The sequence below is a fragment of the Leucopleurus acutus genome (assembly GCF_964270905.1).
Source record: "Leucopleurus acutus genome assembly, chromosome: 3".
NCBI classification, from domain to species: domain Eukaryota; kingdom Metazoa; phylum Chordata; class Mammalia; order Artiodactyla; family Delphinidae; genus Leucopleurus; species Leucopleurus acutus.
Genome location: NC_139145.1, coordinates 2,994,846 through 3,116,741, shown reverse-complemented (window position 1 = coordinate 3,116,741; position 121,896 = coordinate 2,994,846). Strand labels below are relative to the sequence as shown.

Below are 121,896 nucleotides of genomic sequence, written 5' to 3'. Positions count from 1 at the left end.
TCAGCATGTGTCAGCTGTGTAACAAATGAGCCAGGACAGGCAGTCGTGAGAATGGCTGAGCCCCTTCGCTGCCACAAAATGAAATCACTATTGCTGCTCCAGGTCCACCCACTGAGAAGGCTGAACCCATCCACCGGGACCTGCACAAAGGTCACCAGCTGGAACCTTCATCTGAGAGCAGATCTTGGTCTCTCGGGCACATCAGCTGCCCCTGGTCCCCATGCTTGGCCTGTGCTGGATGCAGGGTGGGAGGAGGAGGGGGCAGTGGTCCCAAGATGCAACCACTGCCCTCAAGGAGCTCAAGGACAGGAGAAGGAGGGTACGACAAGGGTCAAATGCAGGAGGCAGACCTGAAGAAAGAGACAGGAAAGGTGGGAGGGGCCTCTAGAGGCCAGGGAGGGGGTCGTGCCATCTGTCCACACATCCCAGGGTGAGGCACTAAAGGACTTTCAGTAGAGAGTTGCTGGATTTAAATAAAAAAGGAGGGATTCCCTGGCGGTCCAGTTGTTAGGGCTCCGTGCTTCCACTGCAGGGGGTACAGGTTCTATCCCTGGTTGGGGAACTAAGATCTCTCATACCGCGGCCCAGCAGGGGGAAAAAAGAAAAAAAGGAGGAGTATAGGAATGGGAACAACTGCTTAACAGGGTACAGGGTCTCCCTCTGGGCTGTGGAATGTTCTGGAACTGGAGAAGGTGCTGCTTGCCCAAAACTACAGATGCACTAAATTTACATTAAAATTGCTCGATGGAATGGGCCTCATGCTGGCCGGTTCACAGTGGTGGTCTTACTTCAGCACCATGGTAATGTCAGATCACCTTCACTGAGGTTCCCTGGGCTCAGCAGCCCCCCGCGGGTGTGGGCTCTGGCCCTGTGGCCACCTGCACACACTTACCTGTCCTCCACCAGCCCCGCCTCCGCCTTCTCTTCAGACCTGGGCAGGACGCACTCTGGCTGCGGCCTTGCGCTGGGGACAGAAAGAAGTGACGAGGGATGACCAGCCAGCCGAGTGGGCCCAGGGGCTCTCGGCTCCCACTGGCCCCTCTGTCTGGACCCACCATGGCCCGACAGCGATCAGGAGAGGGTTTGGCTGCGCCCGGGGAAACGCGGGGGCCCAGAGGGTGGACTGCGTGATGGGATGGCCAGGGGATCATGAAGATGGACGCAGATGGTTGGTGAGGGGGAGGGGCTGTGGGCCATTCCTTGGGGGCGCTTATCTCAGCTTATCGCCGCCGCAGGGGCCTCATGCACTTGCTCCCTGGGCGCTGCAGCCCATGTGCTGTGATTCTGGAAGGTGGGCGCCCTGCTTGTCCTGTCATCTCTCTACTCCCATCCATAGCTAAGGCTCAGGAGGCGGGGGGAGCGTAACTCAGACAGAGAGACAGAGGAGAGGGGGACCTGGGGGTGGGGAGAAAGGGAGGAAAAGAAAGAAGCCAGACCGACAGACATGACTACCTCACACCCATCAGGATGGCTACTACCTTTAAAATTAAAAAAAAAAATTTTTTTTTGGCCACACCACGTGGTGTGCGGGATCTCCGTTCCCCAACCAGGGATCGAACCCACAGCCCCTGCAGTGGAAGCACAGAGTCTTAACCACTGGACTGCCAGGGAAGTTCGCAGGATGGCTACTACCTTAAGTGTAGAACATGTGTTATGTTACTATGTTGGCGAGGATGTGGAGAAATTGGAACTGCGCGTGGCTGGTGGGGGGAGAATGTCAAATGGGGCAGCCGCTGTGGCAACGATTCTAGCTGCTCCTCGAAAGATGAAACATCGAGTTGCCATAAGATCCAGCAACTCCACTCCTGGGTCTATATACACCCCAAAGAAGTGAAAGCAAGCCCTTGAATAGATAACTGTACACCCGTGTTCACAGCAGCACAATTCACAACAGCCAAGAGGTGGAAACCCCCAGTGTCCATCGAGAGGTGATGGGTGAACAAAATGCAGTCTATCCGCACACTGGAATATTACTCAGCCTTAAAAAGGAAGGAGATTCTGACACTTGCTACAATGTGGATGAACCTTGGGAACCTTATGCTCAGTTGGATAAACCAGACGCAGAAGGACAAATACTGTCTGATTGCACTCACACGCGGTCCTAGAGAGTCAGATCCACAGAGACAGGAAGTAGATGGTGGGGGCCAGGGGCTGGGAGTCAGTGTTTCATGGGGACAGAGTTTCAGTTTGGGAAGATGAGAAAGTTCTGGAGATGATGGTGGGGATGGTTGCACAACAATGTGAATGTGCTTAATGCCACCGGGCTGTGCACTTAAAAATGGTTAAGATGGTGAATTGTATGTCCTGTGTACTTTATTGCAACTAAAGGTATTGGAAAAAAAAAAAAAAAGACAGGAAGGAAGGAAAGAGGAAGGGGAGGGAGGGAGGGAGTAGAGAAGAGAGAGGAGGGGAAGGAGGAGAACTCCCTGGAAGGCGTGGGATGGCGGGTCCTGCTGCCCTCCACGCCCCCTTCCACTCCGCTCACACTCATCACTATTAAACGACGCTGTGTGAAGCTGCCGTAATTTTTCTCATTATGTGTCTCATCTGCCGACATCACCTGTCCTGCCCCAGGATCTGCTTCCCTCACTCGGTGAGGCAACCCTCCCCTTTGCCCTTTGAGGAAACTTCTGGACCAGGACTCAGTCTTAATCGCCTCAGTCTCTCCCAGGCTGGCACAGGGCCTGGCATGCTTTCGACTCACTGAAAGCCCCAACTCTTTCTCAGACTTGCTGTGTGGCCTTGAGCAGGTGCCTTGCCCTCTCTGAGCCTCGGATTCCCAGCCTGTCAGACGCTTTTAGGAATCCTGGCCCTGCCCTCCTCTTGGGGCGGAGGGGTGGGGATGGGGGGGATGAGAAAGGATACAGGAATGGTATAAGGGCTCCATAACTGGGTGGGACCGAAATAGTCCTGAAGTTTTGTGAGCACTGCCACTTTCGAAAATTAGCCAATAAGTCAGTGAAGGGGCGATTCTGGGGTAAGTCTGGCAGGGGCAAGCATGGAGCGGGTTGTGTTCCCCCCACTGTCATCAGGATTACTAGGAGGACTCTCTATGGAGTCTACTATTTTTGTCCGGTGGGTTACATTGGTCCTGATTTCTCACAATACTCCTCAGGGTGGCTGTGAACTTTTCACTTGCCTAATGTCACTCTGTGACTAAGTGAGGGAGCCTGGATTTGAGCCTGGATCTGACTCCAAGCCCTCGAGAGAAGGGCAGGGCCTTGAGCTACATGCGTGCATGACATGGGTCCCCACTGAGCGGAAGCCACCAATTTCCCCCCAGCTGTGGGCCCGGCTCAGCGCCAGCCCTAACCTGGCCCGGGCACAGGCCACTCCGCACAGACCTTTCTCTCCTGGCCTTGAGCCTTTCCTCTTCGTACCTGGAAGAGAGAGAAAGGAAAGCACATGAGAGGCAGCCTGGGAATCCCCTTCCCTCTGGGAACAGGGAAGCAATCTCACTGTCACATCTGAATACACGCCAGGTCATGGAGCAGAAAGGACAGCTGGAGCTGACGGGTCTACTGGTCTTTTTTATGTTTCCTGCAAGCCTGCCCACGCCCACCCCACCCCAGGGCAGGGGATATCTGTTTTGTTGGTATATTCCACCATCTGGAGTAGATGCGGCTCAGCGGACATTTTTTGCATCAGCCCCGAACACAGCCAGTATAAAGCGACCCCCTCATTGACGTGGGTTTGGTCTACAGGCCCCTCCGTCAGGGCAAAGTTTTCCTGTAAAGGGCCAGAGAATTCAGTATTTTTGGTTTTGCAGGCCAGTCTCTGTGGCAACCTCTCGATTCTGTTGTAGCTCGAAAGCAGCCGTGGATGGTTTGTAAATGGATGCGTGTAGCCGTGTGCCAATAAAACTTTATTTATAAAGACAAGCCAGGGGGACAGGGCTCACTGGCCCACGGCCTGCACTAGATAGCCAGGCCCGCTGTGTTCTGTAATTCCACAGGAGCTTGTTTCCCTGTATTTCCTTCTTTTCTGCTTTCCCACACAAGTCTGGTTCCCTGGCAGCTCGGTTGAGCTGATCAGAGGTGGCTGAGAGGCGAGCAGCCCGGGGGCAATGGGGATGGAGGTGCGGGGGGGGGGGGTGGTGTTCCCATGGCCCAGGGACACTCACTGTAGCACGCAGTCTGGGATCTGCACGTGCTCCATGGGGATGAGCTGCTCCAGATCTTCCAAGCTGTGCACATACTGGATCTTGTTGATGAACTTGACGCTGGTGGGAGAAGAAGCAGGGAGACATCTGAAAGCCAGCCCTCAGGGTGGCCCCTCAGGGCCAGAAGGAGCGATGGCAGACAGGGTTGCACACGCAGCAGTATTCCGGGATGCCCCAAGCACCTTCGCCCAAGCTTCCCTCCCCACCTGTGCCAGCCTCCACCCCTGGCCCCTAGTGGGGGAACAGAGCAGAACCCGCGGTCTCCCCTTGCAAGAAGAGAAGTGTCCTGAACCACGTGTTGGACACCAGTCCTTGCTGAGCTGAGGAAAGAGCTGAGGAAAGAGCTTCCTTCTTTGAAGGAAGCAGAGAGGAAAGAGATGCTGCTAGACTCCAGGCCCCATCCTCCCCAGGAGTTGCTCCTCTGTGTGAATCTTCCCAAGAATGCTTTTCTGGCACAATCGCCACTGCCTGGATGGCAGCAGTAGTCATTTGGTCACGAGACAGATGCACATGGGGACTGCTGATTCATTCCACATTCTTTCGGGATGAATGGCTTGTTCCGGTCCAAACCCCAGCTCTGGCTGTCTGCTACCCACTGAGGTGCTTTGTCACCAGCGCATTGCTTTGAACTCGTGATTATTTTTTTTTTTTAATTTACCTTAAACCTAATTTTGGTAAAATGTCCAATAAACTTTTTTCAAGGTCAAATCAGTTTTTTTTTCCTTTAAAAAAAATTATTTATTTAGTTGCGCTGGGTGTTAGTTGCGGCAGGTGGGCCCCTTAGTTGCAGCACACAAGCTCCTTAGTTGTGGCGTGCAAACTCTTAGTTGTGGCATGCATGTGGGGCCTAGTTCCCTGACCAGGGATGGAACCCGGGCCCCCTGCGCTGGGAGTGCGTCGTCTTATCCACCGCACCACCAGGGGAGTCCCTCACGCCAGTTTTTTCTAACGATGAGAAATATAAGGCCAAGAGAATGTAACAGGACACTAAAGCCATAGAATCATCAAGAAACAATAAAGAGAAGAAGAAAGTAAGATAGAATCACATGGTTACAAAACTGTGTCAAGAAGTTTGACACCTAATTTTAGAGATTAGATAAGAATTCGGCTCAAACTTTCCGGCACCCGGCAAAAAACGGAGACCCATGAGGAATGTTACAGTTCGCAGTGTCCATAAGAGAAAAATACACGGGTTAATCAGCAGGGGCCACTGGTAACTGATCAGGGAATGATAGACGGTTTTCCCACAGAGAGTCACAAAGCAGCCATGTGTACCGGAATAAATAAACCCCACCGCTTTTGCGCAGTTGGAATTTCTTTTCTTTCTTTCTTTCTTCCTTCCTCCCTTTCTCTCTTTCTTTCTCTCTTTCTCTTTCTCTTTCTTTCTCTCTCTCTCTCTCCCTCCCTCCCTCCCTTCCTTCCTTCCTTCCCTGAGCTACAAAGCTTGCAGGATCTTATTTCTCCCACCAGGGATTGAAGCCGGGCCCTCAACAGTGAAAGAGCAGAGTCCTAATCATTGGACCGCCAGGGAAGTCCCTGAAATTTATTTTCTTTTTTCTTTTTTAAAGAATCATCTTTTTTAAAAAATTTACTTTTGGCTGTGTTGGGTCTTCGTTGCTGCACGCGGGCTTTCTCTAGTTGCGGCGAGTGGGGGCTACTCTTCGTTGCGGTGCGCGGGCTTCTCATTGCGGAGCACGGGCTCTAGGAGTGTGGGCTTCAGTAGTTGTGGCACACGTGCTCAGTAGTGGTGGCTCGCGGGCTCTAGAGCACAGGCTCAGTAGTTGTGGCGCACGGGCTTAGTTGCTCTGCGGCATGTGGGATCCTCCCGGACCTAGGGCTCGAACCCGTGTCCCCCACACTGGCAGGTGGATTCTTAACCACTGCTCCACCAGGGAAGTCCCGGAATTTATTTTCTTAATTAAAAAAAAATTATCCTTGGAACATGAGTTCTTCCTCCAGTTGGTGTGACAGAAAAGTAAAGGGCCCAGGGACAGGGAGTGAGTCCCAGACCGACTCTACCTGAATACCCCGGGTCTGGGAGGCTCTGAGGATGGATGATCTGATTGGTTGCAAAGTTTCTTGTAGGGGGCACAGGGGTGACACCTGTGGTCTGAGCAGTGGGCTATAAATACAGGCGAGATCACATCGTGAGGACGCCATGGTAAAGCTGCCATGTCCGTTGTTGGAAATGGGTACCCGGTTTCCACGTGACGATGCTGTCTGCCTGTGAGCTGAGCTCTGTCTTGGGAAGCAGGGCTCTCAGGAGGGAGAATTCCAGTCCAGGGCGAGGCACATGCCCATGTTTAGATCATCGGGGAATAAACAGGAGTTCTTTTTGAGATACAATCACAGAACCTCATGGCTAGGGCCAGGTGGCAGCTCAGAATCTGTCTCCACTTCCCTCGGCTTTTAAACAGGGACGCTTACTTTACTCCACTTTCCCCTCCTATTTCCCTGAAAGCTCAAAATGAGACCTTTGAAATTCACCACAGGAAAAGCAACCCAGGGAATTCCCAGGCGGTCCTGTGGTTAGGACTCCACGCTTTCACTGCTGAGGGCACGGGTGTGATCCCCACTTGGGGAACTAAGATCCCACAAGCTGTGCAGCATGGCCAAAAAAATAATAAAATAAAATAAAACTAGGAAAAGCAACCTAAAGTGAGAGAATTATCTGTATTCAAGGCAAATTTCGGTTCCCAAATTACGGGATGTCGAGGACAGAAGGCAATTCTGTTAGGCTGAAGTGTGTGTCTACCGTTTTGCCCGGTAATTGTCATCATTAGCACAAATGACCCATAATTAGTGTATTAAAGGCCTGATTTCACTAATGTGCAAATGTCTGAGAGTGCTTGGGAGTCACTGAACAGAGCATCTGAAGTTGCCTCCTTGCCTCAGCGCTGTGATGCTCTCAAGGCAAAGTTTGACCCCGTCTATTAAACTCATCACAGATCCTTCACTGGGAATGTGGAAATGAAGGGTCTTCATTTAATTCAATGTTTTGAATTCTATTACATTAAATGTGCATTTACTTTTATGTGATTGATGAGGGCGTTTAACATGACTAATTTTGTTTCACTTGCTCTGTGTGTCCAGGTGCTTCTATCTCCTGCACATTCCAAAGAAAGAACCAGCCCCTGAGACTCACAGGAGGTCACCTGTAAGCCCTAGGAATGTCCCGTCTGGTAAGTGTCTTCATTTACCCGGGGCCCATAGTCTGTGCTAAAGATGTGCTTCCTGGTGGGGTCTTGGGCCATCATATCAGTTACTGAGGAACTAAGGGGGCTGCGTGGGCACTCCATCCCCGTGTGGCCACGCCTTGGTGGAAACCCTGGACACCAAGGTCAGCTTCTCTGTTGGCAGTACTTCCTGCACGTGGTCACACGTCATTGCAGGGAGAACGAAGGGCTTTGGGTACACCTCCACTGTGACAGGGCAATCAGAAGCTCCCTTCTGGCTTCTCCCGGACTCCCATATGCACCTTTTTCCTTTGCTGATTTCAGTGTTCATCCTTTCTCTGGAATCAGCTATAACCCTGAGCACAACAGCTTTTCTGGGTTCTGTGAGTCCTCTTGGTAAATCATCAAACCTGAGGGTAGTCTCGGGCACTCCCAAAACACACATGTATCGTTTTACCACATCATGGTGCAGGAGTGGGTCAGACCCTCCTGCCGTCCTAATGCCCCTCCCTCACAGATTCCAGAGTGGATGGAGCCGGGCTTCCTTCTGAGGGCGTGTGGTGGGCTGGTGACCTTGCTGTGTGACTCTGGGTGATTCCCTGGAATATTCTGAGCCTCAGTTTGCTCATCCATGAAACGGGCACGGCCAAGTCAACCTTTCAGGGCTGTGGTTGTAAACTTTAAAAGGTATCCAACATTCAGTATGGGAGAGCTGGTTGTTACTTATTCCCACCTCCCTACCCCCCCACCCCGTGATGTATATTCGACACTAAATAACAATACATATGATTTTAAACTGTTTAACGGAACAATATAGATTCATCAGAGAGGAGCTGGAAAATGCAGATTAAAAAATAAGACACACAAAAACCCAGGTGGCTATCCGGGCACAGGTCATGATCTTACCTGATGAAAGGGCGGGAGATGGCCAGCACGGTGCGGATGAACCAGGATGGGTGGACTATGATTAAGGACTTCAGGTTTTTCCGCAATCTGCATGGGGAGACAGAGGAAGCAAGATGGGCTCCTTGGGAAAGCCCCGGGGAGGGAGCAGTTAACCGGTGTTACCTTCTCTCTGTGCCTAGGAGGCGCTATGCTTATCTCCATTGGCAGGGAGGAGGTGGAATCTCCGTAAAGCTAAGCCCCCTCGCAGAGTTTGCAGGTGGCAGAGCTGATGTCTGGTCTCCAATCTCTCTTAATTTAGAGTCTGAGCATTTGACTTCGTGGCCACACCGTCTCCCATTTCTGAAAGATTTTTCTGGGGTCCCATGGTTCTGAGCACCTATTATGGGCATGTTGAATTGCAGCCCCCTTATTTGGGAAGAGGGTCATTGTAGGCGAAATTAGTTAAGGTGAGGTCATATAGGAGTAGGGTGGGCCCCTAATCCACTATGACTGGTGTCCTTATAAAAAGGGGACATTTGCACACAAGTGTCCACAGGGGAGATGCTCCCTCACGGCCCCAGAAAGAACCAACCCTGCAGACACCTTGATCTCGGACTTCTAGCCCCCAGAACTAGGAGACAACACGTATCTATTGTTTAAGCCACCCAGTCTGGCGCTTTGTTACAGCTGCCCCAGCTGACCACTACACACCTTTCAGAGGGACCTCAGGACCCCTTGCATCCCGATGAGGTCCCCCAGCCCCACCCACTCACCTCCTGTCAATCATCTGGTAACACTTCTTCAGCCAGCCGATGCCGGGCATCCTCCGCCGAGGCGTGGCACCATTCAGGTACACGATCATGTAATCCTCGGCCACAAGGAGTTCCAGACTGCTGATGACGTACCTGGTCACGGGACGCAGACGACAGAGGACCCGACGGAGGGGCTCAGAGTCAGGAAGCCCAGTTCCCGGGACTGAACCCCTGGGGCACCTGCCCTTTCTGCCTCCGCCTGCCCTGGCTCTGCCAGCCACACCTGTTCAGGTGTTGTTGGCTGTCCTGGCATACTCGGCCCGAGCGGAGGGTGGGGGATGACCCCAGCCCACCCCAAATTTGTGTCGGTGGGCACAGTGATTGTAGTAGTTACTATTTTATTGAGCACTTACTAGATGCTAAGCGATTTATATGCATGGTCTCCAATAATCCTGGGAGGTGGGCTTCAATAGCCCCAGATACACCTGGGGAACAGGCACCCACAGCCAACAGTCCATTGCACCAGACATTAGGGACCTGGGGTCTGTCCCAGCCCTGTCTCCCCCTAAGTGATTTCAGAAGAATCCTTTCTTTTTTTTTCAAACAACATTCTTTAAAAAATTTATATATTTATTTTTGGCTGCGTTGGGTCTTCGTTGCTGTGCATGCGCTTTCTCTAGTTGTGGTGAGTCGGGGCTACTCTTTGTTGCAGTGTGCGGGCTTCTCATTGCGGTGGCTTCTCTTGTTGCGGAGCATGGGCTCTAGGTGTGCGGGCTTCAGTAGTTGTGGCGCACGGGCTTAGCTGCTCCGTGGCATGTGGGATCTTCCTGGACCAGGGCTCGAACCCATGTCCCCTGAATTGGCAGGCGGATTCTTAACCCTGTGCCACCAGGGAAGTCCCTTTTTCTTTTTTTTTAATATTTAGTTATGTATTTGGTTGCACCAGGTCTTAGTTGTGGCAGGCAGGCTCCTTAGTTGCAGCTCGCCGGCTCCTTAGTTGTGGCATGCAAACTCTTAGTTGCAGCATGCATGTGGGTTGTAGTTCCCTGACCAGGGATCGAACCCAAGCCCCCTGCATTGGGAGCGTGGTTCTTACCCACTGCACCACCAGGGAAGTCCCAGAAGAATCCTTTCCTCTTTTTCAGCCTCTAATTCCCCATCTGTAGATTGGGGAGACTGGGCTCCCTGGTATCTCAGGCCACTTTCCGATCTGACCTTCCATGGCTACCTCCTTGTCCTCTGGCCCCACCTGGCATCCAAGCCCCGCTGTGTAAGAAGGAAATCTTCATAATGATGATAATAAGAGTGATAACAATTTGCTGAGTTCCTACTGTCATCTGCCAGGTGCTTTATCCATATTATCTGTCTCCATCATAATAAAACTGTACCTGTGTGTCCTTGGGCAAGTGACTTAACCTCTCTGTGCCTCAGGCTCTGCAGCCACAGAATGGGAGGCAACAGTAACTAATCCACAGGGTCCTGTCGAGGGTGGAATTCGTTATCACATACCAAGCCCTTCACTTCGTGGCTGCCACGTAGTAAATGCTCCATAACTGCTAGGGATGATGACAGTTGCACCCGTGAGGCCCAGCGGGCGAGCAGGGGACTCAGATGCAGGTCTGCTGGCGGCCCAGCCCTTCCCTGGTGCCGGGCAGAGCCCCCCACCCAACGTGGTTCTTGCAGCATGGTTCTGCCCACCGGCTGGGACCCTCAGAACTGTGGGCAGCTGGGACGGAGCGGGTGGGCCACTTACAGGAAGAGGTTCTCCATGACGTAGTGGTAGTCGGGGGAGCTGCTGTCTGGGAGGAAGCAGGCGGCAAAGACGATGATGGCGTTGAGACCTTCCCCATAGTACCCTGGGGAGAGGCGGCCAGTGAGTGCGCAGCCCCAAGCAGAGATGGGTAGAGCCGTCTCCCAGCTCTGAGCCGCCCCCTGCTCTGCCCCGTGCAGCGGCCTCGTCGCTGGCCAGCCCCTTCCCACCCACTGCGCACACTCAGAGGGTACAGCTCTGAGTCACAGCAGCCTGGCTGGAGAAGCCAGCCAACGCTTGACCTGTCTCCGCCTTTGGTGGGGGACGCCAGCCACCCTCGTAGACGTCTCCGGTGTGCATCCGGCACGTCTGTGCCTTGCCCCCCTGCGAGTTTCACCCCTGCACACCCGGACACTAGGGCCTAATTTAACATCCCCCTGGGTGAGAAGAAGAGACTGAGGTCCAGAGAGGACCACTGATGGGCCTCCAGTTGCTGGAGCCGGGAGGGGGCCCAAGGGGTGTGGCCTTACCTCCGTGGGTCACCACCCTCATGTAGGGCCGGATCATGTGCAGGTCAATCCGGTGTTCCTGTTCCCCAATGATCACTGTCCTCCACAGACGCCCGTTGGCGGCACTGCCATCCTCGGCCGAGCCATCCCCAAACAGGTCTGCACTATCCCCAGGCATATTCTTGGCGGCGGCCACGGGGGTGTCATCTGGAAGCGGCAGGGGGGTGGAAGGTGAGCGGAAGGGACATCTGAGTCCGGACACCTCATCCCAGCTTCCCTCTCTGGGCTACCTTTGCCTCCTGTGGCCACGGAGCCCTCTCCTCTCTCCCCAGGCCAGAGGCGAAACCACTCATCCTACCCTTTGCTGACAGGCAGTGTTAGATTGGGGCTGCTGGGCGAGATGGAGGACCTGGGAGTCCCAAAGTCACGCCTAAATAATAATTTTTCTTTCCCCAAGCCGTGGAACACAGGAAAGTGCTCAGTCAGGTGGTTGGCCTGGGTAGAGCCCGTCTCTTGCTGTGTGACCTTGCACACATTCTTTCCCTCTCTGGGCTTCTCAGGATTCTTAACCACGCTTGAAATATCTGCCTTTTTCCCACCCGTCATCCTGCAATCTTCCCGCCTCAGAAAATAGCCTGGCCGTTTTCCCAGCTGCTCAGACCCCACACCCAGGTGTCACCTTCAATGCCCTCTTCCCCTTCATATTCCACATCCACCCAGCAAGTGCTGTGGCTCTGCTTCTGTCCCCATGGCCACCGCCACCGCCACCTTTCTGACCTGTGCTCTTGCCTTGGCATGTCAGCTCAAATAACACGCATCCAGGGAGGCCTGTCCCGGCAACCCTGAAAAGAGGCCTCCCCACCCCCAGGTAGCCTGGTTCAAGGAGTCTCGGCCTGGGCACTTTTGACCTTTGAGGGCCGGTCATTCTCTGTGGAGCCCCCTCCTCCATCCCAGGCGCTGTGGGGTGTGGAGCCACCTCCCTGACCCCACCTACTTGATGCCAGGATTCCCCCAGTCATGACAACCACAGGTGTCCCCAAATATGGCCCAGTGTCCCCTGGGGGCAGGGGGCTGAATTGCCCCAGTGAGAACCCCCTGCCCTCTCCCATCACCTCGTTTCCTCACAGCACCGACGACCAGGTGCCATTATCTTGTGTATATTTTTTCCGTTACCCAGAGCCTGGCTTTCCGATGGCCACGTGAGCAGGCAGGCAATGTCTATTCCTGACACGCCCCCGCCCGATCTCCCTGCCGCCCCCTACACAGCAATCAGGACCTCCTCCACAAACACCTGTGGAATCAGGGGGAGGCCCTTCCTCTGGTCTCAGTCCCCTTTGAGAATCGGGTGAAAGACACATCTCCCAGCAAAGTCCACATGTCCACGAGAAAATGTGCGTGGAGTCCCAGGAGCTGTCCTGGGAGCCCCAGGTTGGAAGACCTGTCCCCCTTGAGCCTACGGGGATGGAGGAGGGGGGCTCTGGTCAGCTGGTCCCCAAGCCAAATGGAGCGCTGGGGTCTGATTTGGGGGCTGGGCAGGTGCGACGAGCGACTTCACCTTCCCACTCCAATTCATTGCCGTTCCCCAGGAATTCCAGGGAGTCGGTCTCATCTGGGGTCTCGATGTCATCCACGTTGATATCCAGGTCATCGGGGGTGTCCAGGAAGTCATCGGACAGCAGGGAGCCCTCGCTCTGGTCCAGGGAAATGTTGATCTCGGGGGCCACCAGCGTCTTCCGCTTACGATGAGCCGCGTTGAAGTTCAGAGTGTTGGGAGGGGCTGTGGGGGAACAGGAAAACAGAAAAAAACAAAAGCGAAACAAGATCAGTCACTTTTGCTGTTTTCTTTCTTCTTCCCCCTCTCCTGTTCCCAACCCAGTGGAGATCCACTCCGCCCTGTTGAGGGGAGTGGTTAGAAGTCAGAGGATATCCTTTCACGGCAGCGGTTAATATAACCATCTAGCGTGGAGGTCAAGGGCGGACGCTTGGACGTAGGGCAGACCTGGGTTCAGCGCCTGACCTCGCTACTCACCAGCTCCGTGACCCTGCAGTGCCATGTTGCTCTGAGCTTGACTCACTTTTACCATCTGCAAAATGGGACTCACAGGTGAGTTGGGTCAAGGTTGAACAATGATGTGGGGATTAGACCCCGGGCAGCCTGGTTTCCAGATGGTGTGCTCTGGACCTACCAATATCTGCGAGTCTTGTTTCTTCCGGCTAAGGCTGGCAGAGAATGTCCACGTTCTGCTTTTGGCCTCTCTGTGATGCTCAACTCTAACAACTAACTTTTAGTGATCGTGTAATGTAAGCCAGACACTCTGCAAAGCTCTCCCCTGCGTTTTCACGTTCCAACTTTGCTATTGCCCCCTTTAACAGATGAGCAAACTGAGGCACAGAAGGGCAGGATCCTCCCATGTCACTCTGAAGCCTGTTGGGATGGATATTCCCCATGGTTTAGACCGCTTCCTCCTAAAGACTCTTAGCCTGGACTCTGGTCTCCTTGTAAAAGGTGGTTTCTCCTCCTGGGCTGCCCCCCATCTGACAGCCTGCGGAGCAGAGCCAGCCCCTCAGGTTTACCCTGTTTCATTACACGGCCTTTGAGGACAAAATAAGTAAACTAGTAGGAGACTCCTACCCCTCTTTTATTGGATGAAGACATTCATTGATCCATAATTTTTTTAATTAATTAATATTTTTGGCTGCGTTGGGTCTTTGTTGCTGCGCATGGGCTTTCTCTAGTTGTGGCGAGCGGGGGCTACTCTTCGTTGCGGTGCACGGGCTTCTCATTGCGGTGGCTTCTCTTGTTGCGGAGCGTGAACTCTAGGCGCGCGGGCTTCAGTAGTTGTGGCGTGTGGGCTCAGTAGTTGCTCGCGGGCTCTAGAGTGCAGGCTCAGTAGTTGTGGCACATGGGCTTAGTTGCCCCGTGGCATGTGGAATCTTCCCGGACCAGGGCTCGAACCCGTGTCCCCTGCACTGGCAGGTGGATTCTTAACCACTGTGCCACCAAAGAAGCCCCCATTGATCCATAATTAAATGGACCACATTTTTTTTTTTCAGTTTGAATCTTACTTTTTTTCACTTTGAATCTCTTGGTCCCTAAGCAGGTCAGAGGTAACTGCTTCAGGAGACACTGGGATAGAAACATTCGCTTTGGCAGAAAATGATAAAAACACAGCAGTCACATTTATCAAGTGCCTGCTATGTGCGGGGCACTGGCATGATTTCTAGCTCTCACCATGACCTTGTGTGGTGGGAAGTGTTACCCATTTTACAGACGTGGACATAGAGGCAGAGACTTGCCCAAGGATCCGACCCCAGGCTTCTCAACTCACTCTGCCTTTTTCACGGGAAGTGTGTTAGGAGCAGTGAATCAGGAGTGCTTGATTTAAAATACTGCTACTCTTCCTGATGGGGTCAAGCTGTGGGTCACAGCATGGTGGCAGTAAGACTAAAGGTACAAGGAAGCACGGCGGCAGTATGCCACCACATGGACCTGGAGTATAGGGCATTGAGCCAAAGAAGATGGTTCTCCAGGCTTAAAACCTATTGGAACAAGTTTCAGACTTGCTGGGACCCGTGACCCCTTTCTTCCTTCCAATTTCTCCCATTTGGAATGAGAATATCTATTCTATGTCCATCCCGCCATCATGTTTTGGAAGCAGAGACATTGCCTGATTTCATAGGTCCACAGCTGGAGAGGAATTTTGCCCCGGGATGAATCACACCTGAGGTTTTTTTTCCTCCCGCCTCCTGAGCCCTTCGACTGATTAGACACGGCCCACCCACACAATGGAAGGCAATCTGCCTTACTCAAAGTCCATGAATTTAAATGTAAATCACATCTAAAAAAACACCCTCAACAGAAACATCTAGAATTATGTTTGACCACATAGCTGGGTACCATGGGCCAGGCAAGTGAATACATAAAATTAGTGATCACATCTCCCTATCTCAAGTTCCTTAACTTAATCCTATCTGCAAAATCCCTTTTGCCATGTGAGGGAACATTCAGGGGTTCCTGGAATTAGAATCTGGATATCTTTGGGGGTCATCATTCAGCCAGTGACACCTAGGAAGTCGGGTACTGTTACTACACACTCCTCGTTTTACAGAAGTAGGAAATGGAGGCCCAGAGGGGTGAAAGGATTTGCCCAAGGTTACCCTGTGGGAATGTGACAACACCAGGCAGAGCCCATGTGCTCAGGCAGGAAGAAGGGCTGGTATTCCAGGGTGACCAACTACCCAGATCGGCCCCAGAAACCTGGAACAAATTGGTCCCCCTACCTGGCTCATGGGCATAGTGTGGTACAGGGGTAGGCAGAGATGGCTCTCACTGCTGCGTGACCTCAGGGATGTGGCTGTCCCTCTCTGGGCAGTCTTTCCCCTGTAGGGTGGGCTCTGTGATGGGCTGCATGGGGGAAATGCAGGCAGAGCGGGGACCCTCAGCAGAACTCTGCCGGGAGATGTCATCGAGGAGAACACATGTTTGAGGCAGCTTCTCTGGCTGCCTCAGACCCCCCTGTCCTCAAAGTCTGGGGCTTTGGATCCTCAGAGCCATGAGCCCTCCTGAGTGCTCAGGGCAGCAAAGCCCTCCCAGGGCTGACTTTGTGCCTGGCATCCCCTGGGCACTTTACACAAATCATCTTGTTTAATCCTTGCATGCCCCTTCTGTGGGAGGCTCACTACCTGTATTTAGTAGATGAGGAACTGGAGGCACAGAGAAGCTAAGCAACTAGTTCAAGGACACACAGCAACTGACTTCATGATGGCGCCCACACACGTCTCTGGCCCACAACCACACTGCTTTCCCTGCAGGACTTGGAGCAGAGCAACCCCCTTCCCTGACATTCCACCCAGGAAGCATGACCTCTGACATTTCTACAGTTATAGTGCTGGGCACAGCCCAGACCGTGTGCCCATTTCTGCATGCATGGAAACTTACAGGATGTGTCTTCTGTGGCACTGCCAAGCAAGTCCATCCCCGTCTCTTCCGAGAGTGGCCTGCAGACCCAGCCGGGAGCGGACATCAGCCACCAGGCCCCACAAGTCCAGCCACAGGAGCATGGAGTTCAGACAAAATGACACCAACAAAATCTGTTTAGCTTTGAGAAACCGTTGGAACAAAATACATCTGCTCGCGAGCACAGAAAATCATAAACAATCAGCGCTGGAGGGCTCCCATTGGATCATCTAATAAATATTAAGCCTTTTTTTGGGGGGGGACGGGGAAAGCTGAGGCCCAGTGAGAAGAAGGGTCTCATCTATATTATATTTGGAATATAAGCAGCATTCTTCATGGGCTGACCCCGCAGGGTTTGGTCTCCGATGAATTGTTGCTATTAACGCAGCCAGAAGTTGTCCAATGGACATAGCAGACAACTGAAAGAGCTCTCTCTGGCCAATGCTGGACTGGTCTGGCCAACAAAATATATCATGAAATATTGGATTGTGAGCCAGTGTTTAAAATAAAATGTCCATGAGTCCATATAGATATAAATAAATGATTGAATAAATAAATACAGGGAGAAGAGACAAATTTTTCCTGCAGAGAAGAATTTCATATAATGTCGGTAGATATTCTGCCCTCAAGGAGATGGAAAGTAACACCCTTCTCTGTAAGTGTGGGCTGGGCTCAGTGACTTCCTTCCAAAGAGGACAGTATGGGAAGGGGGGAGGTGTGACTTTACAGTAGAGACACCCAACCAGCATGAACTCAGCCAGGGGACTGAGGTCAACACCAGCAGAGATGAGTCACGTTGACGGCAGGCACCCCGAGATGAAGGATGAGACGGCTCTTCACAGGTGGTCCTCCTCCCAGCACCCAGCGTCCCAGTGTAACCGTGAGAAAAACACCAGACAAGTTCCTACTGAGGGAGATTCTACAAAATCTCTGGCCACAGCCCTCCTCAAACCCGTCAAGGGCAACGAGAACAAGGGAAGTCTGAGAAACTGTCACAGCCCCGAGGAGCCTGAGGAGACATGATGCCTGAATGTTACATGGGAACTTGGGTGGGATCCTAGGAAAGAAAAAGGATATCAGGAGAAAAGGACTATGGAAATCTGAATAAATTCTGGACTTCAGTTAACAACAGTGTATCAATATCAGTCTATTAATTGTAACAAATGTATCAGCCTAATGTAAAATGTTAATTTAGGAGAAGCTGAGTGTGTGGGGAGGTGTATGGAAATTTTCTGTAATATTCTTGCAACTTTTCTGTAAACATAAATCTTCTAAAAAGTAAATTTTTTGAAAAAAAGAAAGGCAGCCAGCTATACATTTGTGCCCCTTTAATGCTTAGTGGAGCACGAATTTCCAAAATAAAACCTGTTTCTCTGGCCATGCCCAGACTGGTTTTTTTTTTGGACCACAGCTCATGCCGCCTGACTTTGACCCACGTGCTCTGGCTCCATTGCTCCCTAGGGAAATAATTTTTCAGAGTGCATGGGGCTGTCAGGGGCTCTAGCTGCAGGGTGTGCTGGCTCAGGGAAGCACTGCAGCGTTAATTCATCTCCGCAACTCAGCAGTGCCAGCTTAGCTGGAATGGGAGCTGGTTAGATGGGGAAGGACAGTAGAATGCTTTTTCTTTTTCTTTAACAAAACCATTCATTCCATCACCTCTGTTCCTTGTAGGGCATGAGCTGGCACCCTCTGTAGGGTGAGATCTATCCATGCTTCTTCCTCCGCACCCGCCACCCCGCCCATCTTTCTCCCATTCACCATGCTTCGAATGTTCTTTGAGTAACCACTACCTTCCAGGTGCATTGGAGGTCTTGGAGGGTCTTGGAGGTAAAGAATGAATCAGATGTTGCCCTGCTCTCATAGAGGTCAAAAGTCAAAATAGAGCAGAGGTCCAAAGGAAATGAAGGGCTTCCCTGGTGGTGCAGTGGTTAAGAATCCTCCTGCCAATGCAGGGGACACGGGTTCAAGCCCTGGTCTGGGAGGATCCCACATGCCGCAGAACAACTAAGCCCGCATGCCACAACTACTGAAGCCCGGTTGCCTAGATCCTGTGCTCTGCAACAAGAGAAGCCACCACAATGAGAAGCCCACGCACCACAACAAAGAGTAGCCCCCGCTCGCTGCAACTGGAAAAAGCCTGCATGCAGCAACGAAGACCCAACACAGACATAAATAAATTAATAAATTTATTTTTTAAAAATGACAAAGGAAATGAAGACACAATCCATGCAAAAGCTCATACCTGAATGCTCACAGCAGCATGATCACATTGGAAACAACCCAAATGTCTACCAAGTGATGAACGGATAAACAAAAGTACAATGGAATATTATTCAGCCATGAAAAGGAGTGAAGCGCTGACACCTGCTGCAATGTGGATGGACCTTGAGAACATGATGCTCAGTGAGAGAAGCCAGACAAAAAAGGCCACATAATGTGTGATTCCATTTATATGAAACGTCCAAAACAGGCAAATCCACAGAGACAGGTGGTGCATTTGTGGTTGCCACAGGGATAGGGTTTCATTTCGGGGTGATGGAATGTTTTACAACTAGATAGAGGTGACAGCTGTACAACATGTGAGCTGTTCATTTAAAATGGTTATTTTGGGACTTCCCTGGTGGTCCAGTGGCTAAGACTCCACGTTCCCGATGCAGGGGGCCCGGGTTCCATCCTTGGTCAGGGAACTAGATCCCACATGCCTCAACTAAAGATCCCACATGCCACAACTAAGACCTGTGCAGCCAAATAAATAAATAAATAATTAATTAAAAAAATTAGGGCCCAGGGCTTCCCTGGTGACGCAGTGGTTGAGAGTCCGCCCGCCAATGCAGGGGACATGGGTTCGTGCCCCAGTCCGGGAAGGTCCCACATGCCACGGAGCGGCTAGGCCCGTGAGCCATGGCTGCTGAGTCTGCGCGTCCGGAGCCTGTGCTCCACAACAGGAGAGGCCACAACAGTGAGAGGCCCGCGTACCGAAAAAAAAAAAAAAAAAAAAAATTAGGGCCCACCCTAAAATGGTTATTTTGGGGACTTCCCTCGCGGTCGAGTGGTTAAGATTCCGTGCTTCCAATGCAGGGGGCACAGGTTCGATCCCTGGTTGGGGAACTAAGATCTCACATGCCCACCGCACGGCCAAAAATAAAATAAAATGAAATAAAATGTTTCTTTTTATGTTATGTAAATTTCACCTCCATTTAAAAAAGAAAAAAGCAAGCTTCAGATTAAGTCAGAAGGTTTTTTTTTTAATAAATTTATTTATTCATTTATTTATTTGGCTGTGTTGGGTCTTTGTTTCTGTGCGAGGGCTTTCTCTAGTTGTGGCAAGTGGGGGCCACTCTTCATCGCGGTGCGCAGGCCTCTCACTGTCGTGGCCTCTCTTGCTGCGGAGCACAGGCTCCAGACGCACAGAGCTCAGTATTTGTGGCCCACGGGCCCAGTTGCTCCGTGGCACGTGGGATCTTCCCAGACCAGGGCTCGAACCCGTGTCCCCTGCATTGGCAGGCAGACTCTCAACCACTGCGCCACCAGGGAAGCCCCAATTCAGAAGGTTTTAAAGAGGGATCTTTTTTTCAGTTTGAGACTGAAGACTACTCACACACCCATTTCGTGTACACGTTGCTCTGGTCCCTCTGGTCTGTAGCTGACACCCCTGCTCTCAACATGGGGAGGGCAGCTGGTAACTCACAAATAAGTCCGGGATCCGGGAGTACAGGAGGCACACCACCTACTTGCAAGGTTACCTAAAATCATGCTCTGAAATTGCAGGCTGACAGCTGATGCACCACCCCTAGTTTTATCCTGCCCACACAGCATTTCACAACATTTTAAATTTGCTGTCAAATCAGAGATACGTCTAGATATCAGTCTTTTCTTGAATCAGATCTGCGCTTCGTGCATGGTAACCGCCACCAGGAGCTGACTGTCCGCCACCCCTGCTCACCTGGGTGTCAGGATTTCCTTCCGGCTCCTTCCCCTCATTTACTCTGCCTTCCCTGTTTCCATCAGTCTGAGGCTGTAATCCCTGTTGTTCTAGAATCAACTAGAACCGTACTTTACCCCCACGGACAGGGCACTCACTCTGTTGGAATGTTGACGGCATCATCATCTTGTTTCCTCCTCACAGTATTCCTATGAGGCAGGTAGCAGCCCATTTCACAGAGGAGGAAACGGAGGCTAAACCAGAAGATGCCCAAGGGCAGAGCGAACCACTCACAGAGGTAGAGCTGAATCCGGTCATTGCCCTCTACTGCCCCCTTGTGTCCAGTCGGCTCATGTGAACAAACCCCACAGGTCCAGGGCTGCAGCTTTCAAGGTCAGGTGAGACCCGGTTATTTCCACAAGCCGCAGGAAGACCTCAGCTAATGCAGAGCTGAAGCCCCTTCACGAACTCAAAGTGGATCCAGAGGGCTCCCTGCAGCACTTGCTTTCAGTCTGTACTGGGAAACCCATGTAAAAAGTGGGGTTCCCCCTAATCCACCAGGTGTACAGTGTGGCTTTATTCTTCTGGTGTGGGTTGACTTGCATCCCCCCCAAAACATAATTCAGGTGTTAACTCCCAGAACCTCGGAATGTGACCTGTTTGGAAATAAGGTGGTTGTAGACAGCATTAAGTTGAGATGACATCATACTGGAGCAAGGTGGGCCCTACAGCCAATCAGTGGTATGATTGTAAGAAGAGGCAAGTTTGGACACAGAGACACAGAGGAGAAGGCTGTGTGAAGATGGAGGCAGATTCAGATCAAAACTACAATGAAGGGCTTCCCTGGGGCGCAGTGGTTAAGAATCTGCCTGCCAATTCAGGGCACATGGGTTCGAGCCCTGGCCCAGGAAGATCCCACATGCCGTGAAGCAACTAAGCCCATGCACCACAACTACTGAGCCTGCGCTCTAGAGCCCGTGTGCCACAACTACTGAAGCCCACATGCCTGGAGCCCGTGTTCTGCAACAAGAGAAGCCACCACAATAAGAAGCCCGTGCACCACAACGAAGAGTAGCCCCCACTCGCTGCAACTAGAGAAAGCCCGCACACAGCAACGAAGACCCAACTCAGCCAAAAATAAAAACAAACAAATAAATAAATTTATTTTTAAAAAAAAAACTACAATGACGTATCACCTCATATCGGGCAGAATGGCCATCATCAAAAAATCTACAAACAATAAATGCTGGAGAGGGTGTGGAGAAAAGGGAACCCTCCTACACTGTTGGTGGGAATGTAAATTTGTACAGCCACTATGGAGAACAGTATGGAGGTTCCTCAAAAAACTAAAAATAGAGCTACCATATGATCCAGCAATCCCACTCCTGGGCGTATATCTGGAGAAAACCATAATTCGAAAAGATACATGCACCCCAGTGTTCACTGCAGCACTATTTACAATAGCCAGGATATGGAAGCAACCTAAATGTCCATCAACAGAGGAATGGATGGATAAATAAATAAATAAATAAATCTCATATATATATATATATATATATATATATATATATAATGGAATACTACTCAGCCATAAAAAAGAACAAAATAATGCCATTAGCAGCAACATGGATGGACCTACAGATTGTCATACTGAGGGAAGTAAGTCAGGCAGAGAAAGACAAACATATGATATCGCTTATATGTGGAATCTACAAAAAGCGTACAAATGAACTTATCTACAAAACAGAAATAGAGTCACAGATGTAGAAAATAAACTTATGGTTACCAGGGGGTCAGGGGGAGGGATAAACTGGGAGATTGGGATTGACACATACACACTACTATATACAGAAGAGATAGCTAATAAGGACCTACTATACAGCACAGGGAACTCTACTCAATACTCTTTAATGGCCTGTATGGGAAAAGAATCTAAAAAAGAATGCAGGACCTCCCTGGTGGCACAGAGGTTAAGAATCCGCCTGCCAATGCAGGGGACACGGGCTTGAGCCCTGGTCTGGGAAGCCCACATGCCACGGAGCAACTAAGCCCACGAGCCACAACTACTGAGCTCATGCACCGCAACTACTGAGCCTGTGTGCTGCAACTACTGAAGCCCACGTGCCTAGAGCCCGTGTTCCACAGCACGAGAAGCCACCACAATGAGAAGCCCGCGCACCGCAATGGAGAGTAGCCCCCACTTGCCGCAACTAGAGAAAGCCTGCGCGCAGCAATGAAGACCCAACGCAGCCAAAAAAAAGAAAAGGAGTGGATATATGTATAGCAGATTCACTCTGCTGTACACCTGAAACTAACACACATTGTAAATCAACTGTGCTCCAATAAAAATTTTAAAAAGTAAAAATAAAAAATAAAACACAAGCTTAAAAAAAAAAAGATGGAGGAAGGCAGAGATTGGAGTGATGCATCTACAAGCCAAGGCAGGCCGAGGATTGCCGGCCGCCAGCTGAAGCTGGAGGAGGCTGGAAGCATCCTCCCCTAGAGCCTTCATAGGGAGTATGGCCCTGCAGACACCTTGATGTTGGATTTTTAGCCTCCAGAACTGTGAGAGAAAACATTTTTTCTGTTTTAAGCAAGTTCCTGGTACTTTGTTATGGCAGCTCTGGGAAACTCACACGCCCTCTCAGCGTGAAATCCAAATTTCTCTCCTACTGCATCCCCTACCATGCCAAGGTTCTCTCTGCCCCAGTGCCTTTGCACATCCCACCCCCTCTGCCTAGAGGGCCACTTCCTGCTTTCTTTGGTGAACTTGCTCAGCCTTTCAGGCTAGGTCAGCGTCCTCCAGGAGGCCCCATCTGAATCTGACATCCACCCCGCTCCTGCATCCTGCCTCAGAAGCCTCCTTTAGCACTGAATCTGTGGTACTGTGTGCTAATTGCTTGTTTCCTGGGAAGACTGTGAGCCCTTGAAGGGGAGGAAGTGCCTCTTCCTCTCTTGCTTTGGTGAGTTACGGGCCTGGACCTGGGAGAAGCAGCCCTCAGCAAGGGTTTTGAAGGAAGGCGCAAGTGAGGGCACATTATGTAAGTGGCAGGGAAAGGCCAAAATCTAGAAACACCTGTCACCCGGAATCAGCTGTTATTGCAATAGTTCTGGCTTCAGAGGTGGCTCCTGGACCGAATTCTACCCTCAGATCCTAGCCTCTGGCTTAATGTTACTCACAGTGTGAAAGAAGGGAATTGGGAATAAACTGTGGGCCTCAGGACCTTTGAACATGCCTCCTGCTTCCCAACTGGTGCCCCAGGGCTTCGACGGCATTAAGATCGGCTGTGCTGCCTCAGTCTCCCATCCAGGGCTTTCCAGCCTCTGTTTCTGTTTGACGGCGGCCACCTCTGGTGCAGGGTAACAGCAAAAACTCTTTCTGGGCATAAGTAGGCTTTTCCAAGGCTCAATGCGGGGCCAGCAGCACTGGGGCTTATCACAGGACTCCTGCAGAGCTAAGTCGGGAGAACCAGAGAGGGAACTGCTGAAAGGCATTCAAGAATTATCCATTGGCAACTTTGGTGGTTTCAGATACTCAGATAAATCTGCCCCTTTCCCTTCTCTGCAATTTCCAACACCTCTGTCCATTCATCTTGCTCTGGTCTCCCCCAGCACCATCACCTCTTGGTTGGGAAACTAAGATCCCACATGCTCATGGCACAGAATAAAATAAAATAAAATGGTTATTTTTATGTTATGTAAATTTCACCTCCATTTAAAAAAGAAAAAAAAGCAAGCTTCAGATTAAGTCAGAAGGTTTTAAAGAGGCATCTTTTTTTCAGATTGAGACTGAAGACAACTTACATGCCCGTTTTGTGTACACGTGCAGCATGGCCAAAAAAACAAAAGGTTGGGGCCCTGATCCCCTAGGACTGTGACCTTACAAGAAGAGGGAGAGCCACGAGAAAGCTCCCCCAGCACATGCAAGCACAGAGGAAAGACCACGTGAGGATGCAGTGAGAAGGCCAGGAAGAGAGCCCTCACGAGAAGCCAGCCCTGCTGGCACCTTGATCTCAGACATCCAGCCTCTGGAGCTGTGAGAGAATAAATGTCTGCTGTTGAAGCTGCCCGGGGTGTGGTATCCTGCTATGATAGCCCAGCATCGCTGGAGCACAGGAAAGAGAATGGCGGAGTTGAGGAAGGCAGAAGATGCTGAGACTGCTCAGAGCCTGCCATCACTTCCTGGCCTAAACGCACGGCTCCTGCATGAGGGACTGCTGAGCTGGGCAACAGGAAATCACCTCTGTGCGCGTGTTGGGCTGGGGGAGGGACATTGCCTGGCCTGCCCTGTGCAGGGGCGGGCAGATACAAACAGATTGAGCATAGATAGAGAGACAGACAGCAGACAGACAGACACAGGGAGAGACAGGGGCAGAAGAGAAAGACCAGGGTTGGGGGAGAGAATGATAAAGCAAAGGAAGTAAAATCTTAACAATCAGCAAATCTGGGTAAGAGTTTACAGATATTCCTTATACCATTCTTATAGTTTTTTTTTCTAAGCTTGGGACTATGTCAGAATAAAAAGTTCCAGGGGGAGGGATAAATTGAGAGATTGGGGGCTTCCCTGGTGGCGCAGTAGTTGAGAGTCCGCCTGCCGATGCAGGGGACATGGGTTTGTGCCCTGGTCCGGGAAGATCCCACATGCCGCGGAGCGGCTGGGCCCGTGAGCCATGGCCGCTGAGCCAGCATGTCCGGAACCTGTGCTCCGCAACGAGAGAGGCCACAACAGTGAGAGGCCCGCGTACCGGAAAAAAAAAAAAAAAAAATGAGAGATTGGGATGGACACATACACACTACTATATATAAAATAGATAAATAATAAGAACGCACTGTGTAGCATAGGGAACACTATTCAATACTCTGTAATGATCTATATGGGAACAGAATCTAAAAAAGAGTGGAAGGGATTTCCCTGGTGGTACAATGGTTAAGAATCCTCCTGCTAATGCAGGGGACACGGGTTCCATCCCTGGTCCGGGAAGATCCCACATGCCGCGGAGCAACTAAGCCCATGTGCCACAACTACTGAGCCCCCGTGCTGCAACTATTGAAGCCCGTGTGCCTAGAGCCCGTGCTCCGCAACAAGAGAAGCCACCGCAATGAGAAGCCCATGCACCGCAACGAAGACCCAATGCAGCCAAAAATAAAATAAAAAAGAGTGGATATATGTATCTGTATAACTGACTCACTTTGCTGTACAGTAGAAACTAACACAACATTCTAAATCACCTACACTCCAATTTAAAAAAAAAAGGAAAAAAAAGAATAAAAAGTTACAAGCAAAACCCACGACCACTCGGTTATAGAAGGCAGAGCAGGCTGAGACACCATTCAGATATCTAACCCTGTACCTGCCTCTCCTTAGCTGTGAGACCCGGGCCAAGCACTTTCCCACCCTGGTCCTCAGTTTCCCCACCCAACCTTTCTTCAGTCCCTCGATCTGCTTCTGCTGGCTTCAGGGCCTTTGCACATGCTGCTCTCTCTGCTTGGAATGCTTGACCCCTACCCCCAGCCTCTTTCCCCTGTTCATACCTCTTCATCCTTCAGAGCTCAGGGTCAGCGCCTCCCCCAATGTCCCCAACCCAGTCAGACCCCACCTGGCGCTCTCCAGGTACCAAGAACCCAGCTGCAATTTTTCATTGGTCTGTGAGGTTATAAGGGACCGCCTGTCTCTGCGCCAGACTGTGAACACCCCACAAGGGCGGCTCTCCTGTTCTCCACGTGTCCCCAGCATCTCACCCAGGGCCTGGCATACAGTCGGTGCATATCACTAGAATGAATGAATGTGGAAGCAAGGCAGGTAGATGGATCGTCTCCAGGCTGCCCTCTCTCAGCTAGGGTCCACAGGTACCTGCAGAAGAGCAGGAGGTGCAGGAAGACGTCGCAAGGCAATGGCAGCAGGAGGGGGCTGTGGGCACAGGGCGAGCACCCGGACACACCCGGGGCTGCTCAAGGATCCCACCCAGGAAGGGATCACTGAGCTCGAAGGAATAGAATTGTGGGTTGTCTGGCATCAGACAGAGGTGCTTATGTTGAGCTGCAGCTGGACGCTGTATAAGGAGCTGTACTCATTTCTCCCAGAACGAGGAGGACAGAGCCTTGACGAAGGCACGTCCCTGACCCCAGGGCTGCACAGCCAGGCCACTATCCTGCAAACACTGAACTACTGAAAAGGGAGAGGAACCCTCTGCAGCTGGGGAAACTCACTTGAAATTCACATTTGCAGCTGCAGTCAGCTCCACTTTGTCTCAACAAGGCTTGGGAGAGGAGGGTCTCTTTTATGGGGGAATGGGAAAAAGGAACCAGAGTGAACAAGGTACAGGCTGATAAGAATGAGGCTGACGGCAGCAAGTCCCGTGGGCAGCCCTCTGCATCTAGACAGCCTGGCTCAGCTGCCTCGCAACTCATACCTCATCGACTTCTCGCGACAACTTCGTGAGCCAGGAATGATTGTCCCTATTTTACAGATAGGAAAACTGAGGCAAAAAGATGCTCGAAGAGCTGCCCAAGGTGGGCAAGCGAGCCCACTGGAGAATTGGAATCTGAACCCACGGCTGTCCCGTTCCACAGCTCGTACCCTCTTGGTTCCACTGTGTTGCTTGAGATAAAATTAGAGTGAGCAAGGTGAGTCCTGTGCTGTCATCAGAGAATTTTTTTTATGTCCAGGAAGGGTTGGGGTTTGCCACCCGGGCAGGCAGGGTTGAATCAGAAGGTTCTCAAAGTCCAGACCGAGGGATGCTTTGGTCTCGGACAGGGGCCAGGGTTCACGGGACCACAGGGTAAATGATGCTGACACTGGTTGGAGATGCCTCCAAACCCCGGGTGTTTGGTGCTGGAAGGAACCCACAGAGATCATCCCATCTGTTTCCACCTTTTCCATGGAAGGAAACAGATCTCCCATGCCGGGAACGAGGGACAGCTCCCCAAGGCGGCTCTTGTCCATTCTGGAGCATTCCTAGCCACATCAGGAGCCCCTGATAAAAACAGTCCTTAATTCGCCCAAACTGCCAGGTCCGGGTGTCATCAGACCCCTTTCTACAAATCCAGGCATCAGCACTCCTTGTATTGAGTTAAAGAGAAAGACTTATAAGAGGGAATGTAGAACGAAAAACATTTTAACAGTGAAAGAACAGGAGGTCGGCTCCAATGAAGTCGCCGTCTCTTTCCCGAAATACTTGTCTTCCTGAAGACAACGGTACTGCGCAGACAAGAGATTCTCGGCTATTCTGAGGTGGGGATCTATCACTTTATTTTTTATTTTTAAATTTTATTTATTTTTGGCTGCGTTGCTGCGCGCGGGCTTTCTCCAGTTGTGGCCAGCGGGGGCTACTCTTCGTTGTGGTGCACGGGCTTCTCATTGCGGTGGCTTCTCTTGTTGTGGAGCATGGGCTCTAGGCACATGGGCTTCAGTAGCTGCAGTACGCGGGCTCAGTAGTTGGAGCTCGTGGGCTCTAGAGCACTGGCTCAGTAGTTGTGGCACATGGGTTTAGTTGCTCCACGGCATGTGGGATCTTCCCAGACCAGGGATCGAACTTGTGTCCTTGGCATTGGCAGGCGGATTCTTAACCACCGCACCACCAGGGAAGTCCCCATCTATCGCTTTAAGAATCATAAGGATGTGCGTGAAACATCGACACTGAAAATGACTAGACTGGAGAGAGGGCTAAAGATTCTCAAATGAGGGGGTGATGCCCTTGACATCACAGCTTCTCCTGGGACAGGTGGACAGGAAGCTCCAGACCTCCCCCATCAGCCCATTTTGGTTTTGAATGGGCCGGCTGGCCATACAAAGCATGCACAGATTGGACCATTTGAGTCCAAAGAGTCTACTTTAGACTCAAACCTGCATCCCTTTCATGCCTGTCCATCACCCTTGTTCTGCCCTGAGCACCCTCACCAACTGAGCTCCTTTCCAAATTGTCTTTTCCAGGGTGAATATGCCCAGTCCCTTTGACTCTTCCTTCCTGGATGGTTATGCAACTAACTCTCGGGCATCATCTCCTGTGGGTAAACTCCTTGCATTAAAGTGGGAGGGAGAGGGAATTCCCTGGCGATCCAGTGGTTAGGACTCTGCACGTTCACTGCCATGGGCACGGGTTCGATCCCTGGTTGGGGAACTAAGATCCTAAGATCCTGCAAGCTGGCCACAAAAAAAAAAAAAAAAGTGGGAGGGAGATGAGCAGTTGCATCCAGCCAACGAATGAAGGGGAGCCTGTGCTGACTATATTTCCTCTTACCCAACGCCTCGCCAGAGGAGAATACAGAGAGACAAGTATCTCAACAGTGGGCACGCACAGCTTGCTTCCTACAATTTTGTACTCGTACCAATGACCGTCATCCATTCACCCAATATCCACTGAGCATCAGCTGTACGCCTGTGATCAAACCAAAGGCCCCTGCTCTCGTGGGTTCCACGGTGGGGAACAGACTGTAAACAAGTATGTGAAATACTCAGCATATTCAATCGTATGAAGCCCGGGCGCCTAGAGCCCGTGCTCCGCAACAAGAGAAACCACCGCGATGAGAAGCCCACACACCACAACGAAGAGCAGTCCCGGCTCGCTGCAACTAGAGAAAGCCTGTGCGCAGCAACGAGGACCCAACGCAGCCAAAAATAAGTAAATAAAAAATAAAAACAACAACAACACGACACATATGTATTTGCTTACGAATCTAGACAAAGAAGTAAGTCTGAAATCAGTTTCACCGGCAGGGCTGGTTCCTCCTGGGGGCTCTGGGGGAGAATCTGTTTCCGTGCCTTTTTTTTTTTTTTTGCGGTACGCGGGCCTCTCACTGTTGTGGCCTCTCCTGTTGTGGAGCACAGGCTCCGGACGCACAGGCTCAGCGGCCATGGCCCACAGGCCCAGCCGCTCCGCGGCATCTTCCTGGACCAGGGCACGAACCCACGTCCCCTGCATTGGCAGGCGGACTCTCAACCACTGCGCCACCAGGGAAGCCCCCATGCCTTTTGTTTTGTTTTGTTTTGGCTGCGCCGGGTCCTAGTTGCAGCACGTGGGATCTTCATTGCCACGTGTGGGATCTTTAGCTGTGGCATGAGGGATCTAGTTCCCTGAACAAGGATAGAACCCGGGCCCCCTGCATTAGGAAGACAGAGTCTTAACCACTGAACCGCCAGAGAAGTCCCTGCCCCAGGGCTTTTAAGGGGTATGACAGGGTCCCTCTGGCTGCTGCAGGTAAAAACACGCTGTTACCTGAATTCATGGGAACCCAGGTAAGAATATTGTAACCGCCCATGAGATGGCTTTAGAAGAATGTTTAGAATTCTTACGATAGTGTGGGAATGGGAGCTATTTTGGCACTTTGGGCAGGGATGGGCAGGGTAGGGAGGTGGGAAATCAATCTTAAATAATTCAGCAAATATCAGTTATGCTCTTGGCCCGGTCAACTGGGGTGTCTCTGCCTCACACCTGGGAGCAGTGTCGGGCCCGCTCCTTCCACATCTGACACGCACACCTAGGGAGCTGTACCTGGGCAGAGTTTCGTCCTGCCATTCTTCCTTCACGTCCACGTTTTCCATCCGGAGCGTGGCTTCAGTGGTCCCCATGGGAGCTGGGAAGCAAGGACCGACTTGAAGCAAGGATGAATCCTGAAGGAGGGCAGTGGATGGAGGTTTTACTGGACAATCATCATAACGACAATTCCCCACTCACACACAAAACTTCAGAGATGGATCTGCAAAGAGCTCTTGTGTCCATTGTCTTATTGAATCATTGCCCAGCCCCATGAGGCTTCTCCATTTCACCAGTGAGAAAACAGAGGCATAGAAAGCTGAACACCCATGTGGGTCTGGAGTTTGAAACCAAAGGAGGGGCTGAGCCTCCAGCTAAAAGCACCCCCGCTTTGAAGCTCTGAAATCCATCCTCTGCAAGGTTCACCATCCCTCCCTTACCTTGGACTTCAACTAGGAAGCAATAAATCCAATTAAAGTCATTAACACTAAATGACGTTTAGTCCTTTAGTGTTAATGACTGATATAATTAAGCTTCCTTGCTGGGATTGACATTCAGACAAGACCTGGTTAACGCCAACCCACCTCTATCTGCTGCAGCCCACCTGTCCTGCCCCTGTGTCCCCTCCGCTCCCCCAACGAAGAAGCAAGTCCTGACAACTGACCCTAGGACTGAAAAAGGAAGTGCGGAAAGTGCCTGGGGCTGGAAATCAGGATCATCATTTGTACCAACCACAAAATGCCAGTTTTGTTTTTATCGTATCGTAGCGAGGAACCAGCTGGGGGCAAGGATGGGGTGGAGGCAGCACTTTAGGTGGGGCTTGAGTGCTGGGCTGTCTGGGAGTGTGGTGAGAACTGCCGAGCGGGACTGAATTTGAGTCTATCCTGGGGCATGGCAGACTTCCGCTGTCTCAGTTTCCCTGCCTGTGAATGAAAGAATTGGTCTAGAAAGGATCCCCCAGGATCTTATGACTCAACTAATAGTGCAGGTTCTGAGCTTTTAAGCCAGTGGTTCTCAACGGGCAGTGATTCTGCCTTCCCCCACCAGACATCTGGCAATGTTTGGAGGCATTTTGGGTTGTCACAAGTGCGGGGGTGGGGGTGGGGGGGGCGGTGTGCTACTGACATCAAGTGGGTGGAGACCAGGGATGCCGCTCAGTGCCCTACAGTGCCCCAGATGGTACCCCATGACCAAGAATGATCCGGCCCCAAATGTCCATAGATCTGAGATTGAGAAGTTGTCAACCTCACTTGCCAGCACCTAAGGTCCCACCTCCAGCCCCTCCCCCCTCCCCACTCACTGCGGCTGCCCCTCTAGAGCTGGTGGGTGGCTCTTAGTTTGGGTGTGTCTTCCAGAGCCCCTCGCTGGACCTAAGCCCCTGCGGATGGATGGTCTGCATTTGGGATTGGGGCTCAGAGGGAGCCGGAGACAGGTGAGGGTCAGGCAGGGGGGACGGGATGTCTGAAATTCGACCCTCCCCCACTTCAGTGGGAGTTTCTCACTCCATTCTTGTCACTGCCCTGAATGTCGTCATTCATTCATGGAGGAGGGACAGTAAGACGCAGTACGGAAAAGAGAGAGAGAGAGAGATGTCTTCCTGATGCTGTGGGCAACAACTGCCCAGTAACTTATTGCAAGGGAAAGTTCCCATCAATGGAAATTCATTTCCTTTCTGAAGGGAGTGGTCTTTGCGTCTGTTTTCCTTATCCTGAGCTGGGTGTGACCTCAACCCCCAGAAAGGACCACCCACCTCCACCCCACCCACAGCTGAGACTGGGGCCACACATGTTGGCCCAACGGTCCTCTAAATGAGGGGTGTGGGTGGGTGACCGCAGGGCCCCGGACGCTCCCGCCCTCTGATCCCGACTTCACGTTCGAGGACGGCAAATAAGGCAGCGAGGGGGAGCTGAGAAGCGTGCCTTCCCGCTGTGGTGCTGAATTATCAGCACATCACATACAAGTTCAGGCAGAGGAGGAGGAATCTCTGTCTTCAACCGTTTCCCTTCCTCCCCACCCCATAGGCAAGCTTTTACGTACACATCTATCAAATCCTTTTCCAAATCCGCTCACGGCGTTATAAATAGGAAATGCACAGAGGTGGGACGTGTACATTTCGGTCTCTCAGGAAGCGTCCCAGAGAGGGGCTGAGGGTTTGAGCTGCCTAATCTCTAAGCACGTCCCGGAAATGGTGCAATCCTCTGCCATCCAGGTGAACGGTGGGCATGGGAGGTGAACTGTGGGTGTGTGGGGCGGATGCTTTTCTCCGCGTGGGGTAAAATGGAGCTGGTAGCATCCCAAGAATCACAAGACCCTGGTTCTCTGCTCCCACCCGCCCCATCTGCCAGAAGGGGGTTTGTAGCGGCGGATACCTGCGGACAATCTTCCTCGGCAGGGCGGGGAGAAAGAAAGTGGATTCACCTCCGCGTGAGTCCCGGCTACCTCCGCGGCCTCTCCCGGTTACGCGCAAACAAAGAAGAGCCTTGGGCGGATGCAGCCGGGCATCCCTCGCCTTCAGAGCATCCGAGGAAGATGCACTCTGGCGCGGACTCCGCATCCAAGGAAGGTCACCCAGGGCAATGCGACGGGCGCGGATGGGCGCTTTTGTCCACGGGTGGGGAACAGCTTGCAGTCAGCGGTCGGCTCCCCGTCGCTCGGCTGCGGCTGCGTCCCTGGTCCTCGTGCCTCCGAGGTATTTTCTTCTTGCCAGCTCGCAGCTGGCGGAGGCTCGGCTTCCTTAAGACAGTTAATTATGCTGCTTTTGTGTGCAGGGTGGGTGGATGGGGGCAGGGCTGACCAAAAAGCACAGCCCCCTGCCAGAATCGGTGCTCTCCATTGGCTGAGAGGGGAGTATTTCCAAGAGCCTCACCAGGGGCAGAAGCGGAAATGATTTCCTGATGGCGCATCACAGATTTAAAAACAAAACAAGGAACAAATAAATAAGTGGCAGCGATGGCCTCATTCCTTAGATTAAGAGGGAGGGAGGAAATAATATCCTCATGGACCCATTTCATGGGTCCCTCAGCCGACCACTTACGATGAGCCATGGGCCGAAGACCGGGCTGGGTGCTGGGGAGACAGAACCTTCTCAGACACATTCGCTCGGGGCCTCCGAGGGAAAGGCGCCCCCTGCAGGTGTGCGTGCGTCAGCCCCGCCCTGGAAGACCATAGAATGGTATAGAGTTAAGAGTGCACCCTCTGAAATCAAACCGTAAGTGGATCGGGACACTGGCTCAGCCACTGGCTGGGGACTTGGTTGGGTAAGTGATCACACTTCCTGGACCTCAGTTTCCTCATCTGTGAAATGGAAACATTAGGGTACTGGCCTTTCGGCATTTAATGAGGTGATGCAGGGAGGGTGCTTGGCACAGTGCCACAGCATGAGAAAAGTTCTACGCGTGTTTCTTGCTGTTGCTGATTTTATTTTTAGACTGGTAGCAGGTTGAATGGTGTCCCCCCCCCCCCCACCAAAGATATGTCCATGTCCTAACCCCTGGAACTTGTGCATGTGACCTTATTTGGAAAAAAGGGTCTTTGCAGATGGAATTAAGTTAAGGATCTCCAGATGAGATCATCCTGGATTTAAGATGTGCCCTAAATCCCATGACAAGTGACTTCATAAGAGAAGAGAAGGGGGGGTGCACATCATGTGAGGTCAGGATGATGCATCGACCAGCCGAGGAATATGGAGGGTTGCCAGTGACCATCGGAAGCTGGAGAGGCACCAAATGGATTCTCCCTCACAGCCCCCAGGAGAAGCCAACCCTGCCAATACCTTGATTTCAGACTTCTGGCCTCCAAAACTGTGAGAGAGAAAAAAAAAAAGCTATTGTTTTGAGCCACCTAGTTTGTGGTACTTTGTTATGGCAGCCACAGGAAACTAATGTCAATACATGATCCTAAGTAGGAATGGATGCCTGTTGTTACCTCCTGCGCCTCTTAATCACTGTGATGGTTTTCGCCTGTTCTGTGAACACATCAGGCTCATTCCCACCACAGGACCTTTGCACAAGCTGCTCCCTCTGCCAGGTATGCTCTTCCCCCAGATGTTTGCATTATTCAGGTGTCAGCTCAGAAGTAATCTCCTCAAAGAGGCCTTTCCTAATCTCACCCCCTACCTTGCCTCTCACTCCATCATCTTCCATCCCATTATCTAGTCTGATTTGTTTTTCAGTTTTTTAAAAAATTTTTTTCTCTTTTTCTGTGGTAAAATACACATAATGTAAAATTTACCATTTTAACCATTTGAAAGTGTATAGTTCAGTGACATTAAATACATTCAGTGTTGTGCCACCATCAGCACTGTCTAGTTCCAGAACTTTTTCATCGCCCCAAATGGAAACCCGTACCCATTAAGCAGTCTCTTACGTCTCCCTTCCCAGCCCCTGGCAACCACTAATCCACTTTCTGTCTCTGAGGATTTACCTGTTCTGGATATTTCATATAAATGGAATAATCTACTATGCCATCTTTTGTGTCTGGCTTCTCTCACTGAGCGTCATTTTTCAAGGATCATCCACATTGTGATGTGTGTCAGTGCTTCATTCATTTTTATGGCTGAATCATGTATATCATTGTATGCATGTGCCACTTTTTGTTTATTCATTCACCAGTGGATAAACAAAAAGCGTTTCTACATTTTGGCTGTTGTGCATAGTGCTGCTATGAACATGGGTGTACATGGTTTTATCTGAATCCCTGTTTTCAGTTCTTTGGGGTATATACCTGGGAGTGGCAATGCTGCGTCATACACTAATTCTATGTTTACGGTATTGAGGAACCTGATGAGTCTTTTTTCATAACACTTACCACTATTTGAGATTATTTACTTGTTTCTTTGTTTATTCTAGGACACACACACCCCCCATTGGAATAGAAATTTCAAAAGAGACTTGGTTGGTTTTGTACACTGTAATGTGCCAAGGCAGTAGCACGCGTCACAAAGGAGATGTTCGGGAAATGCAGGTAGAATGCACGGACGCTGGCTCCCCTTGTGGGTCTCAGACAACACTCTATTCACGTGGCTACCCCACTCACTGCATCAGGGTCGGTCCCCCTCCAAGCCAAAGGCATAAAGGCAACCGCCCCACAGCAGAGAAGGAGAGCCCAGAGACTCCAGCACAAGATCTGGACTTTGCACCTCTTGGCTGGAGGACGTGGCGCTCTGGGAAGAGACACTGAGCGGGAAATCCAGGTTTGTTCTAGTACTGGGCACTGGGGTCCGAAACGTGAGGAAGACTTTTTGCTTTCGTAGAATTCCCACTCGGAGAAGCAGATGGGCAAGGGAGTCTGGGCTGACATCGTTGGAGCAGAGTGGCTTGGGGGGCACATGGGGAGATTTCTCAGAGTGGGGCAGGGGTGGTGACCGTGTGGGTTGGGCGCTGAGGAGTGAGTAGGAGTTGGATGGATGAAGAAAGGGGAGAAAAGCATTTGGAACAGAAGGACGTTTGTAAACCAGCAGCTCTTCCTCCCTGAGAGCGCGCTGGGAGCTGTCCGTGGTGCTGCAGCCCGCCACCGAGCCGCTGCGTGAACCAAAATTGGCTGTCGTCTGGTTTATCGTTAATGGTGGTTATACATATTAATATATACGCATAACATAAAGTTTGCCATTCTAATCATTTTTAAATGTAAAGTTCAGTGGCATTAATTCCATTCACAATATGTAACCATCCCCACCATCCATCTCCAGAACTTTCTCATCTTCCCAAACCAAAGCTCTGTCCCCATGAAACACTAACCCCCCAGCCCCATTCCCCGAGAATGTAAGTTTCTTGAGATCAGAGATGTTTCATTTTGTCATTGCTATATCTTTAATCCCTAGACCAGTGGTTCTCACCTGTGGGCGATTTTACCCCCCCCCCATGGGACATCTGGTGATGTCTGGGGACATTTTTGGTTATCATGACTTGGGGGATGGAGGTGATTCTGGCATCCAGTGGGTAAAGACCAGAGCTGCTGCTCAACACTCTACAGTGCACAGGACAGCCCCTTCCCCAAGAGAATTATCTAGTCTGAAATATCAATGGTGCGGTCGTTGAGAAACCCTGCCCTAGAAGAATACCTGAAACCGAGTTAGTTCTCAGTGGAGTTTGTTGAGGCAATGAAATTACTAAACCTCCTTTTCCTGATTTGCAAAGGTGATTCATACAAATACATTTGATCCTCATTATTCACAGTATTTGTAAATTTGCCTGCTGGCTGAAATTTATTTGTAACCCCCAAAATCAATACTCATGGTGCTTCCAGGGTCATTTGTAGACAACACAGAGAAGTGAAAAAATCTGAGTGCTGATTGTGCATGTGCTGTCAGCTGAGGTTGAACCAGATGATGTTTATTCCAGCCTAGGCTGTAAACAGCTGTCCTTTTTTGGGTCTATTTAGTGCCGTGCTTTTAACATTTTTGTGCTTTTTTCTTTTTGGTGATTTGGCTATTTATAATGGCCCCCACACATGGTGCTGAAGTGCTGTCTAGTGTTTGTTAGCACAAGAAGGCTGTGCTGTGCCCTTATGGAGAAAATAAGCATGTTAGATAAGCTTCACTGAGGTGTGAGTTATAGTGCTCTGGAATGTGAGTTCAATGTTAAGGAATCTACAATGTATATTAAATAAGAAGCCTTTAAACAAACAAACAAAAAAAACATAACACGAGGTTATGTATTGATCAGTTGATGAAAATGTTGTGACCAGAGGCTCGCAGGAACCTAACCCTGTATTTCCCCTAGGAGCAATGGGTCAGTATTTTGCTATTTCAGTGTTTGCAGCAACTTTATAGAACAGAACTGCTGCCAATAACGAGAATCAACTATACCCACTTCTGAGGGCTATTGTGAGGACTAGATAAGATTATGCATGTAAAGCATTTAGCACAATGCTTATAGCAAATAACAGGAAAGAAAAGATATTATGCAACCAGAGAAAACATCAAAACAGACCTGCTTTTGTAAAAGGCATGCAGCCTGGGTTATCTAGTTAGAGCTGCAGGGAATTGGAGGGAGGCCATGTGTAATTACCACGCTGGCCTTTAGCCAGGGCATGGCAGGAGAGCTGCGTTTGCCAGACGCACTAGATTGTTTCTTGTGGCCACACATGGTCATTAAGACACAAATGGAAGAATGCCATCCACTAAATCACCCATACGGCTTTCCTTGGCACCCTGGGCTTGCCATGGTTTCCATCCAAGAATTAACTAGCCCTGTGCCTGCTTAAAAGGGTGGCAAAAGAACACCACCCCACCATGGTTGGTAAATGTACTCTTTTTTTTTGCCTTTAAAAAATTAATATAAAAACTTGAAATAATTGTAGATTCACATGGGGTTGTAAAAAATCACACAGAGAGATCCCATGTACCCTTTTCCACCATGTTACCCAATGGTAACATCTTGCAAAATTATAGTATAATGCAGTAGCACTATTGCTTTTGATATAGTCAAGATACAGAACATTTCAATCACCACAGGATCTCTCATGTTGCCCTTTTATAGCTACCCCTAGTCCCCATTACCCCCTCCCCATGTCCTTAACCCCTAGAAATCACAAATATGTTCTCCATTTCTATGATTTTTGACCTTTTAAGAATTTTATGTAAATGGAAATTTTCCCACTCAGCATAATTCTCTAGAGCTTTATCCAAGTTGTGGTGTGTATCAAGGGTTTATGCCTTTTTATTGCTGACTGATATTCCATTTATAGGAAATGTCCAGAACTGGCAAATCCATAGAGACAGAAAGCAAACTAATGGTGGCCAGGGGCTGGGGTGGGGGTGGGGAAGTGACTGTTAAGAGTTCATGGTTTATTCTTGGGTGATGAAAATGTTCTGGAATTAGTCGTGATGGTTGCACAACTTTGTGAATATACTAAAAACCATTGAATTGCACACCTTAGTTGGGCGAATTGTATGGTACATGAATTATATCTCAATAAATCTGTTCTTAACCAAAGACTACCTTAATTGTAATAGTTTGGTTATGATCTGCTTCCCTGAATCTAAGTTCTTGAGGACTGGTGCCATGCAGCTTACTGTTGCACCCCCCCCCCAAGATGGCCCTGCCTATAGTAAGTGGGTCAAGAAATAGCCCTCAAAATGAATTACCCTTAGAATAGGGTTTCTCCACCTTGGCACTGCTGACGTTGGTGCCAGGTCATTCTCTGTCGTGGGGGCCCTCCTGGGAACTGTGGGGCATTGAGCAGCATCCCTGGTCCCCATCCACTTGATGCCAGGAGCACCCCCAGTCGTGACAACCACAGATGTCCCCAGACACTGCTCACTCTCCTCTGGGGGCAAAACACTCCAGTTGAGAAGCACTAATTTAGAGCCACTGAATTTTAGGTACTGGAGCCTTAGAAGGCTCCACGAAAAGACTGGCACCCAGGGGGCTGCTGAAGGGACAAGCAGGACTTGGCCGTATCAGTAGGGCCACATTCACCCAGCCAGAAACGGTCAGCGGGGCAACCAAATCCACCCAAGGGCACAAAAAGGAAAATCACTTCCAGCCTAGAAATCCCCAAGCTGAGAGGTTAAAGGGAAGGAGGGGAATCCGATAAGGGACGGGGCTTGAACGGAAACAGAGAGGGCCGGATCTGGGGCTTGGCGGGAAGGAGGGGGTGGAGCCAAAGACCCCGGATACTGGGCGCTCACAGGGAAGGTGGGGGCTCCAAGCAAGGGGCGAGGCTTGCGGCGGGGCGGGCTCGAGGCAAAGACACGACCCCAGGCGCAAACTAGGAAGCAAGAAGGCGCAAGCTTCGCGCGGGGGGCGGGGCCTGGGGCGCGTGGCGTGGCGCAAGCGGCACGAGGCCTGGGCGCGGGCCGTATGACGTCACGCGCCGGCGGCCCCGCCCCTTCGCGCCTCCGGGTCAGCGGGCGCACTGTGGAGAAGCCAAGATGGCGGCGAGTAATTATTACGGCTTCGCGCAGGGCGCCGGCTCGCAGTACAGGTAATGGCCCCCGCGCCGCCCGCGCTGCCCCGGCCCCTGGGAGGCCGCGGCCCCGAGTTGTAACTGTCGGGGAGAGCAGAGGGGCTCCTGACGTGGTAGAGGGTTCTGGGCTTGTCGCGGGGATGGACCTGAGGGGGCGCCGAGATCTGACGAGGGGTGGGGCTGCCTGGGAGGGTATCTGGCCGGACTGGGGGAGGGGCAACGGCCAAGGACGGAGGGCGGGGAGGTCAAGCCTCCTGACTTGGGGTGGGGGTGGGGAGAAGACAGAGATCTGGGAGTGCACCTGGCGGGGCAGAGGGTGGAGCAGAGACCTCGGCGAGGGAGAGCGGAGTGGAGGTGGGGAGGTGGGAGGGAAGACAGCCCTGGAGGGGTTCCTGGCCAGGCAGGGGGATGTGGGGTTTGGAGGTAAGAACCGTGATGGGGGGAGGGGGTGTTAGAGAACACGGAGACCTGGGAGGATGACGGGGGGAGAGGCAGAGGCATGGGGGAGGGGGATAGAGGCCTGACTGGAGGGGCGGGCAGAGACTTGATGGCGTAGCGGTCTTGACCTGAGCGAAGTCCTGAGACCCAATAGGAGAGTGGGCACCTGGGGCTTCCTGGGGAGGGAGAACAGTAAGGAAGGGTAGAGGGACCTGGAAACTCAGTGGAGGAGGCGACTGGATGTTTTAAGGTCTCCTGGCAGACAGGGGCCGAGGGAAGAGCCAGGGATGGGGGTGGGCAGGGATGGGAAGCAGCCTGGGGAAGGAGGGCTCTGTGGGTAGAGACACATGGGGTGTGTCTGTACCCCAAATGTACACACGCACATCATTCTCCAGGGCTTCTCCTTGGAGCCTGTCTGTGGTCTCAGTCCTTCAGCCTGGCACACCAGACCAGGTCCCAGGCGGGGATGCAGGCAGAGCGGGCATCCCTGGGGGAAAGTGCTCCCCTACCCACTTTCCTTTGTTGCCGTGGTGTCACTTGCCAACTGGTAGCCTGGCAGAACCTCCTCCTGGGCCAGTTTCTCACAGACTGGCTTCAAACCGCCCCTTAGATAACTGAGCGACAGGTGCCTGCTGCACCACGGGCCTGTTAGGATTGTTTCATGCTCTCATTCAGCACGTTGAAAATAGGTGAGGCTAGTGGAAAGTTAGTGTCCACCCCTTCCTCAACCCAGTTGTTGTGGTGCTGCTGTGTTCTTTCCTGTGGAATCAGGAGGAATTCGGTCAGGCCTTGGAACCAGGGGTTGTGGAAGTTGAGAGAGCTCTTCCTGCTTTCTGTATTCAGAGTGGTCTGAAGGGTGTAGTGTTGGCTGGTCAGGGAAAGAATGGCTACAGAGTGTTACATTTTTATGTTATCCTTCCCTGTTTCCGTCATCCTTGGTGGTAGAGCATTCTTATTGCCAGTGCTTAGTTACAGCAGCAGGACTAGGCTAGGCTGTCAGAGACCACACCCTTTCGGAAATGTTCTGCCCCTCTGCCTGCTTGCTGCCAATGCTTTCTTTCCTTTCTCTCTCCTTTCTCTTTCTCTTTTTTTCTCTCTTTCTCCGGTGCATTATTTAGTGAGATGCGGAGAATCACTTGAATGTTAGGTTTTCTATTAAGATTACCTTCCAGAGGAGAAGTTTGAGCACTTAACTGGTAAAACAGGTAATTGCGGGCCTTCAGCAGATGTTTTTGTCATTTACCTGAATTAAGGTATTTAAACACTTTGGCACAGCTCTTGTCTGGATTCTGATGACTTAGGTGATACAGTAAGCACACATGTGACTAAGGATGTTAAACTACCACGAACTGAATGTCAAATTAGTCAGTGTCTTTAGAATTGTCCCCAAGGGTGTGTGTTATTCCTTGAGAAAGGAGTAGATTTAACTAAATCAAAAACATAGGAATCGGGCTTCCCTGGTGGCGCAGTGGTTGAGAGTCCGCCTGCCGATGCAGGGGACACGGGTTCGTGCTCCGGTCCGGGAAGATCCCACATGCCGCGGAGTGGCTGGGCCTGTGAGCCATGGCGGCTGGGCCTGCGCGTCCGGAGCCTGTGCTCCGCAACGGGAGAGGCCACAACAGTGAGAGGCCCGCGTACCGCAAAAAAAAAACCCCAAAAAACCCATAGGAATCATAGCAAAATCAATTTTAATCTCAGAAAACCTTGAAACAAGATAATCTGCGTTGTCTGAATAGTTTTAAGTTAACTAGACATTCTCTTTTGGGGGAAACAACTTTTGCTTGAAACCTTCAGCTGCTTTTAAAGTATATATTTCTTACATAATGTGCCAGGAAAAACTGATGAGGTAACAGATTTTGTGAGTACCAACTTTATGGACAAATACTGGACAACAGTATTTACAAAGCCCATTTCATGGATTGCCAAAGCAAAGACGACAGTTTATTTCTTAGAGGAATTTTGCATAGGTTTTTTTGGCTTTTAAAATTGGTAACCATAGCCCTGGATAGTAATATTCCTTACATTGTCATCCATAAATAGGGTTGGAATTGGAACTGTTCTTAAATTGTTCAGTAAGAATCGGATGCACACTTACTCATGAAGTTATAAGAAAAGTTTGTAATCACTTGTAAATGATGATTTTCATTTATTTTACTTTAGGTGGTCTTTTAAATCTCATAAAGCTTTTTTAGACTTAGAGTTAGTGCTGCACGTGTTCAGAATTAAGGATTAATCCCATGTGGAAAATTGAATCTGACAGTGTGTTTAATTAGCACTGAATGCAGTTTTCAGGTGTGAGGCTGAGAGCTGCTCAAGAAATCCAGCAGAGTTCTGTGTGAGTTAACTCGAGTTGGTAATGAAAGCATTGAGAGCTCAGAGCTGTACGGTGGATGTCCCCAGGGGTGGAATGTGACAGGCGGGCCAGATCTACTGTGATATTTCCCTTTTCTAGCAGTTTTGTCAAAATACCACCCATCTAGTGTAGCTGGCTACCTCTACCTTTGCATCCTTGTTAAACCTAAATAAGACAGCTACTGGGTTTTGGTGTAATACTTGATTTCCCATCAGGAGAAGTTCTATTTTAATAAGCTTTTGGCATAAATGTTAATAGCCGGATTCCTTCATCTGGAGAATATCAGGAAGTTGGAAGCCTGATTGGAATCCCATCGAACTCTGTTAGTGGTGGATAACAATATGAAGCGCTGGTTACTGATTCTCTGTATTGAATAAGTCCCAAGCACTTGATATCTCGTCCAGTCCTCACAGTAATCCCGTGAGCTAGGTATTAATGATACCCATTTTGCTGATAAGGAAATGAAGCTCGGGGTGCAGTAACTGGTGTAGGATCCCCAGGGTGGTGAGTGGTGGTGTCTGGCTAGGAATGAGGGCTGCCTGGCTCCCAGGCCGTGCCTTTGCCCCATGGTGGGGCATGCCCGAGCCTGGGGAGGTGCTCGTGGTGGCAGACCTAGCCTGATGCAGCCGCTCAGCAGTGGGGCCTGCTGGCGGAGACTGGGTTCCGCCATTCTTTACGCTGTCACCTGGATCCTGCCCCTTTCGTTTGGGTCCTAGTCAGATTGTGGTTTAGGGCCGCATTCTTCAGACCTTGCAAAATTACTTGCTCTGGAGTGGGGAGGCCGAGGAAGTATCTGGTCCAGTGTCATGGGGATGGTAATGATAACCCAACCCATGTCTCTCAATAATCTCTTCCAGAGGCAACAGATAGCTTGGGAAAGGCAACAGAGCCCACGTCAGCCATGGGGGACAGCATAGGCAGCCCCAGTGCTGCCAGATGAAAAATCACCCATTAACACCACCCAGGTAGGAGACCGCTGCCCTGTCAGGTATGGCTACGACCAGATTCAGAATGGTCCTGGTCATACCCAGGCCAGCCTCTGTTGCCTGCACCCCATCTCTGACCCCCTGGTCTCCAGGCCCTTCCAGAGTGAACGTTACCCTCCAAGGCCTGTCTGTCCCCTGAGCTTAGGTCCCAGAAACACAAGCTGCCGAGAGAATCTGGTGTCATTGCCTCAGGGACTGGGTGCATCTGCCACCACACCCAAAAGCAGGAGAGTGGGGCTCGTGGGAACCTGTAGTTGAGTTTGAAGCAGTCCTGACAATGATTGCACCTCAGCAGCACTTCCCGCGTACTCCCCGATGGGATTGACTGGAGGTGGACCCTGGGAAAGCAAGGCACAGGAGTTCTCCTTTTACAGTGTGCCTGCTGTTGTTTTCTTAAAGACCCATCTCAGGAAGGCTGTCAACTGCAGGCGAGACCTGATTTCAGCATATTTTAAGGAAAACCTTTCAAATGACAGAACTATACTATCTGTGTTCCAACCACATGTACATTAGGTACATTTAAAATTTTTGAAGTGTGGATTTTGAATTTTCATTTTATCCATTTTAGAGCTAAAAGTCAACTCACCAACATCAGAGCATAAGTTAATTCCTAATAGAGATTTTTTTCCTCAACATATTCTGTTTCTGAATTTTTAAAAGTTTTACTTTATATTTTGTCTTCTGTCTGGATCTACCAATGTGTGTATTTAGAATGATCAGAACAAATACATCAAATTTAAAAGCATTTTCAAATGATCCTTTAAAATTCTTTTTTCATGTGAGTGTAATTGGTGTTCTTTTATGTGGTTTTGGAGGTAAGGAGACGAAGACCATTGATCTGGATGAATAACTGAGCAGTCCTAAAAAGTAAGGGAAACGTGTAGAAAGGGTATTTATAAACCTCGTATTCATTCCTTATTTTATAGTCTATATTTTATATTCATTATTTTATATTCATTCTTTATTCATTCTTTATTAGTAGATCAAAAGTTTGTGAACCTTCAGATCAGGAATTGCAGATGGTCTTGTAAGGAGCAGACACATACATGTGTGAATACCGTCTAAGATAGAGGATAGAGGGTCTGTCAGAGGAGGATCAAAACAGCCTGCGCACCCCACCCTCCCACCTGTCATTGACACGTGGCACTGAACCCAGAGTGGCAAGTCTTCCCAGTTTCCCAGAGAACCCACAATTCCCTGTCCTACGTGAAATCCCCCAAATTTTAAATACCAGAACCAAAGTCAGACTGTGAGCCAAATGACACCTGTTTCCACTTTATGACCTTGCTTTCTGTTCTTAAAAGTTTAATCACAGAAGGATAATGTAGAAGACATTATAGATACATTTGGTAATTAAAAGGAATAGTATGTATTCCAGCTAGAAGGAGGAGCCCTCCTTTTTGACTGGTTTTAGTCGATTAAGAAGGTTGTGGGGTTTTGCGTGTATGTTAAGAATACCAGTTTTTGTCTTCATCACGGCTCTGAGCTGTTCAGATAGCTTATTCATCTAAGGTGAGAAACGCTGTCTAATTCAAAACAAAATTAGGAAGCTTTGACAAAACGCAGGGATTTTTTGCTTGTTTCTTTTGTTTTTTTTGTATGTCTGTGACACCTTAAATCTGAAGTGTGCTCTTTACTCATAGGGTATTCTAGAATCTTGGTAGGAAAAGCTTTTGGTACCACCCAAGGTCTAACTGGTGGGTAATTGTTCCCTTGTTCTGTCCCTTGTACTGTGGTATCCGCACACCAGCTGGGAACTGACATTCTCTGTCTGTCCTTTTCTCTTATACTTGCGTTAGAGGGTAATTCTAAGCTTGCCAGACTTTTCTAGCTAGAAACTTCATTTGTAAATATCTGGGGGAACGGGACTTTTTTTTTTGGTACATATTGTGCTTTGGGCAGGTTTTCTTTCCCCCCAGAGGTAAGTTGCATTTGCAGCACATCACTGTCCGCTTGCATATTTAAATTAACTGTTGACTAAGAATTGAGAATTGCTTCACTTTGGTTCTGTAGCACTTTGTAGTTTGGAAACTCACTTTTGTTGACTGAGGTTAACTCCTTGTGAGTTTTGCTCTCTGGGAACAGAAAGAACTATAATGTCTAAGACTCGTGGAATGAATGTTTTTAAAATAGATTTTATTTATTTATTTATTGGCTGCGTTATGTCTTCCATGGCTGTGCGCAGGCTTTCTCTAGTTGCCGAGGGCTTCTCATTGCGGTGGCTTCTCTTGTTGCAGAGCACAGGCTCCAGGCACGCAGGCTTCAGTAGTTGTGTCACACGGGCTCAGTAGTTGTGGCGCACGGGCTTAATTGCTCTGCGGCATGTGGGATCTTCCCGGACCAGGGCTGGAACCCGTGTCCCCTGCATTAGCAGGCAGATGCTTAACCACTGCGCCACCAGGGAAGCCCGGAATGAATGTTTTTAAAAAAGCCAGTGGCTTCTTTTAAATTTTGAATGTCATTGCTTGAATCAGGGTTGGTGGTTCGACGTCTGTTGTACTTGCTTATAAGAAACTCACACTGGCTGTCTAGTCCCACCTCCCTCTGTTGACACGAGAGGCCCATGTGCTAGACCAGCATAGATGTTGCTGTGGAGGTTTTTCTGCCCCTTAAAGCAGCAGGAGAGGGCTGGAACCACAGATGAGCCCTCTCTGTGCCCAGAACAGCATTTCACCTATTTGGTTCATGGCAGCAAAAAGGCACGGCCGTATTGATCCTGGTTGGGCGTCCTCTCACTTGCACTGCTCCTGGGGAGGGCGAGTGTACATAATGCTTTCTCTTTAGCTTAACCAGCATGTATCAACAAGATGGCATTCTTAAGCATCTGACCAGCGGGGCTAACTATGCAGCCACCTTCCATGTGAGCACCACGTTCCTTTTCAGAAGGACAGAAGAGAATTCTGGGAGTTCCACTGCCAAACAGAACATGGCTCACCCTCAACGCTCAGGAAACTCCCGTCACGAGTCTCTGGAATCCCTGCCTCGGGAACACCAAGCAGCCCAGTGGCTCTGTCTTGAGGAGCTAGGCTGGCTCTGACTGGGAGCTGGAGACTCCTGACTACATGTTAAAGAAGGCTGCGGATGGGCGTAAGGAAATGAAATTCTCCATCATCTTCCCAAGAGCCCAAGGATTTAGTTCACCAGATCCCTTTCCAGGATGTCTTCCGGGAGTACCTGGGTCTGAAATGGATATTTAACATGGAGAGTGCATATAAGGCTTTCGTGGAAAAAAAAAAACTTCTGTTAGAAAAATCAGAATTGTTATGGGAATGAATGTATGGTATGCTGTATGTTTTGAATATAAAACCCTTGTGGGGGGCTTCCCTGGTGGCTCAGTGGTTGAGAGTCCTCCTGCCGATGCAGGGGACATGGATTCGTGCCCTGGTCCGGGAAGATCCCACATGCCGCGGAGCAGCTGGGCCCGTGAGCCATGGCCACTGAGCCTGCGCGTCCGGAGCCTGTGCTCCGCCAACGGGAGAGGCCACAACAGTGAGAGGCCCGCGTACCGCAAAAAAAAACCCAAAAATCCCTTGTGAACTGAAGTGCCAAATGAAGTCATCTCTCTGGGTGTATATGTATGCGTGTACCCACAAAATAACAAATGTGATCTTACTGCCAATAAAACGGGTTTGAAAATATCCTCCCTGATGAATGACTTGAGTGCGCATGTTAGCCTTGGGTATCGCCCTTCACAGTGCACCGTCTAAGCTCTGAATGTTCCTCAACCCTTTGAGTAGTCACAGATGCACCTGGGAAACTGAGCTAGGTCAGGATGCCGGAGCCGAGGTTTCCTTCCCATAGCACTGCAAAGTAGGTGATCGTTGAGGTTGCGATTTCCAAGTGCTAGGCACTCAGGTTTAACCCCTCCTTCTGGTTTAGTTTCTGCCATTGGGGTGGGGGTGGGGGTCCTTAGGAGGAGGGTTGATAGATAAGTGGGTGAAGAGCTATGCCCTGGAAGGAAGAGTCCATGATTTAAAAAGAAAGCACTATGTAAGGTTTCTCAGCACTGTGATTCCACAAAAATCTTTCTTGCACTTGATTTTTTTTTTCTCATACTCTAAATGTTTTGATTGTGTTTGTGTGCACACTGAATGATTCTTTGAAAGCAGTCTGCAACAGAGATCATTGTTACAGCAAACCCAGAATGACTTGTCTTTCCTCCTGACCATCCCTGTGACATTTCATCACCTGCCTGTAGATTCCTCAGATGCGCCCTTCTGAAGTGAGGTCTACACTCAAGGTGCAATGTGTCCTTACGATTGGCCTTTTAGGAGCAAGCAGAGTGTGTACCAGAGAGTTTCCTGGGTTGGGGAATGTGGCCTCCCCAGACGAGTCCCTTCCATCTCCGGGCCTCCGTGTCCCCATCAGTTAGGTGACTCACTGAACGAGCTCATATCCATGGGTCTTGCCAGCCTTGCATTCTCAAATCTTATCTAGACGATGCACCCAAAGAAGCCTGACTCTCCAAAACAAAATTCAGACCAAAAATCCTGGGACCCAAAGACAAGGATGGCAGCCAGGACTTGTGAGTCTGCGTCACACAGATGTGCTTCAGTCCCACTCTTCCTGAGCCAACAGGTGCCGGTGCTTTCTCCCCAGCTTCCCACCTCAGCTCTTCTCCCTGCCAGGCAGGCGGCACTCACCAGGCCCTTGTTGTCATGGGGACAGCGGCCCTGGGCCTTGTGGTGCAGCGGCACCCTCTCCCTGTGAGCATCAGGTGACTTCAGACAGCAGCAGCACAAGCTTAGGCCCCTTGCTTGAGGGGAGGCTTCACCGAGAGTAAATGTGTGACTCTGTTCTTCAACAACTACTCCCAACTCCTTGCTCTTGGTCGGGGCTGAGAATTGGTAGCCTGCAGACCATGTTTGATTATCACACCAGCTCTCTTCGGCCCGTGCAGTGGGTTTTTTACTTGCTATATTTGAGTTAGGTGCCAGTATTTTAAAATTGGGAGACTTTCCAAAGATTTCTGGTATCGTTTAAAATGGGAAGATCTGGCCACTCTGGGCTGCGTTGTGAGCTCCTGCGCGAGGCACTGTAGCACATGAGTTCTTGTTTGTCACGACATCCCGAGAGGTAGGTGTTCCCATTTTACAGGTGAGTAAACTGAGACGAGAAAAGAAGAAGTGGCTCGCTCAAGGCCCCGCGGTGAGCCAGAGCCAGGATTGGAAGCCAGGTGGTGTGGCTCCTGTTCCCATGCCAGCTGCTGGACTGTGGCTCTCCTCCCAGTTCCTAAGCTTGAAACCCCTGTGAGCTCTTCCTTGATCTTGATCTTGGTCCTTGGTCCTCATGCAGAACCCTCACGTCCTCAACCTCTTCTCTTAACCTTGCTCTAAGGGAGTGTCTCATTTGTGCCTGCAGGATTTTCATGCATGGAGGTGACTGACGACAGGGGCCGTCTTGCCATTGAATGAGGATTTATTACATTTTCCGAGAGAAGGGAACACGCCACGCCACACAGGGGCACGTAAACTTTGCCTTTAGTCTCAGCAAATGCTTTTTGCTCTCCCATTCAAGGAGAGATTCTTAAGCTGGGGCCTGTGAGGCCCCAGGTGATTACCGGCAAAGCCGTGCCATTTCCAGGGAGTCACAGAGGGCCGGAAGTCACAGCTTTCGTCTCATTAGCAAAAGGACCCAGAAAAAGGCTATTAGAAATCGACCTCTTACCAAAGGGAGCCGGAGAAGAGGTGTAGGGACTCTCCCTTCAGACTTGGGGCAGGGAGCCTGGGCGGGAGTGACAGCCTCTGCTGCTGACTCACCTTCCTGCCCGCTACCTTTAAATGTTAGGCTCTAATCCCTGATCCCCATCCCTGGGCACCCAGACCTTGCAGGTCTGTTTCTCAGGTTGTTCTCTGTGAGGCCGTCCTGGGCGCTGTGGGGTGTGGAGCAGCATCCCTGGCCCCCACCTACTCGATGCCAGGAGCCCCCCAAAGTGACAACCACAGATGTCCTCAATATCACCCCCTTTCCCCTGGGGGCAGGATCACCCCAGGTGAGAACCCCTGCTCTAGATTACCTAGGCTTTGACGACCATATGGGCCATGCCTGAGGAGTCGCTCCCATGAGCTATTTTTCGGCTAGCTCAGCTCCTAAAACCTCGATGTGGTATATTGGTTGCCAAAACACCCCTGTCCTTTATGTTGTTCCTTCTTATATCCACGCCCTTTCCACTGTGACCATGCAGCTCTTCCCATCTAGAAATTATCAATACATCCATTTCCCTGGCCCTCGAGCCTGGGCTTCCTTGTGTTCCTCCTTGGCCCGTAGATTGCAGCGGAAGAGATACTGCCATAGACTGAAGGTTTATACACCCCCCGCCCCCCATTCGTATGTTGAAACCTAACCCCCAAGTTGATGGCATTAGGAGGTGGGGCCTTTTGGAGGTGATTAGGTCATGAGGGTGGGGTCCCTCGTGAATGGGATTAGTACCCTTTGAAAGGGACCTCAGAGAGCTCCCTTACCCCTTGTGCATTTGAGGACACAGCGAGAAGATGGCTATCTATGAACCGGGACGCAGGCTCTCACCAGATACTGGTGTGCTGGTTCCTTCATCTTGGACTTCCCAGTCTCCAGACCTGAGAAATTTCTGTTGTTTATAAGCCACCCAATCTTTGGTATTCTGGGGTAACATCTGTTCGAGCTGCCAATCCTGTTCATGCCTGTTCTGAGCGTAGACCTCCAGAGCCTTTGCACATATCCTCTCCATCTTGGGGGACCCTGCCACATGAAGGGCCCCCAGCTGGACCACTGGAGGAGAAGATACTACAGGGAGGAGGGCTTCAGTGCCCGTTGGACAGCCAGCTGCCCTCCAGAAGTGGAGCTGCCTGCTGCTGACCTCAGATGCAGCCCAGCCCAGCCTACAGAGTTAGGAACAAAATAAACGATGGCTGTTTTAAGCTGGGGATCAGCAAGCCTTTTCCTAAAAGGTCAGAGAGTAAATACTTTCCATTCCAGGGGTGTCTTAGTTCAGGCTGCTGTGAGAAAGTACCACAGACTGGGTGGCTTGTAAGCAACAGGAGTTTACTCCTCTGGAGGTCTGCGGTCAGGGTGCAGGCAGGCTTGGGTTCTGGTGAGAACCCTCTTTGGGTTGCAGATGCTGACTTCTCACTGTGTCCTCACCTGGAGGAGAGCGGAGTGGGGAGGCAAGCTCTCCTGTGACTTTTATAAGGGTACTCATCCCATCACGGGGGGCCCCACCCTCATGACCTCATCTAATCCTAGTTACCTCCCAAAGGCCCCACCTCCTGACACCATCACATTGAGGGGTAGGGGTTCAACATAACAATTTTGGGGAGACACAAACATTCAGTCCACAACAGCGGGCTACACTGGGTCTGTTGCAGCTACAGAGCTCGGCCACTATAGGGCAAAAGTGGCTGAAAGCAATACATAAACAGGTGGGCATGGCTATGTGCCATCAAAACTTTATATTTTGACACTGAAATGTGAGTTTTGTATAATTTTCACGTCTCATGAAATAGTACTCTCTTAACTTTCTCCAACCACTTAAAAATGCAAAATTCATTTTTTGCCCATGGGCTGTGCAAAAAACAGGCAGTGGGCAGATGTGGCCATCCTTGGCCTAGCCTTCTTTTAAATCCCTTCCATTTCTCCCTTTATCCCTTCCGTCTGGGCTCCACTGTGCTGAGCCCTCTCCTGAGAAGGGCACGAGTCCCATGGCACGTGCACCCTCCCCAGCTTGAGGGCATCCATGCTCCACTTCCGCAGAGCTTGCTTAGCTAAATAAAAGCCAGGCAACACGTCATCCTCCCGGACCACAAACAGCTTTGTGTTGCCCTGAGCAGTTACTCAGGTGGGCCTACTGTTCCCTTTGGGGTCACAGCTACCACTTTGACCATAGTCATGAAACGTTTACTTGACTGCTTTGCAAGCCCCGTTTTGGGTGTCTGCAAAGCCCTCGACCACCGGGAGCTGACCTGGCTGAAATTTGCATAGGTGACCTGAAGTGGCCTCTGTGTGTCTCCTATCAGCTTTGCCCTCAGCTTCGCCCCTCTACAGCCATCACCACCTGTCTAGTCTGCTCGAGCTGCCATAACAAAACACCACAGACTGAGTGGCCTGAACAATGCATGTATTCGTCACAGTCTGGAAGCTGGACATTCAAGATCCAGGTGCTGGCAGGGTTAGTTTCTCCTGAGGCCTCTCTCCTTGGCCTGCAGATGGCTGCCTTCTTCCTGTGTCCCTGTGTGGTCTTCCCTCTGTGTGGGCATCCCTGGTGTCTCTTCTCATAAGGATACCAGTCCTATAGGATTAGGACCCCACCCTTATGGCCTCATTTAATTCTTTAAAGGCTCTATCTCCAAACACAGTCTTATTGGGGTTAGGGCTTCATGTGAATTTGAGGGGGGGCGGGCACAACTCAGTCCACAGCACCACCTTAGCATCCTAAAACAGGACAGATCTTGTCCTGAGATACCGTGGTGACTCCAGATTGCTTACTGGATAAAACTCAGATTCTGCCTGGCATCCCAGAGTCCCGAGCCCACCATCCAGCCTCCTGTCACCCACCCCTCCTCTGTCCCTCAGCACACAGGGCCATTCCCCTGTCAGCCCCTGTGCTCTTCTCCCTTTCCCATGTGTGTGCCAGGCCCTTCTCTCAGCCCAGGGGGCTGCATCTGAGCCCTCTCTGGAATCCCAGTATTCTTCATAGGTGAGGCCTTTTCAGGCTCTGGGTTGGAGGGGGAGGCTCCTGCTGCCTGCTGGGCTGTCAGCACATCCATACTTCTTCCAGACGGTGTGTCTCTGTCTCCCCCGCCCCTCCCCCAGCGTCTCAGCTGTTTGCACAGGAGAGGTGCTTCATCCTGTCATCTGAGTAGAAGGGGGCAGGGGTGACCTCCGGTGAGATCAAGGGCGTTTCAGCATCCCACATAAAACTCAAAGCTGATATCTACCCTGACCCTGTACGCCTCACAGCCAATCAGTCTGCTCTCAGCTGTGACGTTTGCAGGCCCTTGTAATAAAACTGACGGGAGTCACCCTGCAGGGCACGGGAACACCTGAGATCTCCCACCACTGAGTTACATCAAGACCAAACGGCTTGGACGCCCAGCCATCTGTGGGCAGACTCTCCTTTTGTCCTTGACTTTGGTCTAGCTCAGTGGCCTTCAAACCTCAGGGTGCATAAGCATCACTACTCAGGGTCGTATACAACCAAAACATGTCCTGAATTCTTAGTTTACGCCCGCAAACGTGCTGTCTCGAGCCTGATCCCGAGTCACAGGGTAGCCCGCAGTGTCCCGGTGATCCTTCTGGAGTAGGGTCTGGACCAGCTGTAAACCAACACATGACGTTGCCCATCTGCAGCTGGGGACTCAGAGCTGGTGCCCTGGGATTGGGCTTGTCCTAGACCAGTGGTTCTCACCTGGACAGTGTCTGGGGAAATCTGTGGTGGTTTGAACTGGGGACACCTCTGGCATTGGGCGGGTGGAGGCCACGGATGCTGTTCCACAGCCCAAAGTGCCCAGGATGGTCCCCTACAGAGAGTGATCGGGCTGCAATGTCAGCATTGCCAGGATCGAGAAACCCTGCCCTAGACAGAACAGGCTGTTTGATCTCCTGGCCTGGAACAAGGTCAACAACTGGCCGCCTCACTGTTTCCCTAGGTGGGCCCCCCACCAGATGGAGACACAGCTTTTGACCTGAGCTGGGTCACTGCGGGAGCAGGTGAAGAAAGCCCCAAGCTTGTCTCTACTCCCTCAGGGCCCTCAGCTAAAGGACAAGACTTGCCCTCCACTGCAGGAGACACTTTGCCTCAGCACCCTCAGTTGGCACCACTTGGTGCGCTGGGTCTTCAGGACTGGGGGCGGAGACCCTTCTGGAGGTGGAGGCCATTGGCACGCTGGGAAGCCAGGCAAGAAGGAAAGCATCTGCAGTGCTGATGGCCTCTTACCCAGCAGAGGCAGCAGGGCTCAGTCCAGAGAGTTCCAGGTCTGCGCTCACACTTGGACTCCAGCACTCCCGCCCTTGCAGCTTGGGCAGCTCAGACCCCTTTGTCGAGCCTTCTGAGTGGCTTCAACGGCATGGCTTTTTATTGTCCTCCCAAAGCCCATCCCATCCGTTTTCCTTGCCAGTTTGGGTTGGTCCACACCTCTCCCATGTGACTCAGGAGAAGGTGGCCCCAGCTCCAGGTTAAATCCTTATGGATCTGAGGCAGCCATCCTCACCCCATTCTCCTCAGCTGTGCCCTGTTTGGAGCAGGTCGTGTGGGCCCCAGGCTGGACAAGAAGCCATGAGGGGAAGCTGGCGCAAGAAAGCATATACAGAACATACGTAGAACATGTGTAACAGTAGAAAATGGGGAATAGCATGTGGTGGTTTAAAAATATTGCCATAAATTCTCATATTCAGTATTCATTAAGAGAATTCATATTCCATATTCCCATACATAAATTCACTCCTCCCTTCAAAAGATGGTGCTTAATCCTCTCCCCTTGAGGGTGGGGTGTATTTAGTGGTTCACTTCTAAGGCAGAATGTGGCAGAAGTTATGCCATGTGATGTCTGAGGCTCATAACAAGGATAGCTTCCACCTGGTCCTTCCTCTCTCTCTCTCTCTGGCATCTCTCATTCTGGGGGAAGCTGGTCGCCATGTTGTAAGAACACTCAAGCAGCATTGGGAAAGCACCAACCATGTTAAGGAGCCATCCTGGAAGCAGATCTCACTACCCCTACTACGCCAGTCGAGCCTTCAGATGATGCTGTCCTAGCCAACTTCTTCTTCTTCTTTTTTTTTTTTTGGCCGTGCCGTGCACGTGCAGCATGGGGAACCTTAGTTCCCCGACCAGGGACTGAATTCGTGCCCTGCATTGGGGGCGTGGAGTCTTAACCGCTGGACTGCCAGGGAATTCCCCCAGTCGACTTCTTATTGGCAACGTCTTAAAGACTCTGAGTCAGAGCCCATCCACGCCACTCTCAAATTCTGACCGACAGAATCTGTGAAGATGGTAAATATTTATTATTGTTTGCAGCCACATTGTTGGGGGTAATTTTTTAAATTGAAGTATAATCACAACATTCTATTAGTTTCAGGTATGTAACATAGTGATTTGATATTTTTATACATTACAAAATGATCACCACGATAAGTCCAGTTATCATCTGCTACCATGCAAATTTATTGCAATATTATTGACTATATTCCCCATGCTGTATATTACATTCCTCAGACTTACTTATTTAAGGACTGGAAGTTTGTACCTCTTAATCTCCCTCACCTATTTAACTCATCCTCCCAACCCCCTCCCTTCTGGCTACCACCAGTTTATTCTCTGTATCTATGAGTCTGTTTCTGTTTTGTTATGTTTACTCATTTGTTTTATTTTTTAGATTCTTCACATAAGTGGGATCATGTGGTATTTGTCTTTCTCTGTCTGACCTATTTCACTCGGCATAGTACCCTGTAGGTCTATCCATGTCACAAATGGCAAGACATCATTCTTTTTTTTACGGCTGAGTAATATTCTATCGTGCACGAGTACACGTGCATGCACACATATGTGTGTGTGTGTGCGTACCTAAGTATCCGTCGTTAGACAAATGGATAAAGATATATATCTCCTTTATCCATCTTCTTTATCCATTCATCTATCAATGGACACTTAGGTTGCTTCCATGTCTTGGCTATTGTAACTAATGCTGCAGTGAACACAGGGGTGCCTAATCTTTTTGAATTAGTGTTTTTGTTTTCTTCAGAAAAATCCCCAGAAGTGGAATTGCTGGATCATATGCTAGTTCTATTTTTAATTTTTTGAGGAAGCTTCATATTGTTTTCCATAGTGGCTGTACCAATTGACATTTATTGGGAGTAATTTTTAACTCTGCAATAGAAACTGATATATAATATAACTACTTACCAATAGTAAAATAGGCAAATGAAATACAGCCAAACAAATGAATAGCCTTCACAGTTTGAGAGGCCCAGGGCAAAAGTACAAGTGGAAGCCAGCATGCCATGTCTAAATGTTTCAACATTATAGGCCAAACTGGCAAAAGTTAAATACAGTATGTTCTGTCCCGCCTACCTTAACAAATATGCCTTTCTAATGACCAAGAAGAAAAAAAAGAGTGATGCTAGGTTTGCAGTTGTCAGAACATCGAAGGTTATCATTACTGTGCGTGTCTGGGCATTCTGGTGATGGGCTGATGATGTTTGGGTGTCTTAAATAAAATAAAAACATTCTAATTCATAAATGATTATATATTCTGTAAAATGTATTTTAGGTGCTTTCAGTTCAGCATGAATGATGTTTGTGTAATCAAGATTTTCATGTCATTTGAGTTTTGTTACAATAATGACCCTGTCATGGGCTGACTTGTGTCCTCCTAAAATTCATATTTGGGTGTTAGGTATTGGGGGTTAGGGCTTCATTGCTAACTAAAGAATGTGACTGTAGGAGACGGGGTCTTTAAAGAGATAATTAAGGTAAAATGAGGTATTGGGTGGCCCTGATTCAATATGACTGGTGTCCTTATAAGAAGAAGAGATTAGGACATAGACACACATAGAGGGAGACCATGTGAAGATGCGAGGAGAAGATCCCTGGGACCCCGGCGGGCCAGGACCCCACCTGAGATTGGGCTGCTCCCACCCACCATTTCCCAAATGCCTGACTGTAGGCCATACTAATATTTCCTGAGCACCTGCTATGTGCCAGGTGCCACTGTCGTGCCGGCAAATAGCTTGGGACCCACCTCAGTTCCTGTGGCTTCGTGTTGGTGGAAGGATTGCGTCAGGCGGTGCTGGGAGGGAAAATCAAGCAGGTTGAGGGGCAGGATGACAGGTTACAGGGCCCTGCTGCTCTCCAACAGGGGCTCAGGAAGGGCTGCAGAAGGAGGCGAGGGAGGGAGCGAGCAGGTGTGGGAGGGGATGGAGGCGGAGGGCCTTGGGAGGGTTCTGAGCAGGAGGCAGAGGTGGTCAGGTCTGTGCTTTGAGCGGACCCCTCTGGCTGCCGGGAGGACGAAGAGATGCTGGCCAGGAGATGGGCAGGGCCGATGCAGCGGGCTCTGCTTGACCCTCAGCAGTACGCTTCTCTCTCCCTGGCGGGTCCCTCAGCCCCCAGGATGGCCTGGATAACACCCCCCCAAGTTGTCCCCATTTCTCCATGGCCCTCCCCACTGGGCAGTGAGCCACTTTGGGGGGCAGGAATGACACTGCAAGCATCACATGTGAGTCTAGCATCGGCCCAGAATGTGTGCGAAGGTGCCAGTGGACAAGTGCTGCCAGCCGTCGTCCCTCTATACTCAGGTCTGCCTGCCTCTGAGCTGCGCACACGCCTTGCCTCATCCCCTGCGGCAGCGGTCCCCAACCTTTTTGGCACCAGGGATGGGTTTCGTGGAAGACAGATTTCCCATGGCCAGAGTGGAGGGGATGGTTCAGGCAATAATGCAAGTGGCGGGGAGTAGCAGATGAAGCTTCCACTCGCTCTCCTGCCTGCTGTGCACCCCCTGCTGTGCGGCTCAGTTCCCAACAGCCCGCAGACCAGTACTGGGCTGTGCCCCGGGGGTTGGGGACCCCTGCCCTACAGGGTTTGCGGGAACTTCCTTCTTTTAAAAATTGAAGTAGAGTTGATATACAATATTGTATTAGTTTCAGGTGTACAGCAAAGTGATTCAGTATTTTCTTTAAAGATCTTTTCCGTTATAGGTTATTATAAGATACTAAATATAGTTCCCTGTGCTCTACAGTAGGCCCTTGTTTATCTGTTTTCCATATAGTAGTGTGTACCTGTTAATCCCATATTCCTAATTTATTCCTCCCTCCCCTCCCCTTTGGTAACCGTAAGGTTGTTTACTATGTCTGTGTGTCTGTTTTGTAAATAAGTTCATTTGTATTATTTTCAGATTTGACATATAAGTGATATAATATTTGTCTTTAACTCACTTCACTTAGTATGAGAATCTCTAGGTCCATCCATGTTGCTGCAAGTGGCAATATTTCATTCTATTTTATGGCTGAGTAATATTCCATTGTATGTATGTACCACATCTTCTTTATCCATTCCTCTGTCGATGGGTGCTTAGGTTGCTTCCATGTCTTGGCTATTGTAAATAGTGCTGCAGTGAACATTGGGGTGCATACATCTTTCTGAATTAGAGTTTTCATCTTTTCTGGATATGTATCCAGGATTGGGATTGCTGGATCGTACGGTTGCTCTATTTTATTTATTTATTTTAATTTTTAAAGTTTTCGGCCGTTCCATGCGGCTTGTGGGATCTTAGTTCCCCGACCAAGGGTTGAACCCTGGCCCTCGGCAGTGAAAGCGCTGAGTCCTAACCACTTGACCACCAGGGAATTCCCATCTATTTTTATTTTTTAAGGAACTTCCATACTGTTTTCCATAGTGGCTACACCAATGTACATCCCCAACAACAGTGTAGGAGGGTTGTAGGAACTTTCTTATATGATTCTTATTGGTACTGGGCTAAACTCTTTGCCGATACGCTTCCCTGACAGACGGTCTTTTACATTTGAGGACTGTCTACTGGGTGACTGATATTTAGCAGAGTGAGGAGCGTGGGGATCAGAAAGATCTGGGTCTGAATCCGGCACTTGTCACTTGTCCTCAGAGTTTCATCTTCCAGACAGTGGGGACAGACCAACAGATGGACATACAGGCAGCTGGCAGTGCCTTCTCTAAGGGCAGGAAGGTAGGGATGACGTGAGGCAGACAAAAGGCCTCAGCTCTGGGCTTCCTGCAGAACGAACCACAAGGAAGAGCTGGTTCTTATAGGTAAAGAGTTCTTAGTTTAGCATTAATCGACCTTCCATGATTTTTCTCAACTGTGAAAATGGGGACCAGGCTGGCTCCGAGCACTCAGGGTTGCTGTGAGATTGTGTTAATTCATGAAAAGCGCTTCCAATGGCGCCTGCGCTCACAGAAGAAAGGTCTTGGACTGGAGGCATCCAAGTGGCTGATATCTAGTGTCAGATGGCATTTTTGTGCTCAGTGCAGGTTCTCGAATGCCAGGGTCTAACGCTGCTGGATTGTCTGTTTATCTGTGGTTCTAGCGCCCAGCCTCCGATGGCTTTTCCCGTCCCAGCTGCTGGAACCAGCTTGGCCGTGCAGCCTGCTCCTGGACTGGGCCCTGCCTTGATCCCGTTTCCCGAGGCCGCCCAGCCACCCAGGCCCATCACTCCAGCTGGGTACGGCAGGTACCAGCCCCACCCCGGCCAGGACCTCGGTTACGGCGGCCAGCCCCAGGAGCCTGTGCCGGCGGCCACCACGGCTCCCTCCTACCAGGTATCAGCCCGACTTTTCTCTGCCCAGCACCAGTCCTTCCTTGAAAACGCAATCCAGACGGGCCATCACCCTCCTGATGTTCCCATCCCTGCCCTTAGAGGGGATGGAACTTTCCCCTCTTTCCCAGGCCTTGCCGGTGCTGACGATGCCCCCTTCCTGACCCCGAGCTCTAGGACCGCAGATCTGGCAGCTGTGTTTCCACATGGAATCGCCAAGGCGTCCCACGCTCCATGTGGCCCAACCCCCTGAGCCTCTGTCACCCACAGCTTGTTCCTGATTTGCTCGGCCAAGCTCGTACCCACTTGGCTCCGTCCCTTCCCTCCTTTACTCCCCTTTGCTTCCCCAGGACCTCTGGGACTTCTCCCAACCTCCCATCCTGAGTTCCTGTCCTGCTCCCAGGGCCTCCTCCTGGCCTCTTGGTTCCGTCCTCACCTCCATGCAGTTAGTCCCTGGTCCACGCGACAGCTCATATCTCCCTGTGAACCAGAATCCAGCCGTGCTCCCTGTTGCCCCAGCCCCTCCCGGCGCCACCGGCCCCGCCTGCCCCCCCCAACCCCTCCCCTGGTGCTCGCAGTCCTCTGCTCCAAACAGCTTCCGGGTCTCCTGCCAGCCCACCCGCTGACCCCCACCAGGGCCTCTGCTCCCTGCCAACCTGGCCAGGAGCCTTGTCCCCAGTCTCCACACGCTTGCCTCCTCCTCCGAGCCATCCCTGGCAGCCCTTGTCCCGTTGCATGTTCCTCAGAGCACTTTTTCTCTCAGACATTAGCATCAGTTTTGAGGGAGCAGGCCACATCCCTCTCCCTGGTCGCTGCGTCCCCAGGTCCCAAAACAGAGGCTGGTACAGAGCAGGAGCTCGGGAACCACATGGATACAGGCCTTGCAGGGGGCAAGGAGGGGGCCTTGCCCCACCCTGAGCACCTTTCTCCTGCTCTGTGTTCCCCATGGAAACCCTCTTGCAGGACAGTTACAGCTATGGACCATCGACAGCCGCTGGTGGCTACGAGAACAAACGGGACCCGCCACCTGCTGCTGGCCAGCCTCAGCTCCCAGCCATGGCCACGGCCACGCTCTGCCCACCAGGTGGGTGGGTCTCTGCAGGGTCAGGGCGGGGGCAAACGGGCCTCGCTTACACGGGAGGGACCCCAGGAAAGTCAGGTTTCAAGCACGTCAGGTTCACAGGAGGTGCAGCGGTAGCGTGGGTCTCAGGGCTGTCCCCTCAGATACGCCCCGAAGTCTCCACTAGTCAGTGGGCCTGTGTGTGCGAGAGAGAGGGGCGGGGAGACCCAGACAGAGAGATGGGGGAGAGATGAAGGTGGGTCTGGAAGTGTTTTCCAAGGAGGTGGGTTCTGCTGAGGACTTGGAGTTTAGAGATTGGGAGAGCCCGGGGCTCTGGCCTCCAGCACGGCTCAGACACCCGGGCTTCACAGCCAGTTGCGCCCAGGCCGTGCCAGCTCCTGGCAGCTGGGCCGTCGTGTTGGTCACACTTTCTCTGCTCCCTGAGCCCGGTGTCACAGGAGTGGCTCTGCAGAGGCTGTGCTTGCTCTCCAGGGCCCCAAGGAGCCTACGGTGGCATTGGGTACAACCAAGCTCAGCCCCTGCCGCAGGTGCCCACCGCCGAGGCGGGGCAGCTGGCCAGCACTTCGCCCTCCACCTCCACCTACCCCCCTGCGAGCAGCGCCCTGCCCGCGGCCTCCTCCCTCTCCACGCTGCCTTCCTCATCCTCGTTTGGCCCGGCCTCCGCCCCGTACACTGGTAAGATGGTGGTTTCCCCCGCAGGCATGCAAGTGCAGGCTGTTCCTTTTATTTGCAGCCGAAATAAATGTGGTCCTTTCCTCAAAACCAACCCATCTCCCCCTCTCATTTTTCTCTCCGCTTCTTAGGACCAAGCTGCCCAGGCTATGACACATCCCCGTACTCAGCAGTCAGTCCTTACTACCCCGCGCTGCTCCTCCCACAGATGCGGCCGCCCCCGCTCCCAAAGCCCGTGGACTCGTCCCTGTGGGGCGGCTCGGGAAGCAGTCCCAGTGCCCATTGCACCGACAGCTTCGCCAAGAAGCTACCAGTTGCCACCAAGCTGCTGAAACCCAGGGGTGGCCCCAAGCAGCTCCCGCTTCACTATTGTGACATCTGCAAGATCAGCTGTGCTGGTCCCCAGGTCAGCCGCCCCCACCCCACGCTGGGCAGGCCCCAGACCTTCCTGCCCCCACGGGTGGGAGAGCCCTCCCTTGCCCCCTACGACCGGCCAGAGGTCAGGGTCGTTGCCTGCTCAAAAGAGATCTGTTATTAATTTGCAATGCCAAGTGCGCATCAGCATAACCTTAAAACTGCCTGGTGTTCTTGTGAAAGACACGAGAGCGGGCCCGGCGCTGGTTGTTGGCCGCAGAAGCGTGGCCTTGCACCCTGAGGCCATCTGCAGCAGGGAGGCCCTCAGCGCACCCTCCTCGACACGAGGGCTGGTAGGCGCGGCTGGTCACAGTGCAACTTTGCTGCAGGGCCGTGTAGGCAGAGCCGTGCAGACAGGGCCGTGTAGGCAGAGCCGTGCAGACAGGGCCGTGCAGGCAGGGCCGTGCAGGCAGGGCCGTGCAGACAGGGCCGTGCAGGCAGGGCCGTGCAGACAGGGCCGTGTAGGCAGGGCCACAGGCGGGTAAAAGCAGCATGTTCGTGCGCGTATGCGGGCGAGTGCACTGCTGTCTAAGCAAAGGACCTCCCCAACCACGCTCGCAGGTGACCCACCTCGCTCCCTGCAAAGATCATCAGACGCTAGGGCTGGTCCTCACAAAACACCCTGTGTGGACTTTGTCTTGTTCTTAGTACTCTGAGAGAAAGCTGGCACCGTGGAGGCATGCAGAGACTCCAAATCACAGGCTATAGAGGTGTGGGAGGAGCCCAGAACCCCTCATTCAGCCCAGACTTCCCTGGCAGAGGGACGAGGGCCGGGCGGCCCGCACTCAGGGCTGCATCGTGAGGATTCTTGGTTCCTCTCACCAGTCCAATACAAGGTCTGCTCCTGTGATTCTAGACTCTTCGCGGCATCACGTTGAGCAAGGGTGTGACGCTCCCCATGGCCGTGGGGTGTGACGGAGCGTGGGCACGTGAGCATCACCCGAGTGGGTGTCGAGGCCTCTCTGAGCCTCGTCTCCCCGTGGGACCGGGTTTCCCCAAGCGTGTCACCACTCGACATAGCTTCTGGCACACAGACATGTCAGCTCCAGTTGTTCCCAGCTTTTTGTAATGTTAACAGCGCTTGTTCGTTGGACTTTTCATTGAGGTAGTGGTGGTTTCACAGGTGGTTGTAAGAAACACCGTGGAGAGGCCCACGTGCCCTCACCCAGCACCCCGAGTGCTGACGTTTTGCCAAACTACAGTCACTATCACAGCTGGCATGTTGGCCTTGAACCCGTCCACTGAGTCAGAGGTCCCAGGTTTTACCGGTCTCACTTGCACCTGTGTATGACTGTGTGCACGTGCGTGTGCATGCGTGTGGTCTGCTCCGTGCGAGCTCATCACCTGCCCAGGCTCGCACATCCGCCTCTACCACCGAGATGCCAGGTGCTTCTGCGGAGTCCCCGTGCTGCCCTTTCCTGCTCACCCCTCCCGCGCCCACCCAGCGCCGCTTGAGACACGGTTAACGTGGAAGCAGCCACACACGGCCTCCATCTGCATCGGAAGGACTTGGTTGGTGTGGCCTCCTCGCAGCGGGGGCAGCACTTCTGCCTCTTTTCCGGGCACCTGTCTTTGAGTCCAGGACGGCACAGTTGGTGGTGCGGTCTCCGTCCCGGCCAAGCGAGGGGCCGCCAGGGCAGCTGTGGGCTTCAGGAGCCGCGGGGCGCCAGGCAGGCCTCCTCCTAATGCTCCTCTGGGTTTTTTCTCATTCCACATCTGGTCCGTGTCTGTGATGGAGAGTCAGGCATCGGGATGGCATAAACTGCGAACATTTGTTCTTTCTACGGGCTCAGACTCTGCAAAGTGTGTTCTGAAGTAGTTTACTGTTGGCGCCTTGGTGTGTATCCTTCCAGGCTTGTCTCCGGCCCACAGGCTTTTACGTCATATGCGTGCGTGTGTGTGTGTGTGTGTGTGTGTGTGTGTGTGTGTGTGTGTGTGTTCTGTGGCTTAGGTAAAAACACAGATTCCTGGGACTTCCCTGGTGGTCCAGTGGTTAAGACTCTGCGCTTCCACTGCAGGGGGCATGGGTTCAATCCCTGGTCAGGGAACTAAGATCCCGCATGCCACGAGGCACAGCCAAAAAAAAACCCCCCAGATTTCTACATTCCGAGAGCACCCTTCCCACTCCTGTCCCTGCCCCCAGAGCCTGCCAGCGCCACCAGTGCCTTTGGTGTTTTCCAGAAGCATTTCTATTCCGCGGAATGTTGACTCTTGGCATAGTTAGAGGGCATTGGGTTAGCAGCCCCACTTTGCCTCATCTTAAGGCTTCCCAGAGACAAGTCAGGCCTGCCCCGTGAGAGCTCAGTCGTGTGCCAGACGCTGTCAGACATCTCGGGCACGCGGTGCGGGAAGCGTGGGTCTGTGCCTCGTGGCCACCTCCCCCAGGTGGACCCCGCGGTTTGGGAGCAGTGCTCTAACAGTGAAGTGTGTCCCCCATCGTTCCGGTAGCACGCATCCTTGCTTGGCTTCTGAGGTCAGATTCTAAAAAGCAGGCCCTGAAACTAAATGTGTGCTCCTTTGAGGATGCTTGCTGAAGAAACTCATTGATTTTTAGAAAAAACAAAAGAGAAGGCAACCTTACGTCTTTCAGTCCGAGCTTCTGAGTCTTCTCTCTGTTGACTGGGCTTTAAAAGGAGGCCCTGAACAGAGGGGTGGGGACATCAGGCCTCCCGTGAACTGCGGCGATGGGGAAGGCGCGGTGCCAGGTGGGCACACACCCCCCTCAGGCCGCCCTCGCTCTCTGCCGGCAGACCTACCGCGAGCACCTGGAAGGGCAGAAGCACAAAAAGAAAGAGGCGGCTCAGAATATGGGCATCCAGCCCAGCAGCAGCCCACGAGGGGTGCAGGCGCAGCTGCACTGCGACCTGTGTGCCGTGTCCTGCACCGGGGCGGAGGCCTATGCCGCCCACATCCGGGGGTCCAAGCACCAGAAGGTAGGAGCCCCTCACAGGCCCCGGCCCACTCGGGACCCAGAGGGGCATCCCATGACATGGGGGGTGGGCAGCCACCCACGAGAAGCGGCTTTCCCTGCAGGCCCACGCGTCCTCCTTCTTCCAAAGCCAAACGCCTTCTCCCAGTTATAAAAGTCACATCTGCCCCTGGACAGAAGCATGGAGCAGGGCAGCTCATACCCAGACCCCAGAAGAAACTGTTCTTGGCCTTGGGTGTGTCTGCACGTATATATGAACCAGAGTTTGTATGTTGATGAGATCAAATTGTATATTCCATTTGGGGTCCTTATTTATTAAAAATCAAATTAAAGTAGTAAGGTTTAATATTTTAATATCAAAGTTTTCATTGATACTAAATTATTTAATATCAGCATTTGTCATATTTATTACTATTTTAATATTAACGATTTCCTGTGGGCTTAAAAATGCCTGTAGTATGTCATATTATGAGGAAATGAATGGGCTCCTCCACCCGAGAGAAGGTAGGGCCCCTCTCCCTATGCCCTCTTTCTATGGTCCAGAGGTGCTTTTTGGAAATCAGCAAACCTTCCTGAAATGGCATCATGAACCTGCAAGGTGATGCTCACCTTTCAGGTATGCGCTGAGGACAGGAGGAGGGGGAATTCCTGGCTGGACGCCTGCTTTGAGCTGCACCACGAGGTTTAGAGTGAGAGGGTTAGGAAGGCCCCTGTCCCGTGGCTGCCTCTCTCTGCCCCGTCCACAGAACCCCCTCCAGCTGCCCCAGCTCACCGGCCATGCTCCCTCCTGCCCCTGGGCCTTTGCTCACACCCTGCCTTCGGCAGCCCCCTTCCAGCCCCCGCTGCAGGCTGGGCCTCCCCGAGCGCCTGCCTGAGGATCTGTCTTCTCCCCCTGCTCATCAAGGGCCTCGTTCCCCAGCCCAGCTGGGACAGGCTCTCGAATGCCTGCGTGAACCCACAAAACCCACCAAGGAAGGAGCAGTGAGGCGTGGAAAAGGGGACGTGCTGGCCTGGTGGTAGCAGGGGTGCAGGCGGGAGAGCTGGGCCCAGGCGGGGTGGGCTGCGGGTGTCACAGCTCGCAGGCTGGGACTCGTTCTGGGGTCAGGAGGCCCTGCAGCCAGCCCCGGCGTGGGGGGCAGGTTTGAGCCGTGAGTGTCAGAGAGTTAGAGCCAGAGAAGGTGTCTGAGACGGTCGTCAGTGCAGACTCTGGGGGTGGTGGAACAGTCCTTTCCAATGGGAACTTTTGCAATTAAATGCCTTTGTTGGCGGCGGGGCATGCCGAGGACAGGGCAGGTGACTGTATCCTAGGTGGATCTGTGTCCCTGGACGTGTATGTGAGTTCCTGCAGAATGTGGAGGTGTGTCTATGGACGTGTACACCCACGTATACCTAGCATGGATCTGTGTCGTGGACACGTACATGTGTCCATCTTAGCAGGCGCTCTACACACACTGTGTCTCTACCTGGGGCTGGCACTGGGCTGGTGCTTGGCATGCAGAAAACAGCCGTGCTTCTCAGCGCAGGCGGTGGAGTTTGGAGGAAGGGGGTCTGTGTAAGCCAGCAGGGGTGTCAAAGTCATAGGTCCCCCATATGCAGGAGTAGTGGGGGCCTAGAAGCAGGAGACAGCTCAGGAAGGCCCTTCCCAAGGCATTTAAGTGGGAGCAGGGGGAAGGGGCAGGGTCCCCGGGGACAGGGTGGACCACCGCCCTCACTTCCACAGTCTGCCAGCTCCCCCATGCCCAGTGAGGTGCTCTTCCTACCCCTGAGGAAGGTTGGCCAGGCCTGAGCAGCCCTTACAGGGGGCTGGGTCTGTTCCAGGTCTTCAAGCTGCACACCAAATTGGGGAAGCCCATTCCCAGCATGGACCCGGCGCCAGCGAATTCGGCCCAGGCCACCAGCACCAGCCAGCCGGCCTCCACCCCCCTCACCGTAGAGAGCCCCCCTGCGGCCCCTGCCAGCCCCAGCATGTGTGCCCCAAGCAGGCCAGCGCCAGCCAGGAGACCGGCCGCCTCGAAGGCCTCGCACGTGGGTACGTGTCTCTGCGCTTCACAGCCCCTGCCCTGCCTCAACAAGCTCGAGCCTCAGAGACGGGATGGTCCGGTCAACGGTGTGTGTGCGTCCATCACTTCTGGGGAGGCAGGACCTATGAAGGGGGTGGTTCTCTCCCAGATCCCCGCCGGCGGGGTGCCTTCTGCCGCCTTTGGCCCACCCTGGGGAAGCGTGGGCAGAACCAGTGCAGCTTCCATTTCTTCCCGTGGAGCTTGGGACTGAGCCGCGTGCTGGCCACACTCGCGAAGCCGGCCCTAGGCCGGGAGAATCCCCTGGGCTGCCGCCTTCCACATGCTGGAAGCAGCCCCCTTTACACCGGGCACTCTGATAAGTGAGGTGGGCCCCGGGAAATCCAGGCAGGTTCCTCGCAGCCCCACCTCCAACTCTGCCTTCCCTCGAGCGTGTGTCACCCGCACCTGCTATGACCCCTGGGCTGTCACGGCTGCCGAGGGACATGCATTTCAAGGGTAAATAGGCTTACATGTCAGGCACTCACTCCACGTGCCTGATTCACCCTCCACGGCTCTAGGTTTGTCATTAGTCCCACTTTACAGATGGAAGAACCGAGGGGAGGGGAGGAAAAGCACTTGGCTCTGGACCACCCAGTGAGCGGTGGAGGTGGGATTCCAACCCAGTCTCTGCTCTCCACCACCCGCTTTGTGTGGGAGGCGGGGCCTATTTTATTTTGAGCCTCAGCAGGCCTGAGATTTGAACCATCACGTGATGTTGAAGATCAAAATGTAAAGCGGTTTTGGTGACAAAGAAATGTCTCCCTTCTGAGGCTCAGTAAACCCTCGTCTGCTTGATGTTCCACTGTTGGTTAACTAAGGGCTGCAGACTTGTGCAACAGTGGCGGTTGTCCTCAGAGAGGGGCCTACGACCTGCGCCTCCCTGTGGACCCATCCACCTTGGCACCAAACGCCGTGAGGGCCTTGCTCTCCCAGTCGTGACCCAGGCTGGTGGGAAGGGGTCTCGTGGGACTCTGGATCCCATTGGCTGACGTCACGGAAGGGGGAGGGGGGCAGTGGGAGACCCGGTGGCATCGAGTTGTACCCTTCATGCTGGCGGACCAGAAGCCGACCCTGGTTGCTGGCTGGAGCAGATTATAAGTCACGCGGTTCTTCCTTCCAGGGCCTCCTGCGCTGCCGGCGGCAGACAGCAGATCCCCCCAGGGGAAACCGGCACACCCCAGATCAGAGCGGCGTGGAGAACCGCCCACCCAAGGAGGCTCTGTGGAAGCTTCTGGAACGTGCTGTGACGCACAGCCGGTGGGCCCAGGCTACGTGGAGGAGGTAAGTGCTGGGTGTCCGGCCATTGGCTCACCCTGCTCCACCCTGGGCTTCTGTGGAGAAGGACCTTGCGGAGCCGGGCCTCGAGGCCTCGTCCCAGTTCTCCCCCTGAGACTTGCACACCCGCCCCGGGAAGACCTCAGTAAGCCAGCATCCCTTGGATCTCACTGGAAGGCCCGGGTGTTGGGCTTCAGATCTTAGAAGGAAGGCCCGAGACAGGCAGAGGTGTTTCCTGCCACCGGGCAGCCCCTCTTCCTGCGGCAAGGAAGGTGGCAGGAGGGATCTGTGTCCTGGAAACCCACTGGCACGTGATCCTCGGGCACAGGAGCCAGTGTGCGCCCCACACAGCACCACCTGCACGCCCGGGGCTTTGTGGAGCTCAGGTTCTGAGCCCCTCCCTACGAGCCCACAGTCCCAGCCTCCCGGGTGCCTCCTGGGCCGTGCATGTGGGCATTTCTTCCGTGCTCGTGTTCGTGCTTTTGTTCACCCAACTCGGCACCTTCTGTTTTGTCCCCTGCAAAATAGCCACACCAGGCAGGCTTCCTGCCAGTCTGGTGGCAGCCCCGGGATGGGGGGGCAGGGGAAGGGAGGACAGGACGGTGGTGGCAGAGGGGAGCCGGGCCTGGGAGGGCGCGCTGGTGAAGAGCCACTCCTTTGAAAGTGTAAACTGCTGGGCAGGCAGGAAACCAGCACCCGGCCTGGATGGCCCTGGGGGAAGGAGGTGCCCTGCTGGAGCCCAGACCCGACGCGTGGGGGCCGTGGGCAGCGCTCAGCCGTGCCTTGTGTCTCAGGTGTGCAACGAGGAGGGCAGAGTGATCCGATTCCACTGCAAGCTGTGCGAGTGCAGCTTCAATGACCCCAATGCCCGGGACATGCACGTGAGGGGGCGGCGGCACCGGCTGCAGTATAAGGTGTGCCTGCAGGGGGCGTCTGGTGGGCCTGGCTGGGGGTGAGCGTCTGTGCTCTTGACATCTTGGCTCACGTCTCAAAACACACATTTTGCCCCCATGAGTCGGAGCCCCTGGGCCCTTCATCACCCCGGGCTCAGCCAGAGGGACCCTTGGCTGCTTTCACGATGCCTTCTTGTCAGGTTTGCCGGGGCACGCATGCACACGTGTGTTTAGACACACTTGACTATCGGGCCCCGTGTACACTTGTGCACAGCACACACTGTGACTCTCCTCGTGACAAACAATGGCTTCTGGAGATTTCCTCTCTTTTCAGCAGCCTTGTTGAGATATCATTCACACACCACACAGCTCGCCCATGTAAAGTGGCTTTTACTACATTCTCAGAGTGTGCAACCAGCAGCTCCATCTAGTTCCAGAACAGTCCGTCAGGAGCCCCGTTCCCATTGGCAGCCACCCCCAGCCCCTACCCCAGGCCCTGACAACCAGGAGCCCACTCTCTGTGTCTATGGATCTGCCTGTTCTGGATGTTTCCCATCAGTGGAATCACACACTGGGTGTCCTGTGTCTGGCTTCTCTCACTGAGCATCGTGTTCTCAGGGTCCGTCCACGGTGTAGCGAGTGTCAGTGCTTCACCCCTTTTCCTGGCTGAGAGATGCTCCCGTGTGTGGAGGGACACATTGTGTGTGTTTCACCCGCTGAAGCACACTTGTGTTGTTTCCACCAGTGACCAATCCTTAGACAACACTACACTCTTTGAGTGATAGAATTAAGTACTAAGGACAAAGCCCAGTGAGCGAATTGGCAATGCTATTTAGAATATATAGATCTGGATCCCACACAAACGGAGTTTCCCTGAGGTACTCTGATCGGGATGAGCATTTCCGTTCAGTCGTCCGTCGGCATGCGTGACCACTGACCGCGGGTGCTCCTCTGTGTTGCGGTGCCTTCTCCCTCGGCTCCTCTGTCAGATGCGTGGACGGTTGGCTTGCGCAGTGGCAGACGTCACGTCTGCCGCTCCGCAAGTTGGTCGTAGTTTTGTTCCCCGCTGTGGTTCCCTTTCCTGCCACGGCCTTTGGGGACGAGGAGTGTTGACACTTTGGGGATTGAAACTCACTGTTGTCTAAACCTGGCAGGAGGGACTTCCCTGGCGGTCCAGCGGGTAAGACTGCGCTTCCACTGCAGGGGGTACGGGTTTGATCCCTGGTTGGGGAACTAAGATCCCGCATGCCGTGGGGCATGGCCAAACAATAAAAAAATAAAAAATAAACCTGGCAGGAGGTGGCACCCCCAGCATTCTCATCTGAACGAAGGTCCCCCATTTTCCCAGAAAAAAGTGAACCCCGATCTTCCGATTGCGGACAAGCCCAGCACGAGAGTTCGGAAGCTGCTGGAGGAGAGGCTGAGGAAGCAGCGGCAGCTGAGCAAGCAGCGTCTCGGGGAGCTGCGGCGCCAGCGTGACGAGATGAGGTGCGGGGCCTCAGGGTCCGCCCCCGCCAGCCGCGCGCAGCCCGGGCCAGACCAGGCGGCACGCGGAGCCGCTTCTGGGGCTCCCCACGCTCTCCCGCGTGCCCGGCCCAGGGTCCCGCCGCTGCTCACGACTCCTTGTCCCTGCCACCCCAGCAGGCGCTACGGCTTGTGCGAGAGGTGGCTGGAAGAGGAGCCACAGGCGCAGGAGGCGTGCTCGGGACGCTCACTGCCCGACCAGCATGCACCTCCCCTCAGGAGCAGGCCCGGGTTGTCCACAGCCAAGCCTCTGGTGGGTGGTGGTCTCATCTTGATATCCGAATGCCTCAGGGGCTGGGGACTGGAGGGGGCTGAGGGCCTTACCTCCAGCCACAGCGATCCCTTAAAGCTTCCTGAGGCCCCAGTGGTCATATCCCTCGGGAGCCTTTGGGTGTCTGTCCATCTGAGGGGGCAGGCCGGGTCGGATGGGAACTGTGGATTGCACCCCGCTGACGGAGGGGGTCACCAGCTGCCTCGGGGCCTCTGGCTCAGAAATTCGACAATGTTGTCCAGGGAGCCCACTGGACCCCCCAGTCGGCCCAAGTTCCCCACAGCCATCGGGGCCCTGGGGTCCTCACTGGTCCACCTCCCCTGTGGACTCTCTCATTCCTCTGCCTGGCTCTCCGGCCACCGCTTGCCTGTCAAAGCCAGCCTGACTCCGGGCCCCCCGCATCCCCCTGGCCACTGGGGCCTCTCAACCCGCCCATGACGTGACCCGTGTGCCTTTCCCCGAAGCCCATGAGGCGGCCGGAGTCCAGCGACGACCGGCATGTCATGTGCAAGCACACCGCCATCTACCCCACGGAGGAGGAGCTCCTGGCCATCCAGAAAGCCGTCTCCCACTCAGAGCGCGCCCTCAAGCTGGTGTCGGACACAATGGCCGAGGAGGATTCCGCACGCCCAGAGCCAGAGGGCGGGGAGTGCAGGTAATGGGCATCGCCCTCCTGTTCGGGGGGCCCGGGGTGACAGAGGCGGCTCCACTGCCAGGTGGCTTCGAGCCCTTGGACACCCAGGGCTTTCCAGAAAACTCCCCAAGAGAGGCTCAGAGCCGGAGCCCCGAGGCTCATAGGGAATTGTAGTCCCAACTGGAGAGAGCCGTTGTTCTAACACCAGAAGTTACTTTTCCTGTCGAAGGCGTGCATAGAAATGTAGTTCGCAGGGGATTAGCCCCTCTGTTTCCTCACCCATAATGCGGACATAAGTGTGATTCTCCTGGAGCAGGAGGTGCCGCCGAGCGTCCGCATGAATCATCTTTCCAGCTGCCGGGAGTGTTGCAAGGTGGAAAGTCCCGATGCCTTGTATCCATTTACTTTTCTTTTCTGGCCGCACCACACAGCTTGTGGGATCTTAGTTCCCCGACCAGGGATTGAACCCGGGTCCTCAGCAGTGAGAGCGTGGAGTCCTAACCACTGGACCGCCAGGGAATGCCATCATTTACTTTTTTAAGGTTTTTTGTGGGTTTTTTTGGTGGTAAAATACTCATAACACAAAATTTGCCATTGTGACCATTTTTACGTGTACACTACGGCAGCACTAAGTACATTCACAAGGTTGTGCAACCATCACCGCTGTCCATTTCCAGAACTTTTTCATGATCCAAAACAGAAATCCGTCCCGTGAAATTCCCCAGGCCACCCGTTACCCCTGCCCCTGGCACCCACCTTTCCACTCCCTGTCTCCACGGCTTGGCCTGTTCTGGACGTTTCACGCCAGTGGAATCATGCAGCATCTGTCCTTTTGTGTCTGGCTGATTCGAACCAGTAGCTTCTTCCTGCCACAGTGTTTGCTCCCCGACAAGAACATGCGAGCCACTCGTGGGTCACCAGGTGTCATAACGAAATGCACTCACCCCTCAGCGTGAACGCAGCTGCCTCCCCGGGACGGGGCCTTCCTCACCACCTGGAAGGGGAAGCAGGCACGGCCCCTCGGGCAGAAAGGGGGGCCCTCCCTTAACCTCCACCCCGATGTATTCTGAAGGAAAAGGCCCCTCACTTAGTGCTTTGCAGTTTTGCTCCCGTTTTCTCCCTGTACTCGTGTTGGGTTTGTTGTTGTTTGTTTGTTTGAAAATATTTTATTTATTTGTTTATTTATTTATGGCTGCGTTGGGTCTTAGTTGCGGCATGCGGGGTCTTGGTTGCAGTATGTGGGATCTTTCGTTGCGGCGTGTGGGCTCTTCGTTGCCGTGCGCGGGCTTCTCTGTAGTCGTGGTGTGCAGGCTCATTAGTTGCGGCGCGAGGACTCTCTAGTTGTGGTGCGTGGGTTCCGTAGCCCTGTGGCATGTGGGATCTTAGTTCCCTGACCAGAGATTGAACTGGTGCTCCCTGCAGTGGAAGCGCAAAGTCTTAACCACTGGACCGCCAGGGAAGTTGTGGATGTTCCATTATTTACTTAACTATCGCAAAGAGTGTGTTAGTGTTTGGGTTTTTTTTTTCCTATTTTATTATGGAAATTCTCTAACACACACAAAAGGTGACGAGGCCCAAGTGACCATCCCTAAACCAGGGAAGACTCACTTGCTCTCTACCCACCCCGCTCCTGGACAGACCACTGCGGTTAAAGACGATATCAGGCATCAGCCTGAGGGTGGAGTACGTGTCTCTAAACAAGACTCTTTTTCATTTAACAAAACCAGAACACCATTATCATACTTGAAAAGAATGAACAATAATTCTTCAACCCCATCAAATATCCAGTCAGTGCTGAAATTTCCAGTTTTTTGTTGAGGGTTTTTTTTTTGTTTTGCAGTTAGTGTTGAATCAGGGTCCAAATTGATTGACAACCTGTCAGTCTCTTTATCTGCAGGTTCCCCGCCTCTCTGCTTTGTTTTCCCCTGAAGGATCTGGTCCTGGTCCCGCAGAGTCCCAGGTGTGGCCAGGTCCCCTCGGACCATCCCAGGCTCCAGCATTTGCAGTCCCAAGACAGACCACAGAGAAATACACAAATGCATTACAGAATTAGGTTATCTCGTATCCTGAGAAGTGTCACAAAGAAAACAGCAAAGTGGGGATCAGGGAGTGACAGGATCAGGTGGCAGCTTCGAGAGCCAAGGGGCGGACATTTGTGTTGTGACAGCCGTGGGGAGGGCCACCACGTGAGGGCACCCCAAGCAGTGGTCCAGGTGGGATGAGCCTCCTGGGGAGGGAGTGGAAGGAGAGGGCGGTGACGAGGCGGCCCAGGGGTCAGGCTGGGGACCTCGGACCCCAGGAGGAAGCTTGGTGTCCCCAGCCTGCAGAGGGGCAGCACTGGGAGGGTGGCTGCTGGGCGGACGCGGTGGTGGCAGTCACCTGCAGAAAGTGACCAGGCCGGTGCAGTGCAGGTGGGGACACGACTCGGGGAGAGGCAGGGAGCGTCTGGCCAGCGGCCTTGGGGGAGTCCAGCTGGAGGCGAAGCGGCCGCAGAGGCGGCTCAGCAGCACGAAGCCAAAAGGACCGACGAGGGGGCCCTGCTGGCTGAGGACCAGGGCGCCGCTGGGGGTGGCCACGGGTGGCCTCTTCCAGAATGCAGTTTATTAGGAAACGGTGACGGCCACCAGCCCTGCTGAGCAACACAACTTCCTAGCGGCGGTTCCAAGCACTTCTCCCAGATCTGTCTCTTCGTGGCTCTTTGATCAGGTGCCCCTGGGGAGGGCCGTGCTCCCGTTTTACAGATGAGGAAGCGGCCCCGCGTGCAGGAGCAGGGACCCTTCCTCCCCACCCTCTGCCCACGCGTTTGCGGGTTTGTCTCGGCAGCCGCCCAGGCCCCTCTGCTCGGATCCTGAAAGGCGTGATGCGGGTCGGCCTGCTGGCGAAGGGCCTCCTCCTGCGGGGAGACAGGGCCGTGCAGCTGATCCTGCTCTGCTCCCAGAAGCCCAGCCACGCGCTGCTGCGCAGAGTCACGGAGCAGCTGCCCCTCCAGCTCCCGGTGAGGCGCCCGGCCGTGCATCGCGTGGCTTCTATGCGGCTTGGACACAAACCGGTTTGTTTTTAGAAACTGGCGCAAGGAGAGAGTGGTGGAACTTGAGGGTTCCTTTACAGAGGGGTTGAGGGTAGAGCCTGGAAACGCTCTAAACGTCCGGTCACTGAGGACGGTTGCTTCCGTCACATCCACAGCAGAGCCCAGCCAGCCGGGACGGAGCACAAACAGGACGAAATCCACAGGACAGGCACTCAGGCTCATGAGACTAGAGAGGCACAGGGCTGGGGGTTGGCCGGACTTTCTCCTCCAGAGCGGTTCCTGTTGTTGTCATAGAGCCTTTTTTTTTTTTTTTAATCTATTTATTTATTTTTGGCTGAGTTGGGCCTTCGTTGCTGTGCGTGGTTTTCTCCAGTTGCGGAGAGCGGGGGCTACCCTTTGTTGTGGTGTGTGGGTTTCTCATTGCGGTGGCTTCTCTTATTGCAGAGCACAGGCTCTAGGCGCGCGGGCTTCAGTAGTTGTGGCTCGCGGGCTCAATAGTTGTGGCTCACGGGCTCTAGAGCGCAGGCTCAGTAGTTGTGGCACACAGGCTTAGTTGCTCCGCGGCATGTGGGATCTTCCCGGACCGGGGCTTGAACCCGTGTCCCCTGAACTGGCAGGCAGATTCTTAACCACTGCGCCACCAGGGAAGTCCCTGTCATAAAGCTTTTCTCAAGCGAGATGGTAACCGGGAGAAGAGTGAAATCATGTCATGATTTAAATTGATCATCTTCCATTAAAATACTCAATTCCCAGGGCGGTTTCTTCTTCCTGATGTGTCTGCTGCCCTTCCCGAGAGAATTCAGCATCGTTCCTCCGACTCATGTAGTGAACACTGGGGGCCGGGCAGACCCAGGCTCGCCTCTGGGACTCCCAGTCTGGTCAGGAAATGCAATAAACAAACATAGAGCAAGCTAACTTCCAGTTTATCTTCTGTAGAGAAATTAAAACCTGATGTCAAGTAGCGAGCACCTGGGGAGAGTGGGGGCCACTTCAGACAGGACCATGGGAGGTGTGTGTCCTGACAGAAGATGGAGCAGGTGAGGTGAGAGCTGAGAGATGAGGAGAGGCCTTGAAAGATGTGGGGGTGGGCAGTGTTCCACATAGAAGGACCTGCACCTGCAGAGGCCAAGAGGCAGGAGGCCCAGGGAGATGCATGCCCGAATGGACAAAGGCCTAGATCAAGCTGGGCCTGAAGGCCATGTGGGGAGGTAAGATTGCCTCCTCGGGGAAATGGGGAGACTAGAGGGTTTTAAGCAGAGGAGTGACATGCTCCGACTTCACCAATTTAATCACTCATTTCCTGAACACCCACGACATGACAGTTTTCTGCTCAATACCGTAGGGGTTGCAAAGATGGCTCAGATGCAAGCCCTGTTGTCCGGAACCTTGCAGCCCAGTGGCTAAGACAAAGCCCTAAGCCCCATGAAGATGGATGAGGCCATGGGGAAGATGGCTAAGGCCACGGGAGAGCTGGCAGTGCCCCCCACTCCCAGCTGTGTAGACAGACCCTCCTAGCCATTACCTGGCTGAGTGTCTCGGGGGACCCCAAAGCAAGATGAGGGACACAGTAAAGCTTTTCTATGCAGGCACCGGGTCACTGCACCAAACCCACCTTCGTTGTGCAGTCTCCCCGGGAGGCTGGTAATCGGGGACGGCAGTCGGAGTTCTGATGACTGTGCGCAAGGGGTCCCTTCTTCCTGAGCCCCTGAGAGTGACAAGCCGGAGAGGGTGTAAATGGAGGGGAGAGAGATCCGCCGAGAGGGCGGGGCTTGTCTGGAGGCTCTGCTTGCAGCGGGGCTGACCCTCAGGGTATCCCCCAGTGATGCAGCCAGCGCAGGCTGGGTCCTAAGGATGCGTGTGCTGGGGCAGGACTGAACCCTGGGCAACCATGGGGTGAGTACCGGAGCCGAGGGGCCTCAGATCTTGCCTGGAGGCAGCCCCTGTCCAGTGTCCTGAGAAACCATCGTTCTGCCCTCATTACCCAAACAGTAGCCTGCTGGACCAACTGAAGGATTTTGCAGTTTTCACTCAATAGCATCTCTTGGGTCACATTCCATGTTCTTACTTAGGGAGCTTCATTCTTTTTTGTGGCCAAAGAGTATTCTGTTGCCACTTGTCCATAACTAGCTGGGTCCTTCCATGTAGTTGGACATTTAGGTTGTGTCCAGTGTTCTGTGTTACCAGTGAGGCTGCAGCAGATGAAGAACCTTGTACACACACTGCTCCACACACGTGGGAGCACGTCCCGGGGCAGAGTCGCGGGGTCTGAGGCATGAGCCTGGAGGCTTCTGCTGAGTGTGGCCAAGTCAGCCTCCACCAGCAGTTTAGAGACGCATGGATTTGCCAGCCCAGCGCCTCCTCAGACTCTTGAGTTTTGTCCTTCCTACAGCTGACCATGGTACCCCATTCTAGTTTTAACGTGATTCTCCCTTGCCATGGGAGGATTTTTTTTTGTCGTTATGTAGAAAGGGTCACTTTGGTTTCTCTCTCTGCAAACTATCTATCACTTGCCAGTTGTTTTTTTTTAAGATTTATTATTTATTTTTTGTGGCTGTGTCGGGTCTTAGTTGCGGCACACGGGATCTTCACTGAGGCATGCGGGATCTTTGTTGCGGCACGCGGGCTTCTCTCTAGTTGTGGCATGTGGGTTTTCTCTTCACTAGTTGTGGCAGGCAGGCTCCAGGGCACGTGGGCTCTCCAGTTGAGGGGCGCAAGCTCAGTAGTTGTGGCACGTGGCATGTGAGATCTTGGCTCCCCGACCAGAGATTGAACCCGAGTCCCCTGCACTGGAAGGCAGATTCTTTACCACTGGACCACCAGGGAAGTCCCCACTTGCCGATTTTGCTGTTGGGTTGCTGATCTTGTTGTTATTGAGCTTTGGGTGTTTTTACATATGAAGGCACCTTGATGCTGGATCTGCTGTCTGTATGCATTTCTATGTGTGCACTTCTGGAGGCTGTGTCTGTGTCTGTGTCCCTAGGAGGTTCCAGAACACCTGGCATGGGGCCTGGTACCCAACCGCGTCCTGCCTCTCAGCTGGAGTAATGAGGCCTTGTGTTGTATTTGCACCTCGTAGATGGTGACAGAGGACAAGTACGAGGTCTCCTCCGACCCTGAAGCAAACATCGTCATCTCTTCCTGCGAGGAGCCCAGGATACAGGTCACTGTGTCCATCACCTCGCCTCTGATGCGGGAGGACCCCTCTGCAGACCGAGGTGCGTCAGGGCCCTTCCGTCCAGCCCTCCTCTCCACACACCCGGTGGCCTAGGGCAGCATCCGCCTCTGCTCTGGGCAGGAGGTGGGGGGGTTGCCACAGCCAGTTTCTGGCACTTCCGTCAGCCCGGATGCCCTGGTGAGATAAGAGCTGGGCCTTGGGGCTGCAGAGGAAGGGAGGTAGAGAGCTGGGGCAGAGTCAAGTGGCTCAGTACTCAGCTGTGGGGCGTGTGCGCGGGGAGCACTTCCTCCCATCCCTCCTGGCTGCCCCGCCCAGAGGAGACCAGCTGTGCCCCATCCCCCAGCAAGACAGGGGCCTGGGGACCTGAGACAGATGTGCATTGCCTGAGGCAGTGGGAGGGGGTGGGGGGTGAGGCCAGAGGGCAGCCAACAGGGAGGGTGCAGGCCAAGCCGATGGGGATGAACCCGAGTCTCATCCAGCCGTGGAACCTCCTGGAACAGCCCTGGAGACTGTTTCCCAAACTCCAGTCTTTCTTGGACCCCCTTCGTGATTGTTGTCAGATCTGAGGGCCACGAACCACTGATGCTTTCCTCTGAATCAATTCCTTTTTGACTCTTAAATTTTTAAAGAGGAGAGCCTTTGAACCGTAAGTGGAAAGCCGTTACCAGTTGTCATAAAGAGAGTGTCATCTGAAAATAAATACAGTGGGAAGAAAAAGTGATGCCCTTCAGTTCCAGGTGGAGGCCCTGCTCCGGCTTGCTCCGAGGCGGGCATTGGGAATGTTGGAAAGGGTTCAAGGTCCAAGGCCACGGAAAGAAGTGGACTGGAGGGGGCTAGAGAACCGGAAACCCCTCCGAGGGAGCCCCGGGCCCCCAAGAGCTGCGATGTCCCCACCCTGCTGGTTGCTGCTGGGAGGGGAGCTTCCAGCTTCCTCTGTTGCTTGCTCTCAGCCCCAGAGGAGCAGACCCAGGCCTGGGGGTTGGGGGGTTTATGGGTGAAAGAGAAACCTCTGCTCCCTCCTGTGACCTAAAACACCAGGACCTTGCAGAATAAGGGGAGAAGAATTTTCCTGAAGCAAGAAGAAGAAGGAATCAAAAACAGGCCAGAATTTCCCCCAGACACGGGGCCCTGGTCATCCGTGATGGCGTGTGCTCAAACCTGACCCGCTGTCTCCCTCTTAATTATGCATGCGGAAGTTTCTGGAAATCCAGCTTCATTCATAGTTTTCCATCTGAACTGTGATTTGCTAACCAAGGGAGTCAGCGCTGATGGCACCGGGTGACAAGCGTGGAGCTCTCTCCTCCTGAGAACGCAGAACCCAGAGGAGATGGGATCTTCGTGGAGAGGATGTCCGTGGTCCTTGCAGCATCCCGGAGAAAGGGCCAGCGAGCGGAACCATGTGTCTTCTGGATAAATGCAAAGAGGCCTAGGGACCTGAGGGCCCGGCCACGTGGCCCGGGCAGCGGGAGCAGGGAGAGGGGCGCCTGGCCCATGTGCCCTTCTCTTCTAGAAGGAACAGCGGCGCCTCCGCCTGACCCGGGAGATGTCCTGAGCTCAGAGAAGTGCCTCCAGTCGCTGGCTGCCCTCCGCCACGCCAAGTGGTTCCAGGTCAGGGGTCGGGCCCAGAGCGGGCTCCCAGTACAAATGAGGGACAGACGTGGGTGGGGCGGTTCCTTGGCCTGCTGCTCGACCCACGTGTCCACGCCCAGCGCTAACCTGATGGAGGTCGCATCCTGGCTGATTGGGTCGGGAACCTGAAGGGAGGGACCACCACTCTGGGGGTGGGGGGCCGCAACGGCCGGCACTAGGGCTCAGCCGTGGGCCGTTTGGGAATGGAGTCTGCTTCCGGTCGCCAACTGTGAGGCCAGCCGGCCCATGCCTCCCAGAGTCCCTCACTGCCTCCACCCCCGGCTGGGCTCGCTGCCCCTGGATCAGCCCTTGTTCCCTCGGCCCTGTGCACATGCCCCCCTTGGCCACGTGCTTACAGCTCCCTGGAGCTAACCATGTGCTTCTTTCCCCGAAGGCGAGAGCCAGCGGCCTGCAGCCCTGTGTGATCGTCATCAGGGTCCTTCGGGACCTCTGCCAGCGCGTGCCCACCTGGGGGGCCCTGCCGGACTGGGTAAGGCAGTTCCAGGGGGCTGGCCCTGCTTTAGGAAGCTCCCAACCCCTGATAGGCCACAGCCCTGGGAGGCCGAGCCTCATTTCCTGGTTCAGCGCTCAGCTTTCCAACAAAGGGCTGGTGTCCGTCTGAGCGCCAGGAGAGGTGGATCGCGGTGGGGCATATCGGGGTCCCTTGGCCCCAGGGTGAGGCTTGCTACAGACACAGTCTCATTTGACTGCATTATCTGGAACCCACAACCTTGCGGGCAGAATCAGGAAGCATGCAAATACAAGGTCGCCCCAGCAAGAGGTGGGGTGTTTGCCTAGACCTGCAGGTGTCAGTGCAGAGGCCCCCGTGAGGGCAGGCAGCCTGGTGCAGACCCACCTCCTCTGAAGGGGTGGTCCCCTGCGGCCCTGACACCCCCGGTCAGCAGGCCCCGAGCCCTTCTGCGGGGAGAGGATGCGAAGGCCCCCTGTCCCCCAAATCCCCAAGCTGCCATGTTGTGAGACCCCCAGCTCCTGCCCTCCGTGGGCACCCCTGCCCCGTCTTTCAGGATCTCATTTCATCTGTGCGCCCCTCGGCAGGCCTGTCTCTGAGTGTCCCTCTCCCGTCACACACCCACTGATCCCCCAGCGAGCGCAGATGTGTAGGTTTTTAAGCCTTTCACCTTCGACATTATCCTTGGGAAGGAGGCCGAGTGCCCTGAACTTGGAGGTACGCGTGCATCTTATGTGCAGCCTTCTGCTGCCAGTTCATCGGCTCCCACACCCAAAGACAGGTTCTTGGACCCTTCCCACCTGAGCCCAAGCTACCCTTGGCCTTGCTCATGAGGGCTCTGGTGCCCACCCGGACCTTGGCTTCCTGCCCATGGGCCGGGGAGATGTCCACTCTCAGCACCACCCCTGGTGGATGGCACAGTGGGTGGCTCTGTGCTGAGTGACAAGAGGGGTTCACTCAGACACTGGGAGGGCCCTGCATTCCCCGGAGCCCATTTCCCTGTAAGTATAGATGCAAACCCCATGACCGTCACAGCTCCGGCCCTGCCTTGGGACCCGGGCAGGTGGCTCCTTGGAGGTGGGGACTGCGCGAGTCCCCAAGTCCTTGTGACCCTCATGGCCCTCACTGTCTGAACCTCGGGTCATGGAGAATGAGTTTCTTTTAACCCTCTTGACACTGGTTTGCAATGTTACCATCTATGGGATTTTGCTGATGTCAAAACTAGGCGAGAGAGTTCCCTAGAGAACTGAGAGAAACCCGCCCAAGGCCACACCAGGGTAGCAAGGCCCCGGTGGACCCCCTCCTTGTAGAAGTTCAGGGGTGGGAGGGTGTGAGGGGAAGAGCTGGGAGGGGGGCCTCACATCCCCGGTCCCCTGGAGACCTGGCCGAGGCCGCACAACCGCGCCGTCCTCAAAGGCCCGGGTCTCCTTCTCTGTCTCCACCCGGCCCAGGCCATGGAGCTGCTGGTGGAGAAGGCTCTGAGCAGCACGAAGGGGCCCCTGAGCCCCGGGAACGCCGTGAGACGGGTCCTGGAGTGCGTGGCCTCGGGGACGCTCCTGACAGGTCAGTCCCTGTCATCCGGGAGCCCAGACCCTGGAGCACGTGGCAGAGACCAAGGGCCATGGCGGGGGCGGGGGGACGGGGGAGCACAGAGGAGCCTCTTAGGAACACTCAAGAACCACGTCCAGCACAGGCAGGACAGCAGACACAGACATGCACACACATGTCACCACTCAAGGGAGCCGCGCGGAGGTGTGGACCAGCCGGAAGGAGAGGCGGGGTGGAGGCTGGAGGGGAGGGGTCCGTGCCTTCTCTCACGCTCCTCTGATGGCACACCCACCCTCTCTGGGGAGCCAGGGACAGCCCGGGGGACATTTCCGAAGGAAACAACAGGAATTCCATGACGGGCTTTGTACAAAGATGTTCACCACGATGTCCTTCACGGTAGCAGAAGGAGGAGAGCACACATGTGGCCCGCGTGACATGTTAGATGCAAAACGGTGTTTTCCAGTCATTTCAGTGACATGGGACGATAGCATTTTAAGTGGAAGAAGAGGATGATACACTGGCCCGTGGTGTGAGCCTTTTCTGTAACTACATGCTCGCCCACGTGCGCACACACACACACACACACGCAGGCGGTGAGGAGGTCTGCTGAACGCGTGTGGGGCTGGAGGGGGGACTGGCAGGGGAGAGGCCTGGTGTGGCCCGTGGGCGCGAGGCGGCCAGGTGCAGACCCCCCAGCACTGCAGAGCCGCAGTGGCGCCTTCGTAAGGGTGCACTCTCCTTCTCTGCCACTCCCACCTCCCCCTCAAAGATGGGCCGGGGCTCCAGGATCCTTGCGAGAGAGACCAGATGGACGCCCTCGGGTCCATGACCCTCCAGGAGCGGGAGGACATCACGGCCAGTGCCCAGGTAGGAGGCCAGCCCACGGGGCTCCCTGACTCAGGCCAGCTCGACCTGGCTGTGGACGGCCCAGGTCCCAGCCCCCATTCGCATCTGTGCTGCATCCCAAGAAATGGTCTGGGACTCCCCTTCCCACCCCCTCCCTTACAGAGACAGGTGGCTTGTGGGTGACAGGACTGCTTCCGGGGTCAGGGCCAGCCTGGCCCAGAAACAAAGCTACTCCCGTGATGAGGCGCAGACCTGGGGCCTCCTTGGCCGGTACTGTCCTCCCCAACCCTGCCCTGTGGTCTGCAAATACCCAGCCAAGGCCTCCTGCTGGGCCTAAACAGCTTCAGGCCCCAAAGCAGAGACCCTGTCTGTGGCTTCCCTTTTGTTTGCAAATTTTTACTATAAGCAAGTCTCCCAGCAGTACAGAAATCGCACTGGGCCTGACATTTATGAATGGCCTTCAGTGGAAAGAGTCAAATTGCTCTTGATCAGAGCTGAACCTGGAGAGGCAGGATCTAAGGTCCCTGTAGCGAGGAGAGAAAGAGCTGAAATTCCAAGGGGCTTCCTGGCACAGTACTCGCCACCAGCTGGCACAAGCAACTCCCAGTACAGTTCTTCACGCCCAAGGGTGACGTGAGCTCTGCAGTTGCTAGAAGGGTGTCGAGGATGCCCAGCAAGCCCCAGAGTCCTCACGGGGCCATGAGAGGCGGGCCAGGAGGCCGCGGGCAGAAGGGTCCTGACGGGTCGTTTGCCCCCAGCACGCCCTGCGCATGTTGGCGTTCCGGCAGATCCACAAGATCCTGGGCATCGACCCTCTGCCGCCCCCCAAAAGCAGGCCTGGGGCGCGCTTCCGGAAGAGGCCACGGGAGGCAAGCGAGGCCGAGGCCGAGGCCGAGGAGGGCGCCGGCCAGAGGAAGCGGGCCGGCGGGGCAGAGAGGGGCCCGTGTGAGCAGCCTCGCCTCCCCAACGGGACCTGATGCCCCACCGAATGGCTGCTTCACCCCTGACGCTGGGCAGTCCTGTTTTCCTTTGCAGTAATGTTCCATAGATTTCTTTAAAGACACTTGTGCTTAAATCATTAGCAAAATCTCTTCATCTGGCGATTTCAGCTGCGGGGTTTGGGGCACCGCGCCCCAAGGCCTACCTTCACCCGGGCGAGAAGGTGCAGCACAATTTTAAACCCTGGTATTTCTTGCTAGCTTTAAACTCACCCTGTGGCCTACTAAGGGTGTGGGTTTTTAAATGGCTTTGTGAGGACACGCCAGCCGTGCGTGGATTTGAAATCTCACGGGCAAGCCCCCTGGGGGTCCCACATCAGGAAGCCTGTCCCCGGAAGGTAGGTTGGGAGGATCTGGGGTGGTGGCCAAGCCTGAGAGTGTGCCCAGGCCGGGGTCCTCAGTCCCCAAGCCCAGTCTCCAAACACGCTGCCCCCTCCAGCTCCCCAGCCTGGAGATGGCCCCGTGGCCAGAGGTCTGCAGGGCCTGAGCTGGGCTCGTCCCCTAGCCCGCCATGGGAGGGCCACAGAGCCGAAGGGTGGTGAGCATGCAGGCTGGGCACGCCCCTGACCCCCGGAGCATCTGTGACCCCCATGGCACTGCGCCCCGTGCCACTCCGGGCCTTCTGCACTACGAGGAACAGCTCTGTATGCCTCATTCGAGGCTGGGTTTGCCTTGGCTTTCTCCCGTCCTCCTTGCATAGGCGCAGCCAATGTGGGTCCAGGGCCCGCCCCTTGAAAGTGGAGTCTGGGGGCTCTGCCTGGTGCGGGGCACAGAATCAGGCGCCTTCTGGCACTGGTGGACATGACGGCACCCTTGCCCAGCCCCCACCCCGATCTGTCCAAACTTCCCTCTTTGCGACAACTTCTCTTGTCCGGCTGCCCTGTGGCACTGAAGGAGATAAGTCCATCTTCGGGCTGACACGATCTTTTCTGGTCACTTGATTGTTTCAAGCTCATTTCTGTGTTTAAGGGACAGCCTGTGTGTGGCTTCACATCTAATGTCTTCGTAGAACTACCTGGAAGTTTGGGGGGTGGGGAATAAACGAGATATGCCTGTCTCTTGGTGTGGACTGCGCAGTCCTTCCTCGGGGTGCAGTGACCCTGCTGGGCTCCTGCAACCTCTCAGGGCCCCAGGCAGGGGCCCTGACCAGCCAGAACTTCTCCCCGAGGCTCTGAGGCTGGGAGTGTGGATGGGGAGGAGGTCCAAGGGGCTGGTGCTGCCCAGGTGTGGGCCTCTCAGGCCAGCTCCACACTGAGGTCCCCTGGGAATGCAGAGGAGCCAGGCTCTGCAGACCCCACCCCCAATCCCGGGGATCCAGCCCAGGAAGCACTCATCTCACACACATCCCACAGCCACTCAAGGAAGCCACCCTGGCCTGGTCCAGGAGATACACAGCGGGACCATCAGCGGGAGGGTTGGGGACCCGGAAGGCTTCCTGGAGGAGGGGGCAGCCAAGCTGAGTTGGGAGGGGTGGCTCTCCGCCTGCAGGCCCTCTACCAAGAGTTCCCCCGCAGTTTCCCCAAATTCTCATTGCAAACCTCAGGGGGTGGCGGGGGTCCAGACAGGGAGAGGGCAGGTTGGAGGGCAGAGAGGGGAGGAGGTGGGCGAGGTTGCAGTGGCCCGTAGCGGAAGTGGCACATGGCCGTGGGCACAGACCAGGGCAGGGAGATGGCCAGGACCCCCTTCTCAGAGCTGGGCCAAGGGAGTGTCGGCCCCCCAATGCAGGCAAAGCTTAGCCTGGTTCTACCAGACACATTATCTACTGGAAACAAGAAGCAGCCAGCTGGTGCCTGACCACTCCGACCTCCCCGGAAGGGCAGGCCGCTCTCCTCTGCCTCTGGGCCCTTCCTGAGGGAGCAGCACCCCAACAGCACGAGTGAAGGCAGAGCAGCCCCTCGGCTACAGCTGCACACCGGGCACGGGGGACATTCTCCACCTCATGTGGGGGAGGCTTCACCCGCACACACCCTCTCCCTCTGCATCTCTGTCGACAGCTCTGCTATTCATCCAGCTGCCCAGGCTGACCACCGCCACCACTGAGGAGTCCTTCTGGGTTCCTTTGTGCTCGGGGCTGAGCCATCTGGAAGTCCTATTGGTCCCACTTCTGTTGCTCTCCATTCACACAGCCTCTAGCACTCTGCAGCTTCAACCCTCCAGCAACTGGGGCCTCAGGATAAAACTCAGGATTACACTCAAGACAAAACCCCAAATCCCGACAAAGCCCCCCCAGAGAACCCAACTGCCACCCTCTGCCTCAGTAACTCCACTTCAGACCTCCTAGTCTCTGCTGGTCCTCAGTGAACCAGCCAAACTTCTTCCTGCCCCAGGGCCTTTGCACATGCTTTTCCCGCTGCCTGTTAAGCTCTTCCCCTGGCCTGTATGGCCAGCTGCTCCTCTCCTCCTTTGGGTCTCAGAGAGGCCTCCTTTAACACCTCAACCTGTCACATAACCCTATTCATTTCCTTTATGCCACACGCCACTGATTAAAATCCTTTGTTATCTGCCTTGCTCCCACGCTGTGAACTGTCTGCGGGCAGCAAGTATATCTGCCTTACCACAGCACCCCAGGTCTAGAATAGACCAAGTTTAGTAAATATGTTAATGCTTGCAACCATGCTCTGACCCTCAAGGATGGGTGTCTGTGTTGGAGGAATTCACCTCCTAGCAGATAAGAAGACACCGTTTGTTTCGGTGTCATCCCCGGAGATTACTGTACTGATCAGGATGACAGCCTTTGGCTAAGGCGGTGGCAAGAGGATGAAGGGAAGGGAGAACGGGTTGGCATTCAGGGGTGGCCATCACCGCTGCACTTTTGTGGAGAGCCCCTGTCCCGCTACCATGAGCCTTCCTCACATCCTGGCAGTAGCAGCTCCGGGAAATCTCACGACCCACTGCTCACCATCCCGTCCCTGCCTCCTAGGGAAGATGGATGTGATCTTCTCCAGGTGGTGTAAAACCAATCCAGTTGACAGAGAGTTAAATCTGCCCCCCGCCTCAGCAACTCCAGAACACCGAGTTTAGGCAATGCAGCCACAAAATAGACAGCTGGTTAGCGATGTACTCGGTCCAGATGGATGGGACACCTGGGCTATGGTGCTCGCTGCAGGCCTGAAGAGCGGTAGCTTCTCATCTTTCCTCTCCAGCCCTCTCCCCACCAGGCAGAGCAGGCTGGCAGCTGGCGGGGTGACATGGGACCAGGCACTTGAGAATTCGGACCGCTGAACGGGGACAAGCAGCCCAAGACAGCGACGCAGGACCTCAGGCTTCGGGATGCTGGTGGGCCAGCCTGGTTGCTAGGAGATGGTGGTGAGTGTAGGAGGGATGACGCGGGGCCGTGTGGGCAGGGCTGGAGCCAGACCTGGCAGGCAGTCCAGGAGAGACAGACATGAAAGTGCAGATCTGCCAACTCCACCTGCAAAGTCACCAATAACACAGAAAGAGAGCCACGAAAACGCACTGTGTCTCCTGGTCCAAATAAGTTGCACTCGGTGGCAGAGGGAGCATCTCCGAGGCTCAGCCAGTCCGAGGCTTCTTTGGGGAAATGTTGGCTCCATCTTCTCCCTGGTCACCCGTTAGTTTGGCTTCCGGAATGAGAAGATGTTTCAGGTAAGCGGATTAAGGCTCTGCTGAGTGGACAAGCCAGAGGACCCATGTTTCTCCTTAAGACGGAGAGGGCTGCCCGGGGTAAGGGGTGTGTGTGTGTGGGGCTATCACCCTGTTTATATCTGCCAAAGTTCTGAAAAATAAGTGTACTGGGAAACAGATACTTGCACACCCATGTTCACCGCTGCATGATTCACAGCAGCCAAAATGTGGGAAAAAGCCAAAAGCCAAGTATCCATTAACAGATGATAAACAAATGTAGTCCATCCATACAGTGGAATATTACTCAGCCTCCAAAAGGAAAGAGATTCTGACACCTGCTACAAATAACGTAGATGAACCTTGAGGACATGATGCTCAGTGAGAGAAACCAGACACAAAAGGACAAATACTGTCCGATTCCACTCATAGCAGGTCCCTAGAGGAGTCAAATCCACAGAGACAGGAAGTAGATGGTGGGGGGCAGGGGCTGGGGGAGGGGGAGGGGGAGTCAGTGTTTCATGGGGACAGAGTTTCAGTTTGGGCAGATGGAAAAGTTCTGGAGATGATGGTGCGGATGGTTGCCCAACAATGTGAAGATACTTAATGCCACTGAACTGTGCACTTAAAAATAGTTACAATGGTGAATTTTATGTCTATTTTAACACAATAAAATTTTTTTTAATGTATTGGCTTTTCCAATTACAAAAATCTTGGAAGTTTCAGAAGAGTGGAAGAAGGGAAACAAAGTCAACCACTGTTAATACTCTGTGTTTCCTTCCAGTTTTCTCATTTTCTACACTCTTGGTTACAGATGGGCTGTTTATACGACTTTGATTCCTCCTTTTCTTCAGTTGACATTATAACAACTTTGATTTCTCAACTGTGTTTTCGAGGTGCTTAGGTATACTTTTCTAATTTAATTCTTCTGGAGACCTTTGGAGACACATCTGTTTCATTATTATTATGGTGCTAATATACACATAATATAAAATTCACCCCTCTATTTCAAAGTGTATGACTAAGTGGTTTTTGGTATTTTCACAGCGTTGTGTAACCATCACCAATATTTAATTCCAGAACATTCCATCTTCCCCCAAAGAAGCCCCGTCCCCATTAGCAGTCACTCCCCAGCCCCCTCCCCAGCCCCTGGCAATCATGAATCCACTTTCTGTCTCTGTGGATTTGCCTGTTCTGGATATTTCACACAAGTGGAATCACACCCTCTGTGTCCTGTTTCTGGCTTCTCTCACTAAGCATCATGCTCCCAAAGTCCATCCATGTTGCCGTGTCTGTCAGTGTTTCACTCTTTTTTTATGGATGATAATATTCCAGTGTGTAGATGGACCACATTTTATCCATTCACCAGTTGATGGACATGTGGGTCATTTCCACTTTTTGGCTACTATGAAGAGATGTAATTTTTAATAGCTGCATAACATTCCACCAAATGAACATACCCTAATTTGCTTAACTGTTCCCCTACTGTTGGACATTTAGATTGTTTTCAAATTATAAATTATACCTCTGCAAACACGTTCCTGAACATTTGGGATTCTCTCCCTTCTACAGATGCCCAAGATCAAAAGGCATGAACATTTTAAGGCATTTGAAACTTCCATGTAGAAGACCGCATTCCACCAGAGGTTTGCGAGTTCCCCCGCACACCTCCCCCCCACTGCAGACAAAGGAGCCTCATTCACCGTCCCCAAGTCAGGACTGTGCCCTCTTATTTTCCAAAATTCTTTCCTGCACATACGTTTAACAGTTAGGTTTTTCATTCTGCCACATCTTGTATCCTCATTATGCTGTTCTTTCATTATCTCATTCATTCAACACATGTTGATTGAACACCTATTATGTGCCATGGGCCATCACGCATAGGGCTTCCCTGTGTCTCCCATTGAGAATGTTGAAATTTATTCAGTTTCAATCAGCAAACACCACTTTCTTGGGAGAACCCAAAGATGAACCAGTGTTGTCACTTCCTGCAGTGAGGGTGACTCCGTGGCCCTTTATCATATTAGCCATGGGGTGTCAGGTGCTCACTTCACCTCCTAAGCCTCTTATAAAATTGGATTAAAACTCATAGCAGCAAACTTATAGAGCTGTGGGGAGAACTCAGTAATAAAATGCATTTTTTTAAACACTTGCTGCCCAGAAAGGTATAGCCTTAGGGACACGGGCATGATGGAGGGCACGGGTGAGAGTGAAAACCAGTGATTAAAATGGAAGTCACGCATGTTCCATGTGTGAGAAAAGCCCTGTAGGTGCTGCTGATGTTTGGGGACTCCCCAACAGTGGCCAGTCCCCCCACAATTACCCCCAGAGTGAAGCCACTCCCATGGCGAGGGGCTTCCTGTCAGCTCTGTAGCCCTCCCCTCATAAATGTTAGCCAGCGAAGAGGCCAAAACCCAAAGAGAGGGGGGGAAAAGTAACTTGGAGGAAAGAGAGAATGAGAACAGAAGAAAGCAATTCTAGAAAAAAACCTTATGCATATATATTATCCTCAGAGAGCGAATAGAAAGTTCACTAGCCAGGAAACAAGTTTAAATTTGCCTTTTGAAAAAGAACATTCAAAGAACCAGAAGAAGCTCTTGGAAATGAAAAACCTGAGGATCAAAATTCAAATGGCAACAGAAGCGTTGGAAGAAAAAAAAAAAAACAGAATGAGAAGATAAAAAGAAAAAAAATGTAGACGAGAAAATTAGATCGATCCAGGAAGCCCAATATACGACAAAGAAGAGTTCCACAGAGAGAGGCCAGAGAAGTTAAAAGTGGAAAAATCACCAGTGACATCATCCAAGAAAGTTTGCCAGGAATGGAAGATATGATAGAGCCCACTGAATGCACAGCACCGCAGGTGAAAAACAGACCCCTACCACACCCACGCTGTGAAAATGCAAGATGTGGAGAATAAAGAGAAGGTGGAGCAGATTCTGCAAGCTTCCGGAGAGAAAGGGAGTGACAAGCAGAAGATGAGGAAGCAGAACGGTTCAGATTGTTCAACTGCCCAAGACTGGAAGCTGGAAGACCTAAGGCAAGGGAATATATCCACTACTCAGAACACTTGTCCTCAGCCAAACCACCAATCACACAGGAGAGCTGGAGGAAAACACTTTCTCTGGAAATGCCCAGGGAGCATACCTTCCCAAAACAAGGGCACAAACCAAGAAACAGGAGACCTTACCCCAAGAAACTGGAGCTACATCCTAGGAATCTCAGGAGCGGAAGAAGAGGAGCCAGAATCACAACCGGGCAAAAACTGCCCCTGTGTGGAGAAGTTAGTTCCACCTGAGGGGCCTGGGGAGAGAGAGAGTCACAGACACACAAAAAAACAAAGGCAATCACTAACTCCAGGAAAATCAAAAAACAAGTCCTAGAAAATAAAAGTGTTCCTTAGTGCACACTGTTGCACTGTGAACAATATTTTCATATAATAACATAAGCACTGAATATTCATTTAAACAAAAGTTGTGATATAACTTTTGGGAGAGCAATATGCCTAATAGAGCTAAATCTATACTTTCAGGAGTAGGAAATCAATGGACAATGTTCAACTGGTAAATCCAGAGATGTGTAAACCATTATTTGGGAAGATGGAAGCAAATGGCAGAGAAACAGCCAATAGAAACAGCAGTGGCAGCCCTTGGGGAGTGAGACACACAGTGCTTTGTTTAAAACAGTTTTTTTTTAAGCTTCGCACAGTCTTCAGCACACAGCCAAACACTCTACAAGTATTGCTACTATTAATTTTGACAAGAAGAAAACATCCATACTTTCGAGGGGCTCATCGCTGAGTCGGGGAGCTTTAGGTAGTTTGGAGAACACTTGAGAGCTTACTATGTGCCATGAATAGCGACACATTTAATTTAATAGATGAGAAGTGCACTTACAGGATCAAATAGATTAGAAAATGTGCCTACTTATAAGAAAATAAAGACAGAGAGAGACCAGAGGTCAGCAAACTACAGCCCACTTACCCACCATCTAGCGCACACCATTTGATTTTGTGCATCCAGTGAGCTAAAAATGGTTCTTTACATTTTTTAAAAAATATTTTTTAAATCAATTAATTAATTTTTCACTGTGTTGGGTCTTCGTTTCTGCACGCGGGCTTTCTGTAGCTGCGGTGAGCGGGGGCTACTCTTTGTTGAGGTGCGCAGGCTTCTCATTGCGGTGGCTTCTCTTGTCGCAGAGCATGGGCTCTAGGCCCGTGGGCTTCAGTAGTTGTGGCACTCGGGCTCAGTAGTTGTGGCTCGAGGGCTCTAGAGCACAGGCGTAGTAGTTGTGGCGCATGGGGTTAGTTGCTCCGCAGCATGTCGGATCTTCCCGGACCAGGGCTCAAACCCGTGTCCCCTGCATTGGCAGGCAGATTCTTAACCACTGCGCCACCAGGGAAGCCCGGTTCTTTTAAATGGCGGGGAAAAAAGAGTCACAATATTGCATGACATGTGAATAGTACATGAAGTTGAAATTTCAGCATCCATAAGTAATGTTTTATTGGAATGCAGCCGTACCTCTTCTCTTTCCCTTGTGTTCTCTCTGGTGGCTTTCGAGCTACAACGGCAGAGCTGAGTAGTCAAGACATGTGGCCCTTGACAGAGAGTTTGCTGACTCCTACGTTAGAGGATGAGGGTGTGGGGGACAGGATGGGGAGGATCAAGGTGGGATCCTGGAGCAGGGGCAGAGGGGCAAGTCTTCCGGTACCTTGTGGATCGCCCGCTGTCCCTCTGACTTTACCCTCTCACACAAGTCTGCGTTCATTTGTTCTGGGAGGGCCTACCGCGTGCCAGGCTCCAGAGATAAATGCTTGCCCAGGCCAGAGCCAGTCCCTGCCCTCGCTCACGGAGCCTACACTCTGTCAAGGGGAGCAAGGTGAGTCAAAGGCAATCAACAGGAGCGAGTAAGACAGGGTAACTGGCAGTGATTCGGGCTTTGATGGTGGGTGGCCCCTCTGAGTGGTCAGGCACCGTCTCTTGGAGGAGTTGGAAATGATAAGAAGGAGGCTGCCTTGCGAAGAGCTGAGAGGAGCACACGCTAGGAGGCCAAAAACAGCACGTGCAAAGGCCCTGAGGCTGGACGGTGCCTGGAGCATTTGAGGAATAGGAGAGTGCTGGGAGCAGAGAGGTGACAGTGGCCTGCCAAGCCACAGCGGGGAGCTGGGTTTCGCGAGCACAGCAGGCACCAGGGGAAGGTTCCAAGCCAGGAGGTGACACAGACCCAGGTTACATATATTGAACCCTTGAGCATGCCTGGGAAGTGAGGTGCCCAGCTCCACCTTTGGTACAAGGAAGACGGGACCAAGGGACATGGGGGAAGAGCAGGCACCCTCTCCCATCAAAGGCAGATCCGCCTGAAGCTCACCCTTGGCACCCAAAGTGGGTCGTCCAAGAGGCCCTTCCTTGGACAAGTCAAGAATGGCCCAGCAGACTGCACTCTGGTTGCAAAGCATTTTTCCTCGAAAGAGGGGAGTATTCCTGCGCTGAATCCCCTGCGTCCCCTGGCAGGGAGAGAAAGCTAAATTTAAAGGTGTGTTAACTGGGGCAGTCTGATCCAGCCGAGTCTGATCCGGCGTGCTTCAGCCGAAGATCCACTGGGGCCCCGCAGCTCAGCTGTCCCCACACCTGGCAGCAGCTGCCCTGCCTCACCTGTCCCTCCACATCCAGAAAGCTGTTACTGGCACATTCTCTTTGGGAGGTCGACCGGGTGCCCCACACCTTGCTGGGCAGCCGGTATGTGGGCCCTGGAGCCAGACGGGCCTGAGCTTAAAGCCCAGCCCACCACTCCCCATGTCCTGGAGCATGGCACCCTCTGAGCCTCAGCTTTCTCATCTGCAAAATGGGTCCAATGAGAGCGCTCACCTCACAAGTGACAGGCACTGCTCATTACCTCTTCTCTCCCCAACATTCACTGGCTTAAAAAGTATGTTCTGAGCACGTGCTGTGTGCCAGGTACTGAGGCCACAGCAGTGAATGACACCGTCCAAAATCCCTGCCTTCAGGGAGCTGACGTTCTAGAGAAGACGCAGCTAGTAAACAAGATAAAGTAAAATATATGTTCGGTCTGAACGTGGTAGTTCTACAGAGCTTCAAAGGAAGGGGGTGTGAAGTGTCAGCGGGTTGAAATATTCTGTGGGGTTTCTGGAATGTTGGGTATGTCTGGGGAAGTGTCCCAGGCAGGAGGAACAGGAATGCAAAGGCCCTGAGGTGGGAGTGAACCTGGGAGCTTTGAAGAAGAGGAGGCCAATGCTCCTGCCTCCCCCTCTTCCTTGGCCCCTAGTGTAAAGTCCATATTTCCCAGCTTCCCCTGCTCCTGGGTTTGGCCTTGTAGCTAAATTCTACCCAATGGGAAGAAGGGAAGATCTCATGTGCATCTTGCAGGAAAAGTCCTTAAAGGGAAGAGGTGCACCATTGTTCTCTGAAACTTCCTGCTTCCTATTGGCTGGAATGCAGATGGGATAGTTGGAGCTTGAGCAGTCATCTTGTATCAAGAGGTGGAAATTCAAGTGCTGAGAAAGGCAGAGTCAGAAGACGCAGGAGCCTGGGTCCCCGTCACAGCCCTGGATTGCCTCCCTCAGAGAGGATTAATTCCTATCTAATTCAAACCTCTAGCACTGGGGGTCTTCCACCCCATGTAGCCAATCCTAATTCCAACTGATGCATTACGTAAAGTGCCTGTCACATCATGCCCTTTGTTCATGCCTACTACGATTTTCCTCTGTATTAGTAAAGGAGAATAAGAAATGTGCCCCGCCCTTGAGAAGTTTAGAACCCCAGTGGGGGAGTCCACGGGCCTGACTCTCAGCCCCAGCCAGCTGTGTGACCAAGGGCAAGCAGCCTCGCCTCTCTGTCACAGCTGCTCCAATTCCAAAGAGAGAGGATTGGCCCCAATAATCTCCAGGAGTTTGGAGAAGGGAGGGTTGGGCAAACTGCAACAGTGAAAACAGGAGAAAGATGAGAAAGGTGATGAACAGTGAGATTTGGACGAGCAAAAGAAAGGTCTTTGGGAGGGGGATGGGGTAGGTCCATCAGGACTCCTCTGTTGCCAGCGCCACCTGACCCGGTGGGTGGACGGCGGATTTATCAGCTTGTGGAAGGGGACACCCAGGAGTTCCCTCTTCCTAGCTGGGTTTAGGGCAACCTAATCTGACTCACCAGTTCCACATCATAGAGTCCGTTCATTTCTTTTCTTTTTTTCTTTTGGCCACTCGGAATGTGGGATCTTAGTTCCCCTACCAGGAATCGAACCCACACCTCCTGCATTGGAATCGTGGAGTCTTAACCACTGGACTGCCAGGGAAGCCCCGATTCCGTTCATTTCAACACCCAACTCCTGGTCCCATTTTCAGTATTAAGCATCCCTTTGGTTGCAAGTGGTAGAAACCCCCTCCCGAAGCCACCAAAAAGCAAAGACCAGCTTCCAACACTAGGCAGAGCATGAACTCCAGGCATGGCTGGATCCAAGCATTTGAATTCTCCCCGAGGGGTTCAGTCTCTCTGCTTCCCTTGGGCTGGTTCCTTCTCAGGCAGGCTGATGGGCTTAGTCACTAAGGCCAGGTCCACGCCCCTCACACAGCAAGATGAGAGGGCTATTGTTTTGTCCTTTCAGGGCATAGAAGTGGGGTCTTACTCTGAGAAGGGTGGGGAAGGCTTCAGAAAGATGGCGAGAGCTGGGGATGCCCTCTGGACAAGGGGGTAGGAGACATCCCAGGCAGAGGGGACAGCCAGGCAAACTCCTGCAGTTCAGCGCTGCCAGACTGGGAGATACTTGGTAGGAGCAGGAGACGAGGCCCAGGGGTCAGCTGGAGGCTGAACACGAAGAGCCCTGAGTGCCGGACTGAGCATCTGAGGCTCTGTCCTCGGGCAGTGGGGAGCTATGCAAGGGTATAGAGTGTGGAGTGGGGGGGACACAACCACGTTTTCATCCCGTGTTGGTGCAGTGGAAGGTGTATGATAGCAAGGCGGAAAACTGGAGGCAACCAGGAGAGCAGGGAGGGGGCTTCTGTGTCACCAGCCTGCACCACATGGCTTGCCTGGGGCGGGGTGGGGTCAGAGAATTTCTGGAATCAAGTCAACAGGACTGAAATGTGGAGGGTGAGGAGCCTGGCACTGGGGAAGTCTGGGAGACTGATCCATGATGTGGCTACCAACTGGCTTCAGGCTGGTAGAAGGCAAGAGACAGGAGAAACTGGTATTGCCACCTGCAGGGACTGGAAGAGCCATCGCGTCTTTGTGATTCAAAGTGGCTGGTTCTTGGATGCCTCCAGAGATGGGGAGCTCACCCCTTATGACCCAAATAAACCATGGACTCAAATCTATCCCCCTAGGGTCAGGCACAGCTCCATGCCCCATGCCCACACCATGGGGGCCTCCCTCACCCAGGCCAGCCCTTGTTGCTTTGGGCACCTGACACTGTCTCCTTTTAAGACTGTCGTCCAGAGCTTCCCTGGTGGCACAGTGGTTAAGAATCCGCCTGCCAATGCAGGGGACATGGGTTCGAGCCCTGGTCCGGGAAGATCCCACATGCCACGGAGCAACTAAGTCCATGTGCCACAATTACTGAGCCTGCGCTCTAGAGCCTGCAAGCCACTACTACTGAGCCCGCGTGCCACAACCACTGAAGCCCGCACGCCTAGAGCCTGTGCTCCGCAACAAGAGAAGCCACTGCAGTGAGAAGTCCACGTGCCACAATGAAGAGTAGCCCCTGCTCGCTGCAACTAAAGAAAGCCCGCGTGCAGCAACGAAGACCCAACACAGCCAAAAATTAATTAATTAATCAATTAAATTTTTTTAAAAAGACTGTCCTCCAGTCTCAACACCTCTGGTTTCTCTGGTTATTCATTCCAGGGAAGAGCCTCCCAGAGTGTGGGACAAGGACCGCTGGGGGTCCTGGGGAGGATGTCGATGTTTCTCAGACACCAAGTATCATGGTTTTGCAGGGAGAGAAAGCAGACCGCTTCGACCTCCTCCCATCTCTCTGGCTGCATCAAGGAGAAAGTCTCCATGGGGTGCCAGGGTGTTGGGGTGTCTTAAGCACAGGCTCATGGCCTTGCTGAGCAGAGCAGGCAGACTTCCATCGTGGGCCTGGGGCCGCTGAAGTGGCTGGTGTGACTCTAATAGTGCTGCTGGGTTTCCGCTGTGGCTACTTTGACGTTGCATTTCTATTTTGGGCAAGTGTTGATGGTTTGCCATACATGGTTGGCCTCCAGTGACCCCGCTAAATGCCGGCTGCAGGGTCCCCAGCCCCTTGGTCCAAAGCAGTTCCCATGGCTGGGAAGGGGGGGCTGGGGCACACCCTGGGATGATCCCACAGCCAGGTCCATGGAGCACAGGGAGACTGACGAGCAGGAAACCTCCCTGCAAATGCTGCCAGCATTAGTAAATTACACCACCACAGAGAAAGACGTCCTCCCCCTTGCTCGCCTCCTACCTGCTTCCTTCACTGAGAATAACCCTTTGCTGGTTGGAGGGTCCCCTTCTGGAATGTTCCCCTTGGACTTACTGTCTCCTGTGTAATGTGAATGGGATCGTGCATTTTGTTTTGTATCACATTCTGGTAGGTGGTGGTTGTTTTTGACAATCAGAGATTTTAGCATTTTCATACACATAGTTTCCTAGTTTTTGTTGCATAATATTGCATGATATTGAATATCTATAATTCTTGTAACTGGGCCTCTATTGCCAGAAGTCACATGACACCTTAGAGGCAGAGACAGCCTTTTGGGGTACCAGAAAATTAAATTCTGGGCATCTTGCTTCATCACCCTGCTGAGATCAGCTTCATCCTTGTCCAAGCGGAGTCCTCCACTCATAGAAAGAATTGTAAGGGAGATCGTAGAGCGACAGCTGGAAGCCAGGCCCCCAGGCCATCAAATGCTCATCAGGTTGTCCTCTGAGCTGGAAGCTGGTGCTGCCTGGCCCTACAGAGGAGGAAACTGAGGCTGGGAGGAGACAGCACCTGCCTCTGGCACAGCTGCGTTGGCGCTGTGGAGGCCCCACTCTTACCGTCCAAGGACGGCTGCTCTGCCAGGAGGCCTCCAGTTCCAGATGATTTTTTTCCTGTGGCCCCAATTTTCCCTTAATGTCGTTGATGATGATAAGGATATTCATAGTGGTTGACATTTTGAGGGCTTTCTTTGCTCCAGGCACCAGCAGCCCTCTCCGGGGGCCAGGTACTGAAATGAGATCCTTGTTGTTAGAGGAGTTGACTGAGGGCGTTGGAATTCCAGTCAGAAGGGTCCACCGTGTTGTCTGCGCTCTGTGGCTTGCTTACCTCCCTGGACGGGAAGCTCACTCTCCTTCCCCTCCCTGTGCTCGCTTGGCACTAGCTCCACGCTCCAAGGTGTGGGTTCCCGGAATGGGCAGGGGTGCGCGCCCCGCAGCGCCGGGCCGGGGAGCGGCGTGGAGCCCGAGAACGCCGCTGGCCCCCGCCCGGGCCTCGCGGGAGGCGCCTGGGGCCTCGGAGGCGGGGCGGGGAGGGGCCGCCGCCGGCGGCGGCGCGCTAAGCAGACCGCAGTACGGCCGGCGCTAGGACCCGCGGGGGCCTCCCAGGCCGCCGCGCCTCCCGCTCCCCACCTCCTCAATCCCAGCCTTCCCCCCCAAAATGAGGAAGCGGAGCAACTTGCTCCAAGTTGTGCAGCCGGGGCCGCCTCGGGGTGCGCAGCCGGCGCGCGGGGGCCCTCCTGGGGGCGGGCGCGGGGTGCGGCCCAGGGGCGACCCCTGAACAGGTGAGCGCGCCGGTGGGGATGGTGGGGAGAGACGGTGGGACAGTGGGGGGACCCCAAGGGCTCGCGGGTGGAGGTATGCCGGGCGAGCGCGGGAGGGGCCGGTGTGCGAGCGCGAGCGTGCGCGTCCGGGGCGCGCGTCCGGTACGCGGCTGGGGCGGGGGTGGTTAGATGCGACCAGGAGCGGGGTGGGGTGGGGTGGTATTTTTGTGGGTGCGGGTGTGCGCGTCTGCAAGCCCCTGGGTGTGTGTATCCGCGGGTCCACGTGGAGGGATGTGCGCGTGTCTCCGAGCTGCGTGTGCGCGGCCCTGCGTGTAGCTCTGCGTGCCCGAGTGGCCCAGCGTCTGGCGCCCAGGTGTTCAAGTGTGGGTTTGTGTGTGGTGGTGGGGGGGTGGGGCCGGTACACACGTTTCCGAATGTCCGAGAGTCTGTGCGTGTGTTCACACGTGTAGACGTGTGTGCACAACTGTCTCTAGGAGAACCTGCTTTTGCTTGCATACCCGCGTGCCTGTGGGTACCTGTGTCCACCTGTGTGTTTCTGTGTGTACATGGATCAGTATGCGTGTGAGTACACGTAGGGCTGGGGATTTCTGGGGGCACATATTCGAGGAGCAGAGACTCACCCCTCCCAACCTGTCCCACTGCCCAGCCACCTGGTGGGGTCCATGGGGGAAGCAGGGGGCAGAAATGCCCCAGCCCCAGCAGCAGCGAGGGACTTTGTGTGTCCGTCCTGGGTTGGCGTGGGGTGGGAGAGGGGAGAGGCTCAGCTGGCGGCCACAGGAGCCCAGCAGGGCTGCACTGCTCCGGCCCCCACCCCCTTCAGGGTCAGAGATTCTTAGGAATGACCTTGAATCATCCTGTTTCCTTGTCCTGTCCCTGCCTACTTACCAGAAAAGAGGAAGAACCAGGCTCCATTAGGTGGCTCTAAGCTCCCCACGCCCTGTGTGGGCTGCTGGGACCTGAGTCAGCCCCTGGCCACTTGCTCTGTGCCTGCCTTGTGCCTCAGTTTCCCTTTGGGGATGATGGCGGGGTCAGGCTCCATGCTAAGGAACTCTTCCAGGGAAAGACCACCTCCCCAGAGGGGCTTGGGGAGCCCCTACAAGCCTGGGGAGGCCGGCTGGCTGTCACCTCCACCTGGCCTGAGCTGGAAGTGGTAGTCATGGCCCCTGGGGCCCCAGCCTCGCTTGAATCTGGGCTCTCCAGCTGGTCTCTGCCCCCTCCCCAGGGGAGCCCTCGCTTCCTCCACGCCTGGCACCCCTCACCCATCTCAGCCAGGATGCCAACGGTGAGTACCCCCAACTTGGGTGCCTGTGCCCCGGCCCTTCCTCTGCTCAGTCCACAGGAGCTCCACTCCATGGGGAGCGGGAGGTTTACTGTCTGACCCGTGGCCCCTTGGCGGTGTGCCAGTCTTCCTCTATCACTTGCTGTTGCTCTTCTTTCACCCTTTCCTCCTGCCCTCCTGCCCTGGGCCCCCGCTCTGTGACTGATATGTCCACTGCTCGCTCCCTCGCCCTCTCTCCTCTCCTCTCTCCCTGTGTGCTGTTTGTGGTCTCTGCCTCAATCCAGTCTTTCTCTCTCCTCTGGGCCTCTCTCTCCCCTCACCCCGCATCTCTCTCATGACCCCTTTCCCCCTCTCGGCACCCCCCCCGCTAGAGGCGCTGGGCCCCAGGCACCCAATGCATCACCAAGTGTGAGCACACGCGCCCCAAGCCCGGGGAGCTGGCCTTCCGCAAGGGTGACGTGGTCACCATCCTGGAGGCCTGCGAGGTGAGTGGGGAGGGGGCGTGTGCCTGGGGAGAGGGGACTCCGCCAGGAAACCATCCCACCGACCCCACCTGGCTCCCTTCCCGCAGAACAAGAGCTGGTACCGCGCCAAGCACCACGCCAGCGGGCAGGAGGGCCTGCTGGCGGCGGGCGCACTGCGGGAGCGCGAGGCCCTCTCTGCGGACCCCAAGCTCAGCCTCATGCCGTGAGTCGTGGGGAAGAGACCGGGACCGGGGCGGGGTCAGCGGGGCCCGGCCAGCCATGCCCAGCGCGCCTTCCCGCCGGCCGCAGGTGGTTCCACGGGAAGATCTCGGGCCAGGAGGCTGTGCAGCAGCTGCAGCCGCCCGAGGACGGGCTGTTCCTGGTGCGAGAGTCCGCGCGGCACCCGGGCGACTACGTGCTGTGCGTGAGCTTCGGCCGTGACGTCATCCACTACCGTGTGCTGCACCGCGACGGCCACCTCACCATCGACGAGGCGGTCTGCTTCTGCAACCTCATGGATATGGTGGAGGTGCGGCTGGCCACAAGCCCGGGACCCCAGAGCCCATGCCCCCCCATTGCGGAGATGGAGGGATGCCAGGCTCCGCCCTATCCCGACGGGTGGCTGGACATGGGACCCAAGAGGTGTCTGCTCCCCAATGCGGGGAAGGAGGGGCTGGTCTCCATGGGCCACCAAACCCTACAGTTGGTCTGAGTCCTCCAGGTCCCACCTCCAGAGACTGGGGTGACTCCTCTGGGGACACCTAGGAACCTCCAATTTGACACCAATGCCAAGACACTCCCCATCCTCCTGTTTCCTGCTAGTCTGCATCCTTTCCTGTTCCCATGGAAACCAGCCTAAAGAGTCCTGTGGGAACGAACCCCCTCTCCTCTTCCCCAGCTCCCACCCACCCCATCCAGAGGTTCCCCCCTAGGAAGGGGATGGGATGCAGGGGTTCCCTCACCCACGGGGTGGGCTCATGGCTGCCTCTGCCCTGCCCCACCCTGCAGCATTACAGCAAGGACAAGGGGGCCATCTGCACGAAGCTGGTGAAACCCAAGAGAAAGCAGGGCACCAAGTCAGCGGAGGAGGAGCTGGCCAAGGGTAGGGGGCCCCGCCCTTCTGCTCAGTGTTAGCCTGGACTGGAGAGGCAGGGCCCTGGGGCCTGGGCACTGGGCCAAGGCCACATCACCTGAGCAGGTCGCTGTGCCTGCCTCTGCAGGCAGAAGACCTGGGCTGCCCTTGGGCCGGGCGGGGCACAATATTGATCTGGTTCTCACACCTGATGCTTCCCCCCACCCCGACCCCTGCCTCTGTTCCCATCATCCCTGAGCCAGAAACCCTGGGCAGATCCTCGACGTCCCCCACCCTCCCACACCCCCTCCATGGCCAAGTTCTAACACCTGTTAAACCTGACCCCTCCCCAGGACTTCCAGTGGTTAGGACTCCGCGATTCCACTGCAGGGGGTGGCAAGGGTTCACTCCCTGGTCGGGGAACTAAGATCCCACAGCCACCTGGCGCCGCCAAAAAAAAAAAAAAAAAAAAAATCCGGCCCCTCCTTGCCTGGCTGCCCCTGCCCTAGCCCAGCCTCAGACAGTCCAGTCGGACCACCTCTTCCCTGAGGGAGTGTCCTCCTTCTTCCCAAACCCTCCCCTGTGGCCGAGCTATCTTTCCTGCTTCATCTACAAAGCCCTTCCTCTATTCCACAAGCCCCTGGGGTTGCGTGACTCCTCGTTTCCTCTCATGCATCTGTACTGTTGTGTCTTCTACTCCCCTCACGTGAAATGCTTTTCCAGCCCTTGAGGAGTGAAATCCTCCATGCTCAGAGCCAATGTGCCCTACCGTGGCCACCCCTTTTGAACCTGGTGATCGTGGCTGTCTCCTTGGAAGTGTCTTGGGGATGGCATCTGGGTGGAGGCTGGTGTCACCGTGCCTGATTGTACTCAGGGGCTCGTGATTTGGAGAGGGGCTTTGGGGAGGTAGAGGAAGAGACCTACAGAACCTGCTGGGGGCGGGGGGGAAGAACACAGGGTGCTTGAGAGAAAGATCAGGGAAGCTGGAACACAGATGATGACTTAGAGCGCTGGAAGATTCTGGAAGGTTCCAGAACCTTTACCAGAAGGTTCCGGAAGCTTTACCAATCTCTGTTGTATTTTTTGGCCCGTGTGTGTGTCCCTGGGTGGTCAGGGATAAAGGATCGTAAAGGAAGAGCCTACAGGGTCCTTGGAAGGACACAGTCTCCAGATGGAACAGAGAAGGGCTCTGTTGCTTTTGGCCACCCGATAACTGGTACCAGGAGTGCGGAGCCTCAGACACGCCCTTGGGCCACTGTGGGGACGCATGCCACACGGCCTGGTCTCCCGCCAGGTGGAGCTGCCGTGGGAGGGGCTGGCACCTGGCAGCCCTCTGACCGGGTCTCCCCCCGACAGCCGGCTGGTTACTGAACCTGCAGCATTTGACGTTGGGAGCGCAGATCGGAGAAGGAGAGTTTGGAGGTGAGCGGGGGGGCCTGGCAGGGGCTGAAGGAGGGTGGGTGGGGTCCCAGAGATGAATTCACATCCACATTTGATACCTACTTGCTGTGTGGCTGAGAACCCAAGGGCTCGTCTCTGTGAAAGGAGGTTCACGACAGCCGGTGCCAGGAGAAAGGTAGTTCAGGCAGGCGCCCAGCGGGTGTGAGCCCTTCACAACCCCGGGCTCTGGCGCACACTGGTCCCTCTGGTCCCTCTTTTGTTTTGTTGTTGTTGTTTTTCCCGGCCGCACTGCATGGCATGCAGGATCTTAGTCCCCAACCCGGATGGAACCCCCGCCGCCTGCAGTGGAACGCTTATTCTTAACCACCAGATTGCCGGGGAAGTCCCTGTTCCCTCTCTTTTGATGCCGTTGCCTGAAGTTATTATCCTGGAAGACCCCGGGGCCTAGATCAGGGCTCACAGACCTTCTCTGGAAAGGGCTGGGGTGTGTGTATTTTCCATCTGTCACATCTGCTCAGCTCTGTCCTTGTAGCAGGAAAGCAGCCACAGGCCGCAGGGAGATGAACAGGCATGGCCGTGTGCCAATAAAACTTTATTTATGGACACTGAAATTGAATTCTGTGCAATTTTCATGTCATAAAATATTCTTCTCTTGATCTTTTTTCAACCATTTAAAAATGTAAAATCCCATTCTGAGCTTGCGAGCCTTGCAGAAACCCACGTTGGGACTGGATTGGGCCCGAGGGCTGGAGTTTGCAGACTGGTTTAGGTGATTCTCTTTGCTCAGGGATCTGGAGATTGTAGGGGAGCGGTTTCCAGGCCTGGGGACCCACCGCTGCATTGGCATCCTTGGGGGTCAGTGTGAGTGGGTATGTCCCCGTGTCTGTCCAGTCTCTGTGGGGTCCTGATCTCCTCCCCCACCGGCCCCCAGCCGTCCTGCAGGGTGAGTACCTGGGACAGAAGGTGGCCGTGAAGAACATCAAGTGCGACGTGACAGCCCAGGCCTTCCTGGACGAGACGGCGGTCATGACGTGAGTCCTGGTGAGGGGAGGGCGTGCTGGGGTGGGGGTCCAAGCCACCTTCACCCTACACCCGCCTGCCCCCAGGAAGATGCAGCATAAGAACCTGGTGCGTCTGCTGGGTGTGATCCTGCACCAGGGCCTCTACATCGTCATGGAGCACGTGAGCAAGGTGGGGGCAGGGCCCAAGGGTCGGGCGGGGTGCGGCGGCCGAGCAGCCTCCAGCAGCCCTCACCCCACCCGTGTCTCCCACACAGGGTAACCTGGTGAATTTTCTACGAACGCGGGGCCGGGCCCTTGTGAACACCCCCCAGCTCCTGCAGTTTTCCCTGTGAGTGGGGCTCCCGGGGGCAGGGAGACCGAGGCACGGAGCAGGGAGGAGCCTGGCCTTGGGAGTCTGTGGTCCAGGCACCCGAGCCCCGTGCCCGCCACCCCTCCACTCCAGGCACGTGGCCGAGGGCATGGAATACCTGGAGAGCAAGAAGCTGGTGCACCGAGACCTGGCCGCCCGGAACATCCTCGTGTCCGAGGACCTGGTGGCCAAGGTCAGCGACTTTGGCCTGGCCAAAGCCGAGCGGAAGGGGCTGGACTCCAGCCGGCTTCCAGTCAAGTGGACGGCACCCGAGGCTCTCAAACACGGGGTGAGCCCCCCTTACCCCCCAGGGCCCTTGGAACCCTAGCTCCACTGTGTGACCCTGGGCCTGTCTCTTGCCTCTCTGAACCTCCAAGGGACTGGCTCCGCCTCCCTGGTAAGCCCTTGGCCCATAACTGTTCCTTTTAGCCCCAGTCTGGGCCTTGGTCTCCTCATTTCTGAAACAGTCTTGGGCTCAGCAAGTGAGAGCAAGAATAACCTCGTTCTTGCACTGAGTCTGGGTTGGGGGGTGGGGCGGATTCAGAGGCAGGAGCCTATTGGGAGGAGACCTGGGACTAAAGGTCAACCCAGGGGGACTTCCTGGAGGAAGCAGGGGCTGGGGCAGAAGCCCTGAGGGGTCCCTCTCCCCCTGATCTCCGGCCCCACAGAAGTTCTCCAGCAAGTCGGACGTCTGGAGTTTCGGGGTGCTGCTGTGGGAGGTCTTCTCATACGGCCGGGCTCCATACCCCAAGATGGTGAGCAGGGGCGGGGGGGCGGCACTGCGTCCCCCGCAGGTCTAGGGGTCGTGATCCTGACCCCCAGCCCGCACCGGCATGCCCTCTGCCCATAGTCGCTGAAGGAGGTGTCAGAGGCCGTGGAGAAGGGGTACCGCATGGAGCCCCCCGAGGGCTGCCCGGGTCCCATCCACGCCCTCATGGGCAGCTGCTGGGAGGCTGAGCCCGCTCGCCGGCCGCCCTTCCGCAAACTGGCTGAGAAGCTGGCCCGGGAGCTGCGCAGCGTGGGCGCCTCGGCCCCCAACGGGGGGCAGGATGCAGACGGTCCCACCTTGCCCCGCAGCCAGGAGCCCTGACCCTGCCTGCGGGGCCTCGGGCCCCAGAGAACTGAGACAGTGGGGGGCACAGGGTGGGGACTCGGGCCAGGCCTGAGGAGCGGCAGGGCCAGCAAGCTGCCCGCCCGGCTCACATCACAGGGGCAGGCTGCGTCGGGGTTGCGGGGGGGCTCCGGGCAGCCCGTGGGCACCACGGCCCCAGGGAAGTGAAGGATTAGCGCCTGGATAAAGACTGGTTCCAAGGACTGGGTGTCTGAGTCTCTCTCTGCTACCACTCTGGGGACCCCATCACTTACTGGGGGTGATCTGCCTGACCAGTTGTCTGCCCACTGAGGGGTTCACCAGGCTAGGACCTTGCAGCCCAGAGGGGCATATATTTCCCCTGGGATGGGGCCAGAAGACCCCCAGGCCAGGGATCACAGCCACCCGTAGAGCCACTTGCCATCACCCACGGGTCCGCCACCTCCTTTGGTGGCAAAGACCCCACCGTAGCCCTCAGGGTCCCAGGTGCAAAGGACAGTGGGAGAGTGCCAGCGGCTGCGGACATCGAGTCCCCTGTCCTGGCATCCTCTTTTCCTCAGCCTTGCCCCTCGTCCCCTCCTGGGGTGCTCCAGTGTGGCTACATCCTCCACCTGTCACGACCTAACAGCCTCACCCGGTGACTCCAGGGAACACTCGCTGAAAAAACGGCCTGTCCCAAGGCCCTGCCCCTCCCGTCCACTCTCGAGCGGGGGCTGGGGCTCCGGGCTTGCACCCCCAGCTTCAAATCCTGACTCGACCCGTAGCTGTGTGGCCCGGGCTTGCCGTGAGCCACTGCGTCAAACTGAGGGCATGTCTGGGATGGGGGGTGTTAGTGCTAAACTCGGGGTGTCCTGGGCAAACTAGAGGGGTGGCCCTCCTCCATGGGCCCCCAAAGCCTCCTCTATGATCAGGCGTCTCTTCCGGGGGAGACATGAGGACCCTGAGGGCTCACACCAGTGAAGGACTGAGAGCACACAGCTAGTGCTCAGCTATTACCTGTGACTGTCAGCCACCCTCTCTCTGATGACGCTCCCAGACAGCCAGTCTCTAGGTTGCCTGGAGAGGGGGTTTCTGGCCAGCTCGGTGTGGGCCCCTCCCCAGGACCCCCTGAGCTGGTGAGGGGACACCAGGCCACAGCACGGCCTCCCACCTTGACTGCCCCACCCCTGCCTGAGCGGAGCCTGAGAAATGTCTCAAGGTCACGCTGACCTCCTGCAGTTCCCCCCTGAGCCCCGCCCACCCTCTGGCCTCAGTTTCCCCACCAGCACCTGAAGGGGTTTAGCGATTCTTCCTGGGGGAGAAATGAAGGGTGGGAGGCTGGAGGGGCTGAGAGTGGCCTGGCCCCCGCCTAATCCAGATGGAAGGTGGCCCCGCACTGCCCTGGCCTGCCCCTAATCCGGTGCTCTAAGCTGACACAGCGTCTGGACCTTCAGCCGCATCCTGCTAAATCGCCAAAGCCCCCTGGGCCTAACACCCAAATCCCTCCTGCGCCTCTTAACCCACCCGGAGCCAATTAGCTAAATGGGCCTGTGAACAGAGCAGCTCTTTAGCGTTTCCAAGTGATGAAGCGTTAGGGGAATTACCTGCCCCCACCCCACAGGGCCCCAGCCCACCGTACAGGCGGGGCAGCTGAGGCCTGGAGGGGCCCCAGGAGCCTCTGGAAGCACTCGCCGGCCCTCCGGCCTGGGCTCAGGGCTTCTGGGGCCTCCCTGCCTGGCCAACCCCTTGGGTATCAAGCCCCCTGCCCACCGGGCCATCCCTCCTCGTCCAAGGCTGCTCGCCCCTGCCCCCGACTTCTCCAGGGCCTGCAACCCTTTGCTGCATGTGAGTGTGTCTGAGCGTGTGCACTCATGCCGTGTGTGAGTGCCTGTCTCCATCTCTTTCTCTTTCTCCATGTGTGCCTTTCCCCTACAAAACCAACATTCCCTACATTCCCTTATCTATACAAAGCCAGCAGAGATGAGATAAGGACTTATCTCTGCTTCCTCTGCACTCACTCCCTAGTCCATCCACGGGCCTGGGTCTCCCGCCTCGCTCCGCAGCTGGGACAAACTCCCTCTGTCCTCCTCCTGGGTCTCATCCTGCCCCCTCTCAACCCCAGTGCCCCTCCTCACTGTTTTCAGGGCACCCCCCCCCGGCCCGAGCCCCCAGGCTCCTTGGACTGGGGAGGGGGTTGGCAAACCAGTCTCAGGGGCTTCCCAAGATCCTGCTCCAGCTCTCAGGCCACTGCCTGAGGGACAGTCCCATCATCCACCTGTCCCAAAAACAGGGTCCGGGTATACCGGTCCTCTTCCCTCCTCCTCAGACTTTCTCCCCCCAGATTTCTCTCCTGCCTCTCCCCCAACCTTGCTCTGACCAGGCCTCTAGCATCCTCCTGGCCTCCCATCTTGCACACAATAGCTACTCATCCAAAATGCCATCTGTGCCCCTCCCATGCTCCACAACCTCCCATGGCTCCCCAGTACCCACCCCTTCACACCCAGTCTTGTCCAGAATTTACAGCCTTGTACTCCATCTCCCACTCTGATCACCTTCATTGAAAGAGCAACCTTCCCTCCCCTGCTTGAGTTTTCTCACCAGGCTTCTGACCACCTGACATGCTACATTTTACTTAGATAGTTACAGATTATCTGTCTGTCTGTCTCCTCCACTAGGATGCCAGTTCCAAGATATGTGTCTGTTTTGTTCACTGCTGTGAACAGTACCTGGTATACAGTAAGCTCAATAAGTGTTTACTGAGTGACTGAAAAGTGAACTTCTATTCATACCTCAAAACCCAGCTAAAATGCCCCATACTCCTTTGCCCTGCACAGTGCCCAGGGGGCCAACTGGAATTGCCTTCACCTCTGGGGACCTCAGCTTCCCCAACCCCCATTGACATCTGTGAATCTGAGAGGTTCTTTTTCTCACACCAGATGATAAAAAAAAAAAAAAGCCGTAACAGTGGACATTCATTAAGCACTCGCTTGTATGCCAGTCACTGTGCGACGCTCTTTCCTTTCATCAGCTCATTAAGTCCCTGTGAGAGCCCCATGGGGTAAGTCCTATTGTCGCCGTCTTACAGCTAGGGGAACTGAGGCCCAGAGTGGGGGAGGCTCTTGTTTATATCCTACAGCGAGGGGTGGCAGACCCAGGCTAATGGTGTCCCTCCAACCCCTGGAACCCAGCCCTCCCTCTGTGGCTCAGAGCAACCAGCACCTGGGCGGGAGGGGCCCCCTCAATTAATCACCTTGCTAATCCTCCTTCCACCCGACCCCAACCCCCTCGAGTCTGGCTGGGCCAGGCCAGCAGCAGACAGAGCTGGGCCGGCAGGGGCTGTCAGAGGGCCTGCTGGGAGCTGTGAGCACTGGGCAGGTGGGCACAGGTGGGCCTGGGTGGGAGTTGGGGGCACAGAGAGCCCCCTAGGGCAGAAGACTGGGGGGTAAGGAAGTGTTCCTTAAGGCAGTGTCCCAGCTTCTGCCTTCCTGGGGGTCCTAGAGACAGAGATAAAGGGAGACGGAGGCAGTCAGGGAGAGCTCCAGAGGGAAAGAGAAATAGAGGCGGCGGGGGTGGGGGGGGGCGGACAGAGACACAGAGAAAAATGATCAGAGAGAAAGAAGTGGAGACAGAGTCAGGTGATCCGACATGGACAGAGAGACTGGGGAGGCAGAAGGAATGCAGGACCCAGTGGAGGGAGAAGCCCCTCCATATCTTACCCCAGACCCAGCAGGGGCCGGGGGCTCCCCCACCCTCCCCAACCCCAGTCCCTCCCATGTCTCACCTGCCGTCTGTCCTGCCGCCGCCCCGCCCGCCAGGTGAGGGCGAGGAGCAGCCATGTTCCTGAGCCCGGGCGAGGGGCCCGCTGAGGGTGGGCGGCCGGGGCCTGGCGAGGAGGCCCCCAAGAAGAAGCACCGGAGGAACCGCACGACCTTCACCACGTACCAGCTGCACCAGCTGGAGCGGGCGTTCGAGACCTCCCACTACCCGGACGTTTACAGCCGCGAGGAGCTGGCCGCCAAGGTGCACCTGCCCGAGGTGCGAGTGCAGGTGAGGGGACCCCCTAACAACGCGAGGAGGGAGGCGGTGCCAGGTATGAACCCTCCCAGTGTATGGGAAGGCTTCCCGGAGGAGGGGACGTGGGACTGGGGCCTCGATGTTTGAATTTGCTGTCTAGACAGGAGAAAGGGCATTTTTCTAGCCCTCCAGAGCAATGTGTGCGAAGGTGTGGAGGAGTGAAATAGGAGGCATTTCCACAGAGCTGCGTGTGGAGGCAGGCAGAGGTGGAGGCAGAGAGGAGCTTGGGAAGGGCCTCAAATGCCGAACTTAGCGGCTGGAACTTCATGCCAAGGGCCAAGAGAGACCAGGAGGGAGGCCAGGAAGCCTGAGGGGCCCTGGGCAAAGGTAAAGGCAAGGAGAGCCTGGATTCAGAAGACTTTGGGGCTGATTTGATGGGGGCCAAGAGACAGAGATCCTGCTCTCAAAACAGCCATCTCCTTGGGGTAGGTAACACCATATGTTGGCACTGCAACAGGTGGGGGTCAGGTTAGACAGCAGGCAGAACCCGGAGAGGCTGGGAGGCCCAGAGCAGGAAAGAGTGGCCTCGCCTCACCCCACCAGCCCTGACCCAGGAGCACCTCTCTTGTTGCTTCCAGGTGTGGTTCCAGAACCGCCGGGCTAAGTGGCGCCGCCAGGAGCGTCTGGAGTCAGGCTCCGGGGCCGTGGCAGCCCCGAGGCTCCCCGAGGCCCCAGTACTGCCCTTTGCCCGCCCTCCCGCCATGCCACTGCCCCTGGAGCCCTGGCTGGGCCCTGGGCCCCCAGCCGTGCCGGGACTCCCGTGCCTCCTGGGCCCGGGTTCGGGGCTGCAGGGGTCCTTTGGGCCCCACACCTTTGGTCCAGGCTTCACGGACGGTTTCACCCTGGAGGAGGCATCCTTGCGGCTGCTGGCCAAGGAGCACGTGCAGGCTCTGGACAGGGCCTGGCCATCGGCCTGAACCTGGTGCCTGCCCAGCCCTCCCTCCTCAGCCTGTCTGTGGCCACCCATGCCGGGTCCCCCACCCCACCACCACCTCCTTACCCTGCCTTGCAGGGTAACTGGCACCCGGTTTCAAGGAGGAGGTGGCCAGAGGATCCCCGGCCAGGGGGATGGGTCCCTGGCCTGGTCTCAAGGGAGTGTGAGGCCTCAGTCTCCCCATCTGTCAAGTGGGCCTGGGTGGGCTGGATTCTGAGGTTCTTAGACTGCAATCAGGAGCCACTGGGGTGTGAATTCTGAGTTGACGAGTCTAAGTCCCTCCGCCTGCCGCCCTCTCTCTAAGAAGTAACAAGTAACAGCAGTAGCAGCTCATGTTCAACCCACCCCCTTTCACTGTGTGCTCCCCATGTGCCCACTGCTTTACCCCACGAGGTGGGCATGGCCACCAGCCTCATCTTTCAGGGGAGGAAACTGAGGCCCAGAGAGGGGAAGCCAGCTTCTTGAGGCCACACAGTCAGTAGGGGGCGGAGCTCTTTTTAAACTCATTGCCTGACTCCATCACCCCAGGCCCCATGCCAGACCCAGGCTGGGCGCTAACAGGGGACTCTCTGCTGAGGCTGGGCGAATACTGTCTGTCCCTGCTCCTCCCAGTTGCCACGGTGTGGCTTATGTCCCCACTGGCCACAGCCCCCATCGTGTCTCCCAGCCCACTGTGTGAGTGGGCGGGGCCGGGGCCCTGGTGACAAGGCCAGCATTTGTTCTGTCCAACCCATGTCTCCCACGTGGCGGTCCTCACCTCCCTTCAGCCAGGGGATACAGGGCAGGACCCGCCCAAGACTGTCCGGGTCTGGACTGGGTTGAGAACCGGGCTCCTGACCCTCACCCAGGCCTCTGTTGAAGAGTCTCAGAACAACCACCACGTCTGGAAGGGGTTCCGTGTGTGTATATATATATAGTAACAGCTTTACTGAGGTAAGATTTCCGTAAAGTTAATCACACGTGCTTAAAGCATACCACTTGGTAAGCCTTGACGTCTGTGTACACTCCTGGAAGCCTCGCCACGGTCACACGACGTGCGCACCCCTTCAGCTGCTGCGTGCCTCCCCAGTCCTCTCCCACCCCGCCCGCCCCTCCCCACACGACCATTCGTCTGCTTCTGTCACTGGACATTCACTTGAGTTTCCTAAGGTTTTCTGGAAAGGAAACCACACAGGATGTCTTCTTTACTAGGTTTTGTCTGGTTTCTTATGCCGAGGACAATTATTTTGAGAGACGTCCAGGCGGACCCCCTTTTCTTGGTGAGCCCTATTCCGTAGTAGGGGATACACGTCTGTTTATTCACTCCTCTGGTTTGCTCTGGGGTGGGTTCCAGCTTCGGACGATTATGAATTAAACTGCTGTGGACATGTGTGTACATGACCTACACCTTCATCTTTCTTGGGGAAATCCCCGTGTATGGATTTTAGCCGTTCTCAGGTGTGACACGGCATCCCGCTGTGGGTTTACTTTGCTTTTCCCTCTTGACACGTGGTGCTGAGCACCTTTGCATGCGCTCGTTTGCCATCTGTGCATCTTTGGTGAAATGTCCGAATCTCTTATCCATTTCTATATACTAACAGTAAGCACTTGGAAAAGGAACTATTTACATGTTTAAGATACCATTTAAAATAGTATCAAACACCTTGGAATAAGTTGGACAAAAGACGTACAGCTGCTTGACACTGAAACTCAAAATATTGTTGAGGGAAACAAAAGAAAACGTGAGTGAATGAAGGGATATGATATACCCATGGAGTTGGAAGGTTCACAAGATGTCAGATCTTCCCCAGATGGATCTACAGAGTCAACGCCATCTCAATTAAAATCCCAACAGACCTTTTTTTTTTTTTTTGATAGAAACTGACTAAATGGTTCTCAAATTTATATTAAAATACAAAGAACCTAGGATAGCCAAGGCAATCTAGAAGAAGAACGATACATTTGGAGGACTTACACTATTAGATATCGAGACTTTTAGAAAGCCGCAGTAATTAAGGGAGTGTGGTTTTGGCCCAAGGATGGACAGGCAAGTTGACTGATGGAACCAAAGAAACAGACCCACATGTGAACGGTTGCTTGATTCACACCAAAGGCATCCCTGCACATTGGAGAAGGATTACCTCTCCAGCAAAGGGACCTGTATATGGAAAATACTGAACCTTGATCCCTGCCCCACACCATACACAAACATTAAATGGATCATCAATCTAAGTGTGAAAGGCAGAACACTAAATCTTTTAGAAAAAAACTGTAGGGGAATGTCTTCAAGACCTTGGCACTTGGCAAATGTATTATAAATGGGAAGTAAGGAATATTATACATCAGCAGAAAGACTGGACTTTGTAAAAGTTAAGAACTTATGTACATCAAAATATACCATTAAGAGAGAGCATAGGCAAACCACAGAGGGGGAGAAGATATTTGAAACATTGACCAGCAAAGGACCCATAGCCTTGACAATTAGAAAAAGGACAGACACACCAATAAGAAAAAGACAACCATTTTTTGGTGTAATGGGCAAAAGACCCTTCGGTAAAGAGTCAATCCAAATAGTCACAACCTTATGAAATGGTATTCAATGTCAATTGTCATTACAGAAATGCAAATTAAAACCACAAGAGAATATGCCCTATATGCCCATCAGAAGGTCTAAAATTAGACAGTATTTTGTGCTAATGGAACAATTTACACTTCACAAAACTTCGGCTGCATCCACCCAAGATGTTGTTCTGTTTGTACAACACAAGACTACACGACAAGGACAGACAAGGACCATATACAGAGCTGGGCTGCCAACAGGGAGGAATCTCACCAACGTTGCTAAGCGAATGAAACCAGAACAAAAAGAGGACGTACCGTAAGCTTAGACGTCTGTGAAATTCAAGAACAGGCAAAGACCTCACCTATAGGCTCTTCACAAAGCTAAACATAGAATTCCCATACGAACTAGCAACTCCATATCCAAATATACACTCCAAAGAACTGAAAGCATTTTCCCCCTCAAACAACAAGAAATCTCGAGATGGGCAATTCAGGGCTGCGGGTGCCGGTGCCCCTGTTCTTGGTGGCATTTGTCCTCATGGTTGCAAGGTGGCTTCTGCTCATTCAGATATTGCAGCTGTATTCCAGAGAGGGGGAAGTTGGAAAGACAGAGGCAAAATGCACGTGCCAGCTTTGTCTTTTTTTTTTTTTAACGTGGAAAACAATTGCTTTCCCAGAAGCACCACCCGTGGGGCATCTGCTAACTCAGCGTTGGCCCCTCAGCTGTGGGGTGTGTCCATGAGGGTGATGCAGTGACAGAGTTGTCCCCAGTATCCACAAGACATAGGGAAGCCTGTTTGCAGTGGGAAGCAGGGTTAGCTCAAGACAAGGAAGGGGAGGGGATGAGGGATGAGTAACCTCGGCTGTCACCTTCCTGGGCTTCAGTTTCCTCAACTGTCAAATGCGGCTTCAGAAGCTGTCTGGCCCCAGCAGGAAAGTGAAGAGGAAAGCGTTTGGAAATACCCCAGGGAACATTTGCACCTGCTTTGCTTTGCACATGCGTGTTCATGGTCCCCTCCCTCCCTTTCTTCATGCCCCCACTCAGATGTCAAATCCTCAGATGGATCTTCCCAGACATCCCTGGCTACAGGTGCAGCTCTTCTCTCTGTAGGTCCCGTGTTCTCCTTTCTATCCCTCCACACACGTATCACCCCTGAACCTATGACATATTCACTCATGCATTTACCTGTATCCTGTGAACCTCCAGCCCCACCTGCCTCACCTCATATGTGGTCTTAGTGGGTTCAGTGCTGCATCCCCCGCTGGCACTGAGCCTGTTGTCAATGCGTAGGGGTTACTCAATGAATATTTGCAAAATCAGTGAACTGAGAAGGCAGGCTGCAGTACTGGATGTGTCCAGCAGGTGGCAAGGCCTCACCACAGGTCGCCCTTCCAGGCTCATCCAGAAGGTACCTGGATGAAAGTCATCCTACGATGTAGGACAGGTGTCCTGATCTCCTGGACCAGTGCCAGAGAAATACAACATGGACTATGTGTCAGTCTAAATCTAGTAGCCAAGTGGATGGAAACAGGTGACATCAACGTTGACAATGTATTTTATTGAACCCAGCTTATCCCAAACATCATTTCAATGTGTCATCACTATAAAAAGCTATTGGGGGCTTCCCTGGTGGTGCAGTGGTTAAGAACCCGCCCTCCAATGCAGGGGACGCGGATTCAAGCCCTGGTCCAGGAAGATCCCACATGCCGTGGAGCAACTAAGCCCGTGCACCACAACTACTGAGCCTGCGCTCTAGAACCCATGAGCCACAACTGCTGAGCCCGCGTGCCACAACTACTGAAGCCCGCGCGCCTAGAGCCCGTGCTCCACAACAAGAGAAGCCACTGCAATAAGAAGCCCATGCTCCGCAACGAAGAGTAGCTCCCGCTCACAACTAGAGAGAGCCCGTGTGCAGCAACGAAGACCCAACGCAGCCAAAAATAAATAAATTAAATAAATAAATTTTAAAAAAAAGAGTAGCCCCTGCTCGCCACAACTGGAGAAAGCCCGTGTACCAGCAACAAAGACCCAATGCAATCAAAAATAAATAATAAATAAATAAATAAAAATCATATTAAAAAGCTACTAATGAGATTTTTTTAAATAGTTAGTTAGTTAGTTGTGCCGGGCCTTAGTTGCAGCAGGTGGGCTCCTTACTTGTGGTAATGAGATATTTTGTATTCTTTCTTGTTCCTGAACAAAGGCCTCAGAATCTGGTATCTATTTTATAACACTCACAGCATAGCTCGGCACAGAATAGCCACATTTTTTTTTTTTTTTTTGGCTACGCTGTGCGTCATGTGGGGATCTTAGTTCCCTGACCAGGGATCAAACCCACACCTCCTGCATTGGGAGTGCAGAGTCTTAACCACCAGAGTGCCAAGGAAGTCCCTGGAATAGCCACATTTCAATACTCAATAGCGCCGGCTGTAGTGGACAGCGCATTACTGGAAAAAAAGATGGCCGATGAAACCTCAGGCTTGAAGGCTGTCTCTGCAGATACTGGGCCAAGCCACGGCTCGGAGGGAACGCTGCTTTGTCTCTCCCTGTGCCCTGCTTCCCCTGTGTTGTAATGTGGATCTGCCTGTAATGCCTGTGTCTCAAACCCAATGTGTTGAAGAGGTCCCTGATGATATGACCCACTTTGGTGGGTGGTGAGGTCCCCCATGGGTGACCTCAGCAAGTCACTGAAATGGACGATAGGGTGAACTTGTCTCATGGATGATGTTGATGAGCACTTAATTTTTTTTTTTTTTTTTTTTTTGGCCGCGCTGCTTGTCTTATGGGATCTTAGTTCCCTGACCAGAGATCAAACCCTCGCCCCCTGAAGTGGAAGGGAGGAGTCCTAACCACTGGACAGCCAGGGAAGTCCCGATGAGCGCTTGAAATAATGAACCCCAGGACCATGGCTCTCTCCATGTCCTGTTAAGGGATATAACAAATTTCCTCCTTAAAAGGATAGTTGGAGTTGGGCATTGTGTTTCTCATAGCTGCAAACTACAACCCAACACTATTGCATATTTTATCAGTCACCGAAAGGAATGGGCCCAGAATGACGCATCCAGAGAGGGTTAGAAGATATCACATTTGCTAAAAGCTGCTTGGAACCCTATTTATCTGCTGGATGAAAGGATGAAAAGACAATTGATATGGTCATTACCAAAACAATACGTCTTAGGCAGAGAGCATTGGATTCCTTCAGTGAATCTCTGCACATCACCTTTGATTTAAAAATTCAACATATTCAATTAACTTTGAATCACTGCATAATTTTACATTTGCCCAAATTTGGAATCACAAGTTTGTTCTTTAAGTATGATGAAATAAAATTTATATTTTAAGGCAGGATGAGAAAACTTATAAAATTCTCTCTGTGTCCATTTGCGCCTCCTCCCTCCCTTCCATCTGCATTACACATGAACCAGACCTCCTCAAAGATGGAAACACCTGCTCAGCCTTAAAGATCCATTTTTTTCTTGCTTCTGTCACTCTCAATGTAACTTCTTAAAAGAATAGTGTTCTTCCCCAACTTTGTAGAAGGTCATGATGACTTACTACTCGCTTTGTATGTGCTTACCTAGACTATGTGTCTCTGGTGAACTTTGTATAAAATGTCATTATGTCATTTTGATGTACGATCTTTTGTCTTGAAAACGTTATGTGACCGTGCCTTCCACTTTAACAGGTGGAACAATCCTCAGAGCTTCCGAGAGTCTGTCTCCTGGGTTATAATCCTCAGTTTGGCTCGAATTAAATTCTTTTTTCTTCTTAACTTGATTGTTAATTGAATTTTCATTGCCAACTACATAAATATTCAAAGCTTTAATTTGGCAAATGTCACCATACACAGGTAGAAGAATAAAATGAAACAATATTTTCAGCTTATATAGTAGGGAGGATGATATTTATAAAGAGTTGTTAAAATCAACAAGAAGATGACAATACTCTGATAAAATATGAAGCATCGGTTGGGGAATTTAGCTAATACATATAGGAAAAGATATTCAACCTCACTAATAATCCAGGAATGTGCTATAAAATGACGGCATACCATTTTATTAGCAAAAGCTGTTTACAATTGCAAACCCTAGTGGTAAAGGGATAAGGTTTTTGGTAAATAGGTACAAGCATTTGAGAAAGCAATTTGGTAAAATGTATCATAGGGCCTTAAAATGATGAGTATGTACATATGCAAATGACTCAGCAATTGCATTTACAGGCATTTATCCTACAGAAAATCAAAATGTGTTTTTTTAAAACTTTTTATTGGTGTATAGGTGATTTACAATATTGTGTTAGTTTCAGGTGTACAGCAAAGTGAATCAGTTATACATATATCCACTCTTCTTAAGATTCTTTTCCATTATACGTTATTACAAGATACTGAGCAGACTTCCCTGTGCTATACAGTAGGTCCTTATTAGTTATCTATTTCATACATAGTAGTGTGTATATGTCAATCCCAATCTCTCAATTTATCCCTCCCCCCTTAGCCCCTGGTAACCATAAGTTTGTTTTCTACATCTGTGACTCTATTTCTGTTTTGTAGATAAGTTCATTTGTACCCTTTTTTAAGATTCCACATATAAGTGATGTCATATGATATTTGTCTTTCCAAAATGTGGTTTATACACTATTGGCCCAAGTGTGCAAAAATGCATATACAGGGATAGTCACTGTATCCCTCCCCTTCACTTGCAATGAATTTCCAGTCTTCAGTTCTAATTCCCTCCTACGAGTGCATCACTCATGAAGTGACTGCTTAAGCATGCAAATCTGATGATGCAATTGTTTAAAACTGATCCTATGTGCTTCTGGGTAGAGTTCACACTCTTTAGCCTATAGCAGGAGATGCATTTTATCTACTTGAAATCCTCCAAGCTTGAAATGCTCCTGGCTCATTCCCTCCCCTGTGCCCTGGCACATGTTTTTCTCTGACTCGAGTCTCCCTCTCTGTTCATAAGGGTGTCACTAGAAAACAGGTGGCACCCTTCAAGAGAGTGATGGAAGAACGATCCCTGAAAAGACTATGTGCAAATACGTGGATACATTTAAAGAAAGCCAACAAAGGATTCTGTGGCATTCTGCAGTGGGCAAGAGTGGGAGCGGTTACTACCTTTGACCTCAAGGGGAAAAAGGGACTAAATCATGGAACCCAGCAAGAGCTCAACATGACAGCAGCTGAAGCTTTCACTAGACCAAGAGCCATGGCCAAACCATGACCCAGCATGGAGGGAGACAGGAAGACATATCTCTTAATTATTTCCCCTCCCTGCCGATCTTGTGCTGCCGCTCCCAGTTGGTCAAAGCCAAATGGAAGTCAGGAGGCAAATGACCTTGGTTGGTGTGATCCGTAGAAGTCAGTTTCCCAGGGTAGAGGGTGGGGCAGAAACACGTGTACGGTAGGTCTGGCGGAGCAAAAGTTTTCTACTTGGCTTCAAAAACTCAGCTCAAACTCCATCTCCTTTGGGAATCATTCCCAGATCTTTGAAGACTGTCATGTTCAAGTTTCTTGTGCAAGCTTCTTCTCATACAGCCTTTTGCACGGTGGTGAAAGAATTTGTGTATTTGCCATGCTTCATTCATTAGACTATAAAATTTCAAAGACCGTGTGATGCAGTTGAAAGAGGAGATTTTGAATTCTATAGACTCAGAATGAATTCTGCACTCTGCCGCTTACAAAGGCTTTGCTTTTAGTACTTCCAATTCTTCGAGTAAAATGCTGGTCATGATAGGACTCACCCCGTGGGGCTGTTGTGAGGACTGGACAGCAAAAGTTTCTTTAAAATAACTTACGTGACTGAGGAGATTCTCAGCGAGTGAAAGTGTATTGTATACGTTATACTGGCGGCTGGGCATAAATTTGGGATTAACCTTCCTGTGTTTGGAGAAAGTCAAATCTTACAAAGCCAGTCTGACCGGAAAGCTCCCCATGTGGGTGAGTGGTGCAATCAACACAGCAGATAGGCTTCCCCTCCCGAGGGGTTTTCATGAACCCAGGACCACAGCCCTAGCTGCACACAGAGTGGGGAATCAGAACAAGAGAAGTTCTTACAATAAAAGTGTCTTATTAGCAGCAGGTGAAGTATCCATGGATCACAAGGAGAATGATAGTGGCTCTTAATCTTTGCACTTAGAATGATATTTCATTGAGTTCAAAGTACTTTCTAATTTCCGTTTTTTTGTGTTTTTTTTTTGCGGTACACGGGCCTCTCATCGCTGCGGCCTCTCCCGTCGCGGAGCACAGGCTCCGGACGCGCAGGCTCAGCGGCCATGGCTCACGGGCCTAGCCGCTCCGCAGCACGTGGGATCTTCCCGCACCGGGGCACGAACCCGTGTCCCCTGCATCGGCAGGCGGGGACTCTCAACCACTGCGCCACCAGGGAAGCCCTCTAATTTCTGTTCTTGTGTCTTCTTTGGCTCCTGGTTTATTTGGATGTCTGGTAGTTAGTTTCCAAATATTTGTGGGTTTTCCAGAGATCTTTTTGTTATTGATTTTAAATTTAATTCCTTTGTGATCAGAAAACATCTTGTATAACTTGGATCCTTCTGAGGGTATTGAGGTTTGTTTCTTGCATGGTCCAGAATAGTCTATCTCTGCTCTGTGCACAATCGGGAAGCACGTGTATCCCGCTGTTGTTGGGTCTAGTGTTCTATACACATCAGTCAGGCCAAAGTGGTTGGTAGTGTTTTCCAAGTCTATATCTTTGCTGATGTTCTGCCTGCTTGTCCTATTAATTATTGAGAGAAGGGTGTGCTGGTTACTTTTTTGTGTCTCCTTGGCTAGGTTATGGTACCCAGTTGCTAAGTCAAACATCAGTCTAGATGTTGCTGAGGTCATTTTTAGATGTGATTAACATTTAAGTAAGTTGACTTTGAGTGAAGCTGATTGCCCTCCATACCGTGGGCGGGCCTCATCCAATCAGCTAAAGGACTTGAGGAGAAAACAGGCTGATGTCCTCGAAGGAAGAAGGAACTCTGCCTCCAGACTGCCTTTGGGTCTTCATCTGCAATATCAACTCTTCCCTGGGTCTCCAGGCTGCCTGCCTGCCCTGAAGACTTGCCAGCTCCCACAATCATGTGAGCCAATTCCTTAAAATCAATCCCTCTCTATATCTCTGGAAACCTTGACTGATGCAAGGAGTACTGAAATATTCTCCAACTATAATTGTGGATTTATCAATTTCTCCATGAAGGTCTATCCATTTTTGCTTCATGTATTTTGAAGCTCTGTTATTAGGTGCATAAATGTTTTGGAGTGTTATGTCTTCTTGATTAATTCGAACCTTTTATCATTATGAAGTGACATTTATCCCTCGTAACATTCCTTGCTCTTAAAATGACTTTGATAATAATATAGCCAATTCTACATTCTTTTTGTTCTTTTGCAATTTTGGGGGGGGGGCACACCCCTTGGCTTGTGGGAATCTTAGTTCCCCGACCAGGGATTGAACCCAGACCCTCAGCAGTGAGAGTGTGGAATCCTAACCACTGAACCACAAGGGAAGTCCCCAAATTTACCTTCTTTTGACTAGTATTGACATGCTATATCTTTCCATTTCCTGTATTTGGTCTTCATACTTAAAGCACATTTCTTGAAGCCAGCATATTTTTGGGTCAACTTTTTTCTCTGACAATCTGTGACTTTTTTTTTTTTTTTTTTTTTGGCTATGCCACCACACAGTAAGCGGGATCTTAGTTTCCCACCAACCAGTTATCAAACCCAGGCCCTTGGCAGTGAGAGCATAGAGTTGTAACCACTGGACCGCCAGGGAAGCCCAACAATCTCCGACTTTTAATTGAGGTATTTATACCAGTAACATTTAATGTAATTTTTACTTTTTTTCTCCCTTTCTAAATTTTTATTTTATTTATGTTTTATTTAATGTTATTTTTTTAATGTTATTTTTAATATGGTGATATTTGAGTCTATCATCTTGCTATTTATATGCTACTCACTCCATCTTACCCTTTTCACTCTTTTCCTGCCTTCTTTTGGAGTAATTGAGTATTTTATTTATTTATTTATTTGGTTGTGCCTGGTCTTAGTTGCGGCTTGCTGGCTCCTTAGTTGTGGCATGTGAACTCTTAGTTGTAGCATGCATGTGGGTCAGTTCCCTGACCAGGGATTGAACCCATGTCCCCTGCATTGGCAGGCAGATTCTTTCTCTTTTTTTTTTTTTTTTGGCAGGTGGATTCTTAACCACTGCACCACCAGGGAAGTCCCTGTAAGTGTGTTTTGACATTTTGTTTGTCAGCTACTTTAGGACTTAGAGTACATGTCTAACTTGTTACAGTCTATCTTCACTTGATGTTATAGGACTTTCTGTGTAGTATAAGAACCTCACAGTAGTGTTACACGTTTCCATTTCTCCCCTTCCTGCCTTTAGGCTATTTTTTTGTTTTGTTTTGTTTTGGTTTTGGTTTGGTCTTTTTTGCGGTACGCGGGCCTCTCACTGTTGTGGCCTCTCCCGTTGCGGCGCACAGGCTCCGGGCGCGCAGGCTCAGCGGTCATGGCTCACAGGCCCAGCTGATCCGCGGCATGTGGGATCTTCCTGGACCGGGGCACGAACCCGTGTCCCCTGCATCGGCAGGTGGACTCTCAACCACTGCGCCACCAGGGAAGCCCACTGCTATGATTTTTTTTTTTTTTTTTTTTTTTTTTTGCCGTACGCGGGCCTCTCACTGCTGTGGCCTCTCCCGCTGCGGAGCACAGGCTCCGGACGCGCAGGCTCAGCGGCCATGGCTCATGGGCCCAGCCGCTCCGCGGCACGCGGGATCCTCCCGGACCGGGGCACGAACCCGCGTTCCCCGCATCGGCAGGCGGACTCCCAACCACTGCGCCACCAGGGAAGCCCTAATTGAGGTATTTATACCAGTAAAGTCAGTCTGAAAAAGCTGGGTTGGAAAATTGTTCAACACATCGTCCTATACCATTGGGGATGCTCTAACGATTACCATGGACTGGGTGGCTTAACCACCAATTTGCTCTGCACAGTTCTGGAGGCTGGAAGTCTGAGGTCAGGGTGCCACCATGGTCAAGTTCTGATGAGGAACCTCCTCCAGGTTTCAAACAGCTGACTTCTCCTGTGTCCTCACGTGGTAGAAGGGGAGAGGGAGCTTTCTGGGGTCCCTTTATAAAGGCGTTAATCTCACTAGTGAGGGCTCTACCCTCATGACCTAATCACCTCCCAAAGGCCCTGCCTCCTAACCTATCACATTGGGGATTTGATTTCAACTTACAAATGTTGTGGGGTCACAAACATTCAATCTATCACACACATCAGGTTTATTGTTGAGTTGGCTTGGGCCATATGTCACACAAATTCATACAAACATCAGAGCTTTCTAACCGGATGTTCATTCTATCTAAACCAAAGCTTGAAACAAGTAAAATGTAACTTTAGAGAAAGGATCCTAAACCATTTTGCAAGAACCAGTTGATCATATGGCAAAGTCACAATGAGAACGTTTATAATTACATAGCACATAAACACCATCAAGTGCCAGTGGTCATCAGTTGTAAACGGAGGAAGCATTGTCAACTTCTCTGCACTTTCTGGGGACTTCATTTCTTCTCTAACATAAAACACGCTGTAGGGACTTCTCTGGTGGCGCAGTGGTTAAGAATCCGCCTGCCAAAGCAGGGGACATGGGTTGGAGCCCTGGTCTGGGAAGATCCCACATGCTGCGGAGCAACTAAGCCCGTGTGCCACAACTACGGAGCCTGAACTCTAGAGCCCGCGAGCCACAACTACTGAAGCCTGCGCGCTCTAGGGCCCGTACTCTGCAACAAGAGAAGCCACCGCAACGAAGAGTAGCCCCCGCTCACTGCAACTAGAGAAAGCCCGCGCGCAGCAACGAAGAACCAATGCAGCCAAATAAAACAACAAAAACATGCTGTAGGGGAGAGGACTTGGGATATTTCAGAGACAGCATCATATAGAGAGAAAAAGAGTGAGAGAAGTAGTATCAGGGAAGAGAGATAACACATTATGGCTTGGTCCAATAGTAACAATAATTTAAATACATAAAAATATTTATATAATTTATTAATAAATAGCTATTGTTTTATCAGTGAATGATAACATTTACTATATTATATAATATATAATTTAATAATATATTATATTGTTTTAAGAATATATTACCAACCTATACTATATTAATTATGGTAGTTTTATTATTTAACAGAACATTATTAACATAAATCAATATATTAATATTACTAATAAATACACATTATCATTAAAACAATTTTACTAGGTATATAATGGATTATACACTTATTAATGTGTTAATAAATAATACTGGTTATTATTATTGTTTTATTGGCAAATCTATGTTTTGGGCGTGGCGCTGAATATACCGTATTTCCTCCCTTATTTAAGAAAAGGCCGCTCATGTGTTGTAGTTTTTCTTAGGACAGGGCCGAAAGTCAGCTCATCACACGAGATGAATTGTGCCGAAACACAGCAGTAGAGGGCTGCCGCTCGCTCAGGCAAAACAGCGCCGTCTGTCCTGCTGTGGTAGCTTTTATTTAAGCATTATCTATGTTTACATTTTAAGACTTGTTTTCTTAACATTCCAGAAGTGCCAAAGCAACAACATATGCTTTTATTGATTATACAAGCAATAATGGGCTTTCCTGAAAACATGCCGTGCTTCGTCCTTGAGCCCAAAAGCAGCACAAGGACATTGCCTTGTGTTCCCACCATTCTGATTATACTGAAGTAGCACAAGGACATTGCCTTGTGTTCCCACCATTCTGATTATACTGAGGACATCTCATGGATCAGTGCCCAAAGCACTCAACGCTTATTCGCAGGTCCCCGGTTTGCCGGGGGCGCTCATAGCAATCAGGACTGTTTGCAGTTCTGGCTTATTCGCCGGCCCCCAGTTTGCTGGGGGTGGGGTGGGTCTCATGGGTCACGTCTCCTTTCCATGTCCTCAGTTATTCCACTACACTCATGCGCCTGAGCTTCTCAGGGAGCGCGCGTGTGCGCCTGGGACCGGAGGAAGTGCTCAGCTGCAGGAGGCACCTCCGTCCTGAGGAGGCACCGCCCGCCCTCAGAGAGCGCTGTGACTCAACTCGCTGCCCCCGGAGGGACGGGGACCCTGGGTCGCGCCCGGAGCCTTCTGGGACTTGTAGTTCACGGCCTCGTGGCGCGCAGGCGCACTGCCGGGTCCGTCCTGGGCGCGCGTCCGGGGGCGGCGGCAGCGGCGTGAGTTAACTGGGGCGCCAACGGGGGGCGCGGGCGGGCGGACCGGGTGCTGACGGGTATCCGGGACAAGCTGCACCGAGGGCCTCCGCCGCGCCGGGACCCGGGCGGGACCCGGCGGCGCCGGAGCGCTCCCCCACACCTGGGGCCGCAGCACCCGGGCAGCGTTTGTCCGGGCCGCGCAGCCGCGCTGGGATGCAGACTCCGAGCCTGGCCCCCGCTCCTGTGCGGGTAGTTAGGCGGGCGGGGGTTTGGACGGGGTCTGGGGCGGGGTCCCGGGCGGGAGGGGTGGCCTGGGGTGTTCCCCTTGGGTTTGCTCCACCCGTCACTCTGCAGGCGGCAAAAGAGAGGCAGAGAGGTCGAGCAGCTTGCCCGAGGCCGCCCAGCACCCAGAATGGCAAAGTCCGAGCCCTGCCCTGTGGAAGTGCCCCTGGATGACAGGTCCATGGGGCAAACTCTGTCGTGAAGTAAACGGAGTTTCCAGAGGCCGGACGTTACAGGGAAACGAGGTAAACCGAACGCCCGGAATCCAGGGTGTAGACTTATTGGGCATTTGGGCTAACCCAGGGGTTCTCACCTGGGGTGGTTCTGCCCCCCGGCGGACACGGGGCGGTGTCTGGTGACATCTGTGGTTATCATGACTGGGGGGGGGTCTCCTGACATTGAGTGGGTGGGGGCCAGGGATGCTGCTCAACACCCTACAGCGCCCAGGATGGACCCTCAGAGAACGATCTAGACCCAGGTCGCCCGTGCCAAGGGATCTTACACCTTAGCGTTGTGATTCTAGTGATAAGGTATCAAGAGTCCACGCCATTGATTCCTGACACACCTGCTCAGGAATGAGCTGACCATTCTGCCAATGTCCCAGCAACAAGCTCACCGACCTCTCCCCTTCCCTGGGGTTGATTGCACTTTTCCCTGCCAGGAAGTCCTCATCAGCCCTTTCTTGTGGAGAAAGGATGAGTTTCAGTGGTTTGAAAACTGAAAGGGAAGACCCTGAACCAGGTGCCACAGGCCTGGGTGCATGAGGGTCCAACGGGATCACTGACATCAACCACGAGGGAGGGAGGGTCCTGCGAACCACCCAAGGGTGGGAGAGGATTGGTCTGGAAGAGCTAGGAAAGGACGGGGGTCCTGGACCCATTGCCATCAGCTGCAATTTAAAGTCCCAAGAGCAGAGAGATCA

At 53.0% G+C, this 121,896-nt stretch overlaps 4 protein-coding genes across 4 annotated transcripts; 3 read left to right on the top strand and 1 right to left on the bottom strand.

The window, feature by feature from the left end:
• Positions 1-888: 888 nt before the first annotated feature.
• ATCAY (ATCAY kinesin light chain interacting caytaxin) lies at positions 889-29,678 on the bottom strand (the record flags this gene model as incomplete). Its single annotated transcript, XM_082836611.1, has 10 exons — positions 889-964; positions 3,345-3,380; positions 4,124-4,222; positions 8,245-8,331; positions 8,997-9,128; positions 10,729-10,831; positions 11,256-11,441; positions 12,790-13,011; positions 16,174-16,232; positions 29,602-29,678. The coding sequence occupies 10 exons, from the start codon at positions 29,676-29,678 to the stop codon at positions 889-891; spliced, it is 1,077 nt and encodes a 358-aa protein (XP_082692737.1).
• An 8,780-nt stretch (positions 29,679-38,458) lies between these two features.
• Positions 38,459-80,950, top strand: ZFR2 (zinc finger RNA binding protein 2; the record flags this gene model as incomplete). Its single annotated transcript, XM_082836607.1, has 19 exons — positions 38,459-38,511; positions 57,298-57,529; positions 58,489-58,609; positions 59,078-59,281; positions 59,410-59,684; positions 62,443-62,625; positions 64,440-64,650; positions 65,802-65,962; positions 66,751-66,870; positions 68,198-68,337; positions 68,491-68,626; positions 69,109-69,299; positions 72,102-72,273; positions 75,383-75,521; positions 76,992-77,089; positions 77,505-77,600; positions 79,031-79,142; positions 79,897-79,994; positions 80,732-80,950. The coding sequence occupies 19 exons, from the start codon at positions 38,459-38,461 to the stop codon at positions 80,948-80,950; spliced, it is 2,961 nt and encodes a 986-aa protein (XP_082692733.1).
• A 15,488-nt stretch (positions 80,951-96,438) lies between these two features.
• Positions 96,439-101,959, top strand: MATK (megakaryocyte-associated tyrosine kinase; the record flags this gene model as incomplete). The annotated part of the gene is made up of 12 exons (XM_082835860.1): positions 96,439-96,564; positions 96,933-97,046; positions 97,133-97,248; positions 97,335-97,554; positions 98,034-98,127; positions 99,454-99,519; positions 100,430-100,529; positions 100,605-100,689; positions 100,775-100,848; positions 100,963-101,158; positions 101,538-101,624; positions 101,720-101,959. 12 exons carry the CDS (start codon positions 96,439-96,441, stop codon positions 101,957-101,959), a joined length of 1,518 nt encoding a protein of 505 aa, XP_082691986.1.
• A 3,813-nt stretch (positions 101,960-105,772) lies between these two features.
• Positions 105,773-106,929, top strand: RAX2 (retina and anterior neural fold homeobox 2; the record flags this gene model as incomplete). The annotated part of the gene is made up of 2 exons (XM_082835780.1): positions 105,773-105,985; positions 106,591-106,929. The coding sequence occupies 2 exons, from the start codon at positions 105,773-105,775 to the stop codon at positions 106,927-106,929; spliced, it is 552 nt and encodes a 183-aa protein (XP_082691906.1).
• Positions 106,930-121,896: the final 14,967 nt, after the last annotated feature.